Below are 144,179 nucleotides of genomic sequence, written 5' to 3'. Positions count from 1 at the left end.
CTGTGAATAGGGTTCATTTCATAACCGTGAAATAAAATCTTATGTCAGCGTCAGTCAATTAAAACGATATCACAAAGGCGCTAGACATAAATCTGAACACCGCCGCGTTCGCTTTCTAAATTTATCATCAGGCCAATTACAGCTGGCGAAGCTGAGAGGTCTCGGGTTAAACCTGCGACTCAGTCTCCTGCTCTTTTTATATCTAATCTGTCAGCACAACCTCTGTAGTTGGTGTTCACACCTCCACCGACCTCTAACATTCCTCCCACCTAAACACACATCTTCTCTGCCTGTCTGAACGAGACGTGTCCACCTGGGCTTTGATCACATCCGTGGCTTGCTCGTCCTGACCGTATTAAAGGTTACGGCACCGCAGGAGCGCTCGCCCACGCTGATCTGTTGTTCATTTGGAGAATTTCAACAACCGAGACCTGTTTGTTCTTCTTGGTTTTTTTTCATACATTTCCCAGGCAGCGTTCTGTTTATCGGCAACAGCCCGAGCAAATCAAAGGTGACCTTTCGGCCTGTCTGATGGGAGGAGCCCTTTATTCCTGCACATCCGGGAGCCAGGTGCTGGATGCAGCTCATCTCATGGCTCTCCGGCGTCATTTACACTGAAAAGCCTTCAGCAGAAGATCACATCACTCCTGTAATCTGCTCAGCACTGAATCCTAATTTGCTCCATCGATCAATATAATTGCTTGCAGATTCAGACAGCCATGTCCGGCCTCTGACGGGCTCTGAGAACTTTGGTGCAACAACTTAACAACACCATGAAAGGTTAAATACGTCAACAGAAAAAGAAGTTTGTAATACACACCAAATGTGTATGTGATGATACGTGATCTAAGGTTATACTGTAAACAATACACCAGAATAAACAATGCGACTATTGCAAGGAAAAGCATGGCTTCATGTTCTATTCAGAATAGACATTTTAAAGACCTAGGCAGCCTACCTAGGGAGGATAGTAAAGTGCATACAGTATTTACCAAAAAAGCATTTCTGATTTCTGTTTTACTTTGTTTGTTTTGTTTGTCACTTATTTTGTTTGGTGCTGTTTAGTATTTCTAATTTCTGTGTTTCTGTATTTAATTTATTAATACTTTAATATTTAAATTTCTGTCTGTCATTTGTTTTTGTTTGTTTGTTTTATTTGCAGCCTCTTTATTATTTTTTATTTCTTTTACTTTTATTTGTTTGTAGTTGCTCGATTTCACAATATTAGTTTTTTATTTATTTATTCTTTTATATATTACTTGTTTGTTCTTACATTTTAATCACCAAAACATTATACATAAAATGTAACCACAATTTATGAGAAAAAAAAATTCAAAATTTTTGTACTGTATTATTTTTATAATTACTGTATTGTCAAAAAAATCCTTATTTAGAAATTGGGAGAAAACAACAGTGTGTGATTTTTTTTTTTTTTTTTTTTTACTTTAACTCTGTTTATAACTTGATACAATATGCATTGGACTACGGTTTGGAAGATCCCAGATTCAAACTCCACAACCACCAAGTTGCCACTGTTGGGCCCTTGAGCAAAGCCCTAAACCCTCAACTGCTCAGATGTGTAATGAGATAAAAATGTAAGTCGCTCTGGATAAGAGCGTCTGCCAAATGCCTAAATGTAAATGTAAATGTAAATAAACGCAAGTTTAATTTTTTAGCCCTAAATTAAAATTCCATCAGTTGTTATAAATATAGAATAACATTTATTTTGAAATGCTGTATTATATTAAATTAAACAAAAGGTTGCTTCTACAGTGCTGTTAACAATTAACAGTGTAGAGTTTCAGGAATTAAGCTGTAGATGTCAATCAGTAACTATGTTGTTTATTTAAAGTCTCTTTATTATCCGATTGCATGAGATTTTTAAGCATCGTTTTTCCATTAAATGCCATTTTGTAATAAATTACGATAAGCAACTTTAATCAGGAAATAACTGAATTATTTCACATATTTAGGCTTTAAGTAAATCAGAAACGCTTTACAGAGTAAATATGCAGTAACAGCAATATCGAAATCGCAATGTTTAAGCTGTAATCATTATGAACTTGTTATATTTATTATTGCAGCTTATTGAGACTTAATAAAAATCAATAAGCGCTTATGTAAATGTGGGTAGCTGCTTTAAACATCATTAAAGACGTGATGTTAGAGTCAGGATCAAGCCGGCTTAGTGCTCTGAGCAGCACCGTAAAGTTGTGGGTTCAAATCCCATGAGATTATAAGTTCATAACCACATTTGAAAATCTGAATAGCAGTTTTGGGAAAATAATCAACATATTTTTTCATCTTTTTGATGTTGGATGTATTTTATTTTATTTAGTATTTTAAACTAATATGTGTTTCCTCAGAGACAGGTGACGACTAACACGGAGCTGCTGCATCACAGGGCAGCGTAACACAATCTGAGCGAAGCGCTATTCTTCATCGACTGCATATGTGACCTCACAGATGCTGACGATTGGTCTGGTCACATCACATCCCACCCAGACAGCGCGGCTAATTTGCCTCTTTAGCATCAAAACTTTTTATCATCCTTTTTTTTAAGTTTTCTTATAATCCAAACATCTACTGCACTTTTTAAATGCTAAACTGTGAGTGGATTTTACGACAAGATATTTAGAAAAAGTAAATAATTCCTGAAATATTGATCAACACGTAGAACTGTGTGTTCTCTTATTTCCTCACCACCCTCACCCTAGAGTCTCCTGTTAGCCGTTTCCGTGAGAATTTACACACAGTTTGTTTTTCTAATGTTGCGCTCTGCGACACGCCGTATGTGTGCTCTGTGCCGGTTTGTACCCAGCTCCAGGTGCTGAGGAGCTGTGTTTTGGGAGCTTCTCAGAGTTTCTGGAGCCTCTCAGGGATTTCGACGGAAGACCTCTGATATATTGTTTAATAAAATTCATTTTTAATCATCCACTAAACGGGCTCGCAGCACCACAGGAGATAAAATGTTTGCCTGGGGGACGTGATAGATGGCGTTAACACCGAGATTGGATACCCAGGGCCTGGCTGATGACTGCGGCTCTCCTTCCTCAAAGTCTAATCCCTCCCCTCTCCGTCTTCGCCTTTTTTCATAACGGAGCTCAGATTCTCTGATTAACTTTTAAAGCGTATCTCGGTCACATTTTAATTACTCCGGGCATGCACTCAGACAGAAGTTCAATTAAAGCTCATGTATTAGTAATTAAATTCCAGAGGTCGGCTTTTCAGTCGGAGAAATGAGACCGTCACAGCGCCCGCTTATCTGTCTCATTCCGAATGGTTAATTACGTGCCCCGCTAGCCTTAACGACGATGGAGGACTCTATAAACCCAGTCTGATTTTTCCAGGAGAACATTTTACTGAGTGACGCGCACAGAGAGCGTCAGCGAATATGGAGCAGGGAGTGACTTAACCGCGGCTAGATTTGCTGATCCTGGAGAATTGGAATGAGAGGAATTTCTATGCGGTACATTCTGGACAAGATCATATATCCAAATTAGGATTCTGGGGAAACAGGAAGTGCGCTTGTGCTTTTTAAATCCAACACACCATGCTGAAAATTAGCTCGTAAATTATAACTCCATGAACCGATTAGCTAGCGCTGTTAATGTATTGCTGCGGCACAAAAACTGCACAACGTTGTTAGGATGTGTGGTACAGGACATACAGTGCATTTAACACCACGGTGCTGTTCAAATTCTGGATGCTGATTGGTTGGGGAACCGTTTTCTCCGACAGTAGCGCAGGTTAATAGCAACGCACTCATGCTAGTACCTTATCGTTTCTATAGTTTCAGCTCATTCACAGTGATAGAAACAAGTTAAAAACTACAAAAAAACTATGAAAGTTTACTGTAGTAACATGTTTGTTTATTTCTCCTGCATTTCTAGGGGTCTGCAATGTCAGTGGGGAACATTTCCAACATCTTCAGAGCAAATGACTTTCCCTGCTGTTTCTAGGTAACGTCGGATTTTGTCCTCCATGTTTGTTTGTCTTGTTTGGCTCCCATCTTGTATTATGCAAAGCACTCACCATCACATCGCTGTTCTCTAAAAAAATCTGTAAATACTAAAAAAAAAAAATTTAATTAAATAAATAAATAAATAAAAATGTACACTGGGGCTTGAAAGGAAACAGCAAATAAATATGAAATCAGCTTTAGCCATGAATCTGTAACCCTGTGAGAATTCCAGCCTCTCGCTGCTTGTTGTTTCGTTGTTTTTTTTTGTTACACACATTTAAGCATCCAATTTGTATTCGTTTTGCACTTATAGAAGTCTAAGATGTTTGTTTTCCTTAATGGATCAACTTTTATATTCAGCTTGTAGCTGCCGAAGCTGCGCCGCGCATGCTAACGAGCTAACGCGTAGCCTGAGAAATAACAGATGTTAGCCCTTTAGCACTGAAACCCATCAGCAGTCAGCGCCACGTTTATTAGCCAGACTGCAGCGCCGAGGCAGGGGAACGTCCCGCAGAACAGGAGCCGCTTAAATCACGGACAGAACCTTACGCCGGATTCTTCCACCTAGCAAAACAAAAAAAAAAAGGTTTTAATAATTCAGAAGAAATATACTTTAATAATTCAGTGATGAAATGGTTTAATTTTACAGCAGAGTTATTTTCTTATTATCCATCAGCGTGGGGCTCGTGGTTTATCAGACGCCACCGATTATTAAAGATGAACTCGAAGGTCAGGCAGGAGTGAATCACATTTATGTGCCCATGAGGTGTAGCTTTAAAACGTACATGCAGATTGAACTTGTAAATACGGGGCAAATAGCAAAGCGCTCGGTTTCCAAAAGCTCCGTCTGAACATGAAATATGATTTAAAATGGAGGAAAAATAATGTATCGTCATGGCCGGTTCATATTTTAGTGACCGGTATGGCAAAAAGGGGCGGGGCTTAAATAAATAAGGTGGACTTAAGTGAAAGAGTGTTTGATTATTGAAGGAAAAATATCGTAAATATTATAGTGACATTTTAGCGAAAATGTGAAAATCAGATTTTATTTATTAATTTATGTATCTTATTTTTGTTAATGTACGATTTTCCATCTTGTCTTATTCCAGCTCAGCCGCTCCGGCCCTGATTTATTAAACATTTATCTTTTTAATATGATGAAGTCATAACATGTGGGCGGAGGTAGAAAGAGTGCAGCCTACTACTACTGTGCAAACAGTACTGCCAAAATTCAATGACGAAAAGTACATGACTGCTTCAGTGACTGCTGTGCTTTTAAGTCGCGTGATGAAGATTGCATCCCATGGTCTCTGCGCAATTAAAATATTGGCACCCTCAATGTTGGTGGAAGTGTTTAACATAATCGCAGTGCTGTTGTGAAATGGAGGGAAAAAACAGCAATGTAATCGAAAGTTAAAATTAATTGATTAATTTTGTATTCTAACCACAAGGGGGCGCCATGGTATACACAACCCTTTCCTTCAAATCAAATCAAATTCAAATTTTATCATTTCCAGTTGATCATAAAGTGTGCTGTAGACGTGTTGTAAAAATCATGGCACCCCATGTTGGTCCGGGGGACTCTAATGGCTCAACTTGTAGTAAGAACTAGCACTAAGTGTGTGTGTGTGTGTGTGTGTGTGTGTGTGTGTGTGTGTGTGTGTAAGTCTGTGCCAGATCCTCCTCGGTATCTCTACTCTACATGGTTCATGACTGAAGGTGTGTATGGAGCCCAGCGGTGGTGGTTATGACGGATCGCTCCGCGCGAGGCTCCGCGTGAGACCTCCCAAAGAAAAAAAGACGCTTTCCGAGAACGCTGCATCTTCACTTCCTCACTCCTGTGAGACACTTTTGCTACCTTGACTTCAAAAATAGATCAAAGGAAGGCAAGCTTGTGGGAACTCTGTAGTAACAGGGATGTTTTTTCTTTTTTAAATGTCTCTTTGATGAGCCGGTGCAGGATTTTGAGCTGCTTCTGTGTGATATGACGTGATAAAGAGCTTCGCTTCTAACTAACCATTATAATACAGCAGTATCTGATTGGACGAGATGCATTAGACGAGTGTTGATAATAGACAGTAACAGCACTGAGACGTTTTATTAAATGTATCACTCCACATCGCAGGTGTTATAACCATCGTAAATGACACTAACTGTCAGTGGTAGGTTCGGGAGTTTTGATTGAATTCTAGATCAATAACACGACAGCCTGTTATAATAACAATTTCTGCAACCTGTCACATGCAACAACAATACAAATAAGGGATGTGTTTTATTCCTCTTATCTCAGCTTAGACGCAAAATATTCCAGTCACGTGTCCGGGTGTGTGCACAGCGAGGTCACGCTCCTGTTGAGCACGTCTCCGTTTCATTTGACTCCAAGTAACGCAAAAAGACATTTTTCGTCACGTATAGTCTGTTAAATCATTCCTTTATTTCCTTTACGCTGGAGAGCGTCCTGTGAACAGAGCGGAGCTGCAGGAATGTCGGAGTAAATCGAACGTGAACGCAGCAGGAAGCCGTTATGTTGTTTCGCAGCTCCATTATCATCCCGATAGCAGACAGGTTCAGGGCAGATGAGATAAAAAAAAATTCAAAAAAACGAGAGATATCACATGAAAGGATGTTTCAGCTTTCCCTGTTGAAAAAAAAAGAAAAAATATATCTTTTAACAAGAACAAAAGCACTCTGGCACATCTTGCGTCTGGTGTTCGGGATGGAGGATTCGTAAGCACTTCCGAGCCACACGCAGAGACGCAGGATAAAAATAATGTCAGGACGGAGAAATCGATTTGTCACGAGCATCACCGGAGCGACTCGGGTGATTACAACCAGTCAATCAGCTCAGATTGGTCAGAGTGCGCTTTACACAGGAAATGAAAGTGCTCGTGCCCGGTCGTGAGAGCGCTAACGACAAGGACGTCGACGTAATGGTTTGCTGTTTTTGTCTTTCTTTTCTTCCTGGGGTGAACTTTAAGTGAGTCAGTGTGTGCTAGTGTACACATTTAACTTCAAAATGTTATGCATTTGATTTTTTGTTTACTTTTGTTTGCAGGCACATAGACGTTAGTATACACACTCAGGTTAGTATACACGCTAGTTAGCTTCTTAGCTTCAGACAGTCTATACAACAAAGTTTAAACTATAAAGTCAGTCCCTCACTAATTCAATTAAATTCAACTGCTTTTAACAATTCGCAAAGCAACTTTACAGAATCCAAAAAATTATGGAAGTTTGTATGAAATGTAAATAAATGTGTATGAATTAAAATGATAAGACCAGCGTTGTGTTTTTCTGTCTCGTGAATTTAAGACAGAAAAAAAAAACTAATAAAAATATTATTTTGTTATTGTTGTAGTTACAGAGAAACAAACAAAGAAAACATGTAAATTAGTCAGTAATTAGTCGGATTTTAAACTATGACGCACTGACACTAGAGACTCCTTCCATTATCGTTACATAAACACACCTTCCGTTTGTAATCAGTGATTACTGTTAGAGCAAAATAATCAACATCATCTTAGTCCCATATCACCCTAAAATTTAAACAATCTTATAATAATAATAATAATAATAACAATAATAAACAATTTATTTTATTATTTATTTATTTTTATTATTTTATTACTCAATACATTTGATACTCAGTGTTGTAACTTGCATATTTGTGATCATTAATACCATATAAATATAACCATGTTTTAAACCTGAATCAGTTCTAAGCCCGACTCAGACGGGTGTACGCGAGCAGCTGCTGTGACATCGATCAGGAGCGTTTCTTCCATCAGCGCAGCTTTATCCTGAATATCGACTGATTGAATATCGATTAAACTCTGACCTCTTCCTGCCTGTCTCGATCCCCTCCTTAATTAGAGAGATTAGTTCTGAATATGTAAGAGCCAAAGAATTGATTATGAACACAGCTCAGGGTGAAGGTTGCTTTGCTGCACTGCCCCCTGCTGTTCAACATGGAGCATCGCAACAGGATTTCTCCTGCACCTTAGATTAGCATTTTGTTTGTTTTATTGTTTGCTTTTGCAATTTTTCTGGGGTTTTTTTTATTACTGTTTCTATGCTCGGTTTTTCATAAAATTATTATTATTATTATTATTATAAATCAATAAAATGATTATACTTATTATATGTTGTTTTCATTTCCTTTAAAAGTGTACTTTTAGTAATATTGTTATAAGATAGATAGATAGATAGATTTAATTCATACATAATTACATTTAGGAATAAAAGAACAAATAAATAAATAAACAGATTGATAGAATTATTTATATTTTCTATATAAAACTTATTCAATAAATAAATATTAAATATAAATAAACAGCCAGAATAAAATAATTTATCAATTTCTTCATTTAATAACAACTTTTTTTTTTTACATTTTCTGTTCTTTTTTAACATACATTTGACATTTTCCCATCCCAAACCCATGTGAGTGATGCAAGGGATGGAAGTGATGGAAGTGACGGGGTGGGGTGTACAAACTTGTAACAATATCTTCTCCTTTCCTTTGTGCACATCAGGGTGGACAGGCTGAGAGATTGAGATTTAACAGATGACGAGATTTCAGTTTGCGATCCAGAAGTAAAGCGCTTGTCAGCTTCAAGGCTGAATGATTTGAATTATTTAGTGGCAGGAAAAAAAAATGAGAGAGAACGAGAGAGTGGATACTCAAGTTACAGACACAGGACAAGAAGATGGATGGATGGATGATGGAGCAGGAATAGAAAATGTGCATCTCAGCAATACCTCTGTGGACCTTTAAATAACTCAGTGTGTGGATGAAAACAGAGCAACTCGCTTAATCCCTAACTGCTACACACTACCGAGTGTCCCTAAGAATCCAGTGCTGCGAGTGAAGGCTCTGTGATTTAATCCATCGTCTACCTTAAGACTTCCATATATGGAATCAAAGACACACTTACAGCACATTCGCTTTTATAAAACTCATGTCTACTCAGAGTTGCTCGTATTCCCATTTGCCCAATTAGTGGCACGCCCACATTACCATATATGGTCATTAAGACTTGCCTCTTGTAGTCACTAAATAAAAGTACATACTCAAATAAAAGTATTTTTATTGTCTTTACCTAATAGAGTTCAATATCCGTTATTGTTGTGTTTTTTCCTGAAGATTTTTATACTTGCTCTTCTATGAGACACAACCACATTCCTATCTATAATTCTAAAGGCACAGAGCTGCTTATACTGTATACTGTATCTATACACACATTAAATGACACACCCACATTTCCATATATGGACTCACTTTTCCTGCGTGTGTATATATATATATATATATATATATATATATATATATATATATAAATGTTAGAATTTTTTTATTTCACCTGAACACTTCCATATATGAGGTTATATAAGACACGCCCACTTTTTTTATTGTAGGCCCATGCTTGTATTTCCATGTATGCACTCAATGACACGACCACATTTTTAAATATAGACCTAAAAATATGCAGTTTATATAATATCAAGGGCTTTAATCTATAATTTTTCTACAAATAAGGATTTTATACAAGACATTTTCACATTCCATTTCACAATTTCGTCTCCGTAAGGTACAGAGCCCTTTATATTTCCATACACACGCTTATGGACACACCTACATTCCCATAAATGGGCTCATACACATATCACTTGACAATATACACCAAAGGTTATAGATTAATTGATTCTAACTGAAGACTTCTATCTATGGCCTTATGTAAGCCACGCCCACATTTCTGCCCAAGTCCATTGAGAACTCTTGGATTTCCACTTCAATTACCTGCTTGTTCTACCTCAGAGTTTTTTGTTTTTATTTAATGATTTCTGGGAGGCTTCACAACCTGAGCGACCCGGTTTACTAAAGAGTGCTTATTAAAAAGCCAGCGTCTGTGGGCGAAGTCTGAGCTCGGATGAAGGTGTAACCTTTACAAGACTGATGAAGTGAGGAAAGTGTTGTGGAAACAAGGACACGCAGGGTCGATGATGCAGAGAGTTACTGTTACAGTCCCCGCTCCCCCGGCAGGAACCGGGATTATCCGATGGGGGCAGAGAACAGAAACACCACCATGTGGAAGGACTGACTTTAACAGCTGGCGGAATAAAGGGCGCGGTTACAGATGCAGCTTGTTTATTAAGATAAGAAGTGTTCCAGTGATTCTGTGTCTGTGAAAAGTGACAAATGCATTTATTTTTGTTCATTCATCAATCTGAAGTTAGACATTTACCTAGAAGTTTTTCTATAGCTGTAAAATAACAAAACTTCACTTATCCATCTATTCATTTATCATCTATACAGTACATACAATCATTTATCCATCCATTTACTTTTACATCCATGCATCATTCATTTTTCTCATTCTGTCTTCAATTTATGTAGCCATCTGTTCATTTGTACTGTACATCAATCTTTCCATCACATATTCATTCATCACTAAATTATATCAATTGTATATCTATCATACAGTTATCTATTCATCCATTACCGTTAACTCAACCATCCATCCATCTGTTTATTCATCCATACATTAATCCATGAATTTAATCATTTATCCAATTATCCATTAATTTATCAGTCAGCCATCTATACACATAATAGTACTTTATTTATTTATTCATTCATCCATACATCCATTTATTCATCCATCTATGTATCCATCCATCATTCATTAATTTATTCATTCATTCATTTGTGCATTCGTTTACTCATACACATTTAAGATACAAATGGCGTATGTGGTGCTTAAATAATATATAGTTAAAATAAAGAAAATACTTTCCATCATTCACTAAACAATCCATTTATCCATTGATTCACTAAAATTCCTTTATCCATACATCCAAACATTTATTAATTCATCCACTTATTCATACCTTTATCTTCAGGAAGCACATGATGTTCAGTGTAGATGTTTCAGCACAAGTTTCTTAAGCACAACAGTCAAACCTTTCAAGCACCTGCCTAAAACTCTACAAGCGATGAATTCTGTTTTAGAAAAGGTTCTAAGCTGAACATCTGAATGGATGCAACATTAACCAGAACTTAAGTATATACAGACTTTTAAAACAGTCAGTCCTCACTTCTTATACAGTACGTACTGTATCATTATTGATGTTTCGGAATCGCTGTGCTGTAAGTGAAATAAACACTTCAGGTTGTGCTGTTATTAAAAAATCATCAACTCTGGAGTGGTATCAGTAACTCTTCATCACACCACTCTGTTGGTTGATGGTTTTACTAGAATGGCATGACACCGTTTTATTTCTTACTTATTTTCCTTTATTTCCTTTCTGCAATTTCTCGTGAGATTAATAAAGCTTTATCTTAACTTATCTTATATTATCTTATCTTATTTTATATTATTTTAGATTATACCATTAAATTCAAGCTGTACAAAAAACATACATCCTACACAAACCTTTATCACACTAATTTCCTCCTCTTCCTCACCATCTTTCTCCTCATCACAACCTTTTCTTATTTATAAAAAAACAAAATAATCAAAGACATTAAAGAATCTGAGTTAAAGGGAAAAAACACAATGTGCCAGGATTTCTTAAAGCATTTTTATCTGTGACATTTGGACACGTTCAGCAGGAGAGAGGCAGAAATTACAGACTGGGGCGACATCTGTCTTAACATCTGGCAATATATGATAATGCAGTTATAAATTATAATTTTAAATATAAGTGTAAGTTACAATTTTAAAACGTATTTTAAAATAATAGAAATATTAAATTTAATAAAATAAATATAGCTGTTTAATTAATAATCATGTTATATTATATTATATTATAGATTTGTCCTAGAGGAGTAAATTATCAGGAGCCCATTATTACCCTCTTATCCAGCACAGGAAAAGTACCAATAATCTTTTTTCTACTTTGAATAAAAGTGTATCATGATTTGGATATTTATATTTGCATTGTAAATAATGTGAAGGGAGGTTCTGAAAGTCACAGACTGTTTAAGTGAATCTTATAAACAAATTAAATTATATGTTCATTTACAGTGTTAGGTTTAATGCGTTACTTGCGAGTACTTGGATTACTTTTTGATGTAACGAGTATCTTTTTTGATCTAATGCGTTAGGTCCGCCATTCAAGTACTCAGTTATTAAGTTATATTTTTTAAAAATGTAATCCGTTATTCCATTAATAATCTGTTTGTGTGTGTGTGTGTGTGTGTGTGTGAAAGTCGTCCCACAAGCCACACCCCCAATAACCCTAACCCCTCCCCCACTCATTATTCCTGCTGTTATACACCTATCTCACCTATGCGAGGACCGACGCGTGAAAAGATAGAAACCTAATCAGAGCGCCAAAACTCGCGGTGAATCATGATAAACCGTACTTACGCACACCGCGCAAAATCGTGTAGGTGGGATAGGGGTATTAGTAGGTGAGATAGGGGTATTAGTGGGTGAGATAGGGGTATTAGTGGGTGAGATAGGGGTATTAGTAGGTGAGATAGGGGTATTAGTAGGTGAGATAGGGTATTAGTACGTAAAATGGGGTATTAGTAGGTGAGATAGGGTATTAGTAGGTGAGATGGGGTATTAGTAGGTGAGATGGGGGTATTAGTAGGTGAGATGGGGGTATTAGTAGGTGAGATAGGGTATTAGTAGGTGAGATATGGGTATTAGTAGGTGAGATAGGGGTATTAGTAGGTGAGATAGGGTATTAGTAGGTGAGATAGGGTATTAGTAGGTGAGATGGGGTATTAGTAGGTGAGATATGGGTATTAGTAGGTGAGATGGGGTATTAGTAGGTGAGATAGGGGTATTAGTAGGTGAGATGGGGGTATTAGTAGGTGAGATAGGGGTATTAGTAGGTGAGATAGGGTATTAATAGGTGAGATAGGGTATTAGTGGGTGAGATGGGGGTATTAGTAGGTGAGATAGGGGTATTAGTAGGTGAGATAGGGTATTAGTAGGTGAGATAGGGGTATTAGTAGGTGAGATAGGGTATTAGTAGGTGAGATAGGGGTATTAGTAGGTGAGATAGGGTATTAGTAGGTGAGATAGGGGTATTAGTAGGTGAGATAGGGTATTAGTAGGTGAGATGGGGTATTAGTAGGTGAGATGGGGTATTAGTAGGTGAGATGGGGGTATTAGTAGGTGAGATAGGGGTATTAGTAGGTGAGATAGGGGTATTAGTAGGTGAGATAGGGGTATTAGTAGGTGAGATGGGGTATTAGTAGGTGAGATAGGGTATTAGTAGGTGAGATAGGGTATTAGTGGGTGAGATGGGGGTATTAGTAGGTGAGATATGGGTATTAGTAGGTGAGATAGGGGTACTAGTAGGTGAGATAGGGTATTAGTAGGTGAGATAGGGTATTAGTAGGTGAGATAGGGGTATTAGTAGGTGAGATAGGGGTATTAGTAGGTGAGATAGGGTATTAGTAGGTGAGATAGGGGTATTAGTAGGTGAGATAGGGTATTAGTAGGTGAGATAGGGGTATTAGTAGGTGAGATAGGGTATTAGTAGGTGAGATATGGGTATTAGTAGGTGAGATGGGGGTATTAGTAGGTGAGATGGGGGTATTAGTAGGTGAGATAGGGTATTAGTAGGTGAGATAGGGTATTAGTGGGTGAGATGGGGGTATTAGTAGGTGAGATATGGGTATTAGTAGGTGAGATAGGGGTATTAGTAGGTGAGATAGGGTATTAGTAGGTGAGATAGGGGTATTAGTAGGTGAGATAGGGTATTAGTAGGTGAGATAGGGGTATTAGTAGGTGAGATAGGGTATTAGTAGGTGAGATAGGGGTATTAGTAGGTGAGATAGGGTATTAGTAGGTGAGATAGGGTATTAGTGGGTGAGATAGGGGTATTAGTAGGTGAGATAGGGGTATTAGTAGGTGAGATAGGGGTATTAGTAGGTGAGATAGGGGTATTAGTAGGTGAGATAGGGTATTAGTAGGTGAGATAGGGTATTAGTGGGTGAGATGGGGGTATTAGTAGGTGAGATAGGGGTATTAGTAGGTGAGATAGGGTATTAGTAGGTGAGATGGGGGTATTAGTAGGTGAGATAGGGTATTAGTAGGTGAGATAGGGTATTAGTAGGTGAGATGGGGGTATTAGTAGGTGAGATGGGGGTATTAGTAGGTGAGATAGGGGTATTAGTAGGTGAGATAGGGGTATTAGTAGGTGAGATAGGGGTATTAGTAGGTGAGATGGGGTATTAGTAGGTGAGATAGGGTATTAGTAGGTGAGATAGGGTATTAGTGGGTGAGATGGGGGTATTAGTAGGTGAGATATGGGTATTAGTAGGTGAGATAGGGGTACTAGTAGGTGAGATAGGGTATTAGTAGGTGAGATAGGGTATTAGTAGGTGAGATAGGGGTATTAGTAGGTGAGATAGGGGTATTAGTAGGTGAGATAGGGTATTAGTAGGTGAGATAGGGGTATTAGTAGGTGAGATAGGGTATTAGTAGGTGAGATAGGGGTATTAGTAGGTGAGATAGGGTATTAGTAGGTGAGATATGGGTATTAGTAGGTGAGATGGGGGTATTAGTAGGTGAGATGGGGGTATTAGTAGGTGAGATAGGGTATTAGTAGGTGAGATAGGGTATTAGTGGGTGAGATGGGGGTATTAGTAGGTGAGATATGGGTATTAGTAGGTGAGATAGGGGTATTAGTAGGTGAGATAGGGTATTAGTAGGTGAGATAGGGGTATTAGTAGGTGAGATAGGGTATTAGTAGGTGAGATAGGGGTATTAGTAGGTGAGATAGGGGTATTAGTAGGTGAGATAGGGTATTAGTAGGTGAGATAGGGGTATTAGTAGGTGAGATAGGGTATTAGTAGGTGAGATGGGGTATTAGTGGGTGAGATAGGGGTATTAGTAGGTGAGATAGGGGTATTAGTAGGTGAGATAGGGGTATTAGTAGGTGAGATAGGGGTATTAGAAGGTGAGATAGGGGTATTAGTAGGTGAGATAGGGTATTAGTAGGTGAGATAGGGTATTAGTGGGTGAGATGGGGGTATTAGTAGGTGAGATAGGGGTATTAGTAGGTGAGATAGGGTATTAGTAGGTGAGATGGGGGTATTAGTAGGTGAGATAGGGTATTAGTAGGTGAGATAGGGTATTAGTAGGTGAGATGGGGGTATTAGTAGGTGAGATGGGGGTATTAGTAGTTATCAGATTATGGGCCAAACTTCACTGAGTGATGATGGTAGAATAATTATAAAGGTCGTGACTAAAACAACATGCATGAGGAATCACAAAGGTGTTTTTATTTTCTGAAATGGAAAAGTACTCAGACTAGTTACTTTTATCAGTAAAGTAACTGATTAGTTTTTAATGACAGTAATTTTGTAATGTAATCAGTTACTTTAAAAATTAACATCCCCCAACACTGGTTATTTATAACGCCTCTAAATCTGTACTTGTTTCTGAGGAGTTATGCAACATATGTCCTGTAGATGGCAGTATATACACATGTGTTAAATTATTACTCCAAAAGCAAACATCTCCACAGCACTGATAAGGCTGATTATTATCTGTTCACCTAGGGGTTGTTGTTGTTGTTGTTGTTGTTTTTTTTGTTTTTTTTATCCGGGGCAACTGGCATTTTACGTTCTTATTTTATCTTTGTTTAATCAATGTTGGTCATGTGACCTGGCTCATCATTTCCATACCCATGCCAGGCTTTTATCTCTTATCTTTTTTTATGTTTATAAATAACCTAAGAGTTCCAGAGAGCTCCGGCTGAACATGATACTGTACATCCACTCATCTATCCATCCATTCATCCATTCAATCTTCTTCACTGCACAAATAAAGTTCAGTAAAGAGAATTTCCAAGAAACAAAAATATTTTTTAACCCTTTAAAGGTTCGGCATACAAATGTGATTGTCTCTCTTATATATAAGGTTCTACATAGAAGCTCTTTTGGCAAGTTTAGAAATGTAGGGGACCTAAATAAACAGTTTCTTGGAAAGTGTCTTATACTGATAATTATTAATGTTAGTAAATTGCCGTGGTATAAAAGTAAATAAAACAGTTCAGTGTATGCTGTTCTTGGAAAATGATCAAGTGTAGGGCTGTATCAGATATTCTGCTTCTAGGCTCATTGTAGAATTTGCATCTTGTATCATTTTTATCTTTGTTGCTGGTGTGACTCGGGTCAACATTTCCATATTTCCATGATATGCTCTCGTCTCTTATCAACTCTGAAGTTTACGAATAACTCCTGAGTTCCAAAGAGCTCTGAGAGACCTGAGACACAGGGTGCATTGAATAAAAGTCTGCAAGGTGTAGTGAGCGGGAAACAAAGATTTAGTTCAGAAAGAAGCAGAATCATTTGTTTAATTAAGAAAAAAATCAGTTATGAGACGATGTAATGCGCTGAGACAATGTAGAGACTTTCATGTTGTTCAATTAGGTTTAAACTGTAATCGAATGTACATTTATCTTTGTCATATATGCTAGGATAGTCAGAATCGAACACAGCACTCAGTTCGGTGTAATTTATTTTATTTTATTCCTTAATACTTGATTTATGTAACATTTTTGTTCATCACTTCCAGTTCAAGTGTCTTAAAAACTTGAGAAAATAAAAGTTAACCTAAAATAATAAGATAAGAGAAGAGTTTAAAAGGTTTTTGTTTTCTATTTTTTCTTTTTTACTTTAGTGCCTTTTTTGGTGCTTAGAAAAAGGATACTTTTATCCATGATTAGATGAGCATGTGAATTTATCTGCTGCTCGATATTTATCTAATTTAGCTTTAGATCATGAGCTCGACTCTAAGTCCTTTCAGAGAGAAAGGGAAGAAGACCTGTGTGTACAGTACACGGCCCTACTGCATCAGCGTAAGCCTCATGTTATCTGAGCAGGGCCAAACCTCAGGAGCATAATTAGTGGTAAAACTACACATCTTGTGCAAAACCGCTTTCAAAAGGTTACAGACATAAAACTGTTCTCCAAAAATAAAAATGAAAAATTTACCTGGGTCTGCTATAGTGGATTCAGTTGAAAATGAGAAGTTTAAAAATCAGATTAATACCTTATTATACATATTAATATACTAGAGTTTGTGGAGGTCGCGCCTCCACGGGTGAGCCTTTTTTTGCAGCTCATCCCACAGACGCTCAATCGGACTGAGATCTGGGGGATTTGGTCAACCCCTTAAACTCTTTGTCATGTTCCTCACACTGCAGTGTGTGCAGTGTGTCCAGGCACATTATCCTGCTGAAGGAGGACACTGTCATCAGGGAACTCCGTCGCCATGAATGGGTGTAACTCGGCCAGAAATAGTGTTTATTTGTTGAAGGAACATGCACATGAATGGCCCAGGGTTTCCCAGCAGAACATCGCCCAGAGCATCACACTGCCTCTGTCAGCTCACCTTCTTCCCATAATGCAACATGATCTTCTCCCCAGGTAAGTGACACACACACACACACACACCTGGCCATCCATCATACCAGGCCATCTTCTCTCATTGCTCACATGCACATTGTAGGAGCTTTTGGTGGAGGACACGGGCCAGCACGGCACCCGGCACCATACCACGTTCCCTGGTCCCACCATCTCAAGGAACAGATGAGATCTAGAAAGTTTTCTTTTCTGGCACTAAGGTGGGTGAATGAACGTCCTCTGGATGTCCATACCGTTGAATCTCTGGCAATCTTCAAATGATGACTCAAGTCTTATCTGTTTCTTCAATACTTGGGTTAAATATACATAAATAATAAACTGCAATGCACCGTCTGTTCTGATTCCTTTCCATCACTCACTTTCTCAACAGTTTTTGCTACTGTAGATCTTATGCGGAATCAGACCAGATGGACTAACCTTCACATCACATGGGCTTTGAGTCTTGGCTGCGCATGACCCTGTTCCTGGTTCACCGGTCATCCTTCCTTTGAGCACTTTTAGAAGTTACTAACCCCTGCATCCATGTAAGGACCTGTGCGTGTCAAGCCTGTGTACTGAAGTAGAACCCAATGGAGGTACATCAGTTCCGCTAGAGCTGCGATAAGCGATCCACCCGTAAGCCTTCATGTTCTTGTCATCTTGTGCAAACAAACTCCAGCTGCGCTTCGGTGACTGATTTTGATATTATTTTTTTCTTCACTTATCTCGTCATCTCGACTCACGCTCGGGTAGTAATGACATCTGAGGTTAGACCTTACTAACCTGTAAAGTCCTGCCTTTCTTTATCACTTAAATTTGATCGGATTGTGCTTTAAAAGTAAAACTGGAAAATTTTGGCGTAAATAAAAAATTTACAATAAATCTGTGCCATGAACCTATAGCTTCACACACTGATTTGTATCCTATTTATGTCCTTATAGATTTAATCCGTTCACTTCATCCGTCTCAGTAATAAAGAACGTCTGTGTTTTCAGTAACAATCCGGTACAGAGATCACTGAACGCTTAGAGGAACTGGGGGCAAAAACAAAGACTCCATGAATCAGAGAGTGAAAGCTGATCTGCAGTCCCTGTTCGATCTCAGGTGCGTTTCAGGTGATACGCTGTTGAACAGGTGCAGCTTTCATGAGGCTACAAGATTAAACTTTTGGGGAAATAATGAAATGGGATGGAGTGAGTAGGCAAAAATGTCATTACTCATTTTATTACAATGAGAGTGCAATAAAACAGCATGTCTCATGAGACAGAACAATCGCACACCTGCAGTGATTTTTAAGGAGATTAAAAAAGTGAAGATAAAAGAAGACATGAAATCCCATACGGAAACTTTATAGTAACTATGTTTAGTGATTTTGTGTACAGTTCAATAGTCCTTTTTTTTCTTCTTTTGCTTAAAAACTCCAAGGCTGGGAAAGTTATCAGTTGACTATATTACACTGCCTGGGCAAAGTAAAGTTGCTTTTAGAAAGTTTAAATTATTGTCATGAATAAAGCCAAGAAAACAATTAAGGAGATTAAATAATGACTTTTGGGTTAAAAACTGTCCAACACATTATTAAACCCTAAAACGATAGAACTGAACCTGAACTACCCTGGAAAAATATGATTTAAAAGAAACTTCTGATCCGAAAAAGCTCTTGGTGAATATCCAAAATGGTAAAAAAATAATAATAATAATTTTTTTTTTTTTTTAATCCAGTAGAAATCAGAACAATGTTTAATAATGACAGTAAGATCATTTCCATACACACACACACACACACACGCACACAATGTAATGAGACTAATTGGGACTAAACAGCTTTGTGTCTATAATAAAACCACTTGTAATTGAGACTCATCAGAAAAAGGCTTTAATTTGTTCATAGATCATAAAGACTGGACTTTGGAGTGATGGAGACCTGATGACCTCATGTGACCTGATGAGTCCAGACTGACCCTATTCCAGAGTGATGGGCGTGTCAGGGTGAGAAGGGAAGGACATGAAGCGATGCTCCCATCATGCATAGTGTCCACTGTACAAGTATTATGATCTGAGGTTGATCAGTTGCTCAGGTCTAGACTCAGCAACAAAATGAAGTCTGTATTCCAGGACTCAGAGTGTGAAGGAGTGGATCGGGGAGCACGAGGAATCATTTACACACATGAACTGGACACCCCAGTGTGTGTAATCAAAGATAAAGATGAACATGTAAAATATTACAGTGTGTTTTTTGTGGATGGGGGGGGGGGGGGTGTATATTCAGGGCCTTGCAAAAATATTTAAATCCCTTAAACTTTTCCAAATTTTGTCATGTTATAACTACTAACAAAAGTATTTAATTTAGATTTTATGTAATAGACTAACACAAAGTGGCACATCATTGTCAAGTGAAAGGAAAATGATAATTGGTTTTCAAATTTTTTTACAAAGAAATATCTGAAAAGTGTGGCAGGTATTTGTATTCGCTGCCTTGAGTCAATACTTTGTAGATCTATTTAATTAAGTCAGGTCTTTGGGGTATGTCTCTACCATCTAGAGAGTGAATTTTTTCAATTCTTCTTTGTAAAATAGTTTAAGCTAAAGTCCGATTGGATGCAGTTTATTTTTAAGTCTTGCCACAGATTCTCTGCTTTATTTTGGTCTGGATTTAACTGGTCCATTCTAACACATGACTATGCTTCGATCTAAACCAGGTGTCGGCAGCCTTAAACACTCAAAGAGCCATTTGGAGTCGTTTCCCCCAGAAAAAAACACAGGGAGCCACAAAACACTTCATCTAAACATCTGACATCTAAAATAAAGATGACACTTTATATATCATTTTTACCTTTATAATATGTATAAAAAACTATAGTCTGTTGCATTTATATCATCAATGAACTGCAACAGAGAAAACAAAATCTCACTTTTAAATAAAATACTCAATGTCTATTTGTCCTCCTTGGTTTATTAATCTGTGCACTCAGTTAGTTTTTTTTTTTTTTTTTTGTACTACATGACCCCTGGGGGGCTCCGTATGAAATAAAAAGCCAAACTTAAATTATTCACCTGCAGCAAACCAAAAATGGTTCTGCTTCTGTGTGACATCATCTTTTAATTGTGTGTACTAGACTGTGCAGTCAGTTGTCAACCACCAAAAATATGGAGCTTGAAAAAAAGCTTAATATATTTATTATCATTATTATCGACGACAACATCGTGTTAATATGAACCAATAATTTAAACTTTAATTAAGTCAAAAAATTATAAATATTATATGGGCTAGTAATCAAAAATAAATAAATCTTGGTACATCTCTAATCAATTATTATTATTATTATTATTATTATTATCATTATTATTATTATTGTTGTTGTTGTTATTGTTATTGTTATTATTATCACATTTACTTCAAACGGAGTGATGAGTAGGGAGCACCCTAAAGTTCAATAAATTGCATGCCGGCTGGTGTCGCACATCAGCAGTTGTTATGCATATTTTAAGTCACAAAAAATTAAACATTAAAAAAAAATTATTACATTTGAAAAAGCTAAGGAACTAAAATTAAATAAATCTCAATTAAATACTCAATATTTATTTTACAAAGCCACAGACCAGCCTCCCCATCCCTGCTGAAGTAAAGCGTCCCCACAACATGGTGCTGCCACCACCATGTTTTATAGTGGGAATGGTATGTTCAGGGTGCAGTGTAGGTGATTTTGTATTTAGGCAAAAAAGCTAAATTTTAATCTGATCTGATCAGAGCACCTTTTCTTACATGTTGGCTGTGTCAAAATAGGACTTCTTATGGCTTTACTTTAACAATGGATTTCTACTTTGAACTCTATTTACTAATTAGGTGACTTCTGAAGGTAATTAGTTTACTGGATTTAAGTTTGGAGTATCAGAGTAAAAGGGGGTAAATACAAATGCACGCCACACTATTTAGATTTTTATTTATTTAAAAAAACAATTATTATTTTCTTTCCACTTCACAATTACAGTATGTGCCACTTTGTGTTGGTGTATCACATAAAATCCCAATGAAATAAATTTACGTTTGTGGTTGTAAAGTAACAAAACGTGGAAACGTTCAAGGGGTGTGAATACTTTTGCAAGGCACTGTATATACTGTATATAGTATGATGAATGTACCACACTTGGCTCTTTAAACAGAGCTGCAGTGTTTTAGATTTAACGGCACTAACAGGAGTTATTCAGCTCAGGTGTGGATGATTTATAGACCTGTTTCAGCTCCTATGCTAACTGTTTACCCATGAGGTATTTTGGAGCAAAAACCAAATTCCCACCAAATCTGATTTCCATAAACAACTATGCAAAACATTGTGCCTTTCCTGTGTTTATTCACTGCATAAATGGTGACATTGAAATAAACATCTTAGCAAAGTGAAATATTGATTTTCTCTTTATTTTCATTTTTTATTTTTGTCCCCCTGTTTTTCTTGGGAATTTGTTCAAACCCAGCGCTCCTGTTCCAGCTGCTAACACGTGTGTTTTCTCCACTTCACTTTTTTAAACTACTGGTCTCTGCCCTCATCTGCATACGTGAGCTCAAAGATACTTGCTCGCAATTAGTTAGCATCACTGTTATTGACAGGAAACAAACAGGACGTACCTCACACACAAATTCTTAACTTACGGATGAGAATCTGAGCTATGGCTTTCTTTTTCTCTTTAAGCTCACCTATTTATGCTTAAACCATGTGACCCCCACTACTGTAAGTTGTGTGTTGTGCTGTTTTTCAGCATCCTTCATGTTTTTCCTTTTTTTTTTTTTCCTTTTGTTTGTTTCAGAAACACACTTCCCGTCTCTGTGTGCATGGAGTTTGTATGTTCTCCCCGTGTTAGGTGGGTTTCCTTCAGATACTCCGGTTTCCTCCCACAATCCAACGACGTGCACGTTAGCCTAATTGGAGTTCCACAATTGCCCGTAGTGTGAGGATGAGAGTGTGTCTGTGTACGTGTGTGTGTGCCCTGCGATGGATTTTCATCCTGTCCAGGGTGTACCCTGCCTCGTGCCCTAAGTTTCCTGGGATAGGCTCCAGGCCCCCCGTGACCCTGAATACAAGATAAAGCAGTACACACAATGATTGAGTGAGGGAGTGTTTCAGGAAGACTTTTATGTTAAAACCTGTCTGTCCTTTAATTCCAATCATACCTTCATTGGCTGCATTTCATTCCGAAGTGTATTTTACAAGGTGCTTCCTAGCCCCTTCTCCTTTTGCAGGGAATGTCGGTGAAGGGAATTTTTCTCATTCCTTTTTCCGGTGAAGTGAAGACCTGTTGTTCACTCGTTCCCTCTGAACTGAACATTTTCACTCCCTGCGGTTTGGAATCACACTAAACATGGCTGAACACCCTGTGTAGTGTACTTCGTAGGGTACTTCAGGCCACTTGGAACGCACCTGTTGTATTCACCTGAACCCTTTTAAGTTTGATAAGTGTTTTGCTTAGGTCTTGTCTAGCATCTGTTTAGTTTCCTGTCTGTGTTTCTCGTCTCTCTTTGGTTTCCGTGTCATGGTCTCTGAGCTGCAGGTGGTGATAAATGTTCCCCCAATAAACAATATATAGCAGCTAGCACAAACCGTTCTCTGTAAAGATAAGCATGAGGATGCTTCAGCCTGATCCTAGAATAAGTGCTTAAGAATGTAGCCCGCTGGATTGTCTGTCCCACATTAAAAAATAAATAATAATAATAATGCATCAGCATCAATAATGAGACACAGCAGTTGTGGAACGTGGATAGATGTGGATAGATGTGGATGTCTAAGCAAAATGGTCCTAAAAAAACAAATGGGTGCAAAAACCCATGCATGCCAAAGCTTCAGAACTTCAGTACATCAGACCTCGCGCTATACCCTGGCTCTGTGGTTTATGTTCTTACGTACGATCATTTCCTTAACAGCTTCTCCAAAGCCATGGTTGATTGTGCCAGAAGTGAACACACACTTACCAGGGTTTAGGTTCCTGTTTTTGCTAAAGATTATAACCATAAAAAAAGGAGAACCACAAAAATAGCAAGCAGCTACAGTATAGTCCGACAGATATTATTGATATAACTGACCCAGACAACTCATAGATTCTTTAGAGCTGTGGGTAACCACGAACCAGACATTTCACAGACTATACAGAGTGTTATCTACGTCATTGACTTTCTGTCTGAGCTCCTTGATCATAAAATATCTTTCTCTCTGCGGGGGTCACTCCAGCTCGAGGATGAGGAGGCAGCTCTCGATTACCCGCTGCAAACACCTTACAAAGCTTCCTTAGATTTCTCATTTCCCACTTATCCGCCATCCTTTCAGCACCAATCTCAGCAAGGTGTTCAGCTTGGGTCAACAACTGACTCAAATTTAGTGAGCTGGGATATACAGTATGACAACTCAAGACATCAGCCTGATCCACAACATCTCTGCTAATATTATCCGCTTGTCGCTTCTACAGTTGATGCTAGTGCCTACAGTTCCTAGCCATGGTCCTAATCTTTATGCTCCTGCTAAAGGAAAATAATGAGTGCTGGCACGGTGTGATAAAGCAGAGTTAAAAAAAAAACACTCTAAAGATGATTATTTTCTGATAACAGTGCATCATAGAGTGTTGTGTTCCTCTTATACAACAGCCTTTTGCTATCAAATTTCACTTCCCTCTGTTTCCTTCTCTTTTAAAAGTAAAGACATCAAAGCTTCTCATGTTACACGGCACCGACACTGGAGACTCCTTACAAAATTACAATGGTATACATTGTAAATCTTTCATACTATTATTTCAACACTTTTACTGTATTAGTGTTTTTTTTTTTGTTTGTTTTGGTTTTGTCTGGATTTCTTCACAAGGACTTCCCAAACTTGTCCGGTTCCCAAAACTACAAATAAACATTCTGTACTTTTGGGGACTGGAGAAGTTTGGGAAGCGCTTGTGGAGAAAGCCAGATGAAACCCACATGTGTATCGGCCCATGTTTAAGCCTCAGGGAGCAGAATAAAGGGCGTTAGGTTTCCTCTGAATCAGCAAACATTTCCACTGCACGGCAACCGTGAACATGCAGTTGCCATGGAAACCATGAGCACTGAGGCGTCACGAATGAGGAGACAAAGATGAAAAGGGGGCGAGGAGGATGGTGATGGGCTGTGTGTATGTGAGAGAGAGAGAGAGAGAGAGAGAGAGAGAGAGAGAAATGTGTACAAAAAAAAGGGAAGGATGAGAAAGGACGTGGGAAAATGCTACGCAATACTGCTGGGGGGGTAAGAACATGAAGATGGATGGATGGATTGATGAATAAATAGACAGACAGACAGATAGATAGATAGATAGATAGATAGATAGATAGATAGATAGATAGATAGATAGATAGATAGATAGATTCCTGTCTGTCCTTCATCACCTCTTTCTAATCATCCTTTTTGCATCTGTGTATTCGGTCAGCTTGATTTTCATCTCTTAGAGAGAGAGAGAGAGAGTGTGTGTGTATGTGTGTGTGTGTGTGCGCGCGCGCTCACTAATGCTGTGTCATTTGTACCTGTACATGCTGTTGCCTCAGAAGGATCTGCCCCCACACTACACACACACACACACACACACACACACACACAAACTGCTGCTGGCATAGAAACATAGAAAGCACTGTATGTGTGTGTGTGTGTGTGTGTTTGTGTGTGTGTGTGTACGAGCGTGTGCCAATATCGTCTAAACCAGTGCAATACAGACTTCCCAATCCTCATTCATTCAGTTTTTTCACTTCCTGCCCTCCAGTGTGTGATTTTGCCCTGTGACAGACTGGCACCCCATACAGACTGGCACCCCATACAGACTGGCACCCCATACAGACTGGCACCCCATACAGACTGGCACCCCATACAGACTGGCACCCCATACAGACTGGCACCCCACCTCGTGCCCGGGTATAAGCTCCAGTGCTCCGGTAACCCTGTACAGGATTAACGAGGGAGGGAGTGAGTGAGTGAGTGAGTGAGGTTTATAGACTCTTCACATGTTGTGTTTTACTCAATTAATATTTATAATACATAAATGTATAATACATGTGTTTTACTGTCATTCATTTTCACTCGTGATTCATTTATTTTTTGTGATCTTGTGTATTTTTACATATGATTCTTTTAATTACACAGATGATTCATTCATTTTCACATGTGATTCTTTTCATTTTACATGTGATGCAATGACTTTTACATATGATTCATTTTCACACATGATTTAATGTGTTTGCACATGCAATTCACTCATTTTAACATGTGAATTATTCACTTGTAAAAACGTAGTTTGTTTTCATGTGTGATTCTTTTAAATTCACATGTGGTCCATTCATTTTACATTTCAAGTGTTATTCATCTGCACATATGATTTATTTATAATCATGTTCAATTTATTTTTTCTTGAGTTAATTTTTACATACAATTCTTATATTTTCATAATAGTTTATAAAAAAAAACATAGTTTATAGTAGTTAAGTTTATAAAACGTATTACACACTAAAGACGTTACTGCTAATGTGATGATTCAGGCGTAACAATTTGCACAATGCTGAACTGGTACCTACATGCTAACATTAATCAGCAGTGACATTAGCCTTGTAGCACCAGAGCAACACTAAACAAGGAAGTAATGAGACACTGTGTACCTTTCATATAAATTTGAAAGAACGAGATCGGACCTCTATCTGCCGAGGCGTTCTCATCAGGGGACATTTTACACTTGAAGTCATTAGGATTTTAAATCAGGCCGTGCGTGTCACAGACGAATAAACCACTTTTGAAGGCGGCGGAAGTCCTGGCACTGTTTTTCCCCCCAGTTCTGCATGACATGATGTGATACATGTGAACCACACACTCTATTTAAAAACCAATGAGAAATGTTTATGTCTTAAAGGCTGATCCATGGGCTCATGGTTTCTACCAAAACTCTTGAGTTAAAGGTTATTATTCCAGTTAGATCCTTGTGGTTACATCATACACTGGAAGAGACATGTGAAGGCATGATTTATAACCGTAAAGAAAAAAGATTAGTATGCCAGGATCTGATATTCGATCACTGCATGTACGGACAGAACTGTTCAACCCTGTACTTTCACATGAATGTAAAACATAAGAGAAAAAAACCTAATCATTATTTGTTGGGTTTTTTTTTTTTTAACCTTTATTAAAGATTTGAAAGAAATGTGTAATGAGAGACGAACATTCTTCATATTACACAGTGGTTTATTCAGAGTTACAGTTTTATTTTATTTGTTTCTTTCCTAAAGCAAAATACAATATATACTGTACTTTGATCTGTATATAGTTACGTTTAATTTATATTTAAAAAAAACAAAACAATTTTAAATAGTTGAAATATTTAACTTCATTGAGAAATATTATCCTGACCAACAGGTGGCAGTACAGAGCCCAAGCATTAGTCTCCTCTTTTAGTTTTTTCTTTACCATGAATTAGGTATTCAGCATCACCACAAATCCCTGGGTTAAAAAAAAATAAATAAAAATAATAATAATAATAATCCAACATGGCGGTCGTACCAACCTGCGGGGGGATTGTAGTCATCAATATGCTGATCTGGTAAAGTCTGTAAGCAGCTGGCACAAGAGCATGCCATCTGGGTCAAGGGTGGGCCAAAGGGTGCCAAGGCCAGGTGGCAAGTCATGATTAGAGCAGAATGAAACCCCACCCACCTCCACCCACATGCCGTAGGGGTGATGGGGGGGGGGGGGGGATCATGACTCAGAGAGCTGAGTGACAGAAATAAAGCAGGACAGAAAATGATTTGACAGATGATTTAATCATTTTATGTATTTAGCGATAAAGCATAGGGTGTATTAAATAATAGTAACATAAACAACATGAGATGGTCAAAAGAAATGAAACTAAATGTATTTGATACTTTCCTTCGGTAGCTAGCAAGAGATTTTTCCCATTAATTAGTAAACAGAAATGTTACTTTAATGTACTATATGATGTATAATATAATTTTAACTTTACTGTGGTAGGCACCGCATGGATTTATTAAGGACCAAGGTGGGATGGTGTGTGCCACAATGCATCGATGGATACCATGGTATTTTTCGGATGCCAAAGTGCAGCAGGCATCTATAATGATACCCGTTACTATAGTACCATACTATAGATTTTTTTTTTTTTTTACAAGAATTGTGAATTAACCTTTGAACAGAACCATAACAGATAAAATGTTTCTTTCAAACACAATTCTCTAAAAATCTCTGAAGATGAAATGCCCTTCATTTTTGTCAACCAAATATTCCTTTTAAATAAATCAATTTTTTCATGATAAAAAGTTTCTCATCAGAAACAGCCAAACAGAATCTAGCTTGTGGTGAGCTAATGCATGCAATTATATTAGCAATTATTGTATTAAAATTATTCTTTATTTAAATTATTTTTTTAATCATTTTGTTAAGCTAACATGATAACATGATTTTTTAATTTTATTTCATAACACCAAGAAATTAAAAGAAAACAATGTAGAACATTGTGTAAAATAAGATATTTAAAACATAAAATCTCATTTAAATGAATTAATAACACACATCATATACAGTAATAATGAATTATGAAATGTTCATAATGTAATATTGCAAAAACACAATGTGACTGTAAACATTGTATCAATTTAAATAGTATTTTTACTTATAATAAATTTCATTAACATGCCCAGTTCTTTGTGGGCAGAGCTTTACAAGCTTAGGTAGAATACAGTAATTGCCTAATAATTGTGTCACGTTAGTGTTGATGGTCGCTAGTTAGCAAACCATGTATACAAGGTACATGACATGATTAATCATTTGGGAACCCGTGTTTTGTCTACTCAAAAAATAATAATAAATAACGTCTTTGGCTGGTTAGTGAACATTCCTAACACACTAAAGGAAGCTCTCCACTGCATTGCTCCATTTTAAAAGTAAAGAGGTATACTCTAGGGTTGTATATTTACCCTTTGTTAGAATGCAAAACTTTTTATAATTATAATATTGTGATTATAGCTGGTTAGCAGACCAGAATGCTTTAGGAGTAAGTAAGAGTACAAGGTTTAGAGATTTTAGTGTCATTGTAGCTATACAAAGAGAAAAAAGATAATTATGATAAAAATATAAATCTAAGGTGCAAATGGTGCAAACGAGTGTTGAAGTTTGGGTTTTGTGTTTCTGTCGAATGCTCCAACTGTTTCCTTTGAACATGTGGTAACTTGTGAGAAGCGATGTGTGAGTTGAGAAGTCGTGCAGCTCAACACTGTGTAAATGTTTTTCAGGGAAAATACACTTAACTAGAAATACAGGGTTTCAACACCTTACATAACCTGAAATGTAGACCTGGAATGTTAAAGTTCTCACGTGCAGTCATCTCAGTCATCAGCGCGGATGAGAGGTTCACAAAGAACACACTGTAGATACACACTTACTGAACTCGTCCTTCGAGTCCGGGCGTCTCTTCCCATGAGCCAGGGCAGTACCATGACATGTTCAATTACAGAGCATGTGTACTCATGAGTCAGAAGTAAGGGGATGGTGTCGTAGAAAGAAAGCACACGAGATGTATGACATGTCTGTACGGGTTGTCTGTAGCTTTTTTAGGAAATGTAGCACAAAATGATTTGTTATGACAAATTGCGAATTGTTGAGTTGTTATTTGATATCAATCCTTACCCAGAATGCATGGCAGGTTAACTCTGCGTTCACATCCTGTAGGAGTAACTGTAATTAGTGCCTTCTGTCTACAAAGTATCTTAAACTCCAAACTGGAATTTTGGGATCTTGTTTCACCTTTTTCGATACAACTGGCTTTGTTTGAGGAAAAATCAATTCTAAAACTGTAATTTTTATTCCAACTGCTTTAGCTCGAACACCAGCCAAATCACCTACATGCTCTCCTGCAGCTCCATGTAGGGCAGCAGGGGGCGTAGCACAGAACTCCGGTCCCTATAAATAAGTAGCCTCATTGGACCCCCTCTTCCATTCTTGATCCATATCTCTCACTTACAATGACTTCCTGTCATTAGGGCCCTGGATAGTCAGACCCACCACCCCTGAGGGCAGTAAAATTATTTACAAACAAGACAGAGAAAATTGAAATATTTGCACTGAATGTAATCATCCACAAAACCCTGTATCACTATTTATATTCAGGAGAACAGTCAGGGGCTCACACGCCTGGTTAAGAGAGAATACAACGAAACAAACAGAATATTAATGTGAAATGCAGAAGTCATGCAGGAACAAAGAGTGTGTATGAGGGCAGTGAGGAAACTCGGGCCAAGTAAAAACAGATGAAAAAGAGGAAAAGCAAAGAAATATAAATTGCAAAATAAAAGTGGATCCTGAGAGAGAGAATCAAAGATTCAAATGATACATTATTAGCAGGGCAAAAATGGACACTTATATTGTCAAAGCTCAGAATCTAGTCACAAATTATAAACAGAAATAAATAGATACAACACGTGACACTAGTGAGAAAGAAGCAAAACTAAAAGCATCTAGCAATAATAATAATGATAATAATAATAATGATGATGAATGGAGGAAGTAAAGTTAATGAAGAAGAATTATACGGATACAAAAAAAATAAAGAAGAAAAGTAAAGGTAAAGAAAAACTATACAGACTATAAGGTGAGATTGTGCTGCACATATGATTGTGAATCTCTGTCTGTTTCTGTCTCACACATGCCCACCATTCTCTTCTAATACGTTTCTTAGTATTTGAGTGTTCTTATAAATATAAAAAGTGCTACATAAGTAATTAAACTCAATTCAAATAATTTAATGTCACTGTAAATACTGACTGTATTTCCCCTTTGGATAATACTAGCACTGCCCTCACTCAGGCTTTACTGCTCCAGCTGGTGTGTAACTTTGCTGCAGTCTGTAAATGCATTTAAATGTCTGTTTATCACACTCGCACGTTACAGGAACTCGGCTGGGAGTTACGTACAGTCAGGAGATCGCTCCAAGACATTTCCACAAGTTTGGGATATTAGAGGAGTTCCTGGGAGGCCAGCGTTTCAGATGAGAAGTGCGCGGTCAGATCATGGCTCCGACGTACTGAGAAAACTTTCTACCTTGATGGAGTCCAAGCACTAGTGAAACACTGGGATAAGTGCATCAGTGTAGCAGGAGATTATATAGAGAAATAAAGGGAGTTTTTACTCTCAGGACTGTGTTCTGTTATTCTGTACAGTCTTTGACTTGAACCCCAGCTGATATTAGAGATTCAAGGGAACGAAAATTTCCAAAGATGAATTTAAGCACTTGAATTAAAAGAATTAAATCCCTAAAATGAGCCTAAATGTGTATACAGTAGATTTAAGTTGCAGGCAGCAATATTAAAGCTTTTAAATCAATTAGTGTAAATAGAGTTTGGAGTTTTTAAACACTTCTCAAAATGGTAAATGAAATTATTAAAAATGTTTAAAGTTCAGTTAAATGGGTGATTTAAAAATAATCAAATGCCTAAAGTGAGCTACTGTATTGGTTGAAAAACAAAAAGGATTATTAAAAATATTTTAATTTAGTTACTTTAACTGGACTTCAAATTTTTAAAAAAATTCTGGTGAATCAAAAAAACTTTTTTAATTCCTAGTGAATTTATATTAAATCAGTCTATTTACAAAGTTCAATTTATTATAATAAATCACCTTTATTTAAGAGAATTAAATTAAACCACAGTGATTATTTGGAGGATTATAAATGACCCTTTCTTGACCTGATATGCATTTAATCCCATGCTGGTGACATCACAGTGCTCGATTTGGTCATTCTTCTTTTTTTAAAGCATGGCATTATTTAAACAGAACCCTATATGTGTTTGTGTGCACTGGGTGTTGCGTAATTGTCCACTCGAGGTTACACACACCCAGTTCCTATCAGCTAGCTTATCAGCGCGCTCACAGCCTCGAGACTCACCCGCTCTGCTGATAACATTTTTTTTTCTTAAAAATGTAAACATCACCAGCACAATTGAGGTTCGAGACATTTCCTTTTTAAGCCCTTAATTACAAAATAAATGGAGATTTCTTTCAATGCTAGTATACTGTATGAGGCGGTTGCAAGCCTCGGTAGTAGAATGCTAGCTTCTTTATAAGTTTCTAAACATTAAAGCACAAAAACAGGCCATTCCCAAACAAGCACTTTTTTTTTTGTTAAATGTCATGGGTGAGATTTCGATAAAGGGGGAAATACCTGAGCTTCAGTGCTAGTTGCTAATAATCTTTATGCTAGTTGAGTTTCAGGTCAAGGACAGTGGCGCGGATGTATTGTTTTTTCAAATGAACAGCTGAGTACCATTCCACAGTCGCTATATGATACTACGCTGCTTTAGGTCTGAGCAATGTGTATGTGTGTGTGTGTGTGTGTGTCAGTGTGTGTACAAGTGAAGGGTTTTTTTTCCAAGGAATTGCTGATTACTTTCCCATCACTAACCACATCAGCATTGTGTGCTAACACTTCTAAAACCTCTGGCTGCAACCATTAGGATAATTAAACTCAAGTTCCTGGTTTCTCTCGCTGTGTGTCTCTCTCTCTCTCCCTCTCTCTCTCTCTCTCACACACACACACACACACACATACTGACATAAATGCAATTATCTTTTCCGTATACATTTATCTGAAATGTTTCCCTCCGACTTTTTTTCTCTGCACATTTTAGTGTTTTGCTTTTCTCTGCTCATTAGAGTAACATTACATCTGAATTTCTTGCAAAGGGGAAATTTCTTTAGATGCTATGCCTTGTGCCAGGACCAGCTTTTATTTCCTGAACATGTTTCCTGTTGTGCATTCACAATATGCAAAAACACTTTGGCTGCTGTGATGAACCCCTGTGCAGCAAAGCTCAATAATAAAGGTTTTACAATAGTGATGAGGAGGTACTAATGTCATTTATTTCACCTGTTCAATAGTGTGACCAGGGACCTCATATAGAATAATGCAATACTGGATTTGAAAGGACATTCGCTCGTTACAGGTATACAGTATCTACAAAACCTGATGTTGTAGTCAGGATTGTGCAGTATAGAGAGTGATATATCCTTTTTTCAACACAAGTTTTTTTCTTGTTTTTGTTTGTTTTTTAATTATCATTGATCTATGCTGCGTTGTCGCGAGGCATCTGTGCCACTTCTGTTTTAAGGTTTTAAAGAGAAAAATACACATTTAGTTGAAAATCAAGCAAAAACAAAAAAAAATCTGACTAATGTGTTATTATAGGCCTTCATGGATCGGACTCGTTTCTCCAGCATGTCTCGCAGACGCTCGGTCGGATTGAGATCTGGGGAATTTGGAGGCCGAGTCAACACCTTGAATTATTTGTTATGTTCCTCAAACCATTTCTGAACAGTGTGTGCAGTATGTCAGGGCTCATTATCTTGCTGAAAGATGCCGCCGCTAAGCAGGGAACACCGTGTCCATGAAGGGGTGTAACTCTGTAACAGAGTGTTTAGATGTTCCCAAGGTTTCCCCAGTAGAACATCGCCCAGAGCATCACACTCACACTGCCTTGTACTGGCTCGCCTGCTTCCCATAATGCATTCTGGTGTCATCTCTTCCTCACACATACAAGTGAGTTTGAGCACCCATGATTTTATATATATATATATATATATATATATACATACATATATATATATATATATATATATACAGATATATATACACACACATACATACTGTATATTTATTTTATAATTATTATTTATTTATTAATGTTATTGATGGCCTTATATTTGCATAATGATTGATGCTGGCAGATGGTGCACCAATAGAGGAGGCTTAAACCCCTGATGTGTCTCACTGCCTCATTTCCTGTGTCTCTGTTTCCCAGCTCATATCTCTCCCTTGTCAGTCTCCAGCTCTTTTTATCTCCCCTTCTCTGTCTGTCTGTGGTCTAATTTCTCTCCTCTGTAACCAGACAGTAAGAGTGAGAAGCACATTTAGACTGATTGCACCGGCCCACCGCGTAGGCAGAACTTAATTACTGTACACATCCTTTCTTTTATGGAACTCTGAATAGGAGAGATTTGCAGAATCTGAAGCCACATGACACAGAGAATAAAGATCGACATCGCTGTCTTGGTCAGGCACTACTCACCGAATAACAGATAAAAAGAGCAAAGCCAGACTTTCATCTTCATTAGGTCTAATAAGCAGTGATTTCTATCATCATGCTCCGAGGAACGCACAGACCCAGTTGTTATTTTAATCGAATGTGACTGAAAATATTTTTGTCTGTATTTAAGGAATGCACGAAAAAGTGCAGTCAGGGTCGTATTTTCAGCATTTTGTCATAAGTCTGTGAAGTCATTCGAAACCTGAAAAGTCTTTTGATACAACGGGAATGTTCTCATGCCGTCATAACTGTGGCTGACTGAATCTATTCAGGCTCGGAGTAAGCTAAGCTGCCAGAGCGCTCAAAAAGGACAAACACCACGATCACACGAAGCCTACGCAAGCCATGGGTGAATGCAGTGATGACAAGTGGGCACATGGCATCTAGAAACGTGTGCCAACAACTAATGAAAGCGTCTTTCATAATCTCTCGTTCAATAATGAGTGCATGAACAAACAGCGCAAACAAAAGTGGAACGCCCTGGGGTGAATTCATTTTACATTCCACGTACATGTTGGATAATCACCTAAAGTGACACAATAAGTATTGCTTTAAAAAAGCCGTCAATCATATAATGAGATTCCCGATGCACATGCTGCGGAGACTTCAGAGTTCATTTGAGGCGATAGAAATAGTGATTTATAGCATTCTGCTATCCTTTAAAGAATTTAAACATGTTTAATCAAACACATCCAGGTTTTTCTGATAGGTCTCTCAAAGCATTTGATCTAGATTATTCTGAAATATTTTTAAAAAGTCAACACAAAATAAATAAATGCAAAAATGGATTCAATTGGGCAAAGTTAGACGAATTTGTTACAGATTTTTCTTCAAAGCATCATTTTATATTGGTTTAGTACTGAACAACTGAATCATTTTAGAAATTCAAACACTGCAATGGATTCATTTCGGGCAGATGACACAAATTTGTTCAAATGAATTAATCATTTAAAGTGCACCATATTATTTTTTTAAATAAAATACAGAAACTGATTTATTTGGACAACTTTATGAGTTTGTTCCAACAAAGCAACTTTTTATTCACATCACTTTTAGTTTAGAATTTTATTCTAGCAACTGATTCATTTGGGACAAATCAGAGCAGTTTGATCAAAGATTCAATTTATTTTAATTTATATTGTTTGTTTAATTATTTGAGAAATCAAATTACTGATTCATTTTGGACTATCTAGTTGAATTTGTAAAAATAACTACTTCAGCATTTAAAGTATATTGCACATTTGTCAAATATTTTTAGTAGCTTAGAAGTTAAAGACAGCAAATGGTTCATTTGATTTAGTTTAAATTAAACAAGTTAATTTACAAAAAATAAATCAAACAAACAACTGGGACATCAGAACAAATTCAGAAGGTTTTGTTTAAATGAGTCAGTGTCCCGTTCTTCTTTGTCTTTCGGCTGTTTTCTTGCAGGAGTCGAGACAGCATACAGTATATAATCTGTATATGCCTTGAATCACACAAATGTACTTAAAAAAAGCAAACCACTCCTATAATGTTAAAATATATGTATTTATTTTTAACTTATAAAAAGTAATTTTTATTTTTTTAACCCTCTCATAAAACAATACACTTCTTTCTCTTAGCAATAAACAATAATCTTTATATTTTTGTTAATTCTCTAGAGCTGCTTTTTCCAGTGAAAATGTCCTATATGTCGAAAAATGCATAATTGGAAAAGTTTTTTATATATATATATATATATATTTTGCTCTACACCACGAACAATTCACACATCTCAACCTAAAAAACACATGAAAATAAACATATTCAGTGGATAATCCAACTTTATAACTTTAATACATTTGAGTAGATTAACAACTCCCTCGTAGCATTTTCTATTATGTGTTTTTTTTTCTCTGTCTCCTAAAAGGTGTTGGTGGTGTTTTTATTTTTTTTTAAGATTTAAACACTGATTCACAAATTCATTAAATTTTTTAATTCTTTTACGGAAACTGGTTCATTTGAACCAAATCAGATTGTGCTCTTACAAATTCATGAATTGGAACAAATGAACCAACTCGTATCATTTATTTAATAATAATAAGTTATTATAATATTAAGTTTCCCTATACGAGTCAAGAAGGACACCTTAGAATAAAAAAAACCTTAGAAGTAAATTACCGAGCTCGACAGGGACACCCTGAGCAAAAGAGGCATTATGATTGGCTGAGGTGCGTTCAGTGGGTGGGGTCTGCGGTTTACTTAAAGTTGGAACGCACTGTGCGTCCTTTCAGAGGCTGAGGGGGTCTGAAGTTATCGCACATGCAGCGAGGTTGCTCTCCCGCTGAGCTGAACAACAGTGTGCGGAATTTGGTCATCTAAAAAAAAAAAAAAAAAAGGACAGATGTAGGAAAGATTATTAATAGGAATGACATGCAGGTCTACACATGCACAGCCATACAGTACGACACACAAACAGGTTGTAATGTAAACATCAAGCAGCACATTAATTTCTCACCCATGTTAGGTTCACAAAGGTTTACATTCAGCATGTGAAACTCGACTTCACCATGTTTGTGGGACACCAGTAATTGTATAGGAAACTTGCAGCGCTGTGCCCACTTCCTGTCTGTATTCAGTGCACCCCTACGTACTTCCTGTGTGTGTGCGCGGGCGCATGTGTGTGTATGTCACAAAGACACCTTGACCTCCTGTTATCCATTTACGGCTGTATATTTAGAAAGGCCAAATGAAACAACCTAGTAATTAAAGGTTATTTATGTTGCACAGGTAGTGCTCTGGAAAATACGCCTTAACCACAAATGTGGCTGCGTGCCTGCGTGTGGAGGGACCTGCAATGCAAGTTGGCTGGTAACAACTTGAGTGTGAGAAAAGATGACATGTAAAAGATAGTATCGACATGCTATCGTGCTCAGCTCTGAAGATAAAGCTGTACAATACTGTACGTAGCACAGGAGTGTTTAGATAATATAATCTTGCTAAACACCAGTCACAGACTCTCCCTGTTTTTTTAAGACTCATGCCAAGTGTTCAAATATAAATTTAAGCTGTTTACATGAAAACTTAATATTAATTTCCAAATAACCAATAATAAATAGTTTTCAGGCTATTATCGGGGTTTAAAACTGTTTAACAGGGCTTTGTACTGCCTTTAAAGGCCATGGTGAAAGTACAGGTCTTAACGGAGAAACTCAAGGAAAAGTTGACAAACATGGTTATTAAATGACCTGCGCACACAGAAAACAGAACTTATTCAATTTAATAATAATAATAATAATTATTATTATTATTATTATTATTATTATTATTATAGGTGCCTGGCAATATGCAACAAATTAAAACAAAGCTTTAATACTTTTGGGCAAGCTTGGTAAACATTTGGAGTTATAGCTAAAAGCATAAAAATGCAAAACAAAAAAAAAAAAAAAAAAAAGACACTCAGGCTACGTCTCTTTTTCTAACCAGGAATGAATTTTTTTTTTAATATAATAGAGTGAGGCATACAAACTTTCTTCAAAACAGCAACAAAAAAATATATATTTTTTAAATAAAACACCTAGCTAGAAGTTGTGCTAGCTACAATATGCCACCGTTTTTGCTTATGCTTGGTGTTAGCAGTTTTAGTTAAATTATTTCATGCATGAAATTAAATGCATACCTGAGAAGAGCTGACGCTAATCGGCTCTTTCAGTACAATCCAGGTGACACTCTCGTGCAGAGGGGGTGTGGTGAGAGAACCTTCGTAAGTCCAGAAACCCAGAGAGGTAGGCAACAGGTGCTTTGGGTCAAAGTTCATAAATGTGGTTTGCTGACCCTGTGGGATACAGGAGAGTGAGACAGGAGACATTTTAAGAGGGAAAAAAAATAAATAAATGTTGTACTAATGAAATTAAGAATTAAACGGGAGATTACACTCGTTTTGATGGCGTGAAAGGTATCCAGAAGTTTCTGCAGTTTGGGATTAGAAGAACCAAGCTGAGAGATGGAGAAAGAGGAAGAAGTTATTAGACTGATCTGCAGCTATGACATTTAAAAGCTAGGTTTAATCTGGGCACTTTGGGTAAAATCTGACCTTCAGAAAAACTCCAACAACCGCCAAGCCATCAGGTTTGTCTACGGCCTCACCAAAGTTCGCATACTTGGTGTTCCAGTGGACCAGATGAAGCTGAGGGGGGAAAAAAAAGAAAAAAAGGCGAGATGTGAAAATTTGTTGAAACATTTCTGAGGTTCATAGTGAAACAATCTGTGGTGGCATGACTCAGAGTGGAAGAAGAGTTTGACAAATAGGTTCCACAGTAACAGGTACAACGTGCAGCAAAGACCTAGAGAATAGGGTGGGAGTGGTCAGAGGATTTACAGGAAAGAGTGGCAGTGGTCCAGGGAGAAGGTAGCAGCTGATAGAGGATCTACAGGAGAGGGTGAGGGACAAAAGTTAGAGTAGTCAGAGGATGTACAAAAGGAGGGAGTGGTCAGAGGATCTACCGGAGAAGGTGATCAGAGGATCTAGAGCAGAAGTAGGGACTGATCAGAGTAGCACCAGGAGAAAGTAAGAGGGGTCAGAACATCCTCAGAGGAAATGGGAGTGGTCAGACGAACTACAGGAGATAGTGGGCGTGGTCAGAGTATATTGCATTGGTCATGGTGTTACCTCACATGGGTATTTGACTCCGTTGACTGTGTGCTCAGACCCTTTGTTGTCACTTGAGCCCCAGTGGAAATGGAACTGCTTCAGTTTGTAGACACCAGTGATGGGCCCACCAGTCAGAACTACACACAAAAAAAAATTTAACTTGGGTTGTGCATTCAGACTTTATAAATTTCTCAACTGACCAGTTACAGTTGATTGAAGAGAAAATTATTAATTTCCTGTATATAAAAGCAGATTGAATAAACTAAAGAATTTTCATAATGGTCTGCTTTTTACCTGCTTTACTATTTGTTTTATGCAACATTATAGAAGCCAAACAAAATCCACTCGAGCAAACGCTACAGCAGGATGCCTCTGCTTTCCCCGAGAGCTAGAACACATTATCTCTCTTTTCCCATGCAGTGACACGCCACACTCAGAGCAGCGCCTCGAGACACAATATCCGTAATTAAGCTCTACTCTGTGACCCTGAACTGAAAAAAAAAGCTTGCAGTACAATATGTTACTGACTGACGTCATTTATAAGGCACCATTTCATATCGTATCATCTCTTCAGTGTGTAAAAGCTCTACATCTTCTGGTTTTAAAATGAAATTCTTAATACGCTACACTTACAGGCAGTCTTGCATGAACAGCAGGACATCCTGCGTCTATTCTCCATCCCATAATATCATGCATTAAGACTGAAGGGAAGAGAGACTCTGACGATGAATTGTTAATCACTAATGCCATTCGCAAAGCAACAGGAAGCGCACTCAGCCTGTTAACCACATATAAAAGGACCTGTGAAGTATGTCACATATGCTGACAGGGTTTTAAAAAGTAGCACAGCTAGTTCTTATTTAATGTCCATAGTCACTCCTGAGACTATAGTAAGGAATAAAACACAAGACGTAGTAAAGTTTGTCTTCACTTCCCTTATAGCAGCTAACGGTGTTACGTTAAAGGAGGAGTCAGAGATATTCATCTCATCTACCGTACTTTTTGAATATAGTTGAAGTTGAATACAGTTTTATATTTTATTCAGCTTAGATGCAAGTGTCAAATCAGAGCCTCTGAAGGACACTAAAGGGAGGAGTGTACATATTTCAGCTGTTGACTCTTAATGTCAACCACCTTCATCCAGGATCACTGACTCAGCCTTTAAAAAGCCAAAAGCAGAAAAGGAGAAAATGAAAAGCACAATAATTAACTGGAAGCTTGAATTTCTATAAATGACTCCATGAACTACATTCGTCATTTTTGGTGCAGAGCAGAAACCTTTTGTATGAGAACTCTTGAACATGTTTCCCTACTGGACGTACAGTAGTAGCTATGGTTACTCGACTGAATATGAATCTGATGTGGATTAGTTGCACTACAACGTAACCAGGTGACAGATGCACTAACTTGAGCAGTCGTCCTCATCCAGGAAGGTCACTTGGAATGAATGGCCATTGTTCAGGATGTCTTTGGACGTAGACGCTTGGTACTGAAACTTAAGTGGCTTGAGAGTCTGGTCGAACTGGGCCTGGCCCGGGACGATGTTAATGGGAGACTGCCGAGGTCCGTCAGCGATGGGGAAGTGCTCAACCCATTTTGCAGGACCTGGACAAGGAAAAAACATTAAATATTTATAATTAAATACTTGGATATTTAATTGTTTATTTATTTAGAATAATTGTGCATGCAATAAAATAGTTTGCAATGCATGAGCAATCTAAAAATAGTGTAATGTAGCTTTTGATAAAGTTTTTAAAACTACGTGAGACGGTTATTTAGGTTACTGGGACACACACTTGGTTTGGTTTATTAAATAAATTAGAATATTTAATATGAAAAAAATATATATAATAAAATTTAAAAAACATTCAGATATACTATAGATTTTTTTTTTTTTAATGGTGAACTGTTAAATATCAAACACAGGATGTTTTTTCCTGTGCAAAAAGAAATACTGTAAATACTTCAGTGAGAACTGTATGCGGTGGCATTGCTCACAAACAGGTTACAGTTAGAAAAATATATATTCCTCATCCAGCTGCATTAAATATATATATATATATATATATATATATATATATATATATATATATTATGCATTATGCATTGACTATATTATCCGGTCTTACCATCAGCAGGTCCGTAGCCCCAGTGGTGAGACATGCTGTCTTTGGGGGTTCTTTCTTGTCCAAGTTTTTCTTTCTGGAGGTTTCTCACAGTCTGGGTGCTGAGAGTCTGTGAGCAGCTGATCAGCCTTCAGCTTTTATACACACACACACACACACACACACAGAAATCTGTCTGACACAAAAGTCTCCACATCAGAGGGGTTGACACACACACACACACACACACACACGCACGCACAGGGGGAGGAGGGAAGGAGAAGGGGGGTTGGGTCAAACCGGTAAGACCAGTTAATACACTGGAGTGATGCTGACTGATTCATTTCACAGAGTCGGTTCATTTGAGCAAAAGATTCAGAGCAGGATCAGTGTAGGATGTAGGGTTATGCTCAGGTTTAAACCCAATGTCAGGACAGAGACATGCATGCAGAGGACAACCACAGCTCACACTTCACACAGACATACACTGAATATGTAACAGAATCACAAGTCTCACCTTGTACTCGGGAGTCGATTCACTAAATACTGAACCGACTCCTTTACCGAGTCACAGACAGTCCGAGCGATCAGCTTCTGCACAAACCACACACACACACACACACACACACGTCCGCACAACACATCTCTGATTGCTCCTGTTGTTCTTCTTGTTTAATTGCGTTATCTCCAGAATGTCTGGTGTCCCGAGAGTTCCGAGCCGTCCATCCTCTTCACCGCTTTCAGATCATTCAAAAAGAAATCCACTCCGCTTTAACACGCACAGAGAGAGAGAGAGAGAGAGACGCGTCATTACACCTAGCATGTGGTTTTAATCTGCTCTTAATCCCAATGTTTAGGAGAGATCCATCAGAGGAACCCCTCCTGCGGGGAGAGCCGAGACGAATCAACTCTTCTTATGAGAAGAATATTACATTTATTATATATAAGATTTATACACATACTGTACACACACACATATACTGTATATATAGAGGGGGAGAGAGAATTAAATAGCTGATTGATTGCATATCAGGAGCTGATGACTTGCCATCAGTGTTAATTAGTTAATTAACGTTCATTTTAATGAATTATTAAGAGATTAGATCAATCTTTATTAATCCCGAGGGAAAATCTGTGCAGTTCTGCAGCAGCACACAGTTACAGAATAACACAGTTTAAAGACTAAAACATAGAAAATATTAATATTAAAATATAATAATTAAATCATATATTTGGTTTTATAATTTATATAAGTTTTGTTCCACCTTTAAAGATAAAAGGTTTAAAGGATTAAAAGATTTATTATGAGTTTGCTCTTTAGTTTTATATTTTTTACCTGATCATTATATTAATCCCCAGATATCTAGTCTGTATAATATTAATTAATATTTATTCACTCATCATCTATACCCGGTTGCAGGAGGCCTGGAGCCTACCCCAAGAAACCCCAAGAAACTCCAGGAAACCCCAGAACACTAAGGGCTCGAAGTGGGGGACACCCTGGATAAGGTGCAAGACAACAGTGCTAACCACTAAGCCACTATTTTATTATTATTATTATTATTTTATTTTTTAATATATATTGTTATTAGTCTTCATCTAAATCTGTATATCCATGTTATGCAGCTGCTTTACGTCTGCAATTATAGCAAAATATTCCTTTTTATCTGATTTACCACCTCCACTCAGGATGTCTAATGGTTTAAGAAGTGTGTTTTATTTCTATGCAAAAAGTTGGAGTATTAAAAAAATGAAAGCACTGAAACGCACTATACAAACTAAAAAAGTTAAATATGATTATTCGAATATGAAGGAGTCGAAACTTTTGCTCTGCTTTGGCACAAAATACCAAAAGATGAATTAAATGATTTAAATGAATCCGTTTTTTTTTTTTTTTTTTTTTTTCAAAAGAATCGAATCAGTGAAGAGACTCGACTGCGCGTGCTTGAACTCCCCTGGCGCGTGCATTTAAAGGGACCCTGGGGGAAAGATGATAAACACATAATACACACAAATACACAATGTACAATATTACATACAGCATAATTATTAATATAAATATACAGCATGTGTTTTAACGTATATGATGTTAGATTGTAATCGTTGAATACAGGATACAAAGCAAGTAGTCATTTAATTAATGAATAAGTAATAAATACTACTACTAATAATAATAATTATTATTATTATTAGCATTATTATTATTATATTATTTTTGTCGTTGTTTTACATATTTAGTTAAATAATTGTTAACACATTGTTGGCATGTAAGCACGTGGCAGGTTGTGGGGGCGTGTCCTACACCTGTGTCTGTTTCACACGTACCAGGTTCTATAGTGTCGTTTTGCTGCCACCTTGTGGCGAACATTTAGAACATCGCCTTTTTTATTTTATTTTTTACAAAAATGTTAACAAATTTGTTGCTTAATTCATTAATTCATTAGTCGTTCATTTATTTTATCTAAGTACTCTATCCTGGTTTTGTTAAGAACACACAATGAAAAACCGCACGCACACACACACACACACACACTGTGTATTAGCATGTTTTTCTGTGTTTTGGGAAAGCAGTTGAACCGAATAGGAAACCAATGTCATTAAGAACTCAGCAAACATGCAAACAGTATAACCCGAGTTCCGGGTCAAACCTAGGACTGTGGAGCTGTGAGGCAGCACAACCTGCGGTACCACCATGGCAGGAGAATAAAATGCACAATGCCGGTGTTTAACACGTGTAGCCAGTGTGGGAATCTTCAATGTTAGTGTCTGAACTCAAATGTAGCTAACATGTTACAGGAGGCTAAAGCTAACATTATACAGTCTAATGAGTGTAAGACAATAGAATAATTAAACACTAATATGGTTTGAGTTCTCAGGGGCTCAGTGAGTTCCAGCGTGGTCCCGTGATGGGACGCCACCTGTGCTATAAGTCCAGTCATGACACTTCCTTTTTACTAAATATTCCAAAGTATGGTATTATAACAAAGTGGAAGCGATTGGGGATGACATCAATTCAGCCATGAAGTGGTAGGCCATGTAAAATCACAGACAAAAGTCAACTTTCTGCAGAGTCAATAGCTACAGACCTCCAAATGTTCACGTGGCCTTCAGATGAGCTCAAGCACATTGCATAGAGAGCTTCATAGAATGGGTTTCCATGACCAAGCAGCTGCATCCAGGCCTTACATCACCAAGAGCAACGCAAAGCACCGGAGGCAGTGGTGTAAAGCACGTCACAACTGGACTCTAGAGTTTGGTGGTTGCCAGGAGAATGGTACTTGTCTGACTTCATTGTTGTTGTTGTTGTTGTTGTTGTTGATCTTTCGGCTGCTCCATTGTGCCCAGTGTAAAGTTTGGTGAAGGGGGAGGGATTATGTTGTGGGGTTGTTTTTCATGAGTTGGGCTCGGCCCCTGAGTTCCAGTGAAAGGAACCCTTAATGCTTCAGCATACCAAGACATTTTGGACAATTTCATGCTCCTAACTTTGTTGTTAACAGTTTGGGGACGGACCCTTCCTACATTTCCAACATGAAAGAAAATTAAAGAAAATTCGAAATTGTCATATACTGTACTGTGGGGGCCTAATAATCTTCTACATGGTTTAGTGTAATGTTATATTGAGAAATAGCAGATAAATTTGACTAAGATTTTCTTACAATTTGTGCAGTGTAGGGCTAAGGCTTATCAGGACTTATGATGTTAAATTAAAGAAAACAAACATGAACCAACACAAGCAACTAAAACATGGACAAAGTAAACAGTATACACAGACTGGATTACAAAAAGCAGAACAGATGCAAAAGCCAACTAAACTCAAAACCTGGCTTCTTACAGTATAGCCAGACTGATTAGTCACCTCGGTTCACGCGAGTGTCCCCATCACCAGACCGAGGGGAATTCTTGGAAATGAGGTCCAACACAAAGTCTTTGGACGCAAGGCGCCATCTAGGGGTCATTCCTGACACTCTCTACGCAAAAGCAGCTTGTGCGAAACTCCAAACATAAATCATCTGTCCTAAAGATCTCAAGGAACCTAATCCACTCCTTCTGACCAATCAGGTTGTGCAGCCATGGTGTTGATTCTTGCATCAACACCATGGTGAAGAAGGCCGACGGAGTCTCTACCACCTCTCTACCCTTGTACTCCTTCACCATAGAGAGTGTCCTGACAGGAAACATCACGACCTGGTTCGGGAACAGCACCATGCAGGACAGACGAGCTCTACAGAGGAGGGTGCGATCAGCTGAACGTATTATCTGAACCAAGCTTTCTGAACTGCAGCGGACTTAAAGCAAGCGGTCCTGGACCAAGACCAGGAAGATCATGAAGGACCTCAGCCAACCCAACAATGGATGCAAGATCAGAACTCCACACAGGACTCAACTGATTGGGCTTTCCTTGCATCCATTACACCTGTCTTACACCTGAAGCACCACATTGCCAACCACACTGCACATTTGCATGTGACTCATATATTTGATGTGGCTGGTTATTATTTACACATAAATGAGGACAACTTTGCACCTTAAAACATGGAGAATAACGCCGCTGGTGTCACACATCATCTCATATCAAACTCCACGGTTCCCTCATACTGCTGGTGTCATACCTACAGAACATGCCATAACTTTACCCTCTAATACCATTTTTATTTTATACATTCCATATATTTTATACATTTTATACTTCTTGCATTATACTACAAGATTACATTTTTTTATTTAATTTAATAAAAAGTAAAAAAAACTTTCAAATCCCATTACGTAACATTTTATTTAATATAAAACATAGAGAACATAAGAAATGTTTAAATAGATAAATTTTACATTCTATACACTAAATGGGCTCATTTTAAATTTCATTCTTGTTACAGATCTCAAGAAAGTTGGGACGACAAAGGGCAACAACAAAGGAAATTTAAAAAAGGTTTAGTCAAGTTAACTGACATCAGGTCTGTAACATGACGTCATCAGGTCTGTAACATGATTATCTATAAAAAGGGATGTCTTAGATAGGCAGAGTCTCTCAGAAGTAAAAATGCCAGAGCCAGATTGTGGAATACCTTAAAAACAATGTTCCTTGATGTCAAATTGTAAAGGCTTTACAAATCTCCTCTTTTATAGTGCATAACTTCATCAAAGGATTCAGAGAAACTGGAGAAATCTCTGTATGTAAGGGACAAGGATGAATTGTCCTTGTCCATCTTTGTTGGATGCCCATGACCTTCGGGCCCTCACGGTATCACTCATCAGTATGATTGTGTGATTGACATTACTAAATGGGCCCAGGAATACTTCCAGAAACCACAGTTAATAAACACAATCGGCCGTTTAAAATAGAAGGTTTTTTTTCTTTGGATTTTTCCAAATTTTCTCCCAAATTTAATCGTATCCAATTCCTTCCTGTCACAAAGACTATCACGTATTGCCTCAGACCACGTGATGCCAGCCGACTGCATCTTTTCGAACTGCTCGGACATGCACCATTGAGGTGGAGTAACACACTCGGAGGACAGCGCTATCCGCTCCTTCCTTTAGCGTAAGCTTACAGATGCCCCTGATTGGCCTAGAGCCATGATTAATGTGGCATGATTAAAGCACTAAGTACCTCTCATCCCTCCCCTCTGAGAGAGCACGGCCAATCAGCTCTCTCTAGACCTCCGTCCGCGAGAGGTTACAGCATCACCCGGAAATCAAACTTGCAAACTCCGGATGATAAGGCGAGCACTTTACCTCCGCGCCACTCGGAGGCCCAAAATGGACAATTTTTGAAGTGATAAAGTGTTCTATGGTCAAAAGAGTCCGAATTCAGGCAAGAATGGGACCCGATTCCAACACCAAAACTCCTGAAACTTATAACCTTAATGCCCAGACGTCTTTAACTGTTTTGAAAAGATGGGGAGATGCTACACCATGGTAAACATGCTTCCATCCCAACTTTTTGGAGACCTGTAGCAGGCATCAAATTTGAAATGAGCTCATTTCATGCAATTTTTTTTTAAATGTCTCACTTTAAACATTTGTTATGTTCTTTATCTTCTATTGTGAATGAAATATTGGCTAATTTTATTCAAATTTTAAAAACGTCCCAACGTTTCAGGGATTTGGGTTGCACATTTTATACAGTTCTATTTAAAATGTTATTTTATTGTAACTGTTTATTTGTAGATTTTATATTTTACATTCTTTTTCGATTTGCCTCTTCTTAGTTCTTATTCTATTTTATCTTTCCTTTTTAAGATCACAAACAGTCGTATAAGCGTTTCATCGCATATTATACCGTGTATGGTCATGTATGGTAAATAAAATGTAAATTTTTATTCATTTATTTTTTACTTTTTTTTATAGAACAGTGCCGATGTACAAGTATTCAATTTTATTTGTATAGAGTTTTTAACAGTGGTCACTGTTGCAAAACAGAATAAAAAAATCTAAATATGGAAATGATTATGAAAATACATCGTCCCTGATGAACAAGCCGAGGGCGACGGTGCTGAGGGAAAAACTCCCTGAGATGGTAATACTGTAGGAAGAAACCTTGAGAGGAACCAGACTCAACAGGGAACCCATCCTCATCTGGGTGATAACGGATAGCAGGGATTGATCTGCACTCATACTGTGTGTTAAGAGGCTGGAAGTTCAGTATAACAGGAGATGCGGAGAAGTTCATATGGAGTCCAGTTTATTATTGGAGGCTCAGGTAGACTGTGGGAAACTCCAGTCCTGAACTATCAAGCGACTGAAGTCACAAGTCCTCAGAGAACAGCTGTCGGACATCAGCCGAGGACAGGACCGTCTTCATGGTAAAGTGGAACCGTCCGTAGTCACCACACGCATCCCAGGCAGACCACATGGGGCGTCCATGTGTCCATGATCTCCAACCAGAAGAGGGACACCAGGACGAGTCAGGCAGGTCCAGAGGACAGCGGGGGTCTGGATCACTGGCAGCTCAGGAGAGACAGGTGTAGAGAGACAAAGAGAGAGAAGTGGGAAGTAAAGCAACAAGTCACTCCAACATCAAATATCATTATAATGTTCTGATTATTATTTTTATTAGTTTTTTATACATTATTTTCTAATTAGTTTTCTTATAGTAAATACATTTATTTATTGTTTGTTTGTTTAAATATGAGCAAAAATAATAGTACTTGCAATTCACTTAGTTTAAGCCTTTATTTACATTTTTTTTTTAAAAAGGAAGTAAAAATGTTTATGAGAGGACTTACAATGCTAATAACTAACAATCTTAATGTTAGTCATGAATTTTACAAGTTAAAGAAGACGAAGAAAGAAATGACCATAATTACCATCCTAACCTCTGATGAAATGGATGAAGCTGTTTTTACATAAAAAGTAAAAGTTTTAACATAAATGTTTATAATAAACATGAACATGTTAAATTTATATGTTTATTCTTAAATCCAGCAACGGTCCATGTCGGTGTTGAACCCAGTGATCTTAAGGCCCAGGTCCTGTGTTTAGTTTAGTTTTTGCTTTATCATTGGTGTATTTATACAACTCTCGTGTAACTTGTTTAAGGATCATTTCACTTTCTGTTCTTTATTTATCAAGCTTCCACCTTTTTCACTTGATTCAGCACCTGACGGTCTAAAGCGGCTCTGTAGTGAGAATTAACCCCTCAGTTCGGTCCACTCCTGCTCCGGCTCCGCTCCGGGTTTTCCTCAGTCCAGCCCGCGCGCAGAGCGGAAGGGTGCGTCTCAAACCGACAGATAATGCCGCCTTTTGGCGCTAAGCGGAGACTCCGCCATTTCCCACAGTGCCTTCCTGTGTAGAAAAACAGTCATATATAATGGAATTCTCATTATTTAACAATATCCTGCAAAATGTCAGGGACAGACGAGATCCCTTATCGATCAGGTCACACAAACCGCAGCCAAAATAGGCAAGAATACACAGACTATTTCTTGTTATATACACTACTGTAGAACATTTCTCGAATTCTGGCCTGTTTGATTGAACGGTTCTGTGATTATAGAACTGTTTCTGTTTCAACAAAAATTAATTCCAGTGTTTGAATTTCTCCAAGTGACCGTGCCCGAGGTGTCAGGACAGAGAAAAATAAATTTCAAATTCAAATTCAAATTTTATTTGCCACATACACAGTCATACACAGTACGATATGCAGTGTAATGCTTATACAACCGTGCAACGGTGACCTTAAAAAGAAAAACTTATACGTAAGAAATAAATATGGATAAAGAGAAATACTAAAGAAATAGGTATTTCTTTAATAATTTTATTATAGAGTCTATGTAAATTCATTATTCATTTTCATTAGTTTGTCAGTAAAGAGGCTAAAAGTTAAAAACAACAGCTATTGTTTAGCTAGCTCATAAACAATAATAATAAAACAATCCGCTACGCACTGTTTGTAAATGGTTTTGATCAGTTTTTCGTAACTTGCACCTGATTAATCAAGCACATTTCTAGCTTCTTTTTTTTTTTTCACATTTAGCTTATCTCGTCTGTTAGCAAAGCACATAGGAAAACAACTAAACATTTGTCAAACTTTTGAAAATAGAAATCGAGACAACAGCCTGGCGTTGGATGTATCATTTTTATGCTGGTGTTGTATCAGTCAGTAACATGCAAACAACTTGTTAACTCACTGGCGGAGTAATCGTACGTGTCCATCAAACCTAGACATTAATGATGCGTGATAAAGACTGTTCTTGTGCATTCTATGACATAATCCTGTCCCTGGACATAATCCTGTACCTGAACATAATCCTGTCCCTGAACATAATCCTGTCCCTGGAGCAGAGCCATGCCTGTGTTCAACCAGTCCAAGTCACTCTGGTTTGGTAAGATCTTCTCAAACATGGAGAAGCAAATCGTCTCCTTTTGCAGGAGTCTGCAGCAACCTTTGTTCCGTGATACAGTATGCTCTGCATGAACAATGTGAACACAGTCTACAGTTATTTTGTTTTGGTGGTGCACACACACTTTAAACACTTAAACTACGCATACCATGGTAAATCAAAATGGTAATAGTGTGTATGTAAGGTTATTTTAAAAAGAAATAAACTCACAGATGACAACAAGGTGATATTTTGCGTCTTTTCATTTCAGTACTGTATATTGCATCCAGGTTGCACACACAAATAAACACTTACTGTATATTTGCAAATATGAATAGACAACTACAGTATGGGTGATTATGGGGAGTCGATCCATCATGAGTTAGGAGGAGAACAGTAATCTGAGATATGCGTATATGGCTCATATTCCATATCAAATTGCAATTTAACGTCAAAATTATTTCTTAGGCTTCTTAATATTTTTTATTATTTCATTACAAAAAAATTATTCGGGTAAATTGAATAACGAGAAGAAGGTGATGATGATGATGATTGTAGTAATCATGGTTGAGCTCTTGTGTACGGAATGGTGTGTGTTCTGTGTTGTGACGTCATTAGTAAGCTCTCTCTAGTAATTATTCCTAGACTCGAGGAGGGAGATAAAGTGCAAAACAAATTAACAAAACTGAAAACAAAATAAATTAAAAAACGAAATAACAAAAACAAAACAAAACGGAAAACAAAATAACAAATTCAAAACCAAATTAACAAAATGGAAAACAAAATAACTAATTCAAAAACAAAATATCAAAACCCCAAAACAAAATAACAAAACCCAAAACTAGTTTGTTATTTTGTTTTGGGTTTTGTTGTTTTGTTTTTGGTTTTGGTATTTTGTTTTCGGATTTGTTAATTTGTTTTCCATTTTGTTAATTTGGTTTTGAATTTGTTATTTTGTTTTCCGTTTTGTTTTGTTTTTGTTTTGCGTTTTGTTAATTTGTATTGCACTTCTCGGCCAGTCAGATACAAACTGGAAAAGGTAGGTATAGTTTGCGAATTAAGTTCTTACCGCTGATTGGACGAGACATCTGTCACTCAAGATATACAGGAAGTAGGAACTTGTTTCTCTATCTTTGTTTCTTGTGTGTTCTGCTTCACTTTAAACTACGGTGGCCGTAAAGTGCAAAATAAAAAAAAATAAAAAACATAAAATGACTTCAGGTCCACCGTAAGAACGTCATATTTGAAACCACAATAAGGAGGGTACACGTTTGCACATTCATACACACACGAATCTACCGCTACTACAGTACTTCCTGTATATCTTGAGTGACAGATGTCTCGTCATATAAACTATACCTACTGTACCTTTTCCAGTTTGTATCTGACTGGCCGATAAGTGCAATACAAATTAACAAAACGGAAAACAAAATAACAAATTCAAAACCAAATAACAAATAAAAAAAACCACTTAGTTTTGGGTTTTGTTATTTTGTTTCGGGTTTTGTTTTGTTTTTGAGTAAATTAGTTATTTTGTTTTCCATTTTGTTAATTTGGTTTTGAATTTGTTATTTTGTTTCGTTTTTTGTTATTTTGTTTTCAGTTTTGTTTTGTTCTGGTTTTCAGTTTTGTTATTTTGTTTTCCAGGTTTATTATTATTATTATTTTTTGAGTTTTGTTAATAATACTTCAGGGCCACTTCAGGAAGTGAAGATCTAAAGCAGTCCAGCTAGAGCAGCTTGGAGCAGATGAAGAAGTGCACTAGGAGAAGTGCACTTGGAGCTGATTACAGACTATTTGAGACGCACCTGCATTAGAGCGTCGCTGTCAAGTGTGTGTGTGTGTGTGTGTGTGTGTGGAGGAGGAGGAAACCGCTCTGCTTGTTTCTGCGTCTCAATCATCTCTCCTCCATCCAGTGCTCCCTCTCTCTCTCTCTGTCCCTCTCTCCTCCATCAGCACTGCAGGATGATGATGATGATGTCTGGTGATTAATACAGAACTCCAGGTAAGACGACACCTTGCCGTGCGGACGCGTTGATGCGGTTTTACTCGGGTCTCGGGTGGGTGTTTGTCTTGCTGTCCGCGCGCCTTCACGCGCTCTGCTGCGTGTTTGCGCGGGAACGGGACTGCGGGGAGCCGCTGCGTCCTCCCCGCGCTCGCGACTCGGTCCGGGAGTGGAGGCTCCTCTCAGCGGGCTCGAGCAGGGACGGTGAGAGGTGTGTGTGTGTGTGTGTGTGACGTGCTGCGCCGCGCCGGGGGTTTGGGAATGTCGGTGATGCCGAAGTGCGCATTTAGAGAGACGAGGCTGTTGCGCAACAGAGCGCCGAAATGCGCTGAGCTCGAGCTCGTGAAGAGCAACAATCCGACGTGTTCCGCTGATTTCCGGACCAATCCGGTTAATCCTTAATGAATTACTCTCACCTGCTTTGGAATGGTTTAAAAATCCGATAAATATACAACACACACACACACACACACACACACACACTCTCCTAATTATTAGAATAGAGATTCGCTCAGTGTAAACCATTTAAACACTTTGTACAGCAGGACTGTCATTTATTATAGATCTGTATATAGGTTTGTTAATCCTTTATTCATTCCATCACGACCTGTTTCATAAACCTGCTGATGTCTCCGTCCTCTCCGGAGGCCTCGCTGTGTGATGAGGTGAAACACCACCATCTCATATTGATTAGACGCTCCAATCTTCTGCTTCCCTGAGATAATCATGTTTCCTTCTGCCTCCGTCCGGTTCCTCTCCGGCTCTCCTGGCGAAGCAGAGAAGCCTCCTTTGGTGTTGTTTTTTTTTTCCTGGTCAGGGTCATGTTATGGTGGATCTGGAGTTTCTCCTGGGAACGCCTGGATGGGATGCGAAGATGGGATCTAAAGACTTATATTCACAGATATACAGTAGATAGACAACTATGGGCGATTATGGGGAGTCGATCCATCATGAAGTGGGAGGTGGGAGGAGAACGGTAATCTGAGATCAGGATCAAAGCTGGAGCTACAGTACAATATGAACGGTACTCAGTGTACCACAAGGAAAGAAACATAATTTTCTTTTAAATTTAACATGCATTTGATCAGCCAACAAACAGGTAACGGAATCTCATCACTACATTCTGTTCCGCTGTCTTCTGGACTAAAATAATTAATCCTTGATGAATACGCCCTCACCTCCTTTGGAATGATTTTTAAATCTGAGCAATATGCAACACACACACACATGTTCATTCATTCTCTTAATTATTGTTATGGAGATTAGCTCACGAGATGGGTGAACCATCGAAACACGGCAGGACTCTCCTCTCCGGAGGCCTCAGTGTGTTATGAGGTGAAACACCACCATCTCATATTGATTAGACGCTCCAATCTTTTCCTTCCTTAAGATAACTGTGCTTCGTCTAGTTCCTCTCCGGCTCTTAAGAAGAGAAACTAGCATCTAGAGAAGCTTCCCTTGGCTGTCTTGTGCATGTGCTTTATCCTGGTCAGGGTCATGATGGATCTGGAGAGGAATGAATGAATATTACTCATCACAATGCACCAGATTTGGAATCATTAGATCTCAGACGAGTCCTGTGTCAGACCTTGTGATAACGAGTGTTCCTTGCGTCAGATTATACAGAGGAGATCCTCAGAGGATACACCGTCATCGATCAGAATGATCCGCAGATCGACTCGTGCAGGAAACAATGTTGCGTAAACACAAACAAGTCCTTCTGTATAATAATAGTGATGCTTTAAAAGAGGACAGTGTGAGCGTCACGTCTTCGTTGCGTGCGTCACGTTAGAAGGGTGGACAAAGCTGGAATTCAGCAGATCTTGACCTGTCTGGACGACTCTGATGTGTGCAGGGACGTGGTTTATTTTCATTTAACTTCGGCCATATTCGGTCGAAAGCTAAATTTGTGACGTCATGAAAAATGTCTGAGACTGAGATCTTACACCATAAACCCAGCTTTAGTCCTCACACACTAACTACGTGGGACGACGTCCGGAACGCAACGTCCCCAAACCCGCCTTCAGATTTTTCAGCTGCGTCTCCGTTCCTCAGTCTGAGGTCAGAGCGCTAATTATGGCTGAGGAGGAAAATCATCAAGTTCTGGTTGTTTGTTTGTCTTGTTTTTAGATGGCAGTCTGTCAGACACTATACGTCTGTTAGAGACGCTGATCACTGAGCAGACGCTGCTGTGGAGTGATGTACTGTAGGCTCAGATAATGCTAAACTCATAGCTAAGTGTGTTCAGGCCGATCGAGGACATTTGATAAAAATAAAAAAAATTAAAGATGGAGGAGTTACAGTACATGGGGATTTTGTTCAGATGGAAGGAAGCTGCAGGACGGTGTGACGGTTATCGATGCGTTTAACAGCAGCTGCGGTGGAAACGTTGTAATCTTTCAGGCTTTAGTCAGGGAATTTGCTGGGTGATGTGAGGAAAGGTGACAGAAGAGAGGGGGGGGAGGGGAGGGGATGTGCAGTATAATTAGATTCATTAGAGTATCATTTTTAAAAACTCTCCTATTTTATTCTTTATTTCTGAACACTGCTTGTACTAATATTGTGATACATTTTGTGTCATATTACTTTATGATCTATGATATTATTCCAACATTGTGTCTTTATTAGTGATTAAGCGTGATGTTGAGGAGGTGTCGATCAGATTCACTCGTCTGCACTGGGAAATCGACTCCGAATCGACTCAGACGCAGAAAGTGAATCAGACGTGCTGTGTTTTTTAGGTTGCAGCGTTTTTAATGTAAATGTGAGACACTGAGAGAGAGAGAGAGACAAGCAGAGATACGAAGAGATAGAGAGACATATAGTGAGAGACATAGAGACTGACAAAGAGAGAAGCGGACAGGGAGAGAGAGACGAGAGAGAGAGATAGAAAGAGAGAGGGGGGGAATGACAAAGTAGGGGAGACAAAAACAGATAAAGACAAAAAACCTGAGATGCCAACAGAGAGAGGGACAGACGGGAAAAGACAGACAGACAGAGAGATGCAGAAAGAAGAGAAAGAGAGAGACAAGCAGAGATACAAAGAGAAAGAGAGACACATAGTCAGAGATATAGAGACTGACACAGAGAGAGAGAGAGAAGCGGACAGGGAGAGAGAGACAGAGCCGTACAAACAAGCAAGAGAAAGAGAGAGGAAATGACAAAGTAAGGGAGAAAAAAAGAGATAAAGACAAAAAGACTGAGATGCAGAACAGAGAGAGGGAGAGACAGAAAAAGACAGACAGAGAGATGCAGAGAGAAGATCGGAGAAAATTGAGAGAGAGAAATGAAAGATGACAGTGAGAAATAGAGAGAGAGAGAGCGAGAGATCACAGGTACACAGAGGCAAATAGAGACACAAAAAGAGAGAGAGTGAGAAAGAGAGACATACACACAGAGAGACCGTCAGGGAAAAGAATACGAGACAGAGAGTCACAGAGGCAGAGTGAGACAGACTGACGGAGAGACAGGGACAGACACAGAGAAAGACAAGAGAGCGGTGAGACAAAGTAAGACAGACAGACAGACAGAGACAATGATGAGACCCACTGAGATACACCGGGATACAGACCTTTACTGAGTGTTACATTTATTTATTTTTGCTTCCAATAAGTTTTTTTGACATCAAAATACAAATTAAAAGAGCAGAACGAATCTCAGAATCGTCTGATTTAAACATGAGTCAATAAAATAAGAAGCAAAGATCTGAGCTGCAGTTTGAGCGACGTCTCGCCCAGCGTCTACCCGACTCGATCCTTTGACGCTAACCCCGTCCCTGATGATCTTAAACAGGACGCTGTCTCCGTCCCGAGGGTTTGTTTAAATCACGCTGAGCCAGCGAGTGGTCGTGGCATTGATCCGCCTTGGACATAAATCCTGCCTGTAAGAGTAAACTTCAAACATATCGATCACTTATACTCACATTTAGGGAAGTCTAGAAAGACAGGAAGTGTGTGTGGTTTGACCTGCTGAGCGTCTCTGAGAGGCCGCGAGGAGCGAGCAGGAAGCCCTGTGGAGGAAGTTGTGGTCTAAAAAACTTCAAAAGTTACCTGCATGTCCGGTCCATATAGGGGATACAGTATGAGTTACTAGTAACTATATTTCTCCAGGTATTTTTAAACACTGTGTTGAAGACGGTTAATGACGCACTCCTCCATCAGTGTACGTCAGGTGTTTGGAGTGAGTTGATTGACGTCTAACCCTCATCAGGGTGATGTTTATGACCACGTTGATGTTTGTCGGCCATCACATGTGCGACCACGTCAGTGTTAATACTGTACTGAGGATAAACAGTCACCGGTTCATGTCATGTACGTTTACCTGATTTTCGATGATTAAAAGAAGAAAGAAGATCATGATGCTGTACTGTATGTCACATTATATGATAATAATAATAATAATAATGATGATAACTTGTATCAGTTTTCAATTACATTTTGCACATTCTGTAAATCATGTAATTAATACATGTATTTTTAATTTAAATTCTGTTTTATTTAGTAACTTCTATAAATTTGTATATTCCAACCCAAATTTTTATTTTATTTCTATTTTATTTTTATTGTAAATACTCTATTTTCATTTTAGTGAAATCTTTCTATTTTATCTTTCCATTTTAGTTCATGAACAGTTGTAAAAGCATTTCTCTGCATACTGTGTGTGTGTGTGTGTGTGTGTGTGTGTGTGTGTGTACACCTGTCAAATAATATGTGATTTTTGTAATCAACATACCAGTAGAGTCACTGGCTTTTCTTTTAGAGAGGGTAGAGGGGTGCCAATACTTTGTGCAACGCAACAGATGGACTTGAGTCCGTAACTGTGCACCTCCAAGCTAACGTGACGTTATATTTCCGAGTTGATATCCGCTCTGCTGTAGAGTGGTCTGAGCGAGCGGTGGCTGGAGATCTGCTTTATTTGGAAATGCGGATAAAATAATCTCGTTAGTGGCGTAAAGCTCAATTAAGACAATAATCAGATTAAAATAATACGCCCCAGGGTGACTCTCATCCTGTGACCGTGACGTCCTTGCGACTTGTTATAGAGTGACTCAAAATAAAGAGGGGAAAAAAATAAATCGTTAAAACTATTTAGTCATGCAAATATGGACGGTTTATTATAAGAGGTAGGATGCGTGGCAGAGGAGGAAGCTAACTTTGTGTGTGTGTGTGTGTGTGTGTGTGATGGCATAATGCGTCAGCCTGATTGCCATAATGCCGTATGACTTTCAATTCGATCAGCTCCTTTCACATGATTCAGCCGAGCTGACACACTTTCAGGGTAAATTATTATCACATGGCACAGGGAGGCTTCTCTTTATGGTGTGTTATGACCTCATCATAGTGCATTAAACGCTGCTTAATGGAGTAATGAACGGGACTGGACTTGCACTCGAATAGCGGGATCGATTTTTGACAAGCGTGCTCGCTGGAGCATCTGAAAACCAAATGCTATTTTACTGCATATACAGTAGGCACGGGAATCACCGGGGATCGCCCGATACAATAACATCGCGATACCTCGGGACGGACTCCATCTGTACTGCGATTCTGTTAGCATCACGATTTTATCTGGTTTATTTTTTACAATTTTAAACAAACTTGGCAAATAATTAGCTTATGTGAATAGTTTATGGTAGGGCTGCACAATACATCGTTTCAGCATCATCATCGCGATGTACGCATGCGCGGTAGTCACATCGCGGCAGTCACATCGCGGCAGTCACGATGCAGGACAAAATAAAAAAAATTCTGCTGGTCTGATTTAAAAATGTACTTTCTATATTTCTAAACTTTCTCTTCACAGATCTATACAGTATTTGTCAAATATAAAGTAATTAACTCGTATTTAAGGGTTCTTTAAAAAAATACAGAGCACACGTTGCTTCACCTACTTCATGCACACAGTCTCTGCGTGCGCATGGCTAAATGAGCGCGGGACGCGCGGTGTGAAAAGTGCCGAAATGGAAGATTTGGTCGCAAAAAGAACCGCAATGTCCGTCATATGGAAGTATTTTGGATACAAAAAGGATGATGCTGACCAAAAACATGTGCTTTGTCGGGAGTGCCTGGCAGTTGTTGCCACAACTCGCGGAAATACTACGAATTTGTTCGACCATTTGAGTCGGCACCACAAGGTACTGTATGATGAATGCAAAGCCAGATCAGATTGCCGTCCAAAGCAAAAAAAATTAAATAAAAAATATTTCGGATGCGTTTGCCAGTGTGACGCCTTACGCAGTGCGTGTGTCCACATAGGCAGAGCAAAAGCAGCGTGCAGTCTTGTAGATCATAAAGAACTGTGTGTATATATATATATATATATATATATATATATAGATTTATATAAAGAAACCAAATATTTTTATAGAGTTGTTGAAAAGTTAAATTTTTTTTTGTTAGCTGATGACCAACACGTTTTTTTTGTTGTGACAAAATATATTTACTAATCTGTTTTCAAAAAAGAAGTTGTTGAATAAAATGTTTAATTACTTATTTTGTCACTCATGTTAATTCCTTAACGTGATCTTAAAGTGTCCTCTTTTCATTCACAAAATGAGTTCCCTTTCATCAGGGTAAAAGCAACATTCATTATTAATTTCATAACGTATTAGAGCCTTGATTTGCCTGAATTAACAGTGAATAAGGTAAGCCAAACTGTTTATGAAACAACCCAAAATAAGCTTAAAAAAGTATTTTAATTTAGGGTTTTGATTATACTTTTACATCTTTTTATTCTTTAAAAATGCTTACAAAATTACCCCAATTATTCTTGAATTATTATTTGATTTTTAAGCAGTTTAAAACACCTGGTGAACATAAATAAATCTGTACACATCGCAATATATATCGCAGGAAAAAAAAATATCGCAATGTAATTTTTCCCCAATATCGTGCAGCCCTAGTTTATGGTAGAGCACACCACCTGTAGGATTACAGAGGAACTGCAACGTATTAACAGCTCAAATGCAAACAAATGTATATAAAATTTTTTTATAATTTTTCTTTAGGAATCTTCATGCAACAAAAGAATCACGATATATCACTAAAAGATGTGAAAGATGTTTCCTCCCCCCATCTGTACTAAAGGGGGGCGTCTTAAGGTGAAATTTCGTATTACGAAACGCATTTTTTTCATAGGAAATAATGTAAATGCCGATAATCCGTACCAGCCGCCCAAACATATTGCCAATATTACTAATTTCCAACACTATAATCATATTTTTGCATATGAAAACAATCAAATCATTTAGTAAAGCCATGTAAATGAAGTCAAATATAAAATAAATAGACACTAAACCTCACTCAACCTTAATTTATGATTCCTCTCGGCACCGGCTGCTTTAAAAACCAAACTGAAAGCGACTCCCTTTTCTTCTTGCTACTGTCCTTGATAACATTCTTGGGACCCGTGGGGCTACGTCTTCACTAAATCTTGCACAAAATGCAAAAAAAAGTCAACTCGCTTCACTTTCCACTGACGCAAACAAGTTTTGAACGTCTCCTGGACGTATCCGCATCTCAGTGAGAATCTGTTTCATCGCCGTTCCATGACATTACATGTACAGTGACGGTAAATAGATAGACAGTGTTGTTTTTGTGTTCTTTAAATGTAACTGCTGTGGTATAAAAACAATAAAACACACCAGGACATGTTAATAATCAGCTTTAAGGTAATAACAGAAACTCACACCACCCTGTCACTGATTATTTTTCCCATAATGCTTCGCCTCATGTCATGCTCTATTCCGTCCCAATATCAGAATCGCATCTCCTGTCGCTAATTCATTTCCCAGGACCACTTTACTGAGATTCCTCCACTCTGAAGCTACTTTTGCCCGCTGCGCTAATAATAGCGCTAATATTTATCGCGGCTGCAGCTGGAGGAGGTGGGGGGCCTGCATGCTAATGAAGCTTTCTGTACCGCGTTCTGTCTGTGTCCTGGCGAGTTCTCGCGCGCTGAACAGGTGGTATTTATGCTCTGCAAGGTGGGAGGATGATTCACAAAAAAAAAGAAAAAAAAGAGAAAAACACGCTGCTCTCGGTATAGCAGGACTGTTGCGTCACAAAACGAGCCGTGAATCACACGAGTGCTCTGTGTGTCAGGACTGAATGTACGGACGGAGACGGCTCGATCTCCAAGATTTCAGTGACGGCTTTCTAGAGAATTGGTGAACTTGGTGACTTTTGTGGAGAGAATGAGTTTATAGAGCTACGCGATTTAATTCGTTTTGCAATGTAATCTTTTTTTTTGTTTGTTTTGGTCAAGATTGACTTAAAATGTTTGTGGTAAACTTATAAACGTTTTTTTTTTTTTTTTTTTAATTCATTGAAATATTTCACAGCTTTTGCAAAAGATACAAACAACCTTTGTGTTTACCTGGAGAGGGGAAAAGAAAACTGGCAGGGTAGCGATAGATTATTGGTAAAATATTTGTATTTATTTATATTTTGAAACCTGTTGAATCAAATCGAATCAAAGTCTACCCTGTTCCAGTGTCCGACTCAGTGGCTCCAACTACAGGCTACTGTATTTCTACACTTTTCAGAATCTTGAATCCAATAGGAAAACAAGCAATGCATTAAAGGTAGATTCTGTAGTTCTGTAGTCGTCTAATGTTCAGCGAACATGCACAAGTCCTGGAAGAAATCCACCAGAGACTCAGAGTTCTTGCAGGCCAGATTTCACTTTTTCTGTCTTCCCCCAGATATTAGCTCTTTTGGGACAAAGTATAAACATATATGACGATATGAGAGCCAAATAAGTAGATAGTACACCAAAAGCGCCGTCTGTCCAACAGCTTAAGTCGTTAAGGAAAGGTGTTGTTTACATAATCACCCCTTCTTTATTTTGGAATAAGTTTTGATTAAATCCCAGTGCCACATCCCAGCACCTATGGACCAGAAGATCCTCCTGGTTCTCTGTCTAACCTCGGGATTCTCACCGTTTCGATGTGCAAGGCGAAGCTCATCAAGTCCATTAAAAAAATATATGTTAGTGCTACAGAATAAGTGATGACCAGTTCATTGCTTTAACCAAATATGTCCAGGAATTTTTACATCTTTTAGTGAACAGTTAAAAAGGTTGTTACATGGATTATGGCGTGATATTAAAATTATAGAGGATCTTGTCTTGGGTTTTGCATCTCTTTGCCTCCAACCTACAGACATGAAAGTGTAAGAGTGTGAATTCAGGGCAATCCGTCCTAAAGTGTGCCGGAATCATGAGGTGATGCATAAAATAGCGTTACAAAATCTTGTTTCAGACATAGATCAGTTTTTATGATTATCATTCCTAGATACGCAAACAAGTGGGGAGTGCAGAATGACACTGGGGTGAAATTTACACCGAGATAAACATCCTGCGTATCAACAGGAAGCACCTCCACCTGGGAGGTATCCAATCCACTCCTAGACCCCCCAAGTGGCTCTCTGAGCTCCGAACCCTCTCTCATCCACCAGCAGGTCAGATGTAGGTCACAAACCTTCAGCGTTTCGGCGAAACCTGCAGCTCTACAGCGTACACGCTCCCTCCGGAGCCTCCCGCGTCGGGAAGACTTGCAGCTGGAGCTGGAAAGTTGATGTAATTGCTGTTGTCTAATAGTGAAGCTCATGAGCTGCTTCTTCACGCCTCCTCCAAGACTGCGAAGGAAGGAGTGTGAGGACGGTGCGTAGCTTCCAAAGTGTTTCATTCTCACCGTTAACGCGGCGTCTGTAAAACATCACAGGGATTAAAATGGTTCCTTGTCAGTTTGTACATGATACTGTTAATAATGTCAGTGCTGAACCTCCCTTTCAAAGTCCGCCTACGCTAAGGGTTAAACAGAAGAGGTAACTTTTATTCCTGTTTGTTTTCCACCTACATACAAACATAAGATGGAGCGAACGTGTAGCATCCTTACGTTCAGTAGCTCGTTCCTCCAAGATAGAAAAATTATACCATTTGGTTGGAAGCCGTTGATTAATTCTCTCTAACAGCAGCTCTGACACTAGTGCAGGCTGATATTAATGCACTCGCTCTGAAACGTTATGGTTTCTATAGGAACCACTCGGACTCAAGTGGCATTAGTTAGCAAAGGGAAATGTTTACTGTGAAATGTGTATTTAATGTTGGTGGAAGGACATGCTGCATTTGTTCTTGTCTTATTAATGTCATTTTTAATATTTTATTATCATTTTTATCTTATTAACGTCTAATTTCTTTGTTGTACTAACTTCGGGAGAGGTGAAGTTGTTGCCAGGGAAACCTCTAACGTCAACCTGTCTAGTCCTTCTTGTTACTTAATTTGTGCGCCAAGAAAAGGAAGCTTTTCAAGGAAAATGAGTTCAGATATGTGAATTTGCTGTGACCTTGATTCTGTTTAATTAAATTTATTCAGCTTCTGTCTACAGTGATATTTACGTGAGAAATATCACACTCATATTCGGTACAACAGCACGACCTCGAGTGTGATATCGCTTTTATACAACAGTTCCACAAACACCATTTATTATCAACAGGTTTTGTTATGATTTGTTTCTTTATTTAATCAGTTATTTAGCTCCGCCCACACACAACCTTCCACACCTGAAGGAACTAGCGGAGGACTGGTGGAGCTGGCAACCAACAGTTAACGAGCGACAGTTAGTGTAATTAACAGGAGGTGAGAGTGGTGTTAAACTCTTAGTGATACTCCGTAGTCAGAAGGTCAGGAGAATAAACCATGGAGGTGATGGACAGTCCTGAGAAACTCACCAGATTTACTTTATATTTACACTTATTACACTTTAGAATATCAGCACCGTTACCTTCCAGGTTCTGGGGTCGAATCCCAAATAGTGTTAAATGGGAATCTAGTGGATCTAGCACTATGTAGAGTGTACAATCCCTTGTTCCAAGTAGTGCCCTTGATCAGGGGTTAGGCCTTGTTCACACGGAAGTTTTTGGATAAACAAACGTGCTCTGAACGTCCTAGACGTTTATGTTACGTTTTGTAGTGGCGATCAATTGACTTCTACACTGGCGTTCGTTTGTCTCTGTCTAACGTCAGCCTGCAGCCCAGATTGTAGTTTGTGTGTTAACCTGTGGGGGCAGTGTTTCGGAAACTGGATATGAAAGCCCACCGCTACTAGGTTCACTCTCTGACTGCACAACGTCGGATTAAAGGACGTAATGCGAAAATTTCCGCGTATGTTTTTCAACAATTTATTTTATTTTGCCTTTTTCCGCATTTCCCTATGTATAGCATGTAGGATCATGGGATATATCTGGTCCTCCGAAGCCTAAAATGAACGTGAAGAAAACGAACTAGAAGCGGTTTCCTTGCGTTTGTTTGGATTTGAACGCCAAGAAAAAGCTGCATGCAGTGTTTTTTTGAAGCCGTATAAACGTGCAGCCGGACAAACGCGCGTCACCAAAGCCCGTGTGAACACTCTCATTCACTCCTACGTGTAGAAAACACTCGCCGCTTGATCCGCGCTAACCGGACGCTACGAACGCAAGAAAAACACTCAATTTTAACGCCCGTGTGAACAATGCCCTAGAGAGGGATTTGAGATTCAGCCTTGTGTTAGAGGTGAGTTAGCTTAGTAGCTAAGCGTTAGCCGTGAACAGAACGACACGGCCGGTTCAGAGGCGATTTAGAAGGACTTAGAAGTGATGAGTGCAGAGACGGCGTGTTGTTTAAGACGCCATAACGTTATCAGATGTGTGTTCTTACTGAAAGTGCTTCTGTGACTGGGTGTGAATGTGGGTTTAGTCAGACAGCTGCTCTCTCCTCAGTACTGCGGACCGTACAGACCTACTCTCACCCACGCCGAGACACACAGTTAGTGTCATTAACCACTGGACAACACCTGGGACACGCCCACTCATACAGAGAGTTACACCTCACAGTGCTCTGATGTTCTTTGTCACAGGCTGGTGGAATGCCTCTCATCCAATCGGATTACTCGGTCTGAACTGTTGTATAATTGTATATAAACCCTACAAACATTCCACCAGTGGTCTTTAAGATATTGCGCTATTGAGAATCTCAGACAGACAGATGGACAGAAGGACGGCCAATAAGCTCAAACATGGAGGCATAAAAACGGGGACTTTTCGGACATTTCACCAAAGTAATTAAAAGTAGCTATAAATGGACAAAATTACACACATTTCATTAATAATCGAATAGCTGTAGTTGAAATTGCTGTGATTTAAGGCTAATAAAATGCTTTGTAATGTGCTCCTAAAGAAAAATGTATTAATGTAAGGTTAGTAAAAGAATTTCTGCTTTATCACGCTGATTATTTTCCTATAATGTTGAACATCACACACTGTGATTTCATTTAGAGCTACAGTATGTGGTTTGCTATTGATGGGAACAGGATAAAAGACTGGACTGCATTCATCAGTGAAGTCGCGTATAAACGTCTCAGGCCGTGACCAGGCTCATTTCGTCCCTGAGAGCGTTAAACGTTTTAGGAGGTGTGCGTTTCGTAGACAGTCATTACATCAGAACACACGGACCTACAGTGATACATAAATGTAACATATCTATGCTGTGACGTACGTAAGTGGTTGTGTGTGTGTGTGTGTGTGTGTGTGTGTGTGTGTGCGTGCTGGAATTGGAACAGAGCCATGCCATAAGCACGGACATCACTGTTGATCGGGACCGTTGCTTGGAAACAAGCCTGTTATGGAGCGCACATCCGGAACCTTTTCACTCGGCACACTGTATGTGGGCTTTGCTGGCCGGCAGGTGTGCTTCTGTAATGATTTTCTTTTTAAAGCCAAGGTCTCATTATTTTTGTGGACACCATCGGTAATGAAAGCGCTACCATGAAGCTGGATTGATTTGTCTGACTCGTTCTGTGGGTTCTCTTCTTTCAAATCAATGGCATAACGTGGGGCATTTGTGCATGCGTGTGTGTGTGTGTGTGTGTGTGTGTGTGTGTGTGTTTTTTCTAGAGAACCTCAAGATAGACATTTTGAGAATGTAATGCATTACTTACATAATTCACACACATTTAACTCCATTAGGACTAACATGGCTAATAGTCAGGTCAATAGAACTTAATGATGTGTATTAGCCTCATGCAGGTTATGTTCATGCTAACTGGAGCCTGGGGTCTTAATGTGCTTTACTGTGACAAGATAGAGACACTACTCATCATATAGCTTAGAATTTATATTTATACTTAGAGATAGAATCGTTGCTCAGGAGTTAGCGATCCATCCATCTTTAAGGATGTGTACTCCATCTTTAGCTTGGTTTTCTCGGCTATTAGTAGGTTGCTGCATCGCCTGGCCAACATACCGACCGAATCCATACAGTATGAGGCTCTCCGGCACAAGGCTTCCAAAATAAAGGTCACTGTGCAAAGGTAAAACATAATCCATATGTTTGTACATCAGAGTTTACACTTTGCATCAAAGACAACAAGGCTCATACATCTCTGTATTTGACCACCGGATCTTCACACCTCAAATTGTTGCTCGTAACAGATTTCATTGACGTGGTCGACCTCAGGGACTGACGCTACCTGACAGTGTGTATTGCTAAAGGAGGACGAGACTTTGTATATTATTGATATGATTCAGAACTGCCATGGTGGGGCATATTTGGGAATCGATGTAGTCTGGTTTGATGTAGTCCGCTGGTGTCACGACTCATTTTCTGTTGGATTTGTTTTGTACATGAAAAGAAATCATCTGTCCACTCACGTGGAGCATAATGAGAGAAAGTCCTACAACTTGCAACATGCTGTTTTAGAGAAAGTGTAATGTATTTACCAGTCTGAGTTCACTTTTACATTAAAGTTAACAAATTAACTTAATAAAATGTGTGGGTTTGCTGTCAGGTATAGCTCTGACAAAGAAACATCAGAGTCAGCAGAACAGGTTAAAAAAAAGAAAAGAAAAAATCGGACCAAATCCGTATCAGCAGATCATGCTTAAAAAAAAGAAGAAAAGTAAAAAAAAAAACATGGAACTCATAATAGGCAGGTCAGACTTTGGCTAAAATCAGAATCAGCAAATCATTCTTTTAAATAAACTGCAATCAAAATACGCAGATGAGACTTAGGAAAAAAAAAAACTCCGCCATTAGGTGTCTCTTTTTTCGAGGTTTGTTTAAGAAATCTGTCACTTTTTTGTCTTTAAATTCCTGATTCCATTAGCCAGTTGTTGAGTGCTTTCCCAGTTAGCATGAACCTGGCATTATTAATTATCACAGTGTACTGGATCCCAATAAAATCTCATCTGAATTCCAGGACGTGTGTTCTTCATGTCAGATTACATGATCACTCACTCTCTCATTCCTCCTCTGTAGCGCTTATCCTGTACAGGGGCGCGGGAGGCCGGGAGCCTTTGCCAATGGACTCATGGCACGAGGCGGGGTACATCCTGGATGGGATGCCAAATGATCACAGGGCACACAAGCACATAATCGCACACAGACACATTCACTAACATACTATGGAAAATTTGGGAATACCGATTAGCCTAATCTGCATGCTTTTGGACCGTGGACGGAAACCGGAGCACGAGGAGAACATACAAACTCTACACACAGACCCAAGGTGGGAATCGAACCCTCGCTTCCCAGGTGGTGTGAATGACCGTGCTAACCTCTATGCCAGAATAAAGGACAGTGTTTACAGTTTGTTCCTTCCACCATTGATGCTATTGTTTTTTTAAATGGCATTCTGCTGAGTCGGCTTGAGACAGAACCTCCCCAAAGCTTTGGTCCTGTAATGAAACACAGAATCTACTCAGAGTGTCTTGGATTTTCTTGTAGTAATTAAACTCGAGAGTTAGTGGCGGTTGTTGTTTGGGTTGTTAAGCTGCACCTGTGTGCAGAATCGCTTACTGTAGAGGTGTTTAAATTTTCATGCTGTAAAAAAGGTTTTGAGGTATTGTAATGTTAAATGACTATTTAATAACACACGAGCCAGTGGTGAGAATTAAAGGCACTGTGTTTTACAAAACGATCCTATGCATGCAGTTTTCCTTTTTAAACCTTCAAAGTAGAAGGTTATTTGTTTAGTTATGAGTTAAGTGCAAGAGCGTATGGATGAAAAAGATAAAAACATGCTAGCAGAGTTTAGCCGGGAATGTGCAGTCCCTGGTGCGGCGTGATTTAAGGGCGAATCTGCCGCAACGGGGTTGTGAAAATTTTTACGAGAAAACCTCCTGAAAACGATAGTAATGGATGCTGCTGAAATATTGTGGGGAAAAATGAATTAATAGATAGAAAAAAAACAATGTAATGGTCCGACCGTATACCATGACTCACTGCGACACTGTAACAATCCTAGCTGGAAGCCTTGCGGTGCAAAAAGCGCTGCTGAGACGCTAGCAAAACCGGTGAAGGCGTTTTCTCTCTCGCTCTCTGGCTGCGGTGCCTGTGGCTGCCTCGAAACGTGGAGGATGATCAGTGGCTCCTTTTGTTTGCAAATCAGCTTCAGCTGAACAGCAGTACGGAACGAGTCAAAGTGTCCGCCTAAGGCGGGAAACCAGCAGCAGGAGCGAATAAACTATCAATTTCTCTCTCTCTCTCTCTTTCTCTCACTTTATTCTCTCCGTCTGTTCAAGGTTCAGACAAGAAAGCAGGTCATTTGACACCAGGTTGTTTAACTGCCTTGTGGGAGAGAGTCTGCTCCTAAGGGCAGCGGATAAAGACTTCTTTAGACGTTCGCTAACTTCGGGTTTTGCTTCGAAGCTTTCAGGTCAGTGTGGGAATAAAAAACGTGTGTAAAAATACAACAGCATCATGTAGTTCCCTTTAAAGGGCACTTATCATGCGGGACTCCCTTTTTAGTCATGTTTTGAGAAGACTCCTGTGTGTGTGTGAGCCATTTTTCTATTTTTGTAATGCTTAGGGTTTAAACAAGCCAATTAGATTTTCCCACCTAATATGACCTCATATAAAAAAGCCCCTCCCCCTGGGTTGTTCCTCAGCTCTGCTGTCCACTGAGGGGGCGTGGCTCAGCAGTAGCTCATTAACACAAACACTGAAATGGCACATACGGGAGAGGAGAGAAACTGAGAGAAAAATGAGAATATCTGAAGGGTATTTTAACTCGGCGCTCTGAACCCTGTGCTAACCCTAAGATAAGGACCTTTAACTAACAAAATAAACAAGCTTTTTTACCTGTTTTGTGTCTTGGTTCGTTAATTAATAAAAAAAAAAATGAACCAAGCCTCAATTATTGCTGTGGATAAAAACAAATTTGTGAACAAACAAGATGACAGATTTGATAGGGATAAAAAAAATAATGGCGCCCTGAGACACTGAGAAAGAGTTAGTGTGTGTCTGTGGAAGTCGACCTGCTGTGATCGACCTGGAAGATTTAACACACGCTGTGTTTATAAGCCTGTGTTTCACTGTTTAGTCACAATTTGGCTTATTCACTTAGGAGCTTTTGTGGGTGTGGATAAACGAAAATCACCTGCATTATGTGCGCTTAGTAAACAATTGCTTGACGTTTATTAGCTATTATTAGTCATTAGTCATATTTACATGACTACAAAAAATATCGTCAAAAGAGTTAAAAAATATTATTGGATATTTTTTGACAGCATGTACATTTTAGTAATACATTTTTTTTTGGGGGGTTCCAATTTTCTCGTAGCCAATTCCTCCCCGTCACTAGTGGACTCCCACATTAAGGCTGCTACTACTACCACTCAGTCAGGAGGGCGGAGACTATCCCGTGTTTTCTCTGAACCACGTGATGTCAGCCGACCGCATCTTTTATCTTTTCAAACTGCTCGCTCACGCACCATCGCTCACGGAAAACAGCATCGTCCAGGGTTCGAACCAGCGATCTTCGGATGATAGGGCGAGCACTTTACCACTGCGGGACACAGTTAGTTTTCCTACTTATTATTATTAGTAAACAAAATATTTAAAAATTTACAATATTATACAGCAAAATTAGCAAAGGGCCCGCGAGTGGCACAACAGTAAAGTTGTGCCACCAGAGATCGCCAGTTTGGATCCAGAGTGTGTTATGCCGATCCCAGTGGTGCGTGACCAAGCTGTTCAAAAAAGATGTGGTTGTGGCTCAGAAGAAGCTCGCGTGATGGTTCAGGGAAGTGTTGATTCAGGGACAGACTTTAGCTTACTCTGTGCTACATTATTAGCCTGTCTTTAGCAATTTTGGGCATAAAGACCTGATCATTCTCTGATAATTACTCAATAATTAGCAACAGCAAAATAAATAGCTGTTCTTATGGAGAATGTTTGTTTTCCCCTAGTTGTTGATCCAATTTTGAGCGTATAGTTACTAGCATGTGCTATCTGCAGTTCTTAAGAAAATAATAATGGAACTGATTTTTATTAAACGGACATCCTCTTTAGACTGATTAAACCGTGATGTATTTTGGTGTCTTAGATTTCTTTCTTTCTTTGAGTGTGTTATAAATGGAGGCTGAAGCTTGTAATTAGCAAGCGTAGTCATACACAGCTAGCAATATAACGCAGAAATGTAAAACTAGCAGTAGCCCTGGTTACATCAAAGCCACCATGTTTGCTAGATTTAAGGAGTTTGCTTAAAGCACGAGTGAATTGATGGTCGAGTGAGATCGAGGGCGTTTGCTTTTTTACGTTGTGGTTGGAGCTAAAGACTAGCATGATTGGAATATTATTGATGCTAATTAGCTATGAAGTGGACATGAGAGCCTTGTTGAGTTTAAACGTTTGGTTAGTTACAGGAAACAGGAACAGGCACTCTCTGGTGAAGGTCAACAAGGCTTTTGTGTTTTATTTCATTATTATCCAAAACACTATTTAAACATGATAAAAATGTAAAAAAAGAAAGAAAAAAAAGATTTTCTTTGGAGGTATCTGACATTTTGCAGAGTAAAAAAAAAACATAAAGTTTTGAGTTTGAGCTCCTTTTCAAATGGTTGCCATAGATACGGTTGCCATAGAAACGGTTTCATTATGTAAAGTCATCCACATGGTTACCTTTGCTGCTAATAGGAAAGTCATGTGGTCGTGTTGCTTAGCTGCTTTTTTTCACAATAAATCTCTCACAATAAAGAGTTAATAATGTTTGAACATTTGCAAATGCTAGTGATATTTCTTTTAGCTATTCACATGCGAATATTGCTCTCATTTCCCAAAACACAACCACAGACATTTGAGACTCTACTACTATTTTTTAAGGAATAAACTAAAACTATATTAAGAATTATTTAAGATCTAAGATCCAGCACAGCCTTTAAACTGTAATCATTGACACTTTTCTGATGATATTTATTCTTGTCTCTGTGCACTTTGCTTCATTAACTTGACTCCAGAAACATGCTCAGAAATGCACTGTTCAATTCAATTCAATTCAGTTTTATTTGTATAACATTTTTAACAATTGACATTGTCGCAAAGCAGCTTTACACAATCGAAACAATTATTTAAGTTTGTGTAAGATGTGAATTTGTATGAATCAAAATAATAAGACTGTCCATGATGAGCAAGCCGAGGACGACGGTGACAGTGGCAAGGGAAAACTCCCTGAGATGGTAATAGGAAGAAACCTTGAGATGAACCAGACTCAACAGGGAACCCATCCTCATCTGGTCGAACGGATAGCAGGGATTGATCTGCACTCATACTGTGTAAGACTGGAAGTTCAGAGTCCAGTTCGTTATTGGAGGCTCAGGTAGACTGTAGGAAACTCCAGTCCTGAACTATAGAGCGACTGAAGTCCTCAGAGAACAGCTGTCTGCATCAGCAGAGAACAGGACCTTTGTGGAAAATGGAACCGTCCCCAGTCACCACACGCATCCTAGGCAGACCAGACGGGACATCCATGTGACGAGATCTCCAACAAGAAGCAGGACGAGTCAGGAAGCTCCAGGGGGCAGAGGGGTTTGGATCACGGGCAGCTCAGGAGTGACATGTATAGATCGACAGAGAGACAGGTAGAGGGAAAGAGAGAGAAAGGAGAGAGCAGAAGAGAAGGAGAGATAACAGTTAGGTATGGTCACAGTCAAAAAGTGTATAAGGTGAATGTATATTTAGTGTAGAGTGCAAGCAGGGACTACGGCAGGACTAACTTTTACAGCATAACTAAAAGGGAGAGCCAGAAGGAAACACAGACATGAGGGCTCCCTGAGATGTAAAACACTTCACCGTCAACAAACCTGAGTGATCAGTGAAAGTGGGGAAGACAGCATATAAACATACCAGTTCACTGTAATACTCTACGTCCATGAGTCCCCCAGATCTGCTCCTTTACCTAAGGCAAATCTATTTACAAAAATGCTTGGGCAAATAAATAGGTTTTTTAGCCTGGACTTAAACACTGAGACTGTGTCTGAGTCCCAACCATTCATTGGAAAACTATTCCATAACCAATAAATGTAATATTTTGGCAATATTTCTGAGGTGAAAGCTATCCTGGTAATATTATCCACATCTACAATCTTTCACTGTTGCACTTGATAAAACAGAAAGGCCATTTTAATGTTGCAGTTTGATCAGAAAGCTTGCTTCTAGCTGCTTGTGGTCCTATGACTAGAACTTCTGTCTTATCAGAATTAAGCAGAAGGAAGTTAATTAACATTCAATCTCTTAGATCCTGCACACATTGCTCAACTTTAGTAAGGTGTTTTTTCTCATCTGGTTTTGCTGACACGTATAACTGTGTGTTGTCAGCACAACAATTAAAACTAATACCATGCTTACGAATTATATTGCCCAGAGGAAGCATGTAAAGAGAAAAAAAGTAGTGGGCCTAAAACTGAACCCTGTGGAACACCAAACTCCACTTTAGAACATGCAGAATGGTCACCATTTAAATCTAACACGTAACTCCTACTACGTTTTCTAATCTGTAAAGAAGAATACTATGATCAATAGTGTTTAAAGCTGCACTGAGGTCAAGTAACACAAGCATAGTGACGCAACCCTGGTCAGAGGCCAATAGGAGGTCATTTACTTTTTTAACAAGTGCTGCCTCTGTGCTGTAATTAGGACTAAATTCTGACTGATACAGTTCGTTTATGCCATTTCTATGTAGATATGAACATAGTTGCTGTGCTACTATCTTTTCCAGAATCTTAGAGATAAAGGGGAGGTTTGATATCAGCCTGTTATTGGACAGCTGACAGCTGAAACTGTACTGAATAAAAAGCCTAATATGAAATGCACCAACAAGTCCAAAGAGTCAAAGCATAGGATAAACTTACACTACAGATAATATTTAGCAGGCAACACAAACTTGGTGTGTGTTTAAACCGGGCCGAGGTTGTTGGTTCGTGCCTTCCTCCCAGGAGTTGCAGTGGACAAGAGGAATGGCAGAGAAAAAAAACATATATTTTTCACTTGACAGTGCTAATGTAGACAACAATGCTATTCATTGCCTTTAAATTTTTTTTTTTTTTTTAAACCCCCGCGTTGTGTCATCGCTTTGGAATTGAAGACATTTTACAGCACAGTGGTGTCTATTGTTAATATAATGTCAAATTTTTACTGTTGGTCATTTATAGAGTCTCTAAATTTACTGAGATTAACTGAATACCCAAATTGCTAATTCTGTTGTTTAAGTTCCTGCGAGGGGCCTAAACCCCCGGAGTCCACATGATAAGATTCGATTTTGATAAAGCAACTACTCAATATTTACTCACTACTTAATATTTAATCATGACACTGAATTTGATATGACCTTATACACTTCAATTTCAATTTATAACACAATGATTCAATATTTAATGATGGGTTTTTTCTATTCTTAAGGCCATTATAAAATGTTTGACAGTACCCTGGGACCTGATATGTCACAAGGGAATATGTCAGTATTTGACAATACTCTTAAATCTGCTACAACACAATTTGATTTTCAAATTATATGTATGTAGAGACCAGTGAATCTGCTATCATACAATTAAGTTTAATTCACTGTTTATTGATACCACTGAATCTGACATTATGCAATATGGTTCCTAAGATATGATTCCTTAAATTCAGTATTTAAAAGGACCTGTGTATATGTTTCGATTTATAATATGATGATTCAGTATTTAAAGGTACTATTGAGTCTTCCTTGATATGATTCAATTCTGATTCATAAGACAGCGAATCATTATTGATGCAGTTCAATTTGATTCAGTGTTTAATGATACCACTGATTCTGCTCTATAATAATAGTGCTGCACTAATGTATGTGCTATAATTACAGTATAATTCAGTTTAGGACCCTCTGTGTCTTGTCTCACATGATTTCAAGATGTTACATGGTTGAAAACTGCTTGCCATATCCATGTAAACCCATGTAATTTTAACACTTAAATGTTTTTTGCGAGCTGCTTTCATTTGAAGGCGTTTACAGTGATACTGAGCCAGCAGAGTCTGTCAGGATCGGTGTCGTGGCTGTGAGTTGAAATCCCCGAGCCGCTCTGTGGTCCTTGAGAAATGCCTTCGATGTTGAAACTCTCATCTTTTTGTGCTTGTGTTGGAATTTTTTTCCGGGATAAAAGTGATCCATGCAGATCCGAGTACAGTTCGGTGAAATGCTGGGATTAGTCAGGATGAGCTGGCGGTTTGAGTCGGGATCACAGCTCCATCTGGTTGTGTCGCTGAAGTGTCAGATTGTAGATCAGATGCGGATCGCGAGCGCGGCTCTGAGACTCTCGGCTGCAGCGTGTGATATGAAAGGCAGCGTGGCCTTTGTGCTTGTGTTCTGTGAGCTTAAAGGTCATGCAGAATGAAATCGCGGCCTTTGTGGATAGTCTCTCACACACACACACACACACACTTATCCAACTATGTAATATGTTTGAGAAAAATATCACACATACAGTATGTTTTAAATTTTTTGAGGTGTGACGTGATCTGAAGTGTGATTACAGCAGGGTAAGCAGATCACACACACGCTCTCACACATACTGTACACACACTTGCATTTACGCTACATCAGATGAGGGGTGAAGCCTCCTGCTGGGCTACGCTCACAGCTTACGGGTTAATGCGTCCCCACTGCGATCACTGAAGCTCACGGCCATGTTGCATGTTTAGATGTGGCTAGGCAGCGTTTCTGTCCAAGCACATGTGCACAATCTGCTATTTTTATTTATTTTTTAAAAGATTATATTTTAGGCAGTGTGGATGATGTAATCGGTTATCTGCCATCTCGAATACGTAATCGCTGCGCTAATCCTCGACAGACTGTCATTGCTTATTTTGGGAAAGATGGAGAACTAGTGAGGGAGGAACCGTTTTAAACAGATCGTAAAACAACAAGGGAATTTTCCCCACAATGAGAGTTTCCAGTTTATTCACATTTTAGCATCTGAATGGTGAATTGGCGCACAGTTTAGTTAGCAACAAACACATGCAAGCTAAATACATTTTGAATTTGAATTATGAATTTCCATTGGTCAGAATTTGTTTCTGTATGTAACATATATGTAAATCACATGATTTATAGTAAGGATGTAATAATTTTAATTAATCTCCTGTAATTTTACTGCATTCTTCCACTATAGTCCACTACCGTAAATTCTGGAGTAGCACGCCTACCGTAAATACACTAATAAACAAATCATGCTGCTTTGCTCCTCGTGATGGAGTATATTTCGGAACATTCTGAAAATATTAAACCCTTTTGTGTAATAGTTCTTTTAAGAAAAGTGTGTTTGAGTGTGTGTGTGTGTGGGGGAGATACAGAGGAAAGAATTGTGTTGGTCGCTGCTTTACATTACACTCGATCCTTGGGTGGTCGTCATGGAAACGTGACGTCAGAACTGAGCCGAGAAAATATCAAGCCTTTATACAACACGAGAGGCCGCACTGAGGGTGATCCGACTGTGCGTGTGTGTGTGTGTGTGTGTGTGTGTGTGTGTGAGAGAGAGAGAGAGAGAGAGAAAAAGTGTTCTAAGAGACTGGCGTCAACGAGGTGCCAGTCTACCCACCCACTCTGTGCCATCTCTCAGCGGTAGGGCAGCGTGTGTGTGTGTGTGTGTGTATATACAGTATGTATATATGTGTGTTTGTGTGTGTGTGTATATTTTGTAATCTTCTCTTAGTCATCCCAAACTATGCAGATAAAAGCTGTCTTTTTTTAGTCTCTCAAAGTTGCACAAGATGAACATTTACTCTATCAGTCGCTTCTCTCTTTCACACACACACACACACACACACACACACACACACACACAGTTTGGGATATTTTTGGGATTTAGGTACACACAGACCCGTCGTTGGTTCCGTGGGTTTGACCCCTGTGGTTCTTGGAGCACGCAGCGCTTTATGACTTTCTTACATTTTTCAATGCGACAGAAAAATAATAAAGGATCTGTTCATGTGTCTGCCAGTGAGCAGATAACCAAGAGCTAGCAACCCCTGGGATGATCCGAGTTGGATATCCAAGCTAGAAGGTCTGAGACTAATCAATTTCCCAGAATCCGTCATAATTTTATACCCAAAAATCCGTCAGTAATTGTCACCCAGGTTCTGTGTTTGGTTTCTCATCTTAAACCAGGTAGCGTACTAGCTGTGCTCTGGAATGTGGGCGGAGCCTAAAACACACACACACGCACTGATTGGTCATCACAAAATCATTCTGATCGACATCTCTGATAGTTTTTCGTATTGGAACGATATTAAGAAAAATGACAATAATTTATTTATTTATTTATTTATGCAAACATTGAATTTAAATTAAATTAGAAGACACTTTCAAGAGGAGAGAATTTATAGAGCTCTTATTGACGTCACAACATCTGTCCACCGTGGCACCGTCCACTAGCACCCAAGGAGTGTTACTTATTGAACACTGTTTGGGATTAAAACCCAGAACAGTTAGTTAGCTATTAATTAGAACCCTTGAAATGTCAGTGTTGGTTAACGTCACCTGAACATGGTTTTGTGAAGCATAAAGCACAGCGTGTTCCACAGCATCATCTCATTTGCAAAAGAATGAGCTAATGCTAACGCTAGCTAACGCCACCAAATCCAGAAGGAATCACACACTTGTATAGTGTCTGATGTCATCACGGTATAAGAGCACATCAAGGTTTTGCAAATTAACATCCTTATTACCTTCTTCATCCATTTTCATGCACTCGTCACTCTTTGGAACACGTTAGGAAGTCCCTCTTCAGTAGGTTATTCTTGAATCTGTGTGACAAGGCATCAGTTAATCCACCTGGTCATCAGGTCATCATCAGGACATATTTCTCTGAATGTCATGCTCTGAAATACACCTTCAACATAATTAGTGATGAATATACAGTACACACTAGTCCGATGTCGGGTAACGGTGCTTCTGCCGTACACTGATGTGACTGATGTCATGGAAGTCATGTGACTGCAAAAGGTTGGTGGAGAATCGTTTATTTTTATTCATCTTTTAATCTAGAAATCAGTTAAACAGGTAAGGTTATGATACTATTTTATGGAAATTTGTCGTTAATATGCTTTGATTCCCACCTTGGGTCTGTGTGCATGGAGTTTGCATGTTCTCCCCGTGTTTGGGGGAAATGACGTCAGGTTTTATACAGGAACCTAAAGGTACTGATTTGTTTTGAATAAAATCTCAAACAGGCTTCATGTTGACTTCAATATCTTTACAAATGATATAACGCACCGTCCTCAGGATTTTCACTACACACTAAAGTATTGACCCCCTCAGGTGGCGCTTTATAAACTCTTCTAAATGGACAGCACGGACGATTTGTGAGCTGCAGCACATCTCGCTTGTCTCCTCTCGTGAGTCAGTGCTGTATTTTCTCTCCCGTACTCGCGGCAGCTCCGTGTATCTCCCCAGGGTGAGTCCGATTTTCACCTCGTCATGACTCAGGCATCTGGCTGCGGGGCTCGCTGACGCTGAAATCACATTTCCCCCGGGAGAGATGATGGGCCATCAGGGTTTATATCGCTTTCTCACACACCCTGTATACTCACTCTATCTCTTGCTATCTCGCTGCCTCTCCGAGGAGGTGATGGTCGTAGTCGTTTGTGAAGAAAGGTCTAACATGAGACCTTTAAAGTTCAAATTTCCTAAATGTTTTCCTCCTGTCTGTGTTTTACGCCCAGGTTTCAGCAGCTCCTTCACCGTAATGTTTTGAATCAGCCATTTTAACGGCACCACCGCTTCAGTTTCATTGCAGTATAATTGGCCGAGAATGTTACAAAACTCTAGTGTGAAATATTTATGCAAATTTTAACCCGCGCGATCCGAGTCTGTAGAAAAAGAGAAAAAAATGTTGTATAGTTTTATGGTTCCCTTTAGGTTTATACAAAAACCCTCCTGAGTTAGCCTCATGCAGCACACACACACACACACACACACACACGCACACATTCTCTCACAGAGAGAGACCCTTAGCAGATCCCTGAGGAGCGAGCCTTCAATACCGGATCAATACGAACATTATGAGACAGGACTTTGTTTCATGTTTAAAGCCTCTGTGTGTTATTAACCTTTCTATAGGTGTGTGTGTGTGTGTGTGTGTGTGTGTGTGTGTGTGTGTGCAGCCGAGTGTCTGAGTGCGTCTGAGTGTCTGTCTGAGTGTCTGTCTGTCTGTCTGTCTGTCTGTGTGTCTATCTGTGTGTCTGTCTGTCTGTGTGTCTGTCTGTGTGTCTGTCTGTGTGTCTGTCTGTGTGTCTGTGTGTGTGTCTGTGTGTGTGTCTGTGTGTGTGTGTGTGTGTGTGTGTGGGAGAGACACCAGGGCTGCTCTATTATGTGTGTTTTAAATATTTGAAGGAGGCGTGGTCTCTCTGTAGGTCAGACTCGGTTGAGGAGGCGTGGTCTCCCTGTAGGTCAGACTCGGTTGAGGAGGCGTGGTCTCCCTGTAGGTCAGACTCGGTTGAGGAGGCGAGGTCTCCCTGTAGGTCAGACTCGGTTGAGGAGGCGTGGTCTCTCTGTAGGTCAGACTCGGTGAAGGAGGCGTGGTCTCCCTGTGGGTCAGACTCGGTGAAGGAGGCGTGGTCTCCCTGTGGGTCAGACTCGGTGAAGGAGGCGTGGTCTCCCTGTGGGTCAGACTTTGTGAAGGAGGCGTGGTCTCTCTGTAGGTCAGACTCGGTGAAGGAGGCGTGTCATGAACAAAAAAATCTGTGGAAAAAACTATTTAGAAAAAAAACATGAAACCAAAATTCTTGCAGTGTTTACTTTTTTCGGGTGGAGAAACAAAAATAAACACACCCCTGCCCCTTCCTCCTACTGGGTATCACCAGGTCAAATTAAATTCTTATTGGCGATAAGCAGAATCTTTTTTCTTCACCTTGTTGTGTCACTTGCCCCGCCCACTTGACGTCACATGGCTGGCAGTGTGTGTGTGCACAATAATTCAGTTTCAGACTGTTTCTCATCACAGACAATAAAAATAGTCAAACGAGCCTCGAGCAACATTTCAGCTCGTGATACGACACAGAAATCCGTAGAACACAGAGGCGATAGACATCGCAGGAACGCCAGTGTGTTTCTGCGTGCAAAGTGAGCTGTGTGTTCTGACACACTGCACCCTGACAGCTACCACACACACACACACACACACACACACACAGAGTGCAATTTCCACCTGATTAGAACAATGACAGAGCAAACAGCGAAAACATTTTCATTCCCCCGAGGCTCGCAATCTCGTCTGAAACTGAAATATCCAAAACAAACAAATAGCAGGAACCTCAAACGCTTCACATCATCAGCGGGGCCTCGTGTGGCGTTCAGGACGAATTCAGCATTCGGATGGAAGCATGCTAGAACGTAAAGACCGTCCCTCACACACACACACACACACACACACACACACACACACACACACACACACACACACACGTCTTCCATTACTCAGAAATAAAAAAGGCATACGAGGACGAACATGGCTGCCGGACCGTGGCTTCAGATAATCACGTTACAGTGATGGGTTTAATATTTTTATTATAACACATCATTTATTAGCGCACACCTCTAGACATTAAATAAGTCTTAAATAAAATCTGAACATGGGGTTAACGCTGGAGCGGCTGATCCATAAACATAAAACGTGTCATGGATAAACAGAGGCGCCTCGCACGGCGTTAATTAAAATGTGTTCCGCGGAGAGGAGCAAATCATCACCATGAAGACTTCATCCTCGCAAAGTGTAGCTGCGGAGACATAAGGATGTGGAATAAATGCAGGTTTAAAGGATAAGTATAAGGTTTAAAGCTGTGATTGGTGGGGGGTGGTCACATGATGCAGGTCACATGATGCAGATTTATTCTAATTGGATGATTATTCTGATTATTAGTGGAAAATTGGGGTCTCGGGGAAACAGGGAAGTTTACACACTTTTTACCAAGTTCACGATTTCTCCTTTATATGACAAGTTGTGTTTTTTTTCCCCTCTTAACTGCGTGAGAGAGTGAATCAAGGCTGGAGATTGAATAACTTTTTATTTCCTGCTATAAAATACAGTGAGAGAGAACAGGAAATGACTTGTTTAATCATATGCGTATAAAAAGTAATGGTTCTGTAAAGGATTTAGGAATGTACTGTTATAGGAAAATAATTAACGTTGAGGAGCCTCGTCACCTTCTGGCCAATCAGAATCCAAAAACGTAGCAAGAGTGTGTGTGTGTGTGTGTGTGTGTGTGTGTGAGTGAGATTGCTGAAGATGATTCATATCTGTACATGTGGTCCAGCGCTGGTCTCGGTGTGTGCAGTACAGCACTGCAGCAGTGTGAGCACAGATGCACATCGCAAACCCGCAGACACATCATGATACGACGCGCTCCCTCTATCCTGACTACGGGACGGGACGGGATGGACATGAACGCTATATGAGCATGCTTGGTTCAGCAGTTTGGGAGGGCGGAGTTTGGATTTTGTTCAGATGTTGATTAGTTTTCTGCTGCTGCAGTGCAGGGTTTTACTAAGAATCCACAAATTTTCGCAATCAAGCGTTCGCAATTACTGTCTTGAGTCCTTCACATCGCTGAGGAGGAATTTTGGTCCGCTCTTCTTTGCAGAATTGTTTTAATTCAGCCACATTGGAGGGTTTCCGAGCATGAACGGCCTGGTTGAGGTCATGCCACAGCATCTCAATCAGATTTAAGTCTGGACTTTGCTTATGTCACTCCAAAACCTTTTCCCATTTAAGTGGGATAATTATGCAAAAAAAAAAAAAAAACAACGGCATTGTGCAGGAGTTTTTATGTGTGCATGTGATTCCACCAGTCGAATAACCGAGCATCCATCTGTTTCCTCTCACGTGGGAAATCAGCTTGTTATAGCACCTCCGATTGACGCACCGTGTTTTTCGGAGGTTTACGTAATGATGAGGGCCAGTGGTGCGTGTCTGCGTGAATAACGAGTCCCGGAGACGCAGCTCGCTCGCACCGAGACTAACGGACGAGCCGCGCAATCAAACACGCATTCATTGGGTTCCTCCAGCTCAGGAGAGGAAGAAGAAAAAGGAGAAGAAGAAGGTGCAATCTTCCACCGCATCCGTGCACGCGAGGCTGATGCCGAGCTTCATATGCAAATGAGGGCCTGAATCAGAATATTGATTGGAGATCAGGGCTGGAGGACATCGCCAAGGCTTGGCAGGGGGTTTCCTCCAATCACAAAAGACGGTGATGAACTGAGACTTGTGTTCTGAATTATAGCGCTCATCCCTTCATCATGCTCCAGCGAGAAGGTCCCGTGTCAAGTTTCACAAAAAAGGAAAGGTTTAAAAAAGTTTAAACGCTTCATTTTCTTGATTCCTGAGGTTAAGGTTCAGGTGTACTGTATGTATGTAGCATAGCATCAGAGAGCTGCGTCCATAATGACGGTCTTCCAAAAAATAGCAAATTCTCGAACCCTCGATTTCTCCTTCAGCTCCTTCACTCTTTTTGTTTTTTCCCTCCACTCTGTGCTCTAACGAAGGCTGTAAAACCTCCTTGCTTTGCGTGAATACCTCGCTCAAACAAGCCCCCGGTATTTTCATGTTCTGGAACACGTTTGTGTTTTTTTTTTTTTTTTTTTTTTTGCCATGATGGAGAAATTTAATAAGCTGCCTTTTGTTTTTTCGCTTCCCTCCCACCTTGTTTATTTTTCCTTTTCTGTACATCTGTACAGCAGCCCGAAATGAAAAACCGTGGAGAGTGTGTTATGCGATTGCATGAATTCCCTTTATATCGCGGAGGGAGGGGTTTATTAATCCCTCCATCCCTGGCTGACGTCCATACTGTACCGCAATTAACTTTCTATAGGATCCAGAGTGGAATATTTAGGCTTTAGTGTTCGGAGGCGGCAAGACAAACACAACCGAGAGTGTAATATGAGGTTGTAATTATAATTTAAATAAATGTGTAACTCCAGAGGAAGGAGAGGAACGCTAGCTGCCGTTTTGTGTCAGATTTACAGAGGTTATGTTTCTCTTGGACATTGCATTGTGTTTCTGATTAGCTGGTGCTCCAGTGAATACTAACTTTATGCAGGTATGATGTTACTTAAGTGTCTCTGGTGTGACCAGAATCTAATTTGGAGGAATGAACCAGTCTGTGGCGTGCTGCTGTAGGGAAACAATCAATAACGTGTCGAAGTGACGAAGCAGAATTACTGGTAGTACTCCAAAGCTGTGCTAGATAGTGACCATATTTATAGTTTTTATAATTTTGTATATGTCCATAAAGTTCCTGATTCACCTCTGACTGTTACTGACACTGGAGACTCCTTCCATTAACATTAAATAAAGTTCCCTTTACAGAAACGAACTATGGCTTAATGTCAAGCGTCTGCTGTGAATGAGCCGTAACCATGGAAACAATCACATATCAGAACAAACACATTATTAAAAGAGATCTATTTTTACCCACGACTCCGAGTAAAACTCCGAACCTGCTCTTTCAGGAGTCATGAATAGTTGATAAGTCTAAAGTAAAGAGGTCTAACGCTCCTCTTTAGTGTTTCAGCGTGTCTGCGGTTTGACATCCTCCTCTTTCGTAATATTTTGTCTGAAAGGATTTTGACATTGTTAAGTTGAATAGCTTTCAGTGTGTGTGGGTAGTTTCCTTTCTCGCAGGTTAACACGCCGCAGTCTGAGAGAGAGACAGCCGGAGTGACGACGCGGTATCCGAGTGAAAGGGCTCGATGACTAAACACCGTCACTTATTCACAAAAATTCCCCCGAGAGACAGACGCAGACGGGAAACCTTTCGCCGCTTTTAACGAAGGTCAAGTCGGGATAAGGGTTTTTTATCGTTATTATTAGTCTTAAAATATCTTCTCACAATAATTGTCAAATCTTTTATGGCGGAATTCGTAGTATATTGTCTTTATGATTAAAAAGATGCTTATTTACAAATTCATTTTAATGCAACGTTATAGAAATAATAAAAAAATACTTAATGCTTAAGGTAGAATGTGACACAATTAAATAAAGAAAAAAAGAAAGAATTAAAAGTAGAATTAATTCATCAAATTATGAATATAAATTAATTATAATTAATGAAGATTTAAAATTGACATCTAAATATTTGAAGTTCATTAAGTTAATTTCTATTTGAAAGTTTAATTTGATTATTTAATTCATTAAAAAAAAAATTATTAAAAATTGCTACAGTAGCATTTATTTAAATACTTTTAAATATTTAAATGTCAATTTCAAATTATAATTATTTGGTTGACATATAATTAATTTATTCAACTTAATTATTTGCCTATCTATTTATTTATTTAGACTGGTCTACACTTTTTAAATGTAGTAAACAAGAAGTTGAAAAAAAAATGGTTAAATGCTATATTTTATTTGTAGTGCAGCATAAATTATAATGATCACCAGCAGCCATTTTTATCTTTGTGCATTTTTTTATTTAAGTATATATATATATATATATATATATATATATATATATATATATATAATTTATGCAGGTGGAAAAAGTCAAATGAACAAGTTCATTTAAAATCGGGAAAAGGTGTGTCATCACGAAAATAGTAACAGAGCCATCACCAGATCTTTTAAAAAAGATGCTTTAAATATCTATTGTTCTCAATATTTGCTTTTAGTAGTGCTACTACTCTTCTTAGACAAATCAATCGGTTTAACCGTACACATTTCGTCAAGTCTGTCAATCAAATATAAATCAGAATTGAGCTTCATATAAGTACTTTAAAATAGATCTGGGCCATCATACATTTTCCTGCCTTAACACTGACCGTGAGAATCTAAAACCCTAGTTCCGTGCAAAGCATGCATTCAAAGTCCAGCTGAGACTCATATGAAGCTCCTGCTGTCCCACTGAGCTAAATCAATTCGGTTTAAAGTTACACCGTATTTTTTTTCTGGTTAGCCAGACGGCTATACTGCTAGGTGCCGGTTTACCTTACGAAGGGCGGTCATAAACTTATTATTATTGCTAACAAAAATAATGTAATGAAAATTAAAGTTCCTCGTGAGCTCAGTCCTTCTCTACATCTCCTCCACTTGAGGCGACACACGTCTTTTTGGCTCTTGATAATGTTCCAAGTTCCACCTGGGTTTAGACCCTCTAGCGGCTTCGTGCGGAATTGTACCATGGGTTTTTTAAACGAGAATAAATGTTTATTAACATACTCATTTCCAGGCACATAATTTGGGCAAATATTTTCACTGTGTTGTGAGTATGCACAGATATGAGAATTATACACATGTGCATTTCAGCTACAACAGCTGCCCAGGCGCGCAGAAAACAAAGCATGCAATGCAGCGAAATTGCCATTTAACTAAATTTTTTTTATAATCGATCGCTTGAAATATTGAGGAAATTGACTAGAATTGATGACGTCCTGTTAATACTATTAAGAAGGAAAGGCTTGTGGGTTTGTGTGCATTCCTTATGTGTTCTGAAAATTCTGGGCAGTTTGTCTGTTTAAGTTCATTACATACATTCCTTTTTCATTTTAGTATTAAAAAAAACATATCGATCATGACTTTTGAGTACCGTTACACCCGATATACTGTATTTATAAAAACTGTCATTGCCTGTTATAAAAATATTTGCATAAACATCTTTGCTAGCTGACCGAAACTCTAATACATAATTATATTTAGAAATTGCTTTGGATTATAAATTATAAAATCTTCCAAGCAGAGACATCTATAAATCCTGTAAAAATAGTTCAATAATTAATTTTTATTCATTAAGACAGAAATCCTGAGCAGATTCACTAAGCCGCTGCTGCTTCTAAGAAACATTCAGTATTCTGTTTGAAGGCCGCGGTGGTGTCTTCTAGCGAGCATCACAGCTCAAAACGCTCAAAACATTTCAACAGATTTGGTTTTAACCTATAACCTTAAACACATTTTTCCTCGAAGCTGCTATTAGAACGACGCTGGACATGAAATTACCAAAAATTGGACGCTTCTTTACTGTTACATCAGAGGAGCTCAGCTGTGGATGTGTATCCCCTCTCTCTCTCTCTCTCTCTCCCTTTCTCACACACACTCTCTCACACACACACTCTCACACACACATTTAGCTTGTGTAAAGAGCTGGATGATTAGCTGATGAGCTGATGCACGTTAGGAAGGAAAGCTCGGTGTTAAGATGACTTCCTGGGTGTTATTACAGAGCGCTGCCTCAGCCCGGGGGGAGAATATAAAAAAGAGCGATTATACGATTTGGTGTCGGCGAATGTGTTCGTGTGTTAGCGTGTGTGTGTATGAGTGTTTGTGAGCTTTTTTCCTCCTCCCCGAGGGCAGGAGAAGGTAGCACATGGTGGCGAAGCGCTCCTTCCTAATGGCTGCCTCATTAATCACAGAGCAAAAGTGCTACAATTTCAGCTTTAACATTTAATAAGATCACAGCCAGCTTGTTTTAATAAAGAACGAAAGCAGCCCGATGTGAAATGTTTAAAACATAAACATGCACAACCTAAAGAGGATAACTGTCAGAACATTTTCACTGTAAATGTAAAACTACCTCAATTTCTTCCTTCCTCTAGAAGATTGTATTAAAACGAGAATGTGTGGTGTGTTCTTGCTCATAGTCAGTTAATATAGTTAATATATATACTCCTGGGCGGAGCTCAGCCGGAGGAGGGGTTTAGCAAATTACTGCCTTTAATTACTGCCTCAAACCAGTGACCTCGAGCACAATACGGTGATGAGACTCTTAGCCGCAGTAACATTTGAACGGTGCAAACTTTTTCAAAAGGCTGTATGCGAATGTGAATGACGATCCCGGCCGAGGTGGCTTGGAGCGCACTGTGATCACGAACATTCAGCGAGTTGAACACCTGATCCTTGAAAATCGGTAGCGTACTGAAAAAACTTTCTACCTTGATGGTATCCAAGCATGTGTGAAACTCTAGGATAGGAGAATTAATGTAGCAGGGGATACGCGGTGGTAACAAAAATATTAGCTCTTTTTGCAAGAAAGTATTTTATAACTAATTACTTACTTATTAACGTCTCTGTGGCAGATTTGCCCAGTTTAAAGCAGAATTTCACGCTGCCATTTGTTGGCATGTTACAAAACTAGTCATAAAACTTTTTGATACCACCTCGAATAGAGAAACCTCGGGTTGCAAGTAACGCGGTTTGCAAGTGTTCCGCAAGCGAGCATAGATTTTTAATACATTTTGACTTGAAAAACAAGCAAGTCTTGGTTTATGAGTACTGAGTATCATGTATCACGCATGCGCTTCTTGTTTTGATGTCGAGCGTCACGTGATCACAACTGAGCCAATGTTTTTCCTCTCTCCTGCGATGCGGAAGTGGGTAATCGATTCCCCTGCTGGGTCTTAGTTCGCGTCTCTCACTGGTATAATCAACATCTGTGCACGCATTTTCTCCCTCAGCCTGTCGTTATGTGTGCGCGCCTAAATTGACACTGTGCCGGTTCTCACACTCTCTCTCTCTCTCTCTCTCTCTCGCCTTTATTGTGTTTGTTGGGGGGGGGGGGTGTTACATGCACGCACACACATAATGACAGACCCAAACACACATTTATTTTTACTTTTTTTAAAAGGTAAAGTGCAGGTTAATTATTCAAATAAAAATTTTATTTGTCACATACACAGTCATACACAGTACGATAGTTAAAATAATTAGTTTTATTTTTACTTTATATTTTGTATGAATTATTTCTATTTATTTTTTTGGGCTGTGGAACGAATAATTTGAGTTTCCATTATTTATTATAGGAAAATTAAGTTTGGTTTACAAATTTTACGAATTATGCACCTAATCCAATGTTCCACTGTAAAGGAAGTTTCTTTTTTATTTTTTACATATGGATTACTCAGTCACTTGTTTGTGTATATTTAATAAACATTTTGTGAGTTAAGACATGTCCATGTTAGCTGAGTCGCTGCAGTGGCTGTGTTGTGTTAACTGAAGATTTTGTGTATACTGCACCTAGGAGGCGCTCTTTCACCTTTTCACCAGTTTGTCTTTTTGTCTTTAATCCTTAAATACATTTAATTTCCAAACTCCAGTGAGCCAGATCAACATGGCCGCTAATAACATCATCAGTTAACACAGCAAATGAAGTGTATTGTTTATATGTACAGTCATGGCCAAAATTGTTGGCACCCCTGAATCTTTTCCAGTAAATCAGGTATTTCTCACAGGAAAGTATTGCATTAACACGTTTTGCTATACACGTTTATTCTCTTTGTGTGTATTGGAACAAAACAAAAAAGGGAAGGAAACAAAAGCTAATTTAACATAATGTCACACAAAACTCCTAAAAAGGGCTGAACAAAATTATTGGCACCCTTTCAAAACTGTGGATGAATAAGATTGTTTTAAGCATGTGATGCTCCTTTAAACTCACTGGTGTGGGCAATATAAAAATCACACCTGAAAGCAGATATGGAGAGAAGTTCACTTGGTCTTGCATTGTGTGAAAAAGAAAGAGGAAAGGAGAACTGTGTGAGGACTTGAGAACCAAAATTGTGGAATAATATCAACAATCTTAAGGTTACAAGTCCATCTCCAGAGATCTAGATTTGCCTTTGTCCACAGTGCGCAACATTATTAAGAAGTTTGCGCCCATCGCATTGTAGCTAATCTCCCTGGGCGTGGACGGTAGAAAAAAATTGATGAAAGGTTGCAACGCAGGATAGTCCGGATGGTGGATAAGCAGCCCCAAACAAGTTCCCGAAGAAATTCCAGCTGTCCTGCAGGCTCAGGGAGCATCAGGGTGCCAATAATTTTGTCCAGCCCATTTTTGAAGTTTTGTGTGTCATTATGTCAAATTTGCTTTTTTCCCCTCACTTTTTTTGTTTTGTTCCAATACACACAAAGAGAATAAACGTGTATAGCAAAACGTGTTAATGCAATACGTTTCTGTGAGAAATACCTGATTTTCTGGAAATATTTCAGGGGTGCCAACAATTGGGGCCATGACTTCATGTGTATTAGCTTTAGATCAGTCAGCACACACTACATTCTGTGAGTTCTTAGTTACAAAAATACTTGATGATTTTTGAAATGTAAAGTTTATTCCATGCAGTTTGTATTGTAATTTTTGTAACTGATTGTTACGTTATAAAAGAAAGCAGATTTCTCTGTCATGTCCTGGTAAACAGACTGTGTGTGTGTGTGTGTGTGTGTGTGTTTGCGCGTTCCTCTTCATCACGGGTTTAGCAGCTTCTCCGTGTCTTCCACGGCGACAGACCGCAACCCCGAGCGACCCGAGCCGCTGGAGACGTTCGTCTGTTTAATCGGAGCTAAAAATCCATTAAAATGGAAGTCAACAGCAGGAGTGATGATTGATTAAACTGTACCGCGGTGGAATTAATCAAAACGACTCCATCCGATAACATCACAGCCGCTGAATATTGATGCGTGAGGGATGCGTGATGGGTTTTGATCGGGCCGGAGAAGGAAGCTCGGATTTATTAAGATCTTAGATGAAGCGTCTGATCTGCGTGTGCAGTCCGGGGCACGGCGCGGCCAGCACGTGGTGACGTTACAGCGCTTTTCAACGGCTTTCAATTGGCTTACGCTGACCGGACTAGTATTAACCCAGGTTTGATTGGTCTCACAAAATGCTGCTGTTCACAAAGAGGTGACGGTGGCACTCATAATTGTAATGAGGTGAAGAAATCAGAATTTTACGACTTGAAAGTCTGCTTCTACCTTGGCTCTGTGCTTTTGGTACAAGTTAGGGATTGCTGTTCGGCTAAAGTAATTTCGACTTGGTTAAACATATCTGGGATCCAGTACTTTAATCATCTCCTTGAAGCCAACTTTCTCAACAGTATTAAGCGGTACCATGTCTTTAGCTAAGTGGAAAGTAATAGCGTTGGTAATATCGCTCCACCGTTTGCTCTTCTTGTCGTAGGCAGTCCCCTTAGTAAGCGCGTCCTTGAGTGACGTCTGAGTGGCGTTTTGTGTTGCAGTGCCAACTTTATCGTTACCTGCAGATGTGGAAGAGGATGCAGATCTTAGTTTCATGCATTCTTCATATTCCAGGACATGTTTGTGGCGGAGGTGGTGAAGCAGATTGCTTGTGTTGTCTCCTGCGGCTACAACTTTAGCCCGACAACATTTACATACGATGGTTGTTTGATCAACGTCAGATTTTTTAAAGTCGAAATATTTCCACACAACCGACATGGCTCCTCTTTTCAGAAGAAGTTCCTCTTTGTCTGTGACATTTTCTTCGTCCATGCCGTGCTTAGATATTTGTGTGAACGAGTAGTTGAACCGGTCTACCTTCCTTACCTCAGTCTTGCTCCACTTACTTTTTGCATTTCTGTGACTTTTTTAATTTCTGTAACTCAGTTGCACTCTTCTGTCCACTGAGATTCATCCTCATTCTATTTCTCATTCTACATACATTTACATACATTTATAGCACTTGGCAGACGCCCTTATCCACTGAGGCTTACATTTTTATCTCATTATACATCTAAGCAGTTGAGGGTTAAGGGTCTTTCTCAAGGGCCCAACAGTGGCAACTTGGTGATGCTGGGGTTCATACATGACCTTCCAGTCAGCAGCCCACTGCCGTAATCACTCTGCTACCCATGCCCTTTTTTATATGTACAGTATTATATATATATATATATATATATATATACTGTAACATTTTCTCTTAGTCATTTCTATTTAAGCATGGGTCATCTCCCACATGTGTACTTTATTTTATTTTTTTTGATGATGCTTTGTGGGTTTCCTCTGTGCACACCGGTTTCCTTCCACAGTCCAAAGACATGCAAATTAGAGTATGTGTGGTGTGTGCATGTGTGGATTCGCACACTGTGCAGGATGTACCCAGTCTCATACCCGAAGTTTTCTGGGATAGGCTTTAGGTCTCCTGCAACCCTGTACAAGAAGACCGGTATAGAAGATGAATTTGTTGAAGTTAAAGAATGTACGCTCTACTCGATCGACAATTTGCAATTGTAACTACATGTTTACTGTGTTATTATCACAATAAACATAGCTACCTACCTACCTTATGAAGTGGCCAGTGAGGGTATAACCTATCTGGTGTGTTCAGTTTACACTCATCCATAGATTCTGGCATGCTAGGAAAGAAATTCAGCATAGAAAAATAATGCATTTTATTTTATTCATATCGGTCGTCTTTTTACTCACCCAAGGTCACCGTCCAAAATTCAGAGGCGCAATAAATAATTAACATCAAGTAATAAATAACAGTAAAACACTATTAGATAAAACAGTTGACAGAGTATCAGCTAAAACAGATGAAGTCATAGTGAGATTTGATAAGCGCTTTTGTGTTAACGGGTCTTTAGACGTGATGTGAATGCGGTTGGAGAGTCTTTGTCATGAGGAGAGAATTGCAGAGACGAAGAGCACTGGCAACCCTGTGGCTACATGATGATCAAAGGAGTGGGTGGAGTTACATATTCTAGTTGTCTGGGTTTAGGTACTGGGTTTGGGTTGCAAGTAAGTTCCTGTTCTCACGTGCGTTATAGCAGCTGTAACACAAAATACGTCTTAGAGGTGATTATCAGTACATCTTTACTCAGTAATATATACAATACTGAGCTCTCTCTATTACACACACACACACACACACACACACAATTATCGTCGAACGAACAGAAGCAGAGCATCATGGGAACGTAGCTGGAGCAGCTCAGACCTGCTGCAGTGACGAGATAGCAGCGTTTACTAACCGAGTCCATGAGGGGCGTCGTTCAGAAAAGCCATGTGGATTAGACATGAGTGTGTGTGTCTGTCTGTGTGTGTGTGTGTCTGTCTGTCTGTGTGTGTGTGTGTGTCTGTCTCTGTGTGTGTGTGTCTGTCTCTGTGTGTGTGTGTCTGTCTCTGTGTGTGTGTGTCTGTCTCCGTGTGTGTGTGTGTGTGTCTGTCTCCGTGTGTGTGCACGCGTTATAACCATGCAGTAATATCATGCATGACTACTTTTTCTCTTGTGTGTTAAACAGAATTATAGGATTGCTGTGTTTGTGACGGGACACCCAGACACACACAAACATAATCATACACACATACATAGTACATATACATATAAACACACTCTCTTATATGCACTGATTTTTTTAATTTCTTTTAATTTCTCCACATTTTTTTATTACTTTCATCGCTTTAATTTTCTTGTTTTATTCCTTTAGATTTTTCTGCCCTCGCTGTATTATTTTTCTTTTTTTTTAATTCCGTGTTTTCATTTTCCTTTTCTTCTGAAATTTTCAATTAACTTTTTTAGATTTCTTCTCTATTTTTTTTAAATATATGTCTGCATTTTGTCTTTCTTTGTTTCTTTGTCTTTGTCCATTTATCTTCTTCAGATTTCTTTATTTTTTCCATTTTTCTCCTTCATTATTTTTAATACTGAAAATTATTCATTATAAATTTAGTTTTAATTTAAATAAATCACTGATTATAAATTAAAACATTTATTTATTATAAATTATTATTAGTGAATCATTATTTTTTTCCATTTCTTTGCATCTGACTTTTTTCTTTTCACGTTTGTGTTTCTGTTTAGCGTGTAAAACAAGATTATGAGATTATTACAGCGCTGCATAGCGTCACATTAATGAGCATCGCATAACAAGCTAATTCACACCATACTACGGCCTAAACTCTGAGCATGAGCTAACAAGTTAACTTTTATAGAATAACACTGCTGTAAGAAAGTGTGCTTTTGGTTTGCCAGGAAAGTTTCCTGTGATGTCATTGTGTGGCCACGCCCTTTTATTTACAATCAAAAACCTCAATCTGGAGTTTCGCTAACGTCACCTCCATATATCATGCTAACATCACGTTAACATTACACCATCCATCACACTAACATAACGCCAACCTCACATTGTCCATCATGCTAACGTTACGCTAACATCAAAGCGTACAATATGCTAACATCATGCTACCATCATGGCGTACATCAGGCACTTGACTTTCCTGAGCGTTCTTTTTCTCTTTCTTTTCTATTTCTCGCTTCTTTAAACATCTTGCTCTTTTTTTCTTTTTCTTCATGCTCTCTTTATTATTTTCATTATTTTTCAGTTATTTTTGTTCCTTTATTACTGCTGCCTGTTCTCTATTTCCTTTCCATTTTCTCCTCTTTTTAGATAATTTCTTCCCTTTTCATTTCTTTTTGTCTATTTTTATTCTCTCTTTTTATTTCTTTTTTTTCTCTGTATTGATTATTTTAAAATATTCAGGCTTCATGAATAATGTAAAATTGTCCTGTAGTGTAATGTGGGGTGTGTGTGTGTGTGTGTGTGTGTGTTCTCACTCCTACAGTATTATTTATGCTAATCACAGAAACCTCAGAATGCAGTGAGTCATTTTTACATCTAATGTGTGTAAGAGGAGACATTTTGCATTGGGAGAATGTGGAAAAAAGATCAGTTTGATATTCGTGTGTGTGTGAGAGTGTGTGTGTGAGAGGGGAAAAAGAAAGAGAGAAGTGAAGCACAATTAATGAATCAGCTTTGGCCTGAGGAAATCAGTAACTGATCTCTCTGGTGTTTTGTTCTGGACGACTGCCAGAACCACTGAATCTCTCTCTCTCTCACACACACACACACACACACACACACACACTGCTGAAAAACTTCACACTTTACCCCCCACTTGTTTATCTACTCATTATAAGTTCTGTCGCTTTAATGCAGTAGGTAGAAATGAAGATTTGATTCCACTTAAAATTTTGTTGAAATAATTACACATTTTTGTTTTGCTCAGATGTGACTCACTTCTTTGTTTATTCACAAATTTCATATGTTTATCGCCTTAAGTTCATGATTCGAGGATTTAATATTCCGTGGCTACGAAATATTAATTTGTATAGAACAGAGTTTTGTCAGGGCTGTTTGAATTTGTGATGTTTTTGTCCTGCCACACCTCCGGTTGTATGAGGTCACACGGTACTACATGTGTATTCTCATTGGTCAAGGAGTAAAAAACTTTGATCTGCGTATTTGTGTTACTTTTTTTTCTACAGATTTTATTGATTTATTATTAATTGATTAATGGATGCAAATGATTAAACTAAATAAGAATTTCTTAAGTGATAAGTTTGTTTTGCATCATACTTCTCCATAGCTCACATATCCATTAACATATCCAGGAGGCAAAAACGTGAACCAAGAAAATTGTTCCTATTAATGATTATTCATTAATTGATTGTTGATTGTTAAAATGTTCAAATGTTCAAATTTACTGCGTTACAATTTACATAGGGAAAGTTATCACATTCAGGGTTGGGTTATATAGCATTTCATTCTCCAGTCCGTATTTTCTATCCCAGACTTTTTCAGATTAAAAGGATTGTTTTAAAGGACGGTGGTCTTTGTTCCTCTTGAGTTTAGCTCACGCATTAAAAATATATTTTTTGGGAATCATTGTCAGTCTCTAGACTATCCACACTTTCACAGTGTTTATCAGTTTTAAACACTGTAGAAGTGGATCCACATAAAAAAAAAAAAAAATAAAAAAAAAAAAAACGTTTTTTGGGGGGGCGTTGGGGCAATGTTTTGGGTTATAAAATGCAAAAGAACATTTTGTTCATTTTATTGGAAAGTTTTTGATCCTTGAAAGTAAAATGATCCTGATTATTCTCTTCCCTTCATGATGGACAAAAATAGGGAGGAGGAACATCTGACTTAATGAACACTCATTTCGTTGGTTAGACAGAAGGCCACTGTAGGGTTAAAAAATATTTTATATTATTATTATTATTAGTAGTATTTAGTTAGTAATAGTTTTTTTTTTTTGTTTGTTTGTTTTTGTTTCCCCCATGACACGTTGTTCATGCTGTACACTCTGGCTTTGTGCTGCTCCGAGGAGGTCGTAGGTTGTGTGTGTGTATGAGTTCGGGCGTTGGCTGTTTTGCATACATTGTGTGTTTTGAAAGTCAAATGAAAGAGTGAAGTTTATTCTAATGTACACGTTCTAATCTACAGCACCATGTGAAAGTCACTCACTTTTAACCACATTGTGTCCCTGGGGTTAAATTTCATATATTCTCTTTTATCAGGAGTTAATTTTAGATTTTCAGACTTTTGTATCTGTTAAAAAAAAAAAAAAAAAAAAAGCAGGCTGTTGAGAAATGGAGCGCTTCTCAGCAGAACCCATAGCAAAATTTTGTTGCTCAGAATGAGCTTTTTTCTTGTCTCATGAGACTGAATTGAGCAGTCTCATTACAAGCTCAACTTTATGTCTCTTTCTTTCTCCTAAGTGGAGTTTAGGAGAAATAGAAAAGACAGACACAAAGCGAGACATACTTTTGAGAAACATTTGAGAAGTCTGAGATGTACATGAGAAACAGAACTGCATTTGAAGGAGAAGCAAATGAGTCATATATAAGACCATAATGAGATTAAAATCAGATATAAATGAGATGCATGAAACACAAATAAGAAATATGACAGTTTTATTAAGCATATAAAAAAATCCTCAATTAACAGCATACAGTGTAATAAATTTATAATTCACACAATATAACAGACACCAGCAAAATCGGGCAAATCAAGACACTAAATGATACAAAATGTCACCCAAACCAACAAAGATATTAAGTGTCACACTGCTCAACTTAAAGTATGATTTACACTGGAGTTACACAAAGTCCACAGCATTGTGACAATCTCCCAGGGAAAAGAATCAGTCAAAAAGAAGATAATTTTTTTTTAAGGAAAATTGGTTGCTTGCTGTATGTAAGGGCTAGAACGGGCCAATGCCAAGAAAAGTTCTCTCTCACTGACTACTGTACATCACATCAGTCTTCCCTTGTGGTGGACATCCAACAATTTTGTCCAAAGTCTGCAACTCCTGAAGTTGCTTATTATCTAATTGGACAAAAAAAAAATATATATATGTTAAAACATTTGAGATTTACCTAAACACCATTTAGATAATTCAAAAGGTTGAGAGATGATCTTGAGCTTGCTCATGGGCTGGTGTTTAACTGACTTATGATGTGGTGCTGATGGAGACTCCGGAACATTCTCCTGCACTTTCTTTGTTGAGAAATGAAAAGAACCCAGTTAAAGTAAAATGTATAGAATTATGAAGATAACTTATCTACAACCAAACATATTGGTCTTTATTTATAGAATATAATTAACCGATGTCTCTAAAGTCACATGTTCTGGTAACTACTGTTAAACACTGAACACTTTGTAATAAAACTACTGGTTTTTAAAAACTAATCATGCAGTAACAATAACTTAATATAAAAAAAAAATGTAACTAAATATGTCAAACCACATTGGTTAATTTAGGACATGCCTAATAATACTGTAACCATAAAAAAAAAAAACTTTTACCTTTTCAAGTGCTAGTTACCTAGAGATGCTAATCCACATGCTACTGTAAACCACCCACAGGTAGCATTTGAATTTCTTTAGCAATTTAAAAACAAACTTAAGCCGTGTAAAAATATACCACTTTTTTTTAACTAAAGACTTTGTGGTTTTAACTTATATTTTGACTCCTTGTCAATAATAATTAATTTTAAATTCGGCTCGAGAAAGTAAAACCCAGCTTCGCTGTCCGCTTTGTCTTCTTGTTCTTTTCTATATTTTTATCTGTGGCAGGTTAAGTAGGCAGTGTGCTACCGCCACCTAAAGGTCTGGATGAATGATGGATAAAGTGTTTTTTCCTGACTTGACCCCGAGGCCTGGCGATGCGCTGCACGTTTCTCTAACACACTGGACACTAAAACATTTGCAGACTCAAAGCATGTGTGGGAGAAATTGTGGAAAATTATGTCTTTATTAGAATCTATATGTACTGTAGGCTTAATTGGGGTGGCCATGAAAAGATGTTGAACATTTAGTCATAAATGTCTAATCAAAAATTTGTTTGGTCTTAAATGATAAGTGTATACAGAAATCACTTTATTAAAGATTATACACTTTTCAAGTTCAAGTTCAAGTAGGCTTTATTGTCACTTCAACCATATACAGTTAGTACACAGTAAAACGAAACAACGTTCCTCCAGGACCAAGGTGCTACATACTTTTGTATTCTTTGTAAAATTTGCCTTTTTGCACACACACACGGGCATCTTTAAATTTGAACAGAAAATAATAGTAGGCTGGTAGGAACGTTATTTTTCATATAACTTGAATGAAATTAAATATACACAATAAATTAATAATTGTGTTTGCTTTACATTTGAGCACTCGTGTAAATAGCTTTTTCATTGCATATATACTACCATATTATATATTTGTGTCTAATACTGTTTTAATAATATTTTACAACATTACATGCAGTTTGTAATTTACTTGCGATTGTACTTTTAAAATGTAACCTACGTATCTACAGTATAAACATATTTAACTACTTTAGCAGTGAATGAGAAATTTGGTCTGGCTTAAAGATAAAGTTCTTATTTGATATAATTTTATTATTTAATTAATTATCTTATTATAAACATGATTCTTATTCTCTATATTCTTGTCGAGTATAGTCCTTCAAATCTGCATTTTTCCGCACGCGTATCATCCCCTTGATCAAAACGCTGCCTGTTGTTAGGGCTGTGGGTTTATATACACCGATGAATGAATTTTAAATGAATTTTAAAGCATCTTTCTAGGACTTTATCTTTTATTTGTTTACTTACTTACTTACTAGCGAATGCTTTTTTAGGGCTCTAAAACTACAGCAGTATGAATGACAATGGAATGTCGCAGAACGTGCGAGTTGACGCTCATGCACCGATCACTAACCATTAAAAGGTTGGATTTAAATTAAAATGCCACTTATATATTCTTGTTTAATTAAATTCTTAAATCATCGTGTTCACCCATGGGTTTACTGCATAAACACCAAAACAAAAGGTCTTGGGACAAGTTTTTTTTTTTTTTAGTTTTTTTTTTTTGCATTGATTTTACTCATGCAGCACTTTTAGTATTCATAGCAAAAGCAACCCAACAGTGTGATTAAAGTACCCAAAATAACACAGAATTTTGACCCAGCATAAACAACCCAATGATGTGTTTACAGAAACCCAGCATTTTTTAGTGTACTTCTACAGTACTAACGAATGGAGGAAGCGCAGTCAAAGGGGATTCTGTGTGCTGTCGCGTTGTATTCAGAGTAGCACATATTTATTTATTTTTTTTTCATTTTATGTCTGTTGTTTTATCCATAAATCTGCTCATATCTGCGCACGCGTTTATCAGCCTTTTGATCAAAAAGCCGCACGCGCAACTCACTTTCACTTTGCACAAGACAGTGTTTATTGTTAATGTATATTTAAAGCGTGTAAACACAATAAAACAATAATGTTTTAGGCTAACATATCATACATCTTTGTAGTCTTTTTGCACACACGCGCAGGTGCGTTACAATAATAATAAGAATAATAACAATAATAAATTCTGAGCACTACTACTAATAATAATTATAATATTGAATGGAGAAAGCGCAGTCAAAGAAGTATCATCATTGAAGGAGAGAAGAAAATGAAGAATAATATATCAGTTTTTACAGTTTGAGCTCGACACGTTTATGAGCTCCGTCGCTTGCTGTCAATGGGTGCATAAGAGAGAACACATTTTCGGCTTCAGTAGACACACAATATTTGAGACTGAAACATGACTGCCCCCTACAGGTAATGAAGGGCATTTTCACAGCTTCCCGCGAAAAGTGCATTTTTTAATAGCGACATCTGTATTACAAAGCAATTTTGTAATTAACTTTAGTTGTTACGAACCTACATATCTACAGTGGCGGACTGGCCATCTGGAGCACCGGCAGTTTTCCTAGTGGGCCGCTGGCCAATGTGGGGCGGCCCAGTCAGTACGCAAATACGTATATAATAAATGGTGGAAATCATAATATAACATCTCTTTTCTATGCATATGGATAAGTGCGTCGATAGCACGGCCGCCACCACCAAAGTGCGTGTGTTTTATGTTACCGCGCATGTGGATGTATTGCTCCTCCTCAATATTAATTAGTTTGGTCTATTCCATTCGTGTTCTGAAACACGTCACCCCCCCCCCCCCCTTTTCTCTGAGCAAACTAACTACCTTTCTCTGACGGCTCTAACATTACGGTCAGGAACAGCGAGGCTGGATCCAGCAGCCCACCACATCCCACATCATAAAACATAAGCTCATTAAAGTGGAGATTAATTTTTAAAAACTACTTACTAGTATAAAAATATAACACAATACAAAAACGTAAATAAAAAAAAAGTATCACTGAACATATATTGGGTCATATTTGTCAAACAAAGGAAAGAACAATAAGACAAACAACATATAAAACTACGTATAAAGACAATATTTTCAGTAATCAGTAGCACCAGTCTCACAGAGACCCAGGAGCTTATAAACAGTTTAACAGTTAAATAAGACATTTTGGCAGTATTGTGATTTATTTATTTATTTATTTATTTATTTTAAAAGATGCGAGGCAATACTGCCAAAATGTATCATTTACAGGCTGTTAGAAAATATTCTTTGCATTGTCTCTTATTGAGTCACAAGGGTGTTAAAAAGCATTCATCATTCAAAGTTATTCAGATCAGTGTAAAGATTTTGAAAGTGTTATAACTCCACCTGGCACAGTGGAACAATCTGACTTCATGTGCCATCAAAAAGTATTTGCTTCTTTCTGATTTTTTTTCTTTGCATATTTGTCACACTTCTATGGGTGGAATTTCACCTAAACACTTTACAGTATAAGATGAAGTATATAAAAAAGTACTAAACACTAGATGTAGATGTAGATGGCACTGTTTGTCAGAGAACCCTAGCCCTTAAACCCAGAAGCATTTTCAGCCATTTTTTTGCATTATGTTTTAATAAATATACTGTATGAGTCAGGGCTATGCAATATAGAGTGACATGTTTTCAACAGAATATATTCTTCAATATAAAAAACTGAATTTTATTTCATTTTAACTGACACATGACTAAGCAAAATTAAAAAAGGATCATATCAGAACACATCAGAAAACCCAAATGCACAGTTTATAAGTACTGTAGACTTTGTGTGTGGGAAACACTGCTTTGGGGAAACAAAAAATATGTGTGTCGCACACAAGACAAATATGGATGGAGATATCTCTGAGATTTAGTGGTTATTAGCTATATTTAAGACACATGTGAGAAGATTAAGAAAACAGCTAAAATCTTATTCAAGTCTCAAAGACTGCTCATTTCTGCATATGTTAGTCACACACAAGACAAATATGAACTATCTCTGAGATTTAAAAGTAATGAGCCACATTTGAGAGACCTTTGAGAAGATGCAGAAAACATCTAAGTCTCATTCAAGTCTCAAAGACGGCTCATTTCTGTTTAGGAGACAAAGAAGAGATTAACATGAGATCTCATCTTGGAGTTTCTTTGCTATGGGGATGAGCTTCTTATTACAGGGATCAAAGTTTGCACTTGTTCTTTGTGATGCTTTGATGTTCCTGTGAGGAGTGAAATTATCAGCTTTATTCATAGGGCTGAGACTCACACCTCAGTTACACTATCACTCTATCACACTATCACTCTGTCATCACATCACTCCATCATATAATAAAAGAGAAAAATTAGAAATGGGGGCTTTTTTAAAAGTTTAAATATTGTTATCAATCTCTCTCTATCCTTTCTTACAGCGCCTATTCTTTTACTATCTCTCTTTTTTCCTATTTCTCTCTCCCTCACTCTCCCTGTAAGAGCTATGTATGTGTCTCTCTCTTTCTCTCTCTCTGTATGTATCTGTCTCTTCCTCTCTCTGTCTCTCTCTCCCTCTCCCACGCTTGGTGCAGGATAAGTTGACTCATAAATTTGAGTGGGTGGCAAATGTGCAGCTTTTTTCAATATTAAACACACACACACACACACACACACACACACCATTTAATTTGTAATGCTTTATTTGATTGACTGTCAGCAAGCAATTTTTGCCATAATGTGAGCTGTAACACAAAATATTTCTCTTAGAGTGTCTTTCAAAACTACTGGATAAACTAGAATTAAAAAAAATGAGGTCCTTTAATTCACATAAATAAAAGTACTTTACTACATAAAAAATTACATAAAAATAAAATATTTTTTAAAAACATATTTCGCTTTTGAAACTATGTAGATAATTTATGTAAGATGGCTGTTATTATATACAGTGGAGATAATCTTGCCCAAATATTCAGTCTAAGGGTCCTGATAATTTTTTATCTAGTCTATCAGTTTTTATTTTACTTTATTATTCTTTCATTTTGTTCTTTTTCAATAAAGTGATTTAAAAAACTAACAAAACTGAAGTTGACTAGCATGCTAATGTGCCAAGTTGACTATAACGCTGTGCTGTGAGTTGACTAGCATGCTAATGTACTGTGACTTGACTAGCATGCTAATGTATTCTGACTTAACTAGTGTGCTAATGTACCGAGTTGACTAGTGTGCTAATATAGCTACTGTATGTTTTTTTTTTAAGCAAACATGTAGCTTTGTTGTACAATATCATGCTTTTATTATTTTGAAAGAGGTTAATTTGCCACCAAATATGTGTTAATTGGAAATCAACAGCATAAACTTTGAACACTACATTTATGCTGCTAATCTCAACACAACCTGAACCTAACTGATGATGTGTGTCATTTAGTGTAATTGAGTTGCTTTTGGATCAGCAGTGTGTTTGCGGTTCCCTGTGGAAGTTTGTTTCTTCCTCTCCAGTCTTTAAGTGATTGATTGGAACTCTTGATTGGCCTGCGTGAAGTTCTCCACAGTCCCTCACCTCATGTTTGTAACCCTAATCAGGACCCGATTGAAAGCAGAAACAGCGAACAGTGTGAACATTAATCTAAGAAACAGTGTGTGACAGCGTGTGTGTAAGCTTTAAGAATCTGCAGGTTTTAATTTACCAACAATTTAATTAATCCACCTTTAAAGTCACCAGTGAATCGATATGATGATTTTAGAGTGCTTTATATTGAGTCATTTGAGTACTTTATTTAAATTATTTATTAGATTTGCTCACAGATTAATTCAGTCACACCGTTTGTACAATATTTGTCCAGCAATCATTTAACTCATCTGATAAATGAACAACGCGGTAATGAATCTCAGCCATAACAGAAGTGATTCACTGAATCAAATCAGGTTCTTCATACAGTACATGCAACTGGAAATATGATGTATGCAGTTTGCACGTGGTTAAGAAACACAAGCAAATTATTACATAATTACTTAATGGTCAAAGGATTCACTGTCTCAAACGCTGAGAACGAAGTGGATCTCTGTCATGGTGAAGACATTCACAGGTTCAAACAATAGCAGAGGAGCAAATATTGGTCGTGATCAAATAAAGATTCACTGACTTGTGCACTGAGAGGAGAGTTCATAGTGACTGGAAAGATTTATTGACTTGATATACAGGTAGGAGTGAATCTGGGTCCTAAAAAAAAGTTTCACCACCTCAAAGACTGATGAGGGAAGCTCTGCCATGACTGGATAATCCCCCGATTTAAATAGTAATTGAGGGATAATTAATTCACTGATCCAAATAATGAAAGAGAGATGAATCTATGTCTTGAGATAAAGATTTGTTGATTCAACTACTGAGAGATGAGAGAATCTCAGCCATGAACAAATAATATAATAACTCAAACACTGATAGAAGAATGCCTATCTGTCATGAATGAATAAATCAACTTGTCACATAGTGATCGTGATACAGTATGAGGCCATACTGTAGTACAGGCCATACTGTAGTACATCTACAGTATGTATAGACAGAAAGATTCACTGATTCATACTCTGAGAGATGAATGGATCTTAGTCATGACCAAATGATTCACCAACTTAACTAGTAATAGAAGAGTGACTGTAGGTCTTTAAAAAAAAAGACAACACTGATTCAGACACATAGAAAGGAGTAACTTCCGACCATTAACGAATGATTCACTGATTTAAACACTGATAGAGGAATAATCTCAGCCAAGAATGAAAGATTTAACTTAAATAGTGGAGAAGATATGAATCTGGGTCCTGAAAGAAAGGATACCGGGTTTAAATAGTAATAAAAGAAGAGAAGCTCAGCCATCACAGAAACATTTACTGACTCAACCAGGGATGGAGAAATTAATCTTAGCCATAAATGAATGAATGTAATGGTCATAAATTGGTGAATCTATAATGAAAGATTCACTCATTTGAATCCTGATAGATGAGCAAGTCTTAGCCATAAACAAATGTTTTACTGGCCCAGATAGTAATAATGGAGTGAACCTAGGTCTTAAAAAAAATTCACTTATTCCGAGACTGAGAATGAAGGGAATCTAAACAAATGGCAGATCGATATACCAACTCAAGGATCACCCACTTGATTCACCATACATGCATCGTCAGATATGACTCAAACGTATAATCTACAGTATATTACATAAATGTAAATGTGTGGAAACAACAAGTTTCGATTTTCAGGGTTGCAACAAAACAAAAGGAGTACATTTCAGCGACATACTTATTTGTTCTTTATACTGACTCGTTCAAAAGACTGATTGGTCATAAATAACCACGTCTGGTAACTTATTACTGTATGCTTATGTATGAAAAAAAAATCCATTCAAATGCACGCTAAGAATAAAACACGCTGAGGAGTAGAAAAAAAATCCGTGCTGCGACAGTCTGTGTTGTAAATTGTTGACTGAATTTTATTGGTTAACGTGTCGAGAGATTTCTTGATTCCACTCCGGGTTTCCCACTTCCCGGAGTGCTGAATGAGAACGTTAGTGAGGCTAGCGTTTGCATCAAATATTTATAAGCTGCCCTTCTTTTCCGGAGGGTTTGCTTCACTAGTCACTCACTCAGAACTGTTTGTTCAGAGAGAGAGAGAGAGAGAGCAGACAAGGTCTTGGGATTAAAGTAAAAATGGAAAGATTCTCCAAAGAAGCGAATGAAACCCTTATACCTATTGCATATTATTTAGCTGTTCAGCTAAGACAACAGTGAGGAATTCAAATCCTGCCTTTTTATAGTTTGAGATAATTTATTGAAAGACAAGACTTAAAGCTGGTCAAAATAAATCATACAACATCTTCACCCTGAGAATCTTAAAAATATTTGCTGATAAATAACACCACTTTCTGTGATTTTACCCAGCAGTTGCCTGTAAACTATGCTAGCTAGCTAAGCTTAACTTGCTATTCATGAAAGCTTTCAGAAAGATGTTTAGGAAATGACTTTTATCCAAATAACAGAACATAATGTCATAGATATCAGCTGCTGTTGTGTATTTATTTTCTAAAAGCGAAATTCTTTACTAAAATATGTTTTCAGTGTTAGCATAGTTTGTGATAATGGTGATGCTAATCTGCTAACTAGCAAGCTCCTGAGTTATTTCTTCACCTTGTACCACAGAAAAAAGGAACCAATAAATGTCATTAATAGTAGTGTAATTAGTAATGGTATGTGTGTGTGTGTGTGTGTGTGTGTGAGAGAGAGAGAGAGAGAGAGATAATATATTAGCATTTATTATTCACTAGTATTAGCGTCAGTTGTGTTAGTGTTTTCTCTCTAATCATTCAGAGATTGTGTGTGTGTGTGTGTGTGTGTGTGTGTGTGAGAGAGAGAGAGACAGAGAGAGAGAGAGAGATTGCTTTTAAAACCATGTGAACACTTTGGTGCAGGGCTTCTGTGATTTGTATGTAAGCCATTGGTTTCTATGGTGATGTTCACTCTACGTCCACTGAGATATTTCTGGAGTGGAACTTATTTGTACACACACACACACACACACACACACACACACACACACACACACACACACATACTTTTACAAAGACTTGGTGTTGGTTTCAGCTGTTTTGATTATCATAACTTAAAAGAAAAGTGTGTGTGTGTGTGTGTGTTGCTCACGCTGCTCAAAATGCTCTTTCAGCAAAAGTAATAGAGAGAACAAACAGATCATTGATATGATGTTTTTTCAGTGGCATCAAATCAGGGCTGTGTCTCAAATCTAATATGGCTAATGATAAACGTATGCTGGCGGCTGCCGATTAACAAACTCCACTATCGATGTTTTGTATTCATGAAATTAAGTGTGTATCGTTTAGAAATCAGTCTGGGTGAAATGCCTGAGAAATTAATACTGTACAATTTTGCCAAACAGTGGCTGGTACATACTTTTTTTTTCTGGCCCTGAAATAAGCTCCGCCTCTCCAACTCTGCCTCTTCTACTTACAAGGCATCAAATCAAATATAGTTTTATCTGTCAATCAGATCAATTATTATGAAGATTATTGGTTTTATTGCGGTTGCAGTATGACCCAGCAGACAGCAGAGTGCTCATCATTACACATGGCTTCTTTAAAGAGACTGAAAACACATGAATGTTTCACCATACAACAACACTCCACTCTTACACAGCAGGCACACAGTCATCTAATGGTGTATGAAGCTGCTTTCCCTAGCTCTTCCTTAGCTTACTCTCTCTCTCTCTCTCTCTCTGTGTTCTTAGTCCCCGTTCTCCATGTGCGTGGGAAGAGACACCATCTATCTGAGTTGTGTTTTATTTCTGGCTCACAGGAAGGTTGCAACAAAGGCTTCTGAGTCACCGAAATGCACAATAAGGGCTGATGCATCGATTTAGTACATGCACCAGTGCCACTGCTGCCGATTGGAACGCCGGCTAATTACACAATCAGCTGACTTCAAAGCCGTTCTTCATCCTTATTTGAGAAAGTGTGTGGTGTGAGTGGGAGTACGCCGAGCAGCGGGAGCAGGCCCCTCTTACTGCCTTACTCTCAGGCTAATCATTAGCAGCCACCTTTGCTCATTAAGGTACTAGCTGATTTGACATTTTGGACATTTTTCAGCCAGACACGAGTAATGTGGTTCTGCAGAAGCATAATTTCTTTTGCACTAAATAAATGTCAAGTGATTATTGAGTTACGGTGAGAATCAGATGACAGGCCCGTATAAATTATTAATCAGGCTCCTGTCCAGGTATCGTGTGCTGATCAATGTATCTGCTGCACACACTGTCTTAGCGTCTCATCCTGTAGCGTGTGAGATGAAGGGAGAAGAAGATTGAGAGAGAAAGGAAGTAGAAAGGAGAGGAACAGGAAAGAAGGAAGGAAGGATGCAAGGTAAATTAGGATAGGAAAGGGGAAGGAACGCAGGAAGGAAGGACAATTACGATGGAGTCCAAGGATGAGATTAAGTAAGAAAGGAAAGAAAAATGAGTATTGAGACAAAAAGTAAAGGAAGGAAGGGATTGGTGGGTGGAGATCGAAGGAGACTAAATAGAGATTAAGTAAAGTAATGTCAAGGAAAGAAGGAAGGGAGGGAAGTGAAGGTAGAAAAGGAAACAAAAAAGGTAAAGAGGATGAAGACAAATGATGGAAATAAAGGAGATTAAGGAAGTAAGAAAAAAGAAAGCGGAAGGAAAATGAGGAATGAGGCGAGGAAGTGAAATTGAGATTTAGTAAAGAAATACAGTAGGAAGAAAGGAAGGAGAGAAACAAAGGATGGAAAGGGAAATTAAGGAGGAGAAAAAAGGGCAGGAATGGAAAGGATGTAAAAAATGAAGAAGAGGGGAAAGTAGAGGAATGAAAGGGAAAGAAAGGGGTCATAAATATTAAATAAGTAAAGGAAAAGGAGGGAAGAACCAAGAGAAGGGGAAGGAAGAAAGGAAATGGAAAGCAAAGGAAGACAAGGATAGCAAAGAAGGAAAGGGAGAGGACGGAAAGGAGAGCTGCGTACGAGATAGCATCATTTTATCACTCCTACCCTTCCTCCTGTTGTTTTGTGTGTAAAAGCTGGCAGTTCTGTTCTCTTCCGCTGACATGCATAATCATTCTGCTGGAAAAGAAAGAGGCTTTTAACAAGGCTCTGAGGTCGGTGTGTAAAAGTAGATTAGTGATCAGAGAGAAGGGACGTCCTCTCCAGCATTCCTCTTAGCAAAGTCATTATCACCAGGGAAAAATGATTTAATATCCAATAACAAAATGAGTGATGAAGTCGTTCAGGACCCCAACGGGAATGTGATGCAACCTGAGTGCTGAGTGTGAACATTCCTGACATTTCTCCACACTTTCCTTCCTGTCCAACAGTCCCTGGTCTGCTGCTGTTTGACTCGCATCAGCCCTGAAATTAATTATTCCCACTGCGGGGCCTGTTCATTAATGTTTATGACACAAACAGATGGATATTTTTACTCAGGACTCTGTGTGTGTAATTTGAGTCCAAGGCCTTTGTAATTGACTGTAATATTAATGGTGTCAGGTGACAGAATTAATGTAGTTAATCATTTGCTGTGATAATCATGTTATGACTTGTTTATTGTGACTGACAGGTGCAATGGCCACACCTCCTTTACTGAGTCTGACAAGTACAGAGGCCACACGTCCTTTATTGAGACTGACAAGTACAAAGGCCACACCTCCTTTACTGAGTCGGACAAGTACAATGGCCACACCTCCTTTATTAAGACTGACAGGTACAAAGACCACACCTCCTTAATTGAGATTGACTGGTACGAAGGCCACACCTCCTTTATTGAGACTGACAGGTCAAAGGCCACACCTTCTTAATTGAGACAGACAGGTACAAAGGCCACACCTCCTTAATTGAGACTGACAGGTCGAAGGCCACACCTCCTTAATTGAGACTGACAGGTACAAAGGCCACACTTCCTTTATTGAGACTGACAGGTCGAAGGCCACACCTCCTTAATTGAGACTGACAGGTACAAAGACCACACTTCCTTTATTGAGACTGACTGGTACGAAGGCCACACCTCCTTTATTGAGACTGACTGGTACAAAGACCACACCTCCTTTATTGAGACTGATGGGTACAAAGGCCACACCTCCTTTACTGAGACTGACAGGTACAAAGGCCACACCTCCTTTATTAAGACTGACGGGTACAAAGGCCACACCTCCTTTACTGAGACTGGCAGGTACAAAGGCCACACCTCCTTTATTGAGACTGATGGGTACAAAGGCCACACCTCCTTTATTAAAACTGACAGGTACAAAGACCACACCTCCTTTATTGAGACTGACTGGTACGAAGGCCAAACCTCCTTTATTGAGACTGACAGGTACAAAGACCACACCTCCTTTATTGAGACTGACGGGTACAAAGGCCACACCTCCTTTATTGAGACTGACGGGTACAAAGGCCACACCTCCTTTACTGAGACTGGCAGGTACAAAGGCCACACCTCCTTTATTAAGACTGACAGAGAAACAGGAAAACTTAGCATGGGGAAGTCAGGGGATTTTATTTTTCTGTAGTTGATCCCGCTATTGGCAACAGGCGAGTAGACCAGAGGTTTTGGTCTCGTGCTGTGAAAACAGAAGTAATAACACTCCTCCCATCATGGAGATGTGCTTTACCTGGTGTGTTTTTCATCAGAAATAAATTTAAAAGAGAATCTTTTTTTATTTTTCCTGGATCACACTCGGGGCCGCCGCAGGGGGGTAACGCGAGCCGTTAGACGTTTCTCTTTTTGCACGTCTTGGCGTCAGGCAGAACGGCATTATGCAGGTTCGGGAAGTGGTGATTGTGTTTTTATAGGCAATTAGAAACAAGTGCTTGTGTTATCCATGCTGTATGAAACAAAGCTAGGGGAAGACTCCGTGGTGGTGAGAGCAGATGACGGTGTGTTCGGCTCATAATGAGATCCGCTCTATTAAACGGTGCAGTGTCGCAGTGATGTACAGGGAGCGTGGCCACTCTAGTGTACATCATACTAATTGGAAGGGGCAGTGGGGACAGTGTGTGCTTGTGTGTATCTGTGTGTGTGCATGTGCGCGCCTGTGTGTGATTTTCAGACCACTGTGCTGCCAAAGTGCTACCACTGTAATAAAAATGTAACACTCTCTCCAAGTCCCTATTCTACAATAAATATAAGCTGTGAGGACGACTCGCTGCTCGAGCCTTATTCTGTTGTACTGCTTTCTCTTCGATTTTTGCCTCCTTTTGTAACTTGACTAGGTGCTTCGATTTGTACAGTGAATCGTTCTGACTTAATTCTAATACAACATCCTAGTCTTGACTGTAGTTATGTTTAAGGAGCTACACTTCCATTCATTAATAAGCTGCTAACTGTTAAGCCATTTCTAACGTTACGCTTGTTAACACAGGAAGTAGATTAGGTTTACACTGCCTTCTTCACCATATTATTTCTGGCCTTATTGTTAAAAAGTGACTCCTGCTTTGAAATACATGACTTATGCATGCGTAAAATGTATGGGCTCAAGTGAACTGTAGCATAAACTCCATAGGAATCGAACCTTTTAACACTGTGAATTTCATTCAAAGTTGGTGTTGTGTAGGGCAGAAAAACATCACCGGTTCAGTTACAGTGGGGAACGTATCGCAGGTTTTGCTATCAGACTTTACACTGATACAGCGCTTAGCACCGGGTCATTCTTACAAATGTGACCCCTGTGGATCTCTGTGTGATTCTAGCTTTTTGTACAATGGCTTACTTTAATTGAGCCCCATTCTTCATGTGTGTATGTGTGCATGCATGTGTTTGAGATCAGAGGCTTTGTGCTCCGAGCCGCTGTAGCCCTCTGCCATTACATTGTCACAATGTCCAATAATAACCTCTCTAATAACGGGTTAGGCTGTTCTCTCTCTCTCTCTCTCTCTCTCTCTCTCTCTCTCTCTCTCACTCACACACACGATCACGCTGTCCCTTCTCCTCTCTCCCTCCTGTAGCGCTCTCTTCCTGAGGCAGCTTCGCCTCTTCATCTTCGACGTCACCGTAATTAGCGCAGCTGAATAAGGCCCAGCTCGCCACCTGCAATTACCCAGATTGCGGTTGACAAAGCGGGGCTCTGAATGAAACGGATGCTGCTGTGTGACTGACAGAGCGCAATAATGAGGAGCGGAGATGCCACAAGGAGCATCACTGCTCTGTAGGGGAGAGGGCACGGAGACCTCCTGCCGCTCTCCGCTTCTTGGTTTTATCCTCCTCGGCTAAATATATCCAACTGGTTTGCACGAAAATAGCTAAATCAATCTTTATTTTCGTTTTCCGTGATCGCCTATGGAGATTGCTCACCAAGTGGGGCGGGGTTAGGAGGGGAGTACAAAAAGGTAGATCCCAGAGACAGTGAGAACACCATGGGAATTGTAAAGGAGTTACAGGTTTCTCAGAAAACTTGGGGTACCAACATGGAATGAGGTACAGATCAAAAAGCAAGCAGGTTTGGGGAAAAAAAAAAACCTGGAAAAGGTGAGATGTGCTGTAAGGAAATAAAAACACTGCACTGCTATTAACTCCGGTTTCAGTCATGTGAAGTCTCAAATTGGACCATCAATGTCACTTAATCTCAGACAGATCTGGCGAAATAAGCAAGAGAGACCGAAATCAGGGCTCTGGCTTTTGTGAAATGAGTCAAAAGGTTGCAAATTCTTAGCCAGAGTTCTGCCTCTCTCTGTGAGCGTTTAGATTCCAGATTTAAACATCAAGTGTATCTTTAATGAGCTCAATGTGTACATGTATCATATATATCATATTTTTGTTTCATCCTCCACAGGTCCAGTGGGGAGAGTACGGAGCCGTTAGTAGAGTGGGTGTGTACGTGACCCCGGCCACATGATGATGATGAAAGGCCTTTCCAGCAGCCGCAGCCACCACCACATGGTGGCGTGCGAGCCTTCGTATGACCCTATGGGTCACCACGGTGATCGCAAGCCCTACCTCATCAGCCAGATCGAGGCTCCGCCTCCTCCTGATCATCCGTATTACTCGTCGCGAAGCTCTTACCAGCCGGACTGTGTGGTGCCTTATGGGACCTTCCCGCGACGCCACTACAGCACGAGCCATGAGACTAAGGACGAGTGTGCCGTCGTGCCCTACACAGGTGGAATGGCGCCTGCGGGAAAATGCCAGCGAGTGCCAGTTAACCTGATGGAACATCTGGATCGGCAGCTTCCGATGGCACGGGATGGCTATCACACGTTGCAGTATAAACGCGCAGCGGCTGCTGCGGCTGCTTTAGAGCAGCGTAACGACAGTCCTGGACGTATCCGGCACCTGGTGCACTCGGTGCAGAAGCTTTTTACCAAGTCACACTCGTTAGAGGGGCCTCACCACGGTGGACATGGCCACGGACACAGTAAGAGTAGTATGAATGGAAGCAAAGCAAGTCCTGAGGGGGAGAACACGCCGGCACCAACACCACGGCAGCGCAAACGGAGCAAGAGCCGCGAGCGCTGCAAATCGGCCGAGCCCAAGCAGCGGACGCCGCCCTCAGGATACTGGAGCTCGGACGAGCTGGAGCGGGACGTCTGCCCTCTGCGCCATGCCGCGCCAGGCATCATGACCGTGGGTCGTCACCCGGAGCGGGCGCAGTCTCAGTACTTCCTGGAGGCGTGCGGAGCAGAGCCGACACTGAAGAACTCGCGCAGCAGCAGCGATGTGGCCAAGTGCACAACCTGCGCCATCCCGGCACCAGGCACGGACGTGGCACAGCTGGGGAAGAAAAGTGCATGGTCGTCCTCTCTCACGGTGAGCAGGGCACGCCAGGTGTACCAGCAGGCCGCTGTAAATCTAGATAAGGCGCTAGTGAAAGCAGAGGCTTGTCAGCAGGAGCGCACATGCCAATTCTTGCAGGTATGCCAAATCCAAATTTAAACAATTCCAACACCCTTTATTAATAATTTCCTCCCTGCACCCCCATGCTTACCTCACCTACCTTCACTTTCACCCTCACCACCACCACCACCGTCACATCCTCTTCCTCCTCCTCCTCCTTCTCCTCCTCCTCCTGCTTTCAGCTGGAGAGAGGCACCAACTTTGATTTGAGTTCTGCTGAGAAGTAAGTGCAAACCACTAGCCGCCTTACTTTCTAGTTAGATGATCATGTATTATTTCCGGTATTTTACTTAACCTCAGAACCTTTAATATTTCATCTCTTCCTTTATAATTTTTTTTGTCAGATCTTTTTATCATTTATGCATTATTGAGGTGGTGTGTATTAGATCTGTCACAATTACATCATCATTGAAAAATTAAGTTTTTAACAGTCGAGAGATTTTATTGAATGAGAGGTTTAGTACGTGTATGTGCGTTATTACACTGCTTAAACGTCTGTTTAGATTTTTTTCCTAAAGAATACAATCTGAGGATAGCTTTCACCTCATGACAGACATGGTCATACACCAGTGAGGTGCTATTTTCTCATGTATTTTTCGTAGCTGCCGAATAATAATTTGTAGTGACTTCATGTGCACGTGGTCCGTTAAAGCAAAAAGAAAGTCAAATGTAAACAACAATAATTCAGTTTCATAATTGTGGCAGGTCTAATGTGTATGCGTGTGATAAATAAAGATGGGACACAGGGCGCGTGTGTGTGTGTGTGTGTGTGTGTGCGCCTGTCTGACATGTGATTAAATTAAATGAAAAGTGGTTCTGATTGGTTTTGGGTCCCAAGTGATAACCTGAGTATCTGAGGATTTTAAATCCTGTAGTCAAGTGGTGACTGTTTCACGTCCAAGGAAGATGTGGGAGCCTTCGTTTTATCACATGTTCAATTATTTAAATCTGCATAAAAGGACTTCAGGAAGAGTGCTGAGTGCTAATGGTGGGTCGCATCACATGGTTAATTATTCAGATAGCCAAGATTTCGGGTTTGAGTCTTACATCCTCATGTAGGCACCACTTGCATGGAGAGCACGTCCTGGGATTGAGTGACGGGCATCCCTGCATCAACAAGAGGCGGAGCTTAGATTCAAAATTAATCAGCCAATTGCAAAACTAGACTGTGAGATGTAACTAAAATACAGCTCGTATGTTTTTAGATGTAACCAAAACATACATTACACACAAGACAAGATGGTGCTTGAGCTGTCACTCAAAATCAAAGCCAAATATCTAAAGCCAAATATCTAAAGCCAAAAGGATCCGTGTCATTGTACATACAACGTATTGTAATATTGTATATAACTTAAAGTGACTAACATAAACAGTTTAGGAGACCTCTTCTTCATCTTATACGTGGTGCGAGGCTGACAACATGGTCACGAATGAGACATATGAAATGCTGGCATGATGCATATGATGAACTATTGCTTATAGGATGAAATATTAATAGAGATTTTACGTAATAATTGTCTTTAACGGGTCATTACACACAAGACCGTAAGTAGTTTGCACTACATACACAACCACACACATAAAAACCCTAAGGAAAAGTTCTTGGTAATAAATGTTTGTTGTTTAAGGGTCATTAAACATGAGACCTGCAGTAATTATCACAGCGGTGCTGCAGAGGGGGAATAAATGCCACCTTGACGTGAACTGACGCTAACCTCAGTGTTACTCGCTGTTAAAGTGGAAAAAAACTGAAGTTCAGGGTAAGGGATAACGACCTAGTTAAAAGAGGCGTGGTCTGTGTAACTGAAAGACTCAGGAGGCGTGGCTTCTGTGCCTAATAAACTCAAAAGTAGGTGTGGCCTCTGTGACTAAGTTTATTATGCAGAGAAGCCACACCCACTCAATCAAAACAGGTGTGGCCTTTGTGCCTGCTGGACTCGGGAGGTGTGGCTTCTGTGCCTTATAGACCCAGAAGGTGTGGCTTCTGTGCCTTATAGACCCAGGAGGTGTGGCCTATTTAAATAACATAAATATACAGTATATAGTGCATATGTCCACGCCTGCTTCATACTGTAAATTTAATCGCAAATCTGTTCCATCAACCCGATCCAACTGTAATAAAGAACACATTAAAAATGAAGTTTTAACAGACTTGAAGCACAGAGATGCATTACGAGTGACTGACTGTGATTCACAGCCTCTCAGTCACACTTCCTCCTCCTTCCGAAGAGAGGATTTCTGCCATGTTCTCTCTCATACTCAGAAATTGCAAAGAATAACTTGTATCTCTCTCTCTCTCTCTCTTTCTTTTTTTTCTACGTGCTAAATTCAGAACCCTGGTTGCCATAGTAACTGTGAATGAACGTTCAGGTTTTTTTTTTTCTTTCCTGAACAGTTGCAGATTGCGGGATGCGGAATGGCACTTTGCGCTCGAGCGATGCGGTTAATCCCGCTCGAGCGTCGGATGATCCCGCCGCCAAATTATCAGTAATGATGTTTCGATAGTGTGTCTAACAGCTGTTAGGACTTCTTGAGATCTTGCTGAAATTGTGTGAGTGTGTGTGTGAGTGTGTGTGTGTGAGAGAGAGAGAAAGAAAGAACTTTGAAGTTCTGGGTATATATGCTGGAATGCACAAAACATGGTAATTCTGCACTAGCAGTTGAACCCCATTAAAAAGTGTAAATTAAAGAGGAACCTCTGGTTTTATCACTCGTGACCTTTTTACGAGAAGCATTTAAGCGTATCACACACACTTTAGCACCTCATGAAAGCATTTTGTGAAAAACACCGAACGATGTTCCAGAGAAACATCAAGATGTCCTCCTTGGACGGCTGTAACGAGCGGAATCGGATGCTGTGATGTTCGACAGGATCTTTTATCCCCTAAATGAGGCAGGAAGTCGGAGCGGGTTAGCATGCTGGGAGCCTGTACTGTGGATTTCAGCTCAGTCGGGGGCTTAGCGCTCGGGCTCTCGGGGAAAGCTCAGAGTGTGTTTTGGAAAGTCAAAGAAGACAGCATTTTCACAAGAACCTAGCGTATGTCGGAGTGATTTCACGTCTCATCAAACGTACGGCCTTCAGGGACTACACACACGACACGGACGTTTTAGAGTAGTGTATGGTACACCAGACCGAATGAGATATTAGCTGTGTATGATGCTAGCGGAGGTGAGGGAACACCACATTCTGACTGACGATTAAAATATGTAAAGGTGGAGGAAAAACATTAACGTATGATTATAACATGGAGTATTTAAAGCGTAAAAAAACTTTTTAACCCACTTATGTTCTGGACATTAAGGAGCCAAAACACAGTATTGGTGGTGATTTTAAAAAAATTTTTATGTTATACATATAATACAGAAAATGTGTGTTTAATAGAAGCTACGTCAAAAGTCTATGCAACATAAAAGTGACCAATCTTGCTTCCCTAACAAATTTTAAGTCGCTAACTTCAGTCGTTTTTTGGAGAGATGATTCTTTTATATGAGCCCCAAAAATGGCCATTTTTCATCGTTATACTGTCTCGCTTCAAACAATAATCAGTTAAAATCCAAATTATTTACATTTCTTTATGAGTTTTGATACTAAAATTGGTGTAGAAGCACATGACATTCCGTTAAAAAAAATTTTTTTTTCCCAAAAAAATCCTCCGCTACCTGCGCATGTGTCGCAACCATGTCAGATTCATGTAGCAATAGCTTAATAATTATGCATTTCAGAATAATACAGTTTTTCTGGTCTTTATGTCTTTTCACATGAAATCTAAATTGGCCGAGTATAATCTGAAGGACAGTTGAGATCATTAAAAGATTTGAATTTTAAAATGTTACGGACACTACACCTGGGTGAGACACCTTTTAGCACCAATTCCATGTTTTGGCTGAAGGCATTTCCCACTGTTTTTTGTGGATTTTCCAATTTATATTTAAACCAAAAATTCCAAAAATTTCAACCGATTAACTAAGTATATTTATTTAGTTTCAACGATATAAAAATTAAAACACAACTAAGAGCTAAACAGCCGTTAGCTTCCAGCCTGTCTATGGCTAGCAGGTTGACCCGAGATGTAGCTATCTTTTACTTTTTTTTTTTTTTTTTTTTTCACTAAACAGGTGAAATTGAGGACATCATGATAAAATAACACTCGTAGACACAGAATTGATCTGCTGCAACAACAAAAAAATAAGCTACAGTTTTATATTAGCCTCACAGTGTGCTTTAATTAAACAAAGACACTTAACAAACAATAACTTTAAAATAGGAACATAAACTTCCAGCTTCAGGATCCACGTGTGAACCAGCAGTTAGATGTAAATTGTTTGAAGAGCTGGATTTTTGTATATAGATAAAAGATATAGTAAAAAGATAATTTTTTTTCCCACATTTCTTTTGGACACACACATCAGAGACTCATGCGATTCTCATTTTAATGATGGATAAAATGACTGACGCTGACACTTGTTTTTTAAATTTATGTTGTGTTCACTGAACCTATGAAGCGATATTTTTGCAGCGCCCCCTGCTGCTCAATGCTCTAAATTAGCAACAGCAACGCATATACAAAGTATAAAAGTGTATTTATGCAAAATAATTTATTCAAATTTGTAATATCTGACTCAAGGTGTTTTTATCCCACGATATTAGGATGCACCATTCTGCCATATTTAAACATCCCCGTCTTAAAGATTTGAGTGAGACGTTTAAAGCCAAAGGAGACAGGCTTGCTTGTCACATGACTTTAAACAAACAGTCATGACGTGTGCAATCAGTTCCACAGCGGCGTCTTGAAGAAATAAACACATCTGTGCGTGTGTGAAAGTGTGTGTGTATGTATGTGTGTGTGGGCACATTGGTTTTATCACTAACTGCCTTTTATACCCGCTGTGACGCCAGGGCCCTCCGTTTCCACGGCAACGGTAGCTCTGCGCTGATTCACACTGTGGCAAAGGAATTCTTTAACGTGGGATTTTTCGCTCCGTGGCCTGTGAGAAATCTGGGAGAAACAAATTCTAGGTGTTACATGTGTCTACAGACACACACACACACACACACACACACACACACACACACACACACACAAGCCATATAAGCTCAAGAACAACTGTCTCTCAGCTGATTAACTCGGATATGATGCGCATAAATGTACATTTTTGGTTTCTTTAAACTCTCGAAGCGCTGCGTTGCGGTCAGATTGTGCGAACTGTTCTATGCGACGATGGTGAACATGTGGATTATCTAATGGAGCTGATCTGAGTTTGTGTGAGCGAGTGGAGTCGAGACAGATGTTAAGATACGCAGGGAGGCATCGTTAGCCCAATCATGCGAGCGCACACCGGCAGTCTCATTAATTATCTCTGCCCACTGTGTGTGTGTGTGTGTGTGTGTGTGTGAATGACGTGTGGCTTTATTTCACCCGTACAGTTTTACTAGAATAAAAACCAATGTTTCCTAAAAAACAATAATATACTTCTAAAATTAAATTAATTTTTATTTTATTTTTATTATTTTTTTAATTGTAATCATTTAATTTAAATGTATACATTATTTCCAGCAAAGTTCATTTACATCTATAATGGCACTGGAATAAAAAAAAAATGATATGGATGCTATAATATATTTATTATTATTACTTACCTCAAGTGAATTGTTTATCACCATTTTATTTGTTTTAATTAAAACATTTTTTACCTTAATTATTAAAAATAAAAAAGATAAATAAATATATAAAGTATAATAAATATGAATTAAATACCAGATTTTAAAAGTTGTAATCATTAAAAAATAAAAGTGTAATTTCTAGCAGTAAAATGTATAAATTCAATGTTAACATATTACTATAAACACTTTATATTATAATGAAACGGAAGAGCCTGGATTTAAATGTTGTTACAGTACACAAATAAAAGAAAACTATTTTTAATATTTTTAATGTTTTATTATTTAAAAAAAAAATTAATAGTTTTTTATGGATTGAAAGTATATATATTTTTTTACATAAAATAAATTTTGACAATATAAAGCACAGAAGCTCCTGGATGTCCAGACTGTAAACACTTTTATACACAGCTTAACCTGCATGCCCCGCCCCTTTAGCCCCGTTAAACTACTGTTCTGTTGCCCTCATCTGCATAAAGGATCTGATTGGCTTTCATTTTTATGACACAATAACGTTTGTGTTTACCGAAAAAAATTATTGACTTTTCTTATATTTTTAAAATACTGTCAGATATTTAGTCCAATAATAAAAAAAAAAAAAATCATATTTAAAGAAGAAAGAGAAACTAAATATGACAAATTTTGGGAGGTTTTAGTGTATAGTTCAGCAATAACACACACACACACAGTATATAAATATATATTATTCTGCATAACATATAAAATCTTGGTAATTATCTCGTCCGACTGGTGTGAATATTTTCCGTCAGAGTTCAGATTTACAGAGGTGTATAAGGTGTAATAAGTGTGTGTGCGAGTGTGTGCGCATGATTATGTACATGAGGGATTCAAATATGACGTAAGGCGTACCGAAGCTCGTACCCAGTCTCTTTTAGGCTCTGTGTTATGGCGTGTGACCTCTGACCCCACAGGTGCCTCAGGACGAGTGGGGGGGTTTCCCCATAGGGAAGGAAGAGGACATCCCGTGCAGACGCATGCGCAGCGGCAGTTACGTGAAAGCCATGGCCGAGGACGACAGCGGCGACTCGGATGGAAGCCCCAAACCGTCGCCCAAGATGCAGGCGAGACGAGCCAGCTACCTCAAAGCCACGCAGCCATCACTCACCGAGATGACCACGCTCAAGTACGTGAAGCACACACACACACACACACACACACACACACAGAGTTATAAGCTACTTCACATTCATAATATTTCTTATAGTTATGAAGTTCTGCCTTGTTAAACTTTCTGAATTATGAATCCTAATTATGAGTTATTTGTCTTTTATAGATCAAAGGTTATGTATCATTCTTGACTGTGATGAAAAGGACCAATCTGACCCAAAAAAAAAAACCAAATAAACAAGCATGCTAATATTGGATGTTTTCACTTAAGGTTTTCCTTCATTATGTGACTCCGCCCCTCATTGCTTTGCCAGCCGTGGCTCCACCTCCCACTTTTTTTTTTTTTTTTTTTGCTGTTTCTTTTCTTTTGTATAAAATGTATTTATTTTTCTTTTCTTTAAGACCATATGATAAAATTCGGTCTCGAGTGTGCAGTGCAGGAACGCCGAGTCTCTGTAGGCGAACCTTCCTCTGTGCTGATTTCAATTAGAGTCTCGGCAGAACCGCGGTTCCTTTCTTTATTCGCGCGGTTTTAATTACTCCCGTGCAGCCCTTCCGTAGAGTCTATGAGTAATTACTCTTAATTAGCCGTGGGCTTTCTTTAAAACTGCTGCACTGACACCATGAAAGCGTTCTTTTCCTGTTTTGACTCGGGAGGTGTTGAAGGTGAAAAGCTGGCTGCGTCCTCGGCGGGAGCGGAATTGATTTATTTACTTTTTTCCGCTGGCTTGCAGGATTATTAGTGTGAAAGTGTATACAGTGAATCTGCCGTAATGAGAAGAGTTTTCAATAAACGCTACGCAAACGGAGGAGGCGACGAGCCTGTAATCGGATAATTAGCCAGGCGGATTTGTTTGTTTATCGCTGACTGTTAGCATGAGCGACAGATGACCGTTGGTTTTCTAACTAATGCTGATGACACAGAGCTGTGTGCGACATTTACAGTGCCTTGCAGAAGTATTCACACCCCTTGAACCATTTTTTACATTTTGTTACAACACGTTACAACCTCAAATGTAAATGTATTTAATTGGGATTTTATGTGACAGAACAACACAAAGTAGCGCATCATTGTAAAGGAGAAAGAAAATAGTTATTGAATATTACAAGTTATAATAAAAAAAAAAGTGTGACGTGCATTTGTATTCATATATAAATAAATACAGCTGTTCTGTAAAGCCCTCAGAGGTTTGTTAGAGAACATTAGTGAACAAACAGCATCGTGAAGCCCGAGGAACAAACCAGACACGTCAGGGATGGAATTATGGAGAATTTTAAAGCAGGATTAGGTAATAAAAAATGTCAAAAATGTATGCATACTTTTCCAAGGCATTGTAAATAGAGACTCCTTTAATAAGTGATAATTATTTAGACTCGAGGGTCAGATAAAGGAGTGAGAGAGGTAAGGGTTACTTTTGTGACATCACAAGCAGGATTATTAAAAATGCATATTTTTTTAAAAATTACACAAACTGATGTGCAGCAGAACGGAGAAGGCTTTTGCGGGGGTGAATCACTTGCAGTGCTTTGAGCGAGTGTGTGTGTGTGTGTGAGAGAGAGGCTTCCACTGATGTCTGGCCTGCTGATGCTGATGCTGCTGCAGCTGTATGCGATGTGTCTGCCTGTCAGCTCTGTGTGTGTGTGTGTGTGTGTTAACTGCGTGGGTGGCCTTAAACGAATTTCTCCTCGCCTCTTCTCAACTCTCCCTCTTTCTCTCTCCATACGTAACACAGGCCCTAGCACGAGTGTGTGTTCTCGCTATTCGCACTCACTGAGGAAGTGACATGAACGTGGTGACGCCACACTGAGCATGTGCCATGAGGAGAGGGCGGGGGAGGCCAGCGGAGGGGAGGGGGCAGGAAAAAAAAAAAATTATAAAATAAAATACCCGCGCTCCCCCGTATCCTCCCGATCTGTCCGTCCTGTCCGGGGATTTCACAACTTTAAATGTTGATGAAGTCAAAGCCCCGTAAACGCTCCTACATCCGCTTCGCACATCTGACGCCTGGGTCGTCTCAGCTGGAGTCACCGCTCGTGGCTGTCATTCGCAGCTCTATAAATAAAACATCAGAGTGTCAGCGGATCATGAAACGCAGCGGGACGGGCATTAGCGCATCTCGTTGCTTGATTGCTGAATTCCGGACAGTGATTGTTTACATAACTGTACACGTTGTTATGGAGACGGAGGCTAAAAGATGTTACGAAAATCAGCTTTTTTTTTCCTGTTTTAATACAGTATACGTATGTGTTTATTAAAATAACTGTAATGCGTTGCTTTCTGTACAAGGGTGAGTCAAAAATGATCCGCATTCAGCGCTTCCTGTTTGAGTCACTGCTGTGCAGGTGTGAACGTGTTACATCAGTTCATTTGTAACTGCAGTGTGAGCGAAAATGGACGCCCGGCTTGTGATTTGCACAAAAGAAGAGCAGATCTTCTCGTGGTCTGAGGGTGTACCTGATGCTGAAAGTTTCAGGATATCTCCGAACAACATTTGGACTGATATTCTAAGGAAGGCGTCACCGAGAGTGAACGGCCGAGTCTGGAACGGAAACATCCTCAATCACCGACTGAGAAGAAGTTCCAAAATCAACCATCAGCTGGAGAATTCATCAATGCTTACATTTTTATGGGGGGGGATTCCTAAGGGCCAGAAGTATTGGAACGTTATCAGGAAAAAGGTTTAACAATCGACAGTGCTCGTTACAGTGTGACGCTGAGGGTCGCGATCTCGCATGATGATGCACGTCCACACACTTCTACACACACCGTCGACACTCTGAGGTGTTAAAGCGTCCTCCTTATAATCCTGATCTCACTTCATCAGACTTTCACCTGTTTGGTCACCTGAAAGCAGAACTACGAGAATGAAGATTCACTTCTGATGAAGAACTGAAGACCAGCGGTGCATTCGTGGCTCGCAGCTCGGAACAAAACATTTTTTTAACGAGAGAATAGAAAATCTTGTCCACAGATGAACGAAGTGTGTTAAAAAGCAGGGAGATTATGTTGAACAATAATTTCTTTGCCTTTTCTAAAAACTAATTAAAATAAGTTAATTAATTTTGGACTGACCCCCCCAGTACTGTGTTTAGCGGTTCCCTCCTGCTTCAGCTTTTATAAATAGATAGATTAGAATAGATATTGTAATGTTCTTTTGTCATTTAAAGGATTCCAAAAGATTTTCTTAAACCTTTTCTATTAAACTCTGGTTTTTACTGTCGATTGATGATTAACATGCAACTTCACCAGTGATCTCCATTCAGGATGTTTTTCTGACCACAACTTTTTTTTAGTGAAGTTCAGGGTTCAGCTAGTACTCGAACATTTTCTCCCACTGTCTAGTGCACTAGTGTGTGTAATGCCACAAGTGATAACTATAATCCTGAGGCTCCTTTGTGTTCCGCTCACGTTCTCTCTCTCCCTCCGTCTCTCTGCAGTATTTCTACAGAACACTCTCCGAAGCTGCAGATCAGGAGTCACAGCTATCTTCGAGCCGTCAGCGAGGTTTCCATCAACAGAAGTATGGAGAGCCTGGATCCTAAAGCTCTTCTCGCCTCACCTCAATACCGCTCACGCAACGAGAGCTACATGAGAGCTATGAGCACTATTAGCCAGGTCTCTGACCTCTGACCTCTGACCAACCCCTATTTTTTTAGATAAGATCTAATGCATCATTAATATTTATTCCCAGCTCTGTATTTGCTCCTGAAGGTGAGTGAGGTGGAGGTGAACGGTCAGATCGAGGCGGTGTGTGAAAGCGTCTTCAGCGAGATGGAGTCTCAGGCGGTCGACGCCCTGGACTTGCCCGTTCCCGGATGTTTCCGGATGAGGAGTCACAGCTACGTACGCGCCATCGATCAGGGCTGCTCGCAGGACGAGGACGGACCGTTACTGCCCGCGTCACCACCGCGGACAACCACCACGGTCCGGACCATTCAGAGCAGCACAGGTACACAAACACACACACATTTATTTATTATGTATAGTTTTGGCACACACTGGACTAGACATCTAGCCCTTAGCTTGGATTAAACACAATGTGGTGTCAAGTGCTTGTGTGAAAATGATTCCTCGTGCTCCCAGAGCCGCTCTCTCAGTCCTGGAATATGAAAGAAACCCTCCATCTGAGTATCAGATGTGATACTCTGGTGATTCAGTACATTCAGGTGGTCAGCTGACTTCATTTTATTGCCCCATAACGTTACTGAGTCTAGACCTGAGTAACTGATCAACCCCAGATCATAACACTGTCTCCAGAGGCTTGTACAGTGGACACTATGCATGATGGGAGCATCGCTTCATGTCCTTCCCTTCTCACCCTGACACGCCCATCACTCTGGAATAGGGTCAGTCTGGACTTGTCAGGTCACATGACCTTTCTCCATCACTCCAAAGTCGAATCGTTAAGCTCCCTACCTCTCAAACTGAAGTGTTTTTTTCTGATGAGTCTCATTAACGTGTGGTTTTCTTATGGACAAACAGCTGTTTAGTCCCAGTCCTGTGAGTTCTCATCACTGTGTGTGTGTGTGAAAATGCTCTTATGTTTATTATTAAACATAGCTCTGATTTCTACTGGACATTTTTTATCTTGCAACTTCACCAAGCGTTTAAGTCATCTCCATTCAGATTGTTTTCCTGACCACAACTTTTTCCAGTGTTTAATAATGTGTGTAGGACAGTTCCTAACCCAGTTCCAGCCATTTCAGCTTCATCTTTTTGGTTGTCCCTGATTCAGGACAATATTTTGACTCTTTTGTATAGAAGAACCATATTTTTTATTGTTAAAACATTTTACCAACTTTTCGATTTGATCATCTACATAAAACTAAAAAAACTATTCTTCTTATTCTCATGTGAAAAGAGTTTTCAAATCTGAAAATGAATCCAAAACCACGATATTGCAAAGGTTTTTGTTGCTCAAGGCAAAAATCTTACACAGCTTTCACTGATCAACTGTTAGAGGCGCTCTCAGTGTGAGAACCCGGTCAACACCTTCACCTTTAACCTGCTCCCTCCTCAGGTCTGGGTGAACTGGTGGAATTGGTAGGTGAAGGATATTGATTTGTTGTCGTGGTTACCCTCAGATCAGGAAGTGGCTGATTGGTTGTATATTACAAGAGCTCAGCGTGGTACAGGAGTAAATATTGATCGTCGCCGACTGGACCGGGTTTAAATGGACGGATTATTGAGTGGGAATGTGAGAGCAGCTAAACGTTTTAGCTCATAATGACGTGAAAATTGACCAAGCTCAGTGTACACAAGCGTAACCGCTGTAGTAAATCAGGAAACAATGAATAGACCTAGACAAATGATGACACCATTAGGCCCACTGGGACCGGAGCGAGGTCATGCTTTGTTTTTTTTCTTCTTTAGTGTCTAAATATCTCAATCTGGCAACGCACTGAAGATTAAACTCGATCAAGATCAGGAAGAAGTTATTGATATACGTATTGATGTGATTCACACTTAATTAATTTAAGTCACACTAATTCATGTTTAATTCAAAATTCATTTTAGACAGTGCAGTAGCTCACTTAGCAAGAACTAGTTTTTAATCCTATTTATATAAATAAAAGAAAGTTTTTGTCTGTATGTTGGTTCGTTGGAAGTCCCACAACCAGCCCCCAAAAATGTTGTCTGTCCGTTTGTCTGTCTGTCTGTATGTCTGTCCATCATGCATCATGCAAAACCGGCTAGACTGGATTTAAAGTGCCACTAATATGCTTTTTCAAATATGATCTTTCATGCAGTGTGTCATGTAGCTGTATGTGAACATAAACCATCTGCACTATCTGTGACGCTGACAGTGCACGATATATCGAGTTTTTGTCTATTAAAAAAAAAATCTGCTCACATTTGCCTAAACGAGTCGTTAGCAAATCTATTTTTACTCTGTTACGGATCCACGTCACTCCGTAACATATTTGCATAATGTCCGCCCACGTTCTACGTCATGAACAACTTGCCCGCCATCTTACAATTAACGTTACCACACTCTTATCTGATAATGTGACCGAGCATTCTTGCTTTGCTTAAACACTTTGTAATATAAAAAAACTATAAAAACGAGAGCACACAAAATCCTTTTTAACTGTTTATTCTCCACCATTCACCAAAACTGAATTTAACACTCGCGAAGTGCGCATGCCCCATCTTCTACGGCAAGCCGCGAGGGGAAAAATGCCTAAGAGTAAGGGCACGTAGCATGCGCACTTCGCGCCTCACACACACACACACACGCGCGCGCGTTATTTGTTTGGACGAGTGAAGGAGAGATTGCTGTTGATCATTTTCTTTCGAAGATTTTTTTAACCGGATTATCTTTGACTGGACATATTCCCCGGACTTCTCACCCTCCGTCATCGGCCTCCCGGACATACTCAGTATACTCGGATAAAACGCATACAATAAACACGGACTTCGGACATTTTCCACTCACTTGCGTTCACATACACATACAGTTTATTATATATAGTTTGTAAATATTGTTTATATCTTTGTTTGGTTGTTGTGCACCTTTTTCGTTTACTTTATTTAGTTTTGTATAATACACGTTTGCTTTATCTACGTGTTTGTGTTTGTCCTTTTGCTCACCGGCCTTTTAATGCAACTCTGGCACAAAGATAAATGACCTCTGGATTTTTGTAGCCACAGTTAATATAAAATGAGCTGATCGTAACACGGTAAAACCGACGCCATCTTTTCTATGTATTGACGCGTCTCCAGAGCCGTCTCTCAGTTATGGTCTTGGGCGTTTCGTTTTCAGACACACACTGTAGCGGTAGACCAGTCTTAAATCACCGCGCCATCTGACCAATCACAGCAGTGAGGGCTCACGGAAAGGCGGGATTTAGACAGACTGAATCTTCCAACTGCTTCACACGAGTCTTTTACGAATCATTTAGAAATGGGGTAAAATTAAATCTATTTTTGGAGAAAAATTAAGTGTTTTTTGACCTCGCATACATGTAAACCTGTTTTAAGAGACTTATTAAGCAATATTAGCAACCTTTAAAATGGCATAATTGGGGCACTTTAATAAAACTTTAGCAGTACTTAAGTATTTTCCTGAAATTAAATCTGCGTTAAGTAGAAGTGAAATTATGAGCAGTTATTTACCAAATTATAAACCAGAAATTTGGCCAGCATACAGTGCATGCATTAATCTGTGTGCGTGTCTTAAAATGATCGCTGGACAGAATTTACTGAATCTTTTGCATTACAGTGGATCCTTGGATTACCAGCATAATTCGTTCTGGAAGTGGGCTCGTATTTCAAAACACTTGTAAATCTAAGCAAATTTTCCCATAAGAAATAATGGAAACCCAAATTATTCTTTTCACAGCCCAAAAAAATAAATACATAAAAATAATTCATACAAAATCTAAAGTAAAAATAAAACAAATTAATCTGCACTTTACCTTAAAAAAAGTTAAAATAAATCCAGACAAATAAGTGTTTCCGTTTATGCGTGCAAGAGCTGTGTGAGTGTGTGTGTGTGTGTGTGTGTGTGTGTGTGTGTGTAAAGTTAAAGTAAGAGGAGAGGAAAAATCAAGACTTGATTGTTTTCCAAGTCAAAATTTATGAAAAATCTTTGCTCGTCTTGTGGAACACTCACAAACCATGTTACTCACAATCCAAGGTTCCACTGTAATTAGATCTCTGCCTGAAGTTTAATCTGCACCATCAGTGAAATCTAAATGTTTAGTAAAAGTGATGTTATGAACAGTTATGTGTGGGATTTAATAATCTACTGTAAAATAATCTACTAATGCGCTACTGTCTCAATGTAAACAAACACCTGCACCAATAGATATTAATTAGAAAAGATAAAGTGAATATTTTGACTGGGATTAGTTCATATTTTCACTTTGGCTGAAATAACAGCGCTGAAGTGGTATAAGTGAATTTTAACACGCTGGAGTGGTTTTAAGACAAAACTTCATCTTTATCCTTTTATCTACTTTTTCCATTTCTCATCTGTGATTCACTCTCCGATTACCGAACAGGGAGTGTATTTGTCTGAGCACCAAAGAAGGACAACTTAGTGTAAACAAGGCGTAAGATACTCAACCTTACAGAATGTGATTTCTTTGTATTAATAAGTTAGACAGAGAGTTCTGCTGTACAGAGAGACACACAGACATGTACGTGGGCTTCAACCTCAAATAATAATAATAATAATAATAATAATAATAATAATATCACTGATTACATTAAAGATCAGATCAGATTATTTTTAGCTTTAACCTTTTAACTCTTTCTACAAACTCTTTAACTGTCAATGACACGTACTAACACTACTTGACTGTAGATTTTCTTGATGTATGAAGGTGTTTAAAGTTATTCCTGACTACTTAAAGTATTGTCGCTTCCTATTAGCAACATTTGGCATGGCTTGAGCATGAATTTACTGTTTAAATATAACAAGCTTTATTATTAACTTATGACACTAAATACGACAGTGGTTCTGCGCTGAGAGACCCGACCTTCAGAATCACAACGAAGGCACTCGAGTTCTGTCACATGGAAGAGATTCAGGATGAAAACGCGTTATTAATACTCTGTAGGAGGAGCAGCAGTCAAGGTGCGGGTTCTCATTGTTGTGGCACTCGTACGCCAGAGAGACGTCGGGAGAGACGCGGAGAGGAGGAACAAACTTTTGTGTTTTATCTTTAATTCTTAAGTGCAATAAATTCTCCGCACTAAATAACTACCTTACATGTTTGATTAGCGTCCAAGTGTTTTGAAATGTTTAATGTAATAAAAAGTTAGATATTAAACTGAGCTGATTTCTTGGCTGGACAAATTTTCAAAACCTGTTTAACGGTTCAAACTGGAACACTGGTGTCATAGGCTGTAGTTTGCGTTTGTTAAATCCCTTCTAAGGTACAGTATCTGTTTAAAAAAAATAAAAAAATTCTTGATTCTTTGGCTCAAGGAATAAAAAGGACAGATTCTGTTGTGAGTCTGCTTTAAGCATTACCATACGACAATCTGAGAAGATGTGTGTGTTTGTGTACACGGAGGCGCGACCTTCTGCTCATGAAGCACATCCAGCTGCCTACACCACATGCTCGCACCCTGATGTATTATAGGAAAAGCTGACAGCTCTGACATTGAGAACATCGCCCTCTACCCCTCTGGCTGTCCAAAAAGCCCAGCTGAGAACCCGGACGTGGCACAGACTCGCCATCTGCCCCCGTTACAGCCGACAGCATCGACAGGGTCTGAGCGGAAACTGGGATTATTTTTTTCCGTTTTCTATGCAGGAAAGCCCTTCCAACACCGCTGAAGCGTATTCAGAAGTTCTGTTTGGCACAAAGTAAGCGTGGACGATACGGCGGAATGATGTTATCATGATAAATAAATGGTAATGAACACTTTTCTGAGAATCCTCTTAGCATTAGCAGAACTTCAATTAACACTGTTACTCAAAGTTGGACATTAAAAGATTCGCTCCTTTTTTAAAAAATGTTTTCATTGTTTGTTAATTGTTAACAATAAAATCAACAGATTCATCTCTAGATATCTCATGATGGACATTTGACTAATTGTGAGATTTACGTGATAGTAGCATTAGTTTCATCAATAACGTAACGTGAGCAGTGATTTACAACACAGTCGGGTCATGGAAGGAAGGAATGGAGGAAGGAAATTAAACAATGAGAAAGGAAATAAGGAAATGAACAAGAAAGAAAGTGAATTTTTTGACAATAAAGTGGTATCTCAGTATACAAATTTAATCCGTTCTCGAGGCGCGAAATTTCGTATTGTAAAACACATTGTCCTATAGGAGAATAATGTAAATGCAGATAATCCGTTCCAGCCACCAAAAATATTACCATTATTACTTATTTCCAACAGTATAATCATATTTTACTGAAAAGCCACTGAAAGCGGCTCCCTTTTTCCTACCGTTCTTGCTAACATTCTTGGGACCCATGGTGCTGTGTCGCTAAATCTTACACAAAATGCAAAAATAAATAAATAAATAAAAACTTGGCTAACTTGTCTTTTTACCGATGCAAACTAGTTTTGAACGGCTCCCGGACGTACGCGCAACTTGGCCAGAGTTTCGTTCGAGTCGTATGCCGAAAATGCGTCAAGGCAAATTTCTTGCAAAATTTCACTTCTTAAAATAAAAATTCATGAGGCGGGGCATTTGTCTGTCTTGAGGTTTGATCCAAGTGACCCAAGCAATAAAAAAATCAATCTTCACAAACCGTTCTAATGGAATAGTGCATAATATTTATAAAAGATCTTCCACTTGTGTCAGGAAACCAGGCATTTACAGTCGTACATAGGTTTCCTTTCTTTTTATTAAAGTGTTTTCCTTTAGCCGGGATTTTGCACACATGATCGTGATGAGGTCGCTAACTGCCCCTGCCTTCATGTCCTCTCTCTCTCTCTCTCCCTCTTTCTCTGTGTCTTTCTCTCTCCGTGTCAGTATTTATGTAACACTGCACATTAGACTCATTCTCTGCTCACTCCCTCTGTAATCGGTCTCTTCCTGATGAATACTGAGTCATATCCGACTGCGTTACACTCAGAGGCGTGTAGGCGTTTCCACAGACTCGCCACAAATAACCGTTTAGAGGACTATTCCTGGGCGCTTATTCATGTGTGTTCTTTGTGAAATCGTATTTTTATTTCCTGTACTTCCTTTTATTAAGATCTGTTTATAGTCTGGAGGATGAACTGGCCAGTGCACTCTTACTGACGGTCCCTGCAGTACACCTGACTGACCACCAGGGGGAACTATAACTGTTAATCAGGGACCCAGCGCCCGAAGCCGTCGGGATTAAATCGTTACAATACATTTATTGATTGTATTTGGTCAGTACAGAAACTGATAAACTATTGACTCCAAGCTGATTAAACACATTAAGCAATGCTTGTTTCATTTATTTCATTTTATTGTGTTAAAGTACTTTAGTTTTTTTTTGTAAACCTGCATTTCTTTAGTTTACTGTGGGCCACTAGTGACTTATTATTATTATTATTATTATTATTATTATTATTATTATTATTTTAGTCAGTCTATTGTGCTGTGCATAGTATTCCCACTTCTCTGTCCTGTCCTGTAATGAGAGACACCACCATGGGAGTAAACCATTAGCCATAAACCATTAGGCGACGGTTTATTTTTAGTATTTCAGTGCAGGAAGATGAAACCTGATAAAAAGAAACACTTTAATAAACTCTCAGCTTTTTCCTCGAACCACGATGTATTCCGTCTGGTCTGTCTGCACCGTGTAGCTAAACGCTCGAACGTCGGCCATCTTGGAACGCGCGGCCTGAATTATGGAGTCGAGTCATGTGATTTGAGACAGGGTTGATTTATGCAGCTGATTTTTTATGAGATCTTGTCGTAGCTCCAGTGTGAGACTACAAACGTCAAACGCTGAACATGTCTCAGCTAATCAAGTACGTTCTGGGAAAATCCGTGATGGTGTATGTGTAATTATTATTATTATTATTATTATCATTATCATTATCATTATTTTCCTTTTTTTCCCACTAAACGGCCCGTTTCTGGCTGGAGGAGTGAAGCAGAGAGAGATTGTGAAGGAATTCTCTGAAGCTGATGGAGCGTCTTTGCCTCAGCACCTTATCTCTGCGGCACACACTCAGCTAGTGTGTGTGTGTGTGTGTGTGTGTGTGTGTGTGTGTCTTAGCACTCTTGAGCCTGTATGCGAAGTCTGTGGTTTTTCCACATTCTGAAATGCTGGACCTTACACACACACACACACACACACACACACACATACATACACACATACACATACACGCGGGGTTATTTTAGCTACACAGTCACACACTTCCGGTGTGTGTGTGTGTGTGTGTGTACTGCCTCTTTAATAGAGTGATGGAGTAAGGAGGAAGTGTGACATTTGTTATGTCATGTGTGAAACGACGAAAAGAATCGAGAACATCAAGTGTCTTCGCCATTTTCTGACTCTTCTTCTGCCCTCTTGTGGCTCGCCTGTGAAACAGCAGGAGAAAATGCAAATGATGGAATGCGGTGTCTGGTTAAGAGCTTCCTTCCATTTTCATTCTCTCTCACACACACACACACACACACACACACACACACAGATTCATGTAAATACTCTTGTAGTGCACAGGCGTTGGGGATTATGTCGTGTTTAGTGTGGGGTTTGAGAATTTTCTCCCTCTTTGCACTGAACAGTTTGTGAAACATCACTTATGGATGATGGAATTTGATGCAGCTTTAAACATTTTTTTATAAATAACCTCAGTACAAATTCCATTATTGCTGGATTTTTATTTTATTTTTGTCAATCCATAAGTTTTTAATGCACTTCTGTTTAATTTTATATAAGAATGGAATGAATTTTATATGCTTTAACAGTTGTAATTATCCGATGTTCATGGAATTATATATTTGATTGATGACATCTAAAGGACGTCATGTCCCTATGAAGGATTTTTAATCATAGGAAATGTGAATTATAGATGTATTAGGGGAATTCCTCTAGATAGTGACGGGTATTTAGCGTGCTCCAGGTGAAAATCAATGATATGAATTATTCATAGTTTACTTTCTGTAAATGCTGAATGTGAATCTTATAATGCGTTCCTGAGGATAAACTCATGCTGCTGTGGTATAAGACACTGGCCTGATTGACTGTGTGTGTGTGTGTGTGTGTGTGTGTGTGTGTGTGTGTGTGTGTGTGTGTGTGTGTGTGTTTTTTGTCTGCAGTGTCGTCGTGCATCACCACCTATAAGAAGACGCCGCCACCGGTGCCTCCGCGCTCCTCCACCAAGCCCTTCATCAGCATCACAGCTCAGAGCAGCACCGAGTCGGCGCAGGACGCCTACATGGATGGCCCGGGTCATCGCCATGGCGACACGACACTGCACTCGGCCCTCAGTAACTCCACGGAGAGCATCGACAGCATGAAGGCTCTGACGGCCGCCATCGAGGCGGCGAACGCGCAGGTCCACGGCCCGGCTAGCCAACACGTCAGCTCCAGCAACATGGCCTGCCCCTCCTCGCCCCTGCCCCTGCCCCTTTCCTCGCCTTTCCCCCAGCCCCTCCCTGTCCCCATCCCCATCCCTGTACAGGTCCCTGCACTGGAGGACTCGCACCACAGAGAAGCTCTCCGCAAGGGCCGGTGTCTCTCCATCGGCATACAGGTGAGAGAGAGAGAGAGAGAGAGAGACAGAGAGAGAGAGAGACAGAGAGAATAAGTGAGAAATATGGATGGAGCCTGGGAAAACGAAATATAGAAGAAATAAGGAGGGAATACATAGAGGGAAGTTAGAATTAGTACAAGAAAGAAAACAGAGAAGGAGAACTGCAATATACATCTGTATTTGGCCAAAATATAATAAAAAATATATTATTATTTAATAAATAATAAGAGTCAATAACAATATGACACCCCTGCAGTACCCTTATATTCCACTGGGGGGCAGCAAAGCACAGACTGAACACCACTTAAGTGACAGTCTGGTAATAAGAAAAAGTTTATAACTATAATAACAACTCTGGTAATGTGTGTGTGTGTGTGTGTGTGTGTGTGTGTGTGTAGGTGGATGGCCCTGAAGATCAAGAGGCAGAGGACCAGTCGAAGTTTCAGTCAGTAGGCATTCAAGTTGAGGACGAGAGAAGGTGTGTGTGTGTGTGCACATGTGTGTTTGACCCCTTCCCTGTACAAATCTCTGATGAATCACGGTTGTGACTCAGCTCCAGTATTACAGTGTTCTTTTAGCTTAAATGTCATACGTCTCTCTCGCTCTCTCTCTTACACACACACACACACACACCTGACCTTACACTGTGCCTCATGTCTGATGAACTACAAGTCTGATTAGTCTAGCCACACACAGAACAAGCTGAGAATAGCTCAGTGTTCATTGTCATGGCTGTGTCCTAATCTACACCTTCTGCACTGTGTAGTGCACAATGTAATGAACAGGGGATTAAAACATTATGATAATGCTTGAGTGGTTATTAAGGGCGTTGGGGGTGTTGGTATGGCAGATTATGGTTCGGTGTTTTGGGACACAGCCACAAGCAACAAGTCATAGTGTTGATGTGGTGTGGTTAGAGTGTGTGTGATTTGGGACACAGCCAATCGACATGATCATTTATATATCGTTGGTCTATATAGTGGATAAGGGTGTTTGATTTGGGACACTCAAGGTTAAGTGTTTGTGTGACTTATAAAGTACATAGTGTGTGTACTTTGGGTTTGGGACACAGCCACAATTTACATAGTAACTAAGTGTGTGATTTGAAACAGCCACAATGGAATGATAATAATGTTCCTGTGGACTATATAGTGGTTAAAGGTGTGTTGTTTGTTTGGGACACAGCACCCAACTTATATATTGAGGAAGTGTGTGTTTTGGGACGCACCCTCAATCAACCAATAACAGTGTTTATTAGGCATGTATAGGGTGTGTAATTTGGGACACAGCCACGATAAAGGGATAATGTTCCTGTGGACTACGTAGTGGATGAAGTGTAGTTTGAAACACAGCTACAACTTATAGCCTGAAGTAGTGTGTGATCAGTTAACAGTGTATGTATATGTGGCATGATTAGGGTGGGTGATTTGGGACACAGCCCCACTGCAGTGTATTAATGTAGATATTTGTGACTTTGTTTAAGTTTGTCTGCGTGTCTCAGCAGTCATCGCCGGATCATGCGCTCTAACAGCGTGACGACGGCGGTGCAGGCCGACCTGGACATGCCCGATTTCTCTCCGACCGACTCTCCGGACGCAGACATCACCTTCTCTCGGGACGCCACCGCCTCCACGGTGAGCATCCAGGGCTCGGGGAACCACTATCACGCCTGCGCCTCAGACGACTACGCCTCTGTGGGCTTCGACCCGTCCGTGCTACCTCCTCCCGAGCCGTGGGTGGACAGCGGCATCCCAGAGGACCCGCTTCAGAGTGCGCGGAACCGCTCGGTCTGCCAGCGTGATGGACGCTGGTTCCTCAAACTGCTGCAGGCCGAAGCTGAACGCATGGAGGGCTGGTGCAGGCAGATGGAGCAGGAGGAGCGGCACAACGATCTGCCCGATGACAGTGAGTCACCCAACACACACGCACACACACACACACGTTATAGTGTGCTTATATGAGAGTCTAAATATGTGTTGGATGTAAATGTAGCCAGTGTCCGCATGGAATTCCACAACGCACAAGAGCCGCTTGCCGAGAGCTGAGTAATAATTAGCGAAAGTGTTTAATGAAGTGTGTTAAGGTTGAGAGCACTGAAGTGTGCAGAGATCAGCCCTACAGGACCAGAGCCCGATTTAGCACAACTTGTATTAGTTAAAGCCAGAGGCATGAAACCCAAACAAACCAACCAACCAACCAATCAGCATCACCGACACACTCGAGTAACAACCTGGCACACGCTGTAATAAAGACTCGTTTACATGTTGACCGTCATGTACACAGAATTAATACTGCCAGTCTGTATCACTATATATATATAAATATTATATATACTGTATATATATCCACAATATGAACAAAAGTATTTGTCCAAACCTGCAGTGACATTGTATCCAAATAAACACACTTCAATATGGAGCCGGTCCTCCTTTTGCAGCTCTAACAGCTTCCACTCTTCTTGGAAGGCCGTCCACATGACGTGCCGTTCATTCTGGAGAGCGTTTATGTGGTCAGACACTGATGTTGGATGAGAAGGTCTGGCTCACGATCTCCGTTCCAGTTCATCATAAAGGTGCCCGATGAGGTTGAGGTCAGGGCTCTGTGTTCGGGCCGCCCGAGTTCTTCCACACCGAACTCATTAAACCACGTCTTTATTGTCCTCGCTTCGTGCACCGGGGCGGAGTCATGTTAGAATAGAGAAGGGCCTTTAACAAACTGTTGCCACAAAGTTGGAAGCAGAGCATTGTCCAAGATGTCTTGGTATACTGAAGCATTAGGACTGTCCTTCACTGGGGATAAGGGGCCTGATGGAAACACCTGAATTCAATAATTAACAGGTTTGGATAATTACTTTTGTCCATAAAGTGCGTGTTATGATTTAATGCTGAAAAGGAGAAAAACAAATTGCAAAAAAATTACATTTTAAAGTTTAATGATATTTTTAGACTGTAATTAGCTGCTTCCTGTGTGTGTGTGTGTGTGTGTGTGTGTGTGTGTATCATCAGAGTCATTTTTTACCTAACCTCCAACCCTTAGGCCACGCCCCATACCTGAGTCCCTGAAGATGTGCACTGAGCATGACATGGACAGGATAATTTGCTTAAATATTTGTATGTGTGTGTGTGTGTGTGTGTGTGTGTGTGTGTGTGTGTGTGTGAGAAGTTCTAGGGAAGATCCGCAGTGCAGTAGGCAGTGCCCAGCTTCTCATGTCTCAGAAGTTCCAGCAGTTTCGAGAGCTGTGTGAGGAGAACCTGGTGAGTTCTGAATAGTGATGGGATGTGACTTTATACCGATCAGCCATAACATTATATCCACCTGTCTAATATTGAGCAGAGCCCCACTTTGACAATTATCCATAACAGTTGATGTGTGCGGTTGAAGCAGAAAAAACAGGGAAGCGTAAGGATTTGAGTGACTTCGACAAGGGCCAAATTGTACTAGCTAGATGACTGGGTCAGAGCAACGCCAATACTACTGCTCTTATGGGATATTCTTGGTCTCCAGTGGACAGGGCTTACCGAAAGTGATCCAAAGTAGGAAAACCGGTGAACTGGCGACAGGATCATGGATGGCCAAGGCTCACTGATGCACATGGGAAGTGATGGCTGGCTTGCGTAGTCTGATCCGGTATAAGAGCCACTGTAGGTCAAATTGCTGTAACGGTTATCCTGGTTCGGATAGAAATGTATCAGAAAACAGTGTATTACTGGTTTGGTGGGAAAACAGAGACGTATTAGGTGGGCGGTTATAATGTCATGACCGATCGGTGTTTAACATAATTAAGTTGTAGAATTAAATTATACTTTTATTTTTAGATTTTCAATCTATAAAAATATAGAGTAGCACAATTGTGTCTGTTGTTCTTGCTGTTAGTACTGTTCCACTCTTCAGCTCTGTGTAAAACCTGTGCACAGTGATGAAAAATGCATAAGTATACAGTTATTAAGTATACTCTTATTATACCAGTAGTGACATCTAGTGGTCAAAACCAGTAAATACTCAGAGCTTTAAATAGAGCAGTTACTTTATCACCTCTTCTGCTTTTAAAAGCTCATGTGCTTTACATTCCTATAGTGCGCGGGTGTATCATGATTGTGCTACCGGTTGTAGTGATCCGTAACATCATTTTCCTCAACTCGTTCCTACCAGCAGAACCCAAATGCTCACCCGCGGCCCGTGGCTCAGGACCTGGCCGGATTCTGGGACATGCTGCAGCTCTCCATCGAGAACATCAGCCTGAAGTTTGATGAGCTGCACCAGCTCAAGGCCAACAACTGGAGACCGCTTGACCCACCCGAAAGAAAGGTACAGTGATGACGACCTTATCTATGATGTAGGTTTTAGGTGGTACCGAAAGAGTCACAACAAACCATTGAGTATCTGTGTAAGCGCTAGAACTCAGAAGCATCATGTTTGTGATACAGTAATATTAATAATACTAATACACCTCACCATCGTGCTGAACAGAGATAATTACAAGTTAGGATTTTAAAATGTTTACTCATGTGCATGCTAAGACCCTTTTTTTCCACTGCACAAAGTACCAGAACTTGGGGGCGGAGTCGAGTGCGCAAAGCACAAATACACATGCTTTTTACGGCCAATGATCATAATATAAAGTTCGGATAAAGTTTTCGTGACTTGTTGCTCCTCTAACAGCGGGATCTTGAGCGGTGCGATCTGATTGGTTGTTACATGCGCCATACAACACTTTAGCAACTTTTTAGAAACTTTCCAACACAACCAACTTTTGCAAGTTCTCTGGATTTAAACTAAATCAATAGAATTTCATCCTTACGAAAGAGAAGATTGCAGTGAACTGTCCGAGAACCACATGGTTCCTGTTTGGGCCAGTTGTTTTTATTGATTTATTATTATTATTATTATTATTATTATTATTATTATGCAGTGGAAAACTCATTATTAACCTTGCATTCTGTGCTTTAATGATTAGCCATGCACAGCTTTTTAAGCGTCTGTTACGTGAACGTTTGTTCAATGTTTTCACGTCAATGTTAGTGAAGTCTGTGTGGATGATCATCACAGCTGCAAATGACTTTGCTTTGCTTTCTTTTTCATTCACACTTATTTTTCTTTATTGTTTTTTTTTGTTGTGTGTGTGTGTCTGTTTAACAGTGAGCCATTTCATCAGGCACTTAAAACCACTGTAACCCCTCCCCTTGCTGGGCTGCTCCATCCTCTCATATATACATGCACACGCACACACACACACAGAGACACACACACACTTTGTAGCTGTAATGCTGCGTGTGTGTATGTGTGTTTAGGTGTGCTTAGCCTCTGTCACTGTTTCATCCTGTCTCTTTTTCCATCCATCTGTTTCTGTGGCAAAAACAAAACATTTCGCAAACAGAATGGGATGTTACTGTTTAAACACTGCCCTCTAGTGCTCACATGCACACATTACACTCTAGTGCTCACATTCACACACTGCCCTCTAGTGCTCACGTGCACACACTGCCCTCTATTGCTCACGTGCACACATTACACTCTAGCGCTCACATTCACACACTGCCCTCTAGTGCTCATATTCACACACTGCCCCCTAGTGTTCACATTCACACACTGCCCCCTAGTGCTCATATTCACACATTACACTGTAGTGCTCACATTCACGCACTGCCCCTAGTGCTCATATTCGCACATTACACTCTAGTGCTCACATTCACACACTGCCCCCTAGTGTTCACATTCACACACTGCCCCCTAGTGTTCACATTCACACACTGCCCTCTAAGGCTCACATTCACACACTGCCCCCTAGTGCTCATATTCACACATTACCCTCTATTGCTCACATTCACAAACTGCCCCTAGTGCTCACATTCACATACTGCCCCCTAGTGCTCACATTCACACACTGCCCTCTAGTGCTCACATTCACACATTACACTCTAGTGCTCACATTCACACACTGCCCCTAGTGCTCATATTCGCACATTACACTCTAGTGCTCACATTCACACACTGCCCCCTAGTGTTCACATTTACACACTGCCCTCTAGTGCTCACATTCACACACTGCCCCCTAGTGTTCACATTCACACACTGCCCCCTAGTGTTCACATTCACACACTGCCCTCTAGTGCTCATATTCACACATTACACTCTAGTGCTCACATTCACGCACTGCTCCTCGTGCTCATATTCGCACATTACACTCTAGTGCTCACATTCACGCACTGCCCCCTAGTGTTCACATTCACACACTGCCCCCTATAGTGCTCATATTCACACATTACCCTCTATTGCTCACATTCACACACTGCCCCCTAGTGCTCACATTCACACACTGCCCCCTAGTGCTCACATTCACACACTGCCCTCTAGTGCTCATATTCACACATTACACTCTAGTGCTCACATTCACACACTGTCCCCTAGTGCTCACATTCACACACTGCCCCCTAGTGCTCACATTCACACACTGCCCCCTAGTGCTCACATTCACACACTGCCCCCTAGTGCTCATATTCACACATTACACTCTAGTGCTCACATCCACACACTGCCCCTAGTCTTCACATTCACACACTGCCCCCTAGTGCTCACATTCACACACTGCCCCCTAGTGCTCACATTCACACACTGCCCTCTAGTGCTCATATTCACACATTACACTCTAGTGCTCACATTCACACACTGCCCCCTAGTGCTCACATTCACACACTGCCCCCTAGTGCTCATATTCACACATTACACCTTTAGTGCTCACATCCACACACTGCCCCTAGTCTTCACATTCACACACTGCCCCCTAGTGCTCATATTTACACATTACACTCTAGTGCTCACATTCACACACTGCCCCTAGTGTTCACATGCACACACTGCCCTCTAGTGCTCATATTCACACATTACACTCTAGTGCTCACATTCAACCACTGCCCTCTAGTGCTCACATTCACACATTACACTCTAGTGTTCACATTCACACACTGCCCTCTAGTGCTCTCATTCACACACTGCCCCCTAGTGCTCACATTCACACACTGCCCCTAGTGCTCACATTCACACACTGCCCCTTAGTGCTCACATTCACACACTGCCCCCTAGTGTTTAAGTTCACACGTTGCCCCTAGTGCTCACAATCACACACTGCCCCCTAATATTCATGTTCATACACTATCCTCTAATGCACAGGTACACACACTGTCCCCTAGAGCTCACATTAACACTCTGGCCCCCCTAGTGTACATAATTGAAAACATATGAAGTGACATTTCTTTTGCCTATTTGTAAAACATTTGGATGGAAACATACCTTCTCTCCTTCTCTCTGCTTCTACCTCTCTCTCTCTCTCTCTCTCTCTCTCTCTCCCTCCATCTCTCTCCCCGTCTCTCATTTCCCCTTCAGGAGAGGAGGTTGCCTCCCCCTGTGCCAAAGAAACCGGTGAAGTGCCATCCTCCGCTGGCGCGAGATCGCTCTCTCGAGAGCTCGGAGAAACAGCGGCAGGAGGCTCGCAAACGCTTAATGGCAGCCAAGAGAGCTGCGTCCGTGCGCCAGAACTCAGCCACCGAGAGTGCAGACAGCATCGAGATCTACATCCCCGAGGCACAGACCAGACTCTAAACACCTACTCACTAACACACCACGTACATCACACACATCTCACACACACATACACACTATACTGCACTCTCGCACATTACTAATGAAAGCACAAACACACCAGCCTGGTCCGTTTCAGAGGGATGAGCGCCAATACATATAAACACACACACACACGCAGAAACACACCACACGTCATAACGTTTTCTTGGATATCATTCCATCTGTAATCACACTTCCGACAATATAAATTTCCTGGAGGAAAAAAAAAAAACTTCATCAGTACTGTGGGCGTGGCCACCCACTGACCCAGAGTCAGAGTTAACGCCCTCTTTATTTAACTTTTCATACTTTTTTCTTTTTCAATCATTTCCAGAGAATACTTGAAATCTGGTTTAACATGATTTAATCCTGAATTGAGCTCTATTCACTTTACATGCTCACTACATAGGGGTTAACATAATAGCATCGTGCACTAGATATGCACCAGAAATCTGATTGAGTTTCAGCCACAAATAAACGGCAATTAAAAAAAAAAAAGTTGCATTGATTAAAATAAAGCCATTCTTTTTTACACAACAATTGTTATGATAAAAAGTTCAGTGTTAATGTAAGAATATCACTAGGTTTAGCAACAGAAACCAGATCATGGGTTACTAATCATTCAAATGATATTTTTTTAATATAAACATACAAATCTATTTAATTCTTATTATCGTACACAATAAAAATGATTCTGATGTAAACAATATTGAATCATGTTGTATTATAAAGTTGAAACAGCATTGAATTAAATCGTTAAATGTTATACATCAGATTGCTGATTACATAAATACACACACACACACACACAGTGTCCTGGCGCTGACTGAATGGGCGGAGTGTTTGTATATAATCTGTGATATACTGTTCCTCTACTGCTGCCAGGGACACCACAGCAGGTCTCTGGGGTATTTTTTATTTCTTTATTTCTTTATTTTAAATCTCTTTCCTCTCTGATTTGTCTCTGAACTCCTCCTCGCTGTGTAAAATATCCCTCTTCATCAGCTCTCCGACGTCACACCACCTCCGCCTTCTGCTGAAGCCTGGATCACTTCTAATCTAATCTAATCTAATCTAATCTAATCTAGAGCCTGTGGAAACTTGGACACTCGTCATCATGCACATCACACTCCACCTTCCTGCTATGGAAGAAACAAACCTGCTCATCTGTAGCACGGATTAAATCGTGTGAGAAATCAGATCGGAGGACAAAAGTCACTTGATGGCGCCACCTACTGGAAACACTGCGTTGGGTTTTTGCTACAAACGTGAAAGTGTTTTATGGAACAATCTGGCCAAAGGCCTAAAATTCCCCAAAATATTGCCATTCAGGTTTGCGCTTGACCTACGAGGCTATTGTAGCTAGCAGACGGTAAGAAGTTGTCCCATATATAAATGCTTGTGTGGGACAAAAAACATTATGAAGCTTTCTAAGCTCCGCCTTCAAACTTTCATTTAAGAGCTGCGGCAAATGGGCAGGAAGATATTAAAGGGCTTTTTGAGGACCAAACCCAAGTTACTGTGTTGAGCTTGTTAGCTGTATAGTGTTTAGTAACGTCAGGCTAGTGCACTATCGAGCTAGCTAAACAAGTTAGCTTTTGTAATACTTTATTATATAGAACACACTATTTGCTAAGCAGTGGTCATGTTTAGAGAAAAAGTTGTTTTATATAACTTTGCACATTCCAGCATTCACAATACACGAGAAAAATCTGTTAAACTCGAAGGCATGAACTACACATGCAAAGAAAACTGACTTGAACAGGTGCGAGAAAACGACTCTCAGTACAAAGAACTTTCCTTAAATACGTAATACATTACTTTTGGCAGTGGTTGCCAAAGTACACACATTCTCCACTTAGGTAAAGATGTACCATAGGTAAAATATTTCTCAAGTAAAGGTAGAAGTACTCCTTACACAGTTCTACATGAGTAAAAGTAGAAAATTATTTGCGTTTAAATTTACGTTAGTATCAAACGTACCAAGCTTTTCTTAGCTCACTGTTGCCTTAAGTCATAGTAAAATACTTTCTCTCTCTCTCTCTCATCCCCTCTTCTGTCTGCAACCATCTTCGTTTCCGTTTTCAAACGCCTGGGCCATGATTGAATGAAAAGGAAATCATGCAGTTGCATGTAATAGCCAGCAGGTGGTGATATTTCATCTTCAAAAACTAAACCTGGCTGTTATGTAACGCAGCGCCTTGTGTAAGTGCACTGAAGATGGTTGTTGTAGGTTGTAGTGAAGTAAAGGAAAACGTATCCACTGATTAAGTTCCTCGAGTAACGTACAGTTAAATGAAACCTACAGTACAGTAATAAAGTAAAAGTACTTAGTTACCTCCCCCTCTGATTTTGGATCTAAAGTCTCCAATTTTTTCAACTAAATTTTAGCTAACGTTCTGCAATGATTGGTCTAAATAATGTACGATCAAACTTGTTTTATAACACTTGTTTTAGTCTAAAGTGGTTTGAGGGTAATGTTTACAGTAAACATTTTAAATGAGGCCTACTGCTAGCTACATTAGCCTCGCGCCTGATTGACTACATTAGCGGAATCTTCGAATCATTGAATCTTTTGCTCGGTTGTTCCTTTAAAACTTGAACAGACACAACCTTCCGGTTGGACTTCATTCGCCTTTCAGTCCATCATGTGATTTTCTATTTCTATATTTCCAGCTGTATTTTTTTCCTTAATTGTAATGTTCGGGTGAAACACAGCAGCAGGACAGGGTATGTTAAGTTAAAAAGCAATATTTCATTACCAATCAGCGTTACACTGATGACGTAGAGGCCTACTGCGTGTAAAAGTCGGATTATTGCTAATGAAAGAAGATGCCTTCACTATTCTGTAGCCACTTCTCTTTCCTCTCCTGTCGCTTGCTATTGTAAACGCTTCTCAGTGACCCCGCCCCTCTCGAGGAAACGTGCTCCCTGTTTTAAACCCTGTGACACATTTAGAAACATATCGTTTAGTGCATATTATACAGATTTACTTCCTTTTTTATGTAGATTTCAGATCTTTTATGGATATAAGCCAATAGCGGTGCTTAATGTAGCCCCGCCCCCTAAAAAAGAAACTCTATCAAGTGTTTAAATGAGATTAAATTATAAAATAGCAAAACTTTTAATTGTCGTTAAAGTTAAGTTTATCCTTCTTATAGCCTACTACCGTGTTTTTTTTTTTTTCTTTTCTTATTTTTTCTTCTTCTTTTTTTTTATGTACAATGTATTGTCGCCCATTGGGGGAGTGGCTCTCGGTCATGTGACTCAGCTTGTCCAATCCTGCCAGATGGGCCGGACTTATCTCAGGACGAAACATGGACGCAGTGGGCGCAGCAAAATCAGGGTCTCCCAGTGGTCGTGTTCTGTGTTTATTGAGTGTGTGTGCATATGCGTGGAAGGATGTGTGACGTGTGTGTTTTTTGCGTGTGCGTCTCGAAAAGTGCTTCCTAACTTCGTTTCTGTTCGGATGAAGTCGAGTAGCCACCTAATTCTGTGCACACGGCCCTTATTTTAGTCCGTAGTCTTTGTACAGAAACTTTACGACGACACGCATGCAGACCTGTTACCATAGAAACACTGTATATCCTATTTGTACTTTAATTCTTGTATGTATTTATTTATTTAATAATTTATTTACCTTTTTAATGTATTTATTTATTGTTGACTTTCTTTTTGTACGGTTTAGTTTCTGTTCAGTGATCAGTCATACTCCCTTCATTTTGTGAATATGTTGTACTGTATGTATAGACATGATGTGTGCAGACAGACAACAAACACACAATAAATTCTGCAAACTTTTCTTCTTCTTCCTGTCTGTGCTGTAACACACACATATACATGCCCACACACACACACACACACACACACATTACTTTATCATTTCATGAGCTTGGTTGGTGTGGTAGGACAGGAAAACACTAACTAAAATGTGCAGTGATGGGGTCTCCAGGACCAGGGTAGAGGACCACTGCTGTACTAGACAGCTGCAATTCCAACTTCAGACACCAGAGGGCATTGCTGAGCTCAGGTGCCCTGTGGAGCCTTATGTCTTACATAAAGGCCAAGTAAACTGTAGATGAGGAATACCACATTTTGTCTAAATAGATTCTTGATCTTATTTTCTTAAATTGGATCTATATGAAAACTTTAAAATATATATCTGCCCTAACTTAGAACTTCATTTTTTTCTGTAGGATAGAGGTCATACAGTAGTTTATGTACTTTTTTGTAAAGAGAGGGCTTTGTAGATTTGTAATAATTTCAGTTTTGTAAAGGAGTTACACTTGGAACATTTCTAAAAGGGAAATGCATTTTTTGTAGGATCTTCTAGTTTAGGATTCTGTATAAGAGGGAAATTATGTAGTTTTATTCTCTCATATGAACTCTCATTAGAACCCTTAAGATGACTGGTTTGATTTTTTTTTCCCTCTAAAGTGAAGATTTAATGTCTGCATGGGGAAAAATGTTCTTTGGGGAAGTTTCTGTAAACAACAATTTATGGCATTATATATGATAGTTTACATGTGACGTCATTTGATATTATGTATGTGTTTTATTTTATTAAATATTGGGTAAGGTAAACTTTTTGGGACTTAACAGTTATCATTCCTCAGACAAAGTCAACAAAGAAGAATCTGAGGTAAGCGTTCGAGTTGTTTAGCCTTATTTATGATGAAAGACATTGCAATGCATGAGCTATCATGTAAAATATTATGTAGAAGATTTCGAATCACTGCAGATTAGTCCTAAATGATCATCGAATAACGACCAGAGGAAAAAAACTTTGAGCTTAAGCCCTGAGACTGAGACTATGGTTTAACTCCATGATTAGCTATTTCTTTTCAGTTTTATTTAACCTTACAGTAGTTAGAGAGGACTAGACCTAAGCACCTGTTGCTGTCTAACCCCTATACGCTCCACTGTTACTTTAAACGTAGCAATAATTAAATGAATGATACTGAATGTAGCCTTGGGCCGCAATTTCTTTATTTAAAATTTGTAAAATAGTGGTGAATAAATATGTTAGCTTCTACACTCTCATGACTGTCGTGAATTATCTGCATTTCATCATGTTGAAGGAGTATTAAAGCTTGATCCTGTGTGGGAGACTCTTTAATGCTCAAACTCTCAGAAACAGACTGTGGGACAAACACAGCTTCTTCGGATTAATACAGAAATCAATGAGTCTAGGTTCTGATGAGTAAATCAATAATCCTCTTAAATCTTAAAGAAGATAAACCTATTAATGTGACCATCCTATTTAAACCAAATGAATTATACTTATTTAATTTTATTCAATTTTATTTGTATAGCGCTTTTAACAATTGACATTGTCGCAAAGCAGCTTTACACAATCAAAATAATTATTTAAGTTTGTATAAGATGTGAATGTGCACGAATCAAAATGATAAGACTGTCCCTGATGAGCAAGCCGAGGGCGACAGTGGCAAGGAAAAACTCCCTGAGATGATAATAGGAGGAAACCTTGAGAGGAACCAGACTCAACAGGGAACCCATCCTCATCTGGGTGAAATGGATGGCAGGGATTGATCTGCACTCATACTGTGTGTTAGGAGGCTGGAAGATCAGTATAACAGGAGATGTGTTTAAGTTAAAATAGAGTCCAGTTTATTATTGGAAGCTCAGGTAGACTGTAGGAAACTCCAGTCCTGAATATATACTATATATAATGCGTTATACGTCAAGAGTAGTATTTTAAAATCTATGCGGAATTTTACAGGGAGCCAGTGCAGTGTGGTAAAGATGTGCTCGTATCTTCTGGTTTTAGTGAGGATTGTCACCGCTGCATTCTGGAATAACTGAAGCTTTTTTATGCACCTAGTTGAACAACCAGACAGTAAGACTTTACAATAGTCCAACCAAGTCTTGGCAATATTTTTTAGGTGAAAGAATGCTATCCTGGTAATATTATCTACATCTACAGTCTTTTACTGTTGCACGTGATGGAACAGAAAGGCCATTTAAAGTTACAGTGTGATCAGAAAGCTTGCTTTTAGCTGCTTGTGGTCCTATGACTAGAACCTCTGTCTTATCAGCATTAAGCAGAAGAAAGTTAATTTACATCCAGTCTTTTATGTCCTGCACACATTGCTCAACTTTAGTAAGCTCGTTTTTCTCATCTGGTTTTGCTGAGATGTATAACTGTGTGTCGTCAGCATGACAATGAAAACTAATACCATGCTTACGAATTATGTTGCCCAGAGCCAGCATGTGAAGAGAAAAAAAGCAGTGGGCCTAATCTGAACCCAGTGGAACACCAAAGACCACTTTAAAACATGCAGAATGGTCACCATTTAAATCTACAAACTGATAACAATCAGTCAAATAGGATCTTAGCCATGAGAGGGCTGATCCCTTAATTATTCATACATTTTCTATTTTGTGAAGGAGAATACTATGATTAATAGTGTCAAAAGCTGCACTGAGGTCGAATAAAACAAGTATAGTGAAGCAACCCTGATCAGAGGCGAATAGGAGGTCATTTACTACTTTAACGAGTGCTGTCTCTGTGCTGTGATGAGGCCTAAATTCTAACTGATACAGGTCGTTTATTTCATTCCTATGTCGATATAAACATAGTTGCTGTGCTACTATCTTTTCCAGAATCTTAGAGATAAATGTAAGGTCTGATATCAGCCTGTAATTGGACAACTGACAGGGGTCAAGGTCAGGTTTCTTAATTAGCGGTTTAATGCTCATTTAAAGGATTTGGGAACATACCCACTGCTAAGTGAAAAGTTAGTTTCAACAGGGGTTCTGTTATTGCTGGAACTATCTGCTTGAGAAAATGTGTTGGTGTAGGATCTAATATACGGAGATTTCGCATCAACGATTTTGAAGGAGAGAAGAGGGAAATTTGTTCACTCTCTTCAAGGGGAGTAAAGTATTGTAGGTTCTGATGTGAGGGTTAGTTTATCATCTGTATAACTTAAATTGTGTGGTTTAAAAGCTTGATTTTTTTTTGCCTAATATTTAGGATTTTGTTATTAAAAAAGTTAATGAAGTCCTCACTACTGTATGTTGTTGTGGAGATTTCTGCAGTGGTCTTGTTTCTAGTTAATTTAGCTACAGTATTAAATAAAAATCTAGGATTATTTTTGTTATTTTCAATAAGAGTGGAGAGATACAATGATCTAGCATCAATGAGAGCTTTTTTATAGCTCAGGATGTTCTCCTTCCCTGCTATTTGGAATACTAGTAATTTAGTTCGATGCCATTTCCGTTCTAATTTCAGAGCTCTTTGTTTTTGAACAATAGGATTGTGTTATTCTAGTTTGGGGTGGGAAAACCGTACTTAACAACACCATTACCTGTCACCAGAGTGTTTTTTTTTTTGTTAAAAATTTAATTGAAATTGCATGTATCTTTAAAGATTTATTCTAAAGTGCCATTATGATTCAGCTATGTGCATTATGTTTACATTCTCAATTAAGAGATGCAAAATGAAGGTAAAAAAAAGATATTAGGAACAAACAACTTTTTTTTCTTTCTGACAAACTAATAAAAAACTAATAGCAACCTCTGATACATTTAATGTAATTAATAAAAAGATTATACATTGACAAACTTCTCATAACCCATGGAAAACGAATGTTTGAAAAAAAAACTTTGTAGAAGTATGACGTCACATGATGAATTCTTTGAATTGCCCTTATGCACTAATGACACGTTCCTC

General features: G+C 39.3%; 2 protein-coding genes across 5 annotated transcripts; one reads left to right on the top strand and one right to left on the bottom strand.

Annotated features, from left to right (window-relative positions):
- Positions 1–34,975: 34,975 nt before the first annotated feature.
- Positions 34,976–40,391, bottom strand: cahz (carbonic anhydrase). The gene is made up of 7 exons (XM_053486679.1): positions 40,206–40,391; positions 39,484–39,681; positions 38,095–38,213; positions 37,519–37,611; positions 37,359–37,421; positions 37,105–37,260; positions 34,976–35,803 (listed from the first exon to the last, which is right to left on the bottom strand). Exons 1-7 carry the CDS (start codon positions 40,237–40,239, stop codon positions 35,684–35,686), a joined length of 783 nt encoding a protein of 260 aa, XP_053342654.1. The 5' UTR covers positions 40,240–40,391; the 3' UTR covers positions 34,976–35,683.
- A 10,522-nt stretch (positions 40,392–50,913) lies between these two features.
- Positions 50,914–137,187, top strand: dlgap1a (discs, large (Drosophila) homolog-associated protein 1a). Of its 4 annotated transcripts, none has more exons than XM_053486829.1 (11): positions 50,914–51,008; positions 107,851–108,824; positions 115,503–115,714; positions 119,137–119,314; positions 119,411–119,648; positions 128,430–128,866; positions 129,265–129,344; positions 130,368–130,771; positions 132,029–132,120; positions 133,016–133,171; positions 136,244–137,187. In XM_053486829.1, the coding sequence occupies exons 2-11, from the start codon at positions 107,910–107,912 to the stop codon at positions 136,457–136,459; spliced, it is 2,928 nt and encodes a 975-aa protein (XP_053342804.1). In that variant the 5' UTR covers positions 50,914–51,008; positions 107,851–107,909; the 3' UTR covers positions 136,460–137,187. The 4 variants fall into 4 exon arrangements, with proteins under 4 accessions (XP_053342804.1, XP_053342803.1, XP_053342802.1 ...); XM_053486828.1 differs by having other exon boundaries at positions 107,851–108,929; positions 130,371–130,771; positions 133,019–133,171; XM_053486827.1 differs by having other exon boundaries at positions 107,851–108,929.
- Positions 137,188–144,179: the final 6,992 nt, after the last annotated feature.

This window comes from Clarias gariepinus, chromosome 25 (genome assembly GCF_024256425.1).
Source record: "Clarias gariepinus isolate MV-2021 ecotype Netherlands chromosome 25, CGAR_prim_01v2, whole genome shotgun sequence".
In the NCBI taxonomy this organism is placed as follows: domain Eukaryota; kingdom Metazoa; phylum Chordata; class Actinopteri; order Siluriformes; family Clariidae; genus Clarias; species Clarias gariepinus.
The sequence above is the reverse complement of the archived record's forward strand: the minus strand, read 5'-3'. Positions and strand labels throughout refer to the sequence as shown.

What these genes read in the sequence shown, in the direction of transcription:
- cahz (XM_053486679.1), bottom strand. Translation starts at nt 40,239, where the DNA reads ATGTCTCACCACTGGGGCTACGGACCTGCTGATG. An exon ending in GGGCTACGGACCTGCTGATG is followed by an intron (nt 39,682 to 40,205) that starts GTAAGACCGGAT and finishes TTCCTTGTCCAG; the next exon opens with GTCCTGCAAAATGGGTTGAG. An exon ending in GAGTCAAATACCCATGTGAG is followed by an intron (nt 37,612 to 38,094) that starts GTAACACCATGA and finishes TTCCCCCCTCAG; the next exon opens with CTTCATCTGGTCCACTGGAA.
- dlgap1a (XM_053486827.1), top strand. Translation starts at nt 107,910, where the DNA reads ATGATGATGATGAAAGGCCTTTCCAGCAGCCGCAGCCACCACCACATG. An exon ending in GTCTCTCCATCGGCATACAG is followed by an intron (nt 128,867 to 129,264) that starts GTGAGAGAGAGA and finishes GTGTGTGTGTAG; the next exon opens with GTGGATGGCCCTGAAGATCA. An exon ending in CAACGATCTGCCCGATGACA is followed by an intron (nt 130,772 to 132,028) that starts GTGAGTCACCCA and finishes GTGTGTGAGAAG; the next exon opens with TTCTAGGGAAGATCCGCAGT.